Source organism: Solanum dulcamara, chromosome 3 (genome assembly GCF_947179165.1).
Source record: "Solanum dulcamara chromosome 3, daSolDulc1.2, whole genome shotgun sequence".
NCBI lineage: Eukaryota > Viridiplantae > Streptophyta > Magnoliopsida > Solanales > Solanaceae > Solanum > Solanum dulcamara.
Window position 1 is genome coordinate 66,173,024 of NC_077239.1, and position 144,179 is coordinate 66,317,202.

A 144,179-nucleotide genomic window follows, 5' to 3' on the forward strand; every position below is an offset into this window, starting at 1 on the left:
AGAGACATTATTGATTTTGTGGCTAAGTGTTTAAATTGCCAACAAGTGAAGTATGAGCATCAGAAACCGGGTGGTCCTATGCAAAGGATGCCCATTCCTGAGTGGAAATGGGAGCGTATCACTATGGACTTCGTGTCTGGATTACCCATGGCATTGGGTAAGTATGACTCTGTCTGGGTGATTGTGGATCGATTGACCAAATCAGCCCATTTCCTTCCGGTGAAGACTAGCTACAATGCGGATCAGTTAGCTAGGATCTATCTTCGTGAGATTGTTAGGCTGCATGGGGTGCCTATCTCTATTGTATCGGATCGGGGTTCAGTGTTCACCTCTCACTTTTGGAAGGCATTACAGCGTGGTTTGGGTATGCGGCTAGAGATGAGTTCAGCATTTCATCCCCAAACCGATGGTCAGTCCGAGCGGACTATTCAGGTGTTGGAGGATATGCTTAGGGCCTGTGTGATTGATTTTGGTGCCCGATGGGACCAACACTTGCCCTTAGCAGAGTTTGCCTATAATAACAGTTATCACTCCAGCATTCAAATGGCACCATTTGAGGCATTGTATGGTCGTAGGTGTCGATCACCCATTGGATGGTTTGATTCTGTTGCGGTTGATGCATTGGATACTAACTTACTTAGGGATGCTGTGGAGCGGGTACGTTTGATTCAGGGTCGACTATTGACAGCTCAGAGTCGTCAGAAGAGTTATGCTGATAGGAGGGTTTGTCCCTTAGAGTTCATGGTGGGTGATTGCATGTGGCTTAAAATATCGCCCATGAAGGGTGTGATGAGGTTCGGAAAGAAGGGCAAGCTTAGCCCAAGGTTTGTTGGCCCGTTTGAAATCCTGAGGAGAGTAGGTGGAATGGCGTATAAGTTGGCCTTACCCCCTAAATTGTCAGCTGTCCATCCGGTGTTTCATGTTTCCATGCTTCGCAAGTACATACCGGATGAGTCTCATGTGATTTCTTATGATGCGGTAGAGTTGAGTCCGAATTTGACTCATGAGGAGGAGCCGACAGTTATTCTAGATAGGCGGCTTCGTAGACTCAGGACCAAGGAGGTCGCTTCGGTCAAGGTGCAGTGGCAGCATCGGCCTGCTGAGGAGGTGACTTGGGAGTTAGAGTCTGATATGCAGGCTCGGTACCCTCAGCTTTTTGAGACCCCAGGTACTTTATTTTATCTTATGTTCGAGGACGAACATCCTTTTTAGTGGTGGATATTGTAATGACCTTGAGGGTGATTTTCAAAAATTTGTACAAAAACGTGTGAACAGTAACACGCGTGAACAGTAACTTTTTGGGCAGAAAATGCCCCTTTCTTCCCATTTCAATAGTTTTCATCATTTGTTTGAGTTCTTGAACTCCTTGAGGTGATTTGAGAAGAGATTTTCGAGGCAAAGTGTTGGGTAAGTGATTTTTGACCTAAAACCTTCCTTTTTCATTAAGTTTTTGACGATTTTAACTCTTAAATTTTAGTTTCAAACCCCAAAAATCCTTGTTTCTTCCCTAATCCGAATTTAAGGAAAATTGTGATTTTCAACTCGTTTTGAGCTCTATTTTTATGGTTTTTTCAACCATGAGTTCCTTATTACCAATAGAATGGGATTGTTCAATAAATTTCCAGATTTGACCCTTTTCGAAAATAGTTAATTTTTGGACTATTTTACCCCCGGTTCCGAAACCTATCAATATGGGTGTCATTGGACTCCTTGTGACGTGTATGTTTCATTGTTGATAGTGGGTTGTCATTCCGGGCGCTGAATTCGAGAGTTGCTTGTCCGGTGGAGGTATTCGAGTGCGGTTTCGGCAATTGAGGTAGGTTTGGCTATCTTTCTTTGAGATTGAGATGGGGTAATTAGTCATTCATATGTTATAGACTTTGGGATGGGGTTGTAGTATGAGTTGAGAATGTTATATATATTGTGATGTCTGTGTGGAGGCTTATTTATTAATGTGTTGTCGTGACGGGGTTTATTTGTATTACATAGCCCGTGTGGGGGCCTTATTTGTTATCTTATTTGCTTTGAGAGCATGTGAATTATGATTTGCCTAAGAGAGAGGCTTGAGTATATTATTTGACTTGTGATGCCGCCTGAGAGATTGAGTTGGGGTTTTGAGCATACTTGAGTATTGAAATATTGTTGAGAAAGGGGTGAATATTTAAATGAAAGTGTGTTCTTCCCGTTACTATTTATTGAGGGTGAATATCATGTGTAGGTTAAGTTTTGAGAACTTTGAACCTTATACCACATGTGAGTTGATTATTACTTCCATGCATATGTGTTTTGATGCATTCATCCTCATTCATCATATCATGAAACATGGGAAGTTGAGAAATATGGAAATTCCTTTTGAGAAAGAAAATGAAACACCTTTAAACCTTTGTATCTTGAGTCCCTGACCGAGGCAGTTTTCCGGCAGGGTAGTGGATGCATTGTGATCCCAACCTTTGTATCTTGAGTCCCTGACCGAGGCAGTTTTCCGGCAGGGTAGTGGATGCATTGTGATCCCAACCTTTGTATCTTGAGTCCCTGACCGAGGCAGTTTTCCGGCAGGGTAGTGGATGCATTGTGATCCTAACCTTTGTATCTTGAGTCCCTGACCGAGGCAGTTTTCCGGCAGGGTAGTGGATGCATTGTGATCCCTTGACCACGAGGAGGTGGCAAGGATAATGAGATATTGTGATTGAGTTATATGGTCTGCAAGACCCCCATGTGCCTTGCTTGGTAGCACAGCTCAGCAGGTGTATACGACAGTCTGTGCGACAGTCTTGATTCCACCGTACCACCACATCATTGCATCATCATATTGCATTGCATTGCATTGATATTTGTGCTGCTTGAATTATCTGGTTAATTGTGATTATGAGCTGTTATTATGGGTTTACTTTACTCGCGTCAATATATATATAAATTGGCGGCACCAATGCCGGAGTGGGACTTTTCTGTATGCAGGTGGATGCGTTCCTTAGTTTATTTCATATGTTTGATTAATTCCTTATACTCAGTCAACTAAAACCTACTGAGTACATGTGAATTGTACTCACCCCTACTTCTGTGTCCCTTTTTGATGCAGATACTAGTCGGGGTACCCCACGTGGCAGTTAATATTCTAGCGGATTGTGTATTCTCAGATTAGTGGTGAGGTCCCAGAATTCGGATCGTCACTAGTCTATCTTTATTTTTCAGTCTTTTGTATCATTCAGAGACTAATGTTGTATCTTCAGATTCGAACCTTGTATTAGATGCTCTTTATACTTATGACACCAGGTTTTGGGATAATTTCTTCATTGTTTTTTTTTCTTCTTTTTATTTAAATCGTGGCATCACTTTCCCCTTTGGGAGTCTTGTATGAGTTTTATTTTTAGGGTTACACATCAGATTGGGTTTTGAGATGTGTGCCATCATGACCTCAGTTTTTGGGTCGTGACATCGACCCTACCCAAAGAAAGGGACAACTATTGACACCCAATTTTGACCCTCCACAAACGCATATTAATTATTGAGCTTCTTCAATTTTAAACAATCTGAAATAATTATTTTTAATAAAAAATATATATTTTCAAGTATATTTTTAATTTATTTTTTTGTCATTTTTATAATTTTTAATGATATATATATATATATATATATATATATATATATATATATATATACATATATATATATATATTCCACTTTGTTGCATGTTGTTAGTCACTATGTTATTTCATATGCACTTCTAATTGCATTCTCCAAACTGACATAGTAGGATACTCTTCAATTTGTTGATTTAAAATATTATGTTATATTCCTTTGTCAATTTAAAATGAGTAGTTGCTTATATGATTTTATTTTGGTACATGTGATTCTATTCGAGTACATCTTCGGACTCCATCTTCGCATATCATTGCATTTTGAGTCAACTTCATCCTTGTTCGAATAGCGAAAGTTGATACGCAGATTTAAAGGAGGTTTACTATAGGTTCCGGAGGAAGAAAATAGGCTGATATACAACCTATATACAGGAGATATAGAAAAATGGTGACTGTATATGTTGATATACATTAATATATAGTCATGATATACAGAAATGAAATGGGCCAAAGGCCCAAAATATAGGTAGATCAACATCTTAGTCCAGGTGTACAGAAACTAAGTATTGAGCCAGTTTTTAGTTTTGTTTATATTGTTATTCTATTTATTTGGTTTGTAATAATTTAATTTATTTATGTTTGTCTATACTTGCTTAGTTATTAATTTTAGTTTGGTTTGACTTAATCGAACTCCCCTTAAAAGAGAAACCATTTTTGTATTAATTTGCTCTAAAAATAATGACTTTGTTCAAGTGTTTTCCTTTTAGTTAGACATTTCAACAAATAGAATTTTCTTCCAAATTACCTTAAAGTTTTTTTTAAGTTGATGTTCTTTCAAATCAATTGAGTTTAAAGTGTCTTTCTCTAAATTAATTTTTTCCTAAATAGCTCAAATGATTTTTTTTCTTATTTAATCAAAGTCTTAATCATCTTTAATTTATTTAAAATTCATTAGGTCTACCACTTCTCTTTAAACATATTTAAAATTCATTTACTTAGTCATTTAATAGAGTATATTCATTAGGTCTACCACTTCTCTTTAAACATATTTCAAGTTAATTTATTATTCAAATAAATATATTTATCTTCACTACTTACAAGTAATTTTCCCAAAATTAGTTAAATACTTTTCAAATCGTCGGATAACCGTATGTTAGCGGCCATTTTGAGTACTAACACCTTCTCAAAGTTGAAATTTGAACTCTTACCCATTTTCTCTAATCTTTAAGGCTTAAATCTGTTAAGGTCTTTTAAATTAAGTTTTCTTAATTTCTTTAACAATTAAGTGACGACTCTTCTTTTTTAAAATTGATTTTTTCTTTATAAAGTTAAAATTGACTTTAAACCATCTTTTTCCGACATAACACTCATCACATCATAGTCATACTAAACTGGAACTCCAACTAGTTTAAGTCTAATGCCTCAGGCCCAAAAAACTATAATAATGAAGTTCAAGATCGCAAAGTGAACACAATGCCACCCAATCATATCAAAAAACTCAAACGCACATAAACCTAAGTTTCATATCACCGAGAAGCATTCTGGGGATATTAACATGTAATCAAGTCTAAGGATCAACCTAGGCTAAGTCTTCTCAACTAATCACTAAGCTAATAACCCAAAAATGGCAAAAAGTACAATCTAAGGATTGTGTAAACCTAAAATCTTATCCTAAAGCCTCCCTAATGATCACCTCAAGTCTAAAAACAAGAAATCGTAACCTACCTCTAGGGACCCATGCACGGAATCACAAAATTGACTTTATCAAAAGGTGTCAACTATCTCAAGGAACTTGTGCCACGAAAATAGGTATAATTTGAGCAACGATTGAGTAAAAATAGTCCCACCAATTTTTAGCTTAAGGATGATCAAAAATGGAGTTTATGTGAGAAATTCGATGGAACTTATAAGTTTAACATAAGAAAATTGGCCCACTCGACATGCCCATGCAATTCCTTGACAATTTCCCACCAATTCCTACTGATTTCACTAAGAATTTAGCTCAAAAACTACACTTAGAAGTTAGTTCCTTTGAGAAAGGGAGTCTAAAAATGGGATTGATATATAAATATAGTGCCAGTCATTCTACCTCCATGAATGAGGGATCGGGTTCAAAAATGTGGAGGTAAAGTCAATTGGCCCTCCGCAAATGTGACCACTGGTCCACGAATATGAAGGTCAGGTAAACTGACAATCTGCGAACATGGAGATTAGCCTAAAAATTTAGTGGCTAAAGTCAATACACTCCTCGAATGCGGGGCTCATCCAATGAATGCAAAGTCCAAACACCCAAACTTGTGAGAACGCATGCTCACAAATGCGGAGAACAAAAATGTGTTGCATCAACATAATCCCAAGTTGATGAAAAATGCCCTGGTGGGGGATTGAGATTCATTTAGAACCTCATGAACATAAAAGAACTATGTTACCCCACCAAAATCAACATTTTAGACTTATCGAAATTGATGAAACAACCAAGAGAGGTCTTCTATCTGTTGACCCAAGTCAACGCATATAAGTCAAACAGATAAGTAAAATGCTAAATGCCACTAAATCATATCGAACAACATAAAATCCAAACCAAAGGTTATTCTAGACCAAACTAGCATTCCATAGCTAACTGGGCCAATGGAATTCTCATCTGAGCACGTCTTCCAAAAATGTTGACCAAATTCAAACTTTAGCCAAATTTCAAACTAAAATGCCTAATGGCTCAAACTCACGTTGAAAGCCTTCGTACCCTAACCAACCATGCCGCTAGCCTAAAATGGACATTTACAAATGAAAATCTCATATGATATCATTCTCTTTATGCTAATCAAAGTCAACTCCTTAATATTAAAAGCTTCCAAAAGGGAAAAACTAACTCAAATCTCTCCTAACTACCTTGGGAAGTGTGCCACCAATCCCAACATACTACAAATACTGCACAAGAGCTACAAAAAGGGGAAAATAGGAATTTCATAAAAAAACAAGCAAATGACCATGAGGATCATTACAATATCCACTATTAAAAGGACTTTCATCCTCGAATGTCAAAGAAAAGGGTAGTACCTGAGGCTCTACTAGGGGATCATACCGAGTCCACATGTCGTTCTCGGCCACCCAAGTAGCCTTCTTAACCAAACAATGCCTCCATTAAACCTTCACCGATGGGATATCCTACCAGCATCCTAACTTACCTGTCTAAAATAGCCATATGATCCTCCTCAAATGCCAAACACTCATCAAGCTAAACTCAATCCCACTGAAGTATGTGATACTCATCTTGAACATACCACCTTAACATAGAGATATGGAAAATAGGTTGAACACTCGAAAAAGCTGGAAGTAAGGAAAACTTATAAGCCACCTCTCTAATATGCCTAAAAAGCTCAAAGGGGCCAATGAACCTAGGGCTAAGCTTCTCATTTCTCCCAAATCTCATCACGCCCTTCATGGGCAACACTCATAGAAACACACAATCACCAACCATGAATTCCAAGGGTCGAATCCTCCTATCAGCATAGCTCTTCTTCTATTGTATGCAAACTCTACCAAGGACAACAACGAGTCCCACTAATCCCCAAAGTCGATAACACAGGCTCGGAGCATATCCTCCAAAATTTAAATAGTTGTTTCAGACTAGCTATTAGTCTGTGGGTGGAAAGTCATGCTAAGCTCAACTCGAGTACCTAATTCTCTCTAAATAAACCTCCAAAAACACAAAGTGAAGTAAGTACTAGGATATGAAATGATGGAAACTAGCATACCATACAAATGGACCATCTTTCGAATGTAGATATAAGTTAACCCCTTTGAACTGTAAGAAGTCTAAACCAGCAGAAATTGAGCAGACTTGATTAATCGATCCACAATGATCCAAATAGCATCAATTTTTTGAAAAGTATATGGAAAACCTACCACAAAGTCTATACCCATATGCTCCTATTTCTAATTCAGAATAGGTAGCCACTGAGTCAAACCACCTAGCCTCTTGTGATAGTACTTCATTAGCTAACAGTTCAAGCACCTAGCCATAAACTCTGCAATATCTCTCTTTATCTTACACCACCAAAAGTGCTTCCTTAAATCACAATACATATTTCCATCACTAGAATGCATAGAGTACTTCAAACAATGGGACTCATCCTGATCAATCGAATCAGATCTCAAACTCTAGTAACACAACTGCGACCCTCAATCATAAAAATGTACTCGGATTCTAAGGTCACCTTCCTTGCGCCGCTAAGAACCTTATCAAGAATCACCCTCAACTCGTATCATAAAACTATTATGCCCGTATCTGCTTTATCAAAGAAAACCTAGCCTCCACACAAGCAAGAACTCTATCGGGCTTAGAGATATCAAGTCGAACCATTAGGTTAGCTAGGACTGAATGTACAAAGCTAAAGGTTGCTCCTCCAAAGCTAAGAAGGCTAAGCTTCCCATACTCACTGCATTTCGGCTTAGGACATCTGCTACCACATTTGCCTTAACCAAGTGATAGAGGATTGTCACATCATAGTCCTTTAGTAACTCTATCCACTTACAATGTCTATTATTAAGGTTTTTCTGGCTGAAAATCTAGTGAAGTCTTTGGTGGTCGATGAATACCTCACAATACATTCCAAACAAGTAGTGCCTCTAAATCTTCAAAGTGAAGACTACCACCGCCAACTTTAAGTCATAAGTAGGGTAGTTGTTCTTGTGAATCTTTAGCTTTCTAGAAGCATATGCAGTAACTTTATTACACTGCATCTACACACAGCCCAAACCAACATTGGAAGCATCATTGTAGATGGTAAACCCATGGTCCTTAACAAGAATAGTCAGAATCAGAGTTGAAGTTAGTAAGGCCTTGAGCTATATAAAACTCACCTCATACCCGTCAGACCACTATAAAGGGACATTCTTCTGAGTCAGTATAATCAAAGGCACTGCAATAAAAAAGAAGCTCTCCAAAAACCGTCTATAGTGGCCTGCTAACTTGAACAAAACTTCGAACCTCGGTAGGAGAAATAGACCTAGCCCAATCTTAAACTTCATCTATCTTTGTTTTATCTACCATAATCCCATCCTTGGAAATAACGTGGCACAAAAATGCCACCAACTAGAGCCAAAACTTACAATTGGAGAATTTGGCATACAACTGTGGATCTAGAAAAGTCTGAAACACAACTCTCAAGTGTTGCTCATACTTCTCCCTACTCATAGAGCAAACCAGGATCTCGTCAATGAACACTATCACCAAGGTGTCAGGTAGGTCATGAACTCATGATTCATCAACCTCATAAATGTCACAAGGGTATTAGTCAAGACAAAAGGCATAATTAGGAACTCATATTATATTTATTGAGTCCTAAAGATAGTCTTTGGAATGTCCGCCATCCTAATCATCAACTATTGGTATCCTGATCTCAAGTCTATCAAAGAGCACACTCTGAAGCTTGTAAAACAAATCATCAATATGTGACATAGGATGCCTATTCTGGATGGTCACCTTATTCAGTTGCATATAGTCAATACACATACATAATGTACCATCATTCTTCTTTATGAACAGGACAAGAGAACCCCATGAAGAGATACTCGGCCTAATAAACTCCTTACTCAAGTGGTCCTAAAGTTGCTCCTTAAGCTCCCTCAACTCAACTAGAGTCATCTGATAAGGTGGAATGGAAATTGAATGCATGCCCGACTTAATATAAATGCCAAAATCAATATCAAGGTCAGGAAGAAGGCCAAATAGATTATAGGAAACACATTAGAAAAATCTCTAACCATAGGAACTAGCTCAAGAGAAGGAGTATCGACACTAGTATCGCAAACATAAGCAAGATAAGACAGACACCCCTTTCCTAGCAACCATCGTGCCCTAAAAAATAAAATCACACCTATAGAAATATGGCTAGTGGTACCTGTTCATATAATTGGGGGGATACCAAGTATGCATAAAGTAATATTCTTGGAAAACCAATCCATGATCGCACGATAAAGAGATAGCCAATCCATACTGAATATCAAGTCAAAAATCTACCATATCTGATATAATCAAGATTTCCCTGGTATCATACCTTAAAATGGACACCACATAGGATTGATATACATGATCGACTACTAAAGAGTCACCTCTGGGGGTAGCTACACGCATAGGCACAAACAAAGACTCACATAACATATCCAAATGAGTGGCATAATACGAAGATAGATATGAATAAGTAGACCCCCAATTAAATAAATAATATGCAGGTTGATGAGATACGAAGATCATACTAGTGCTAAGAACATATGAAGCCTACGCCTATGGCCTACCTAGAAAAAAATATAAATGGTTGCGTCTACCTCAACCATCTGACCTTCCTCACTGAGGACCACCTTGGGAACCTTGTGCACCACTTTGAGTTGACTATACTAGAGCTTTGAGGTCCTGAATCTGCTGGCTCTGTCACCTTTAGTGACATCTAGTGGGATAACCTCTATAAAAGTGTCCTAACATGCCACATTCATAACATGGCCTACTAAAATTAACCTTTTGAAACTTCCCGACTGAACCCGACTAACAACCACGACCTAGATACCCAAAAGATCGACCTTATGAAGTCTGACCCTAAGACTAGCTACCTTGACCACTAGCACCTGCTATACAACCATTTGTAAGTGTAGAGCCATCTGAACTGGCCTACTAGGCTAAATCTTTTGTAGGTAACTTCGGCCTGGGAAACCCCTACCACAGGACTAAGACCTACTAAAACTACCCTGAAGGCGAGGCTTCTTGTCACTGACCCCATAGACCCACAATGTATCCCCTTAATGGTGTGTGTATAGTCAACTATCTGAAGGAATGAATAGCCTCAAGCTACCATCTGCTTTGTAGCAAACCAAAGGGGAAATGCCAACCCACTAATAAATTATGCACCATCTACTGCTCTGTCAGCATGATCATAGGCGCATGCTTGGACAACTCATAGAACCGCATCTCATACTCTAAAACCGCCATCGATCCCCACAACAAATCAGTGAACTCCTCTTGCAACCTCTTTCTCAAGTTGTAAGGCACATACTTCTCTAAGAAAACTTTAGATTATTGAGCCCATGTCAATTGAGGTGATCCCACTGGTCTACACTCAAGATAAGACCACCACCACTTCTTTGTTGGCCCATCCATCTGGAAGGAAATATTATTGAACCCATGCCAATAACCAACATGAGGTTATGTATCATCTATTGAAAACTAATAAAACAACTCATGGGCATCCTTGCTCTCAACACCCGAGAACCTGGGAGGACCTAACTTGATGAACCATCTCAATATTTTCTACTCTTTAAAAGACACAACCGGCCAAACTTCCATAGTTTGAGAAACTAGCAGAACTGACTGAATCACTTACCGAGGAGTCATATTAATAAAATGTTCCCTTAGTATCTATACACCCTGTGTCCCTACCTGACTTGAAGTTTGAGCCTTGTCTCTGACTTACGGGCTAGCTAAAGTACTAGGAAGAGCCCTCGCTTGGACATACCTTCTATGAAGATGACGATCCTAGCCAAGGTGTCCTGGAGAACCATCGTGGCAACAAATCCTGGTGGAGGCATACCTAGCCCTACACTATCCGGTTGATAGTGATCCTACTCTACCTTTAGAGTGGGGTCAAGTAATGGTTAACTCTCTTAGTCTCGAGTTGGTGATGTAGCTCATACTATTCTATGACCTCTAGGTCTACTTGACCTCTACCCCTAGCTAGGGCTCTATCTGCAGGTTTAGGAGGCTCTCACCCGCCCGTTGATCTCTTCCTATCAATCTGAGAAAAAATAAAACATAGAAGTCGCTAAAGTTAGGGATGCATGATAAAGAATCAGAAAGATGAAATATGTCCTAAGAATACCATATATAATCGTGAAGATAGGATACATATGTTATTATATTAATATACGGACTCTACTAAGCACTTGATGTTGTACTAATATGACCGGTGAACCATTCTAATACCTGTCGCAACCTTAAATAGAGACATGATGGTGCCTACCATAAACCCCTAGTAGACCAGTCTAAGCCCAAAGCAGAAGAAAATAATATAACTAGAAATAGATATGCAGAAGCATATATAGAGATATAGAATATGACCCATAATATAGATATGCAATACGATACAAAATATACAAAATAGGCCAAAAGTGACTAAGAAAGACAAACTATACAGGAGAATCTCAACAAAACTATTTCATTCTCTTATTTCCTGGTATAAAATTATTGAATGTGGATGTCATGTACATGAATGCATATTAAGTCACTGTCAAACCAACTCTAACTAATCACACCATAAAAACAACTGGGTAACACCCATCACAGGACAGTCGTACAAACCTAGAACTCCAGCCAGTCCAAGTTTAAGGCCTCATGCCCATTATATGATAATAATGAAGTTCAAGCTTGAAAAGTAAACATAAAGCCACCAAATCATATCAAAACACTCAATCGCATATAATCATAAGTTTCATATCACCTAGAAGAATCTCAGTCTTATTAAATGATAATAATAAAGTTAAAGCTCAAAAACTAAACACAGAGACACCCAATCATATCAAAAAATACAACCGCATATAAACCTAGGTTTTATATCTTCTAGAAGCATTCTAAGGATCTTAACATGCCAACCAAGTCTAAGGATCAACCCAGTCTAAGGCTTCTCAACTAATCACTAAGCTAATAACCCAAAAATGGACAAAACGTACAATCAAAGGATCATGCAAACTTTAAGTCTTATCCTAAATCATCCCTGACTATCACACTACTTATATATATTAACTAAGACAAGTCTAAAAATAAGAAATTGTAACCTATCTCAAGGTTGAAATTGCGCCCGAACTACCAGATCTTTTCCTTTTCGATCAGCCTTTGAATGGAGCCACACTATCAAAATAGTTAAGAGGACGTCAAAACAAGAGAAACGGTACCCATATTGAATAATAAGAACTCGAACCAAAAATAGAGTCATAGTAGGACCTCGGGACATGCAGGTAGTCACAAGGTCCAACTAGCTCAAGGAACTTATGCCCCCAAAATATGCACAATCCGAGCAACAATTGAGCCAACATAGTCCCACCAATTTTTGTATCAAAATTAATCAAAAATGGAGTTTATGAGAGAAATTTGATGGAACCTACAAGTTTAACGGAAGAAACTTGACCAAACAGTGCGCCGACGCAATTCCTCAATAATTTCCCAGAAATTCCACTAATTTCACCAAGACTTTAGCTCCAAAATCGCACTTAGAAATTAGTTCGTTTTAGAAAAAGGGGTTTGAAAAATGCGAGAAAAATATATAGATATAGTATCAATCATTTGGACTCAATAAATGTAGGAATTGTTCCATAAACACGTAGGTCAAGTCAACTGACCATCTACGAAGGAGACCACTTGTTCGTGAATGTGAAGGTCAGGTGAACTTACCTTCAGTGAATGCGGAGCTCAACCTGCAAATGTGGTGGCAAAAGGAAATACACTCCACTAACATAGGACTCATCCCGCGAACGTGAAGGTTAAATACCTAAACCTCCACAAATGTGGCCCAAGGCCCAAAAACATGGATAACATAAATGTGCGACACAAGCGATGTTGCATTAGCACAATCCCAAATTAACAAAAATGGCTCAGCGAGCGATCCATATTCATTTTAAACCCCTTGAATGAAAACAAATTATGATACCCCACCAAAATCTACATTTAGGACTCAACAAAACTGACAAAACAATTAATGAAGGTCATCTTGATAGAATGTGGACTCAAGTCAACACTTACCAGGTAAATAAACAAGCAAAATAACAAATGCCATTAAATCATCTTGAATACCTTGGGGTTTGAACCAAAGGTCATTCTACACCAAACATAGTATTTTGGAGCTAATCAGGCTGACATAAATCTCATCTGAGTATGTCTTTCAAGAATATTGACCGAAGTCAAACTTTAGCCAAACTTTTGAAACTAAAATTTCTAGTGGCTCAAACTCATGCTAAAACCCTAGGGACCTAAATCAACCATGTCACTATCCCAAAGTGGACAGTTTGGAGTTAATGTAACTAACAAAAATTTGATATGACATCAGATTCTTCAGATGTTGACCAAATTCAATTCTTTTATCTTAACCCTAACCTATCGCGAGTTGAACATACCCTAAGCCTCATGTAACATTCCTCAAAATCCTTATAAGTGCATTAATAATGCCTTGGGAATAGGCTGCACGTTTTACATAATATCTTTACTCTTTTTGACAAATTCGAGTCCAAAATGTTGATCAGGGGGTCAAAATATACGGAAAAATTATCTCGGTGGATTTTTAAGACTCGTGTACTGGAAGATGAATTTTATAAAAAAATTACACAAAACAGTGAGTTGCGCGGAAGCTCCGCATCGCCAACTTTTTCCCATTAAATGTAATTTTTTCTTGAGTCAAAATCTGGTCAAAATCTCATTCGCTAAAAATTGGCCTATTCGGGAGCAGTTCTGCATCGTAGACCTGCGCACAAAATTTTGTTCGAATTCAATTTTTCAGTAAGGGAACTTTAGACTTTTCCCTAATTGTTAGTTAATGAACCTAGATGTTTTTAGGATCTAATTCTACTCTATAAATTATCCTAAACCCTTACTTCCATTCATTCTTCTACAAGTCACCTACTAAAATATTTTTCTCTCTACAAGAGCTCTCAAGGAATCCATTGAATACTTCTAAGAAATTCACTCAAGCTCTCCATCAAAACTCTCAAATTCTTTCAAATTCCTTGGTCTTCTCACTCAAGGTATGTGGGTATTGATTCATGGATTCTTTCATCCATGAAGCCCATTTAATTTCTTAAGTTTTCTATTAAATTCAAGTATGGAATTTTATGGATTTTATGATCTCTATTTCAATTGTATGAACTATGATTCAAATTACGAGTATGAGTCTATTTTGATATAAATTGATTGTTATTGTATTCAGTTGAACAGTTTTTCCATGAATTCTCATATATTGATCTCTAGGGTTCATAATGTGAATTATGGGTATTTTGAATTATACTTCCAAATGATATTATCTTTATGAATTATGTATGGGCTGGTAGAAAGTATATGATCATGCATGTTTTAAGTCAATTTCATGATTTTCAAGTCAATTGATAATGCATTCATGTTTTACCTTAAATTTTCAAGTATGAACTACGATTATGTATGTATGACTTGTAATGTGGAAGGTCATGTGAAAGGACAATACCCGCATTGCATTTCTGTTGTGAAAATAAGCTACTTTATGATTTCAAACCTATGATCATGACTATGATATATGTCCATTACGATACTCATGCTATGAATGTATTCCGTGAGATTTGACTTGCACCGAATATGGACTTGAGGTGGGGGTTTAAAATATGGGGTCCTTATATAAAGTTTCTTGTCCCATAACTACGTGTCACCATAGTATTGCCTTTTTGGCCTAGCTAGTGGATCCACATATAGTGTATGTTATTACCTGCCTAGCGAGTAGAGTCTACCTTGGTAAGTAGATTCCCTTTTTTCTGGTGTAGGGGAAAACATCGAGATTCCATGTTATAGCTCACATGGTTTTATTGTCGGTTATGTTTCCTATCCCACATATGTATTGTCCTTTTTATGTTTTAAATGACACCATAAGCCAAACTAGATTGTATTGTACCAATTAAAGAATTATTCCAATTTAAATTTCTACCATCTCTTAAAGAAGCAATAAAAGATTCAGGTAAACCCTTTAAAGTTAAAGGCTTAAAAGCAACTTGCACTAATCCAATATGAAAATAATTAAAATCTTTATGTTTATAGTAATCAATATCATCTTGAGTAAATAGATGGAGAATATCACTTTCTTTTTCTATGGTAAAACTTAATTCAGTAGCTTTAACAGTTGTTTTACCAGTAAATCTTTCAAATGTGTCTAATTTATAAATAGTTTGCACATCTACTTTAAAAATAGTCCAAGTATTTAATAAATTTTGATTAACAGGTAAATCTATCTACTCCTTTAATATATTTTTAATAATTTTTGGTTTATTAAACCAATCCATTAACACGGAGTTTAAACAAGAAGTGTTAAATAATAACTTTTTATAAATCATTAGAATATTTCCATGGCTCTGATACTAAGTGTTGATCAGGACCTTAGGGGTTATTGAAATTTTTTACTTAGTCTGGTAATTTTACAAAGTCAAATATATTTTATGTAAACCACGAATTAATTATTTAAAACTCAACCGGAAATATCCCTAGGCGACATCATCAGCCATACAAGACTTAACAACGGAATTACAAGGTTTCAACTCAATTAATTCATCACTAATCATGTCGGGAACACCCCTGTTAGGGCTTGCCAACACCATGATTTAATCTTAGTTTACTATAAAATTGTTTTAACTTTAACCTGACTAAAACCGTAACCCATTAAAGTAAAGCTCTTATTTTAGAGTCATTGTCATTTGGTATTCTAACAATCTATGTAAGTTATTATTTAACACTTAAATACTTAGCCCATCATGGATCTAAGTTAAACAAAAATTAATAAAAGAAAGAAAGAAGTAAGTACCTGGAAGACCATCATCATCATCATCATTATTATTATTATTATTATTATTATTATTATTATTATTATTATTATTATTATTATTATTATTTATTTATTTATTTATCTACGTTGATGATATTTTAGTTTTATCCAATAGCCTTGAAGAACACTTGATACACCTAAATAAGTTTACTAATTTATGCTTAGAAAATGGATTAGCACTTTCTAAAATGAAAGCAAGCTTATTAAAAAATGAGATAGAATTTTTAGGAATGATAATTGCTGGACATGGTATAAAATTATAAAGCCATATCATCGAAAAAAATATCTGTTTTTCCAGATAAATTAGTCGATAAAAAGCAAGTACAAAGCTTTTTAGGGATACTTAACTATACTTCGGATTATATTCAAAATTTGGCTGAACTAAGAAAGACATTTCAAGAATTATTAAAAACGGATAAGAGGTTTGAATTTAACGAAGTCTTAATGATAAAAATAAATGATATTAAATCTATTTGTAAAAACCTACCAAAATTACAATTAACAAAAGATAGTGATTATTTAATTTTAGAAACAAATGCTTCAGAACAGTGTTGGAGCGGAGTATTAAAAAAGATAGATTATGATCTTAATAAAAATAAGATAGGAGAAAGTCTATGTAGATATTGTTCCGGAACCTTTTCGGATACACAAACTAGATATCATATTAATGAAAAAGAATTATTAGCCGTAGTAAAAAGTTGTCAAAATTATATTACTTCTTACTACCAAAACGATTTACTCTTAGAACTGATAATACTCAAATAAAGGCTTTTGTTCATAATAATCTTCTGTCAAAATCGGAATTTAAAAGATTTATCAGATGACAAATGCTTTTGTCTGAATATTCTTTTGATATTGAAATTATTCGCTCTAATAAAAAATATTGCAGCAGATTTTCTCACCAGAGATGGAAAGAATTAAAGACCATCTTCAAGATATTGATAAAGGATTTAAAGATATTCAAACTAACTTATTGCTGACAAATTAATCAGCGTATGTGCCCAGATAACGTCCAAAATTGGATAATGCAGCGATTCTTATGATATTGTTAATAGCTTGATAAAAGCTAATAAATATGATAATACCTCGACAAATACGAAAGAAAAAAATAAGAATGAAAATATATCTTTTAGACCCCAATTGTCTCAAAAAGGAGTTACTTTGGGATATAAAGAAAAATTTGATAAGATACTTCAGGCCATTAGAGATCAAGAACAGATAATGAGAGATTTATTTTCTCTTAAAATTACTCCCAACAGGTACATCGATTTTACTGGGATATATCCTCGAATCAATTATTTGCAAGATTCATCCCCCCAAGAAATTAGATACTGGTATGATTTTGGAGCGATAAATTCTATTTATCTTACTTCTCCAAATTTTCCGGAAATTAGTAGATTACCGTCATGGTACAAGACGGAGTTAAAGATTGTTATCTCAATAATCCAACGATTACCATAAAATATATTTTGGTCCTTAAGTTTATTTCTGTCAGACCAGATTTCTACAAAGAAGAAAGATATTCTGCCTACCATTTTATGCAAATTGGAAAGGCCGATGATTTTAATATTGTAAATAATTTTCAAGAAAAGATATTTCAAAGATTCACCAACAAAGATGTCGATTATAGACGTGCTATTGGATTAAGAATTGTGTTGCAAAATATGGAACACAGTTTCAAAAAAGGATTTAGTACTTATGGAGGAACCAAAATACATTCCTCTATTTTGATTGCCCCGGCAAAGAACACTCCGCCGGCAGCTAAAAGATACATGGAAACAAAGATAGATTTAATTAATAAAGGTATTATTAAGTCCAGCCCACAGGATCAGCAACGATTATGCAAAATGTAGAAGCACGCCAAAGGCACGTGCGGATTTTGCTCTCCAAAAAGAAGATAATAGAAGATGCCATGTCAACGTCATCCGAATAAATTTTTGACGTGTGGAAAAAGAGATTAGGATCAAGATGTAGAAGATAAGGATTCATTTTGATAGAAACACATTTCTCATTTTGTGATAAGTGGTCCTACTATCTTGTCTACTTTGTCAAATGGAAGAAGAAGATAAAAATAGAAAAGGCAAGAAGATACGCAAGAATTCAATGATAGAAGAAAAGACAAAAGAGAAGATAGCGACATATATCTAACCTTTTGTCATTTTGTAATAAGATATGATAGTGACTAGTAGCTAATATTTTGTCATTTTGTAAGATAGAAAAGTCTTTAGATGTTTAGGATAGGTATAAGGTCATTATCAAGTTATTTTCTAATTTGAAGTCCGTAGTTGAAGTCCGTCTCCTTCATCTATAAAAAGAGACAGTTTGTAACATGGAGGGGCATCGATCAGAAAAAGAACTTCAAATTCTCTCCTCTCTTTTGTAAAATACCCCCACTACTAAGATATGAATAAAAACTAAGAAGTTTTTGAGTTACTTTCTTGAGCAAATATTATTATTACTGTTATAATCTTTTTCCTTTTATAAAAAGATTGTCTCCCCTTCCATATCACCCTTACGCCTTAGAGTAGAAAACGAACTAAGGTTGTGTTGAGTTACGCTGAAGGAACGTCAGAGAAGTTACATGTTTTCAGGTTGGGATTGCAATATCTGGTAAAAGTCTCGACGGATACCCAGTGTAATTTTGGTCAAAACGGAACAGGTATGAAAGCGTGTTGGACCCTTGACTTTTTATTTAAGTTGAACTATTATACTGTTATAATATTACACTGCTCTTAAAAGTTACTCTAATTCAAAAATTATGTTTACTTTAGACATAACATATTCCTCCTCAGGAGGCTTTATTTTACTTGTTAAACAAGATGATAATGTTATTAGATATGAAAATATACCCACACGGATACTTGACTTATCGAACCAGCGATTTTCTGGACCCCCTTTCCCCATTGGTATCAGAGTCATAATAGATGTTAAAGACGTGGAAGTAGATATTACACAAAACATGTCAACTTTAGAGATAAAGATTAGACAAGAAAACAGTGAAGATAAATTTGATATAATAACTAACTCACTAAGGTGTGATGAAAATTTTAATGATATAGATATAGAATGAAAAGACATCCTACTTTTGCAGATATAAAAATACATAATAATTATTTATGAAAGTTTAGAAAATACTTAAAAGATACCCAAAACAGTAAAGAAAAATGCAAAAGATTATTACGTTTAATGTTAAAAGATAACAAAAGCGAAATAGATTCTATAATTAGGACAAAACAAATTCTAGATGATCATGATGACGTCATAAAAGGACTAACAGATAATATAAAACTTATTAAAATTGAGATTGAAACTCATCCTTCAAGTATAGGATAATGAAACGACAATCCTCCTTTGCAGAGATAAGATTAGATAATCATCTATATTGGACCTTTCAGAAAAACTTAAAAGGTGCTAAGATAAAAGACGGATCTTACAAAAGATATTTAAAAAGATTAGATTTTATCATGCCCGAACAGATAAAGAGAGTCCAAGAAAAAATACTTGCTAATAATGAAGATATAATAAATGAGAAATATAATATAAATTTGCTAAAAAACTATTATTTCAAAAGACATATAGCAAGTCTAGGATAAAATAGAAAATAAATCTAATTATAAATTACTTAATGAACAAGATCCTCTAAAAATAGAGCAATATTTATATAAAATACTAAGAACGATAATTTACATTGGAAATTTAATAGTTAAAGAGATTCAAACTTTAAAAGATATACTAAACCAAAAAGAAATAAATATTAATAAAAAACCTATAAATAAAACCTTAGATATCATAGGATCCCATATTTCAAAAATAAAAATACCTGAAGGATACGGAGGAAATAATCTAAAATGGTAAGTTCCAATTCCGAAAATTCAGAAATAGATAGCCTTATAATAAATATAAAAGGAACTCAGTTAAAAAATGAAGGCGATATGATAAACTTAAAAATGGATATAGTCAAACCAGAAGTAGATTTTAATCCCAATATTACTGAGCTCCCTACTCAGGCTGAAACCAGCCGAACAAGTTTTAATAGACCCACTAGGGCTTATACAGGTATAAATGCTGCATTAAGAACAAAAGATAGTCACACACCCGTAGGATCAATGAAAACTGAAGCGATTAATCCGTTTGGAATATATCTAGATTTAGATTGTATTAATAATACTGAGGAAGCTATAGATAAATGGGAAACCTTTTTAAGGATAAAAGTAACAGTAAATAAAATGGATTATGACACTATTAAACATTTTATAGAACGAAGTCTATTAAATAGTGTGTTAAGATTTTGGCAAAACTTAAATGATGCCACTCGAAATGATATTTTTGGTGTCGATGATAATATTGCTAATTTAATTACAAGAGCTACTGAAGCTATAAGATTAGAATTTCCCGGAGAAGGTAATATTTTAAAAGACCCTGCAATGATTAAAAAATACGAAATTGCTTTGTTAAGATTACAATTATGTGATATGTGTGAAATAGATAAATATATTTGTGTCTTTCAAGATTATTATTACTATGTTTACAACAGCGGTAAAAATACAGAAATGTATTTACCGATGTTTTTTACTAAGATATCAGACCCTTGGGGTAAAAATTTAATAGATACTTATAATCTCGGAACAACTGATACTTTAGGAAAAAGAATAACACATTTAAAATATAGGCTTAGTACATGGTGTGCAGATGCCATATTAGCTAAAGCAACAAAAGGATTAAGAAAGAAAGTAAGTCTATGCTGTGATAATCCTAAAATGCCTATAATGATTGGATGTGAAAGTCCTTATTATTACAAAAAGAGTAAAAGAAAATATAAGAAAAAGAAACTCTTTAAAAAGAAATATTTTAAAAAGAGAAAAGCTAGATATTACAAAAAGAAAGGATATACTCAATATCAAAAACCTTCTAAAGGCATTGCTCAACCGATCATACTACTAGGATATTTTTTAATAAAATGTCCTCCATTTTATTTTCATAATACCGGACAAGATATTCTATTAGGAAATAACTTTTTAGAAATGTTTTATACTGTTTTATATGATAGAGTTTTATTTCAAATAAAATTCAAAACTCCTTGCCAACATATTATTGTGGTAAAACGATTTAAAACTGCTTACTCCAAAAGATTACCTATTCACTTTGAACCCCGCACAGCCCAGCGTGGTGATATAGGATATCAAGATAAATCAATTTTTCCAAAAAGTACTCCTTTACGTCAATACGATACGGATTGGGACAACCCTCAAATAATAAATAAACAATCTAACAACTTGTTAGAATATCAGATAACTTTTAATAAATTAGAAGAAAGTTTAGACATGATTAAACAAAGGCTAGAACAATGCTTTTCTGAAAATCCTTTAGAATTAGGGCCCACATATTCAGGTATTGTCTATGCCAGGGTCAGCCAGTTCGCACCTTCATCCCTCTTCACGCTGCAGCGCTACGGGGTATCGAACCTGGAACCTCTGGCTCCTTTACATCCACCTTAAGGGGATCATCTTTCACCAATTGAATAAATTATAATTATTTTCTTTAAGCTCTACTCTAAGTTATGTGTGTGTTTATTAATGGGTTCTTCCACCCATGTAGTCCAAAAACTCTTTCAATTAAATATATTGATTTCAAGTAATATTTTCTTATGGTAAATTCTTATTTCTACTTAATAGTATGAATCATGGTTAAACTAATGATTATTGCTCTATTTTGATGAAACATAATTTCATATATATGAATTGATGGTTTACAAGTAATTCTTTTATTTATCTATTTAAAGGTTCTTGAAATTCATGGTGGGTTATTTAAAGCATGATTTTTAATTAATGGATTTCAAAGTATTTATGTATATTTATTTACATACATATTTGCAAGTTGAAATGATTTGAACTCACCTAGTTTTACTATGTTTTTAATAAAGTTTGACTTGAAAGCTTTGACTCCAAATAAATATTTATGAAAGCAATATCTATGATCAAAAAGGGAGTCTTATGAAATGAAAGAATGATGAAATAATATGAATCATGGATTCTTTATGCAATAAGGACAATTCTTGCATATTTGAATTATCAAATGTTTTAATGAGCTATTCTACCGAATATGATGTTTGAATTCTCAAGTTATATGCTATGAATATTTTGAAGTATTAAACTATTCTGTGGGATTAACTTAGCACCGAATGAGGCATTGAGGTGGGATTCGGTAAGGGAATCCTAGTAGCAACCCCTTGTCTCATTAACTATGTGCCAACATAGGAGCCCTTGTAGGCTTAGGCTAATGGATCCATGAAAGCCCTTAAAGTTAAAGTTAAAGAAATGAATGAAGTTGACGGAGTTCTACCTGGCATGTAGTCTCCCCGGCCAATATAGGGGGTTATGTTGGATTCCATATAATAGCTCGCATGGTCTTAAATGTCGGTTATAGTTAATTTCCCACAAAATAAATGTTTTAAAGAAAATCTATATGAGTTATTATGCATACATTAAATTATGTTCCATATTACATAAATGTTTTAATGTTTCCTTAATGTTCATGCATCCTTACATACTTAGTACATTCAAAGTACTAACGCATACTCTTTTGCCTACATGATATCACCATGTAGGGATCGGTGCTCCTCCTCGTTCTCCTCCACGTGGCTAGTTGATATTCCATTGAAGACTACTTTTGGTGAGTTCCCATGTTCCGGGAACAATACTCTTTTATCTTTCTAGTTTATGATATGTTAAGATATTTTACTATGGCATTTCTTCTATTATGATTGAGGGTGAGCTAGGGACTTGTCTTAGCCCCGTTAAATCTAATAGTTAGAGGTATTGTTGGACATATGTAAGTTGAAGATCTACTATTATGATTTCCGCTTGTTTATTTATCATCATTACCTATGAAAGACTAAAAGAATGCTAAGAGGCTTGATCGAGGTACTTTTGGGTTCCTCATTCGCCATGTCACGTCTAGGCCCTAGGCTTGGGTCATGACAACTAACCATTCATATTGCCCTTGCGGGGTAGAGAATGCAGTATAATGAATACTATCTTTATTCATTTTTATTTGCCAAAATCCTTTTTCTAAAGTAGACTCTAAGGGATTCACGGCTAGTTATAAAAATAAGGATATTTCGTTTTCATTTATAACCGAACCAATAACTAGAGATATTAATGCTTTAATTGATATGAAACAAAAGCATATGAATTCTTTACAACTGGAAATTTATAGCTTAAATATTCTGGATACATTAAAATCCACCAAAGTATAAGAAAAAATTAAAATAATTTCTAAACAATTCACAATTGATGTTTGTGCTAATCATCCTAGTGCCTTTTGGAATAGAAAAAAGCATAGTGTCACTCTTCCATATGAAGACAATTTCAGTGAAGATGATATTCCTACTAAATCTCGTCCCTATCAAATAAATAGTGAGTTAGTAGAATTTTACAAAAAGGAAATTGATAATCTCTTACAAAAGGGTCTGATTAAACCCTCCAAATCACCATGGTCCTATACTACCTTTTATGTTAATAATGCTACAGAAAAGGAATGAGGTATGCCTAGGTTAGTAATAAATTACAAACCATTAAACAAATATTTAAAATGGATTAGATATCCTATTCCAAACAAAAGAGATTTATTATCTAGATTGTATGATGCCAATATTTTCTCAAAATTTGATTTAAAATCAGGATATTGGCAAATACAGATTTTTAAAAAGCATACTTATAGAACTGCTTTTAATATTCTCTTTGGACAATACGAATGGAACGTAATGCCATTTAGATTAAAAAATGCCCCATCCGAATTCCAAAAAATAATGAATGATACTTTTAATCCCTATTTAGATTTTATCATTGTTTATATTGATGATATTTTGGTCTACTCAAAAACATTTAAAACTCATATTAAACATCTTGATATATTCAAAAGAATTGTAATACAAAATGGGTTAGTTATATCAAAACCCAAAATGAGTCTGTTTCAAACAGAAATTAGATTTCTTGGACATAATATTTGTCAAGGTAAAATCACTCCTATTCAACGATCAATTGATTTTACTTCAAAATTTCCTGATATAATTACGGATAGAACTATGTTCCAAAGATTTTTGGGCAGCTTAAATTATATTTCTCCATTTTATAAAAACTTATCTCGAGATTTACCACCTTTATATGAAAGGTTAAAAAAGAATCATAAACTTCCTTGGACTGATAGTCTAACAAAACTTGTTCGATCAGTTAAACAGCGGGTAAAATCCTTACCTTGTTTAACATTGGCTAACCCAGCTTGGCCAAAAATTATTGAAACAGATGCTTCTAATATCGGGTTTGGAGGAATACTTAAACAAATCAATCCCAACGATAAACAAGAATATCTCACAAGATTCCATTCAGGAAAATGGACTGAGGCACAATGCAAATATGCAACAGTGGCCCATGAAATGTTATGTATAGTTAAATATGTTTTAAAATTTCGGGATAATTTATATAATCAAAGATTTTTGATTAAAACAGACGCCCAATCAGTAAAATACATGTTTGATAAAGATTTTAAGCATGATGCTTCAAAATTAATATTTGCTAGGTGGCAGGCTCAGTTAGCCCCATTCGACTTTGATATTCAGTATAAAAAGGGGATTGATAATTCTTTACCAGATTTTCTATCCAGAGAATAGTTGACAAATTAATCATGCATTACTTCACAGCTTTCTTTGAAGACAAAACCCTTATAACGATTTTAAAGGCTATCCCTTTAGGAGAAGATATTCAAATCAAGATTTTGGACAAAATTATAGAAAACATTATCAAAGAAGAAATGGAAGCATTTCATTTCTCTATTCACTCCTATGAGGACGATGAAGGTCCCTATTATTAGATACAGATGATTTCTTTGAATATCACTAATAAGTTTATGTTTGCAAATATGGCAGACCCATCATGGTCTATAATCAAAGGACGGAATAATAACCGTACCAGAGGCAGGGGAAGATCAGCCCCATCACAAAGGCCTTCACATGGATCTTCATCACCATCTAATAATTTTCCAGTCTTACGAATGGGAAACAAGAGTTTGATAAACTCAAAGATTGGAGAATCATCTTCATCTCAAAAGGAAAATACTCCTTTAATAAATCTGGAAGATATTCCAGAAGACAGTCCATTATATGGACAATTGAAAGCATATTTTGAATCTCAAGAGCAAAAAGATACTTTTGCTTCGATTACAAAGGAAATAGATGATAATAAGAACTATGAAAAAGTACCTACAAAAGAAATTATATTTCTTTTAGAAAATTCCGATATTCAGAGGCAAGATGAACCTTGGAAGATTTTCCAAAGATATTTGGTACGAGGGTTATATTTGCCAAGAGAATCGTACAAAACTCAAACCTATTATTAAACAACCCTAATCAAAACAGAAAGTGCTGACTTCCAACACTTTACCACTGAAGAGAATGTTTATAACTTCTCGAAAGTTATCATCAGACAGATTATATCTATCGAAGATTGGGGAATTTCCACAATGAATGAACGACAGGTTATGGTTAATAACATGAACATCAATCTTACTTATTGGGATTATATCCAAGCTTTTCACAAAGTTTTTTATTACAACAATGATAAACATAAACACACCTGGTTCATAAAGATTTGTTCAAATATTTTTGAAGGAACAATTCCAAACTGGTTCATTAGATGGTGAATATTCCACGGTCCCACAGTAAAGATTTTACCGCATAACTATCTTAACTTCTATAAAGAATGGACAAAGATTTCTCCATTTTTAACAGAATTATACTTAGCTGATCATGTAAGCAATCTCGATAAAATCGATCATATGTATTTCTTTATTGAATTTTCAATACCATGGATCCATAAATGGCTTCCAGAAGTGGAATATACCCCAGGCAAAAAAATACCATGTCTTTATCGTGTGTATTATAATAATTTCTGGGATAAGTTAACAAGAAATGATCCCAAAATCAAACAACCTTATGGACAAGAGCTTATTGATTCTATCAAAGCAAAACTTCAAGAATATACTGAGCATCCATAAAAGAATTTGGTGGCTGACAACTCAGTCAAGCATATTTCTCGAAGAATTTCAGTTCAACAAGGTGATAAGACTGAACTAATCAATGATTATTTAGAAGAAGTAAAAAGAAATTTACTTCAAACTTTAATACAATATGACAAATCAGACACTTCTATGAAAAGTGAAGCAAGTGACGATATCACCGATGCCCAGTCTGACGGACCCCCATCTGTATTATCAGAAAGAGAACTCGAAAAGGTGGAAGAATTCCTCGAATCTCTACAAGATAAGAAAGAATTCATGCGGACAGCTATAAAAGGAAAAGGAAAAGCAGAATAAGACGGCCACTAAAAACTGTCAAAAAATTAAAATTATGGCGGGCCATGAGAGGATCTATCCCCACAAACTTCAAATTGACACAAATTATATTTGTATCTCCGGTAGAAATATTGTATGTACACAGTACATATACTGTTCTAGAAACCCACATAAGGGACCCATTTGTACTATTTAGGGACCCATATGAGGACCCATATGAAGACTTTCTTTCTTTCTGTATCCCTAGCCTTTCTATAAAAGGGCATTACATTTCAATTCTTAGGCAGAGTTTTGCAATCCCCCTTCTCTCTCTACTACTATCTTCTCTCCCTTCTCTTTTGTAATTATAGTCTATTGTAAGATATCAATAAAAATTTGCAGTTTGGAATAGCCTTCGAGGCAAGGTACGTTCATTTATTTTCTACTTTATTTATTATCTTCTTTTATCTGCAAGCCGTGACTATGTCTGGCTAAAGTATTTTCATATCTATGCCAGAGATCTAAAGTTATATGAATTATGTAATATGAAAGACTTAGACTCAATCAATTTATAAGAAGAATTTATCATAGTGTATGACTTGGTTCTGAGATGGTGGTACAGTCGATTCCGGCACTACTATGTTAATTTCAGCCTAGCGAACAGTGGTGGTGTAAGTCCCCGTTAAGAAGAAAAGAAATGGACATATTTTCACACTGTTAGAACCGCTAGTTGCCGGATTAATAATAGTATGTATCGGAATATCTGACACGCCCTTTGCTCAGGTGAAAGCTTCCATATAGTCATAAATTAAATAAAATTTTCTTCTATTTTGGTTTTGATCTTGCTAACTACAAGCTCAAAGATATAGTTTCAAGCAAGATCTGAATGACCGCGCGGACTACCGCCAGTCTTTTAGATCATGGTTGCGATGGCATCATCATCATCATCATCATCATTATTATTATTATTATTATTATTATTATTATTATTATTATTATTATTATTATTATTATTATTATTAACATAGTAGTGCCGGAATCGACTGTACCACCATCTCAGAACCAAGTCATAAACTATGATAAATTCTTCTTATAAATTGATTGAGTCTAAGTCTTTCATATTTTATTATTATTATTATTATTGTTATTATTATTATTATTATTATTATTATTATTATTATTATATCAAGTATTGAGCAGGACCATAAGGGTTATTGGAATTGATTTACATGGCCTGGTAATTTTACAAAGTCAAATAATTTTATAGTAAACCGTGAATTAGCCGTCAAAAAACCCAACCAGGAACATCCTTAGGTGACATTTTCAGCCATACAGTACTTACCAACGGAATCACAAGGTTTCCAACCCAATTAATTCAACTAACCATGTCCGGGAACACCTCTTTTAGGGCTTACCAACTTCATGGTTTAAGCTTAGTTTACTATAAAAACTTTAACTTGAACAAAACCTTAACCTGACCAAAACCTTGATCCATTAAACAAAAACTCTTATTTTAGAGTCATTGTCATTTAGTATTCTAACAATCTTATTAGTTACTATTTAACACTTAAATACTTAGTCCATCATGGGTCTAAGTTATACAAAAATTAAATAAAAAAAGAAAAGAAAGGGTACCTGAAACACCACCAGTCTTCTGGGGTTGTAACCAAACTTCAAACTTCTTTATTTATTATACAATAGTATTACAGAGATATGTTACAATAGAGAAGTGTAGATAGAGGAAGTAGAGAGAAGGTAGAGGAAAAGGGGTTCTAAAAAACCTGAACCTAAATGAATGCAGAAGGCATTCATTTATAATAAAAAAAATATACAGTAAAATATGCAAAAGTCAAAAAGTACATAGTTTCAAACAGTAAAAATCAACAATAAGGACCCTTTTTTCAACGTTTCAATAGTAAATTTACTGTTGATACAGTGAAATCTACTGTATTGGCCATCAAAAAATCTGTCTGTTGATCGGCCTGTCCCTTTCTGTGCAGTCCAATTAAATTTTCTTTTTGTTTTTGTACTACAAAATTTCTTCTTCAGCATTTTTAATAATTTCCGGAATCTCACTGGAGGTTGTGCTATGTATGTTTTGGGCATCATTGAAATTATTTTCTTCAAAATTGTCTCTCATGGAATCATTATCACTACTAAACTGGTTCTGAATATCTCTTTTTACTTGTTCCATATAAGTGGCAACAAGTTCTTCTTGGGTCAATAATCTGCCCTTTTAAATCTGTAGTTTCTTGGAAACTTTAGCAAAATGGCTATCTTCTTTAGGGATTTTAATTTTATCAAATCTGTAATATTTAATAATGGTTTCTCTAATATCGTTTAATAAATCCTGGCTATAAAGTTTGCCATTTTGGTCTTTCTGGGTCAATTTGGACCAAATATTGGTATGGAATAATATGTATAGTCATGGGACGCCGTCTGAATCATAGTTAACTTCAACAGTCCATTTAAGAATCCAAGGGATGAAAATTCCATGAAAAAATTCATTAGAGGAGTTCCTGGATATAATCTATCTTCTTTGTCCAATTCTGAAATCTTGGGAGTGGCTTCAAGCCAAAGGGTAAATTGGTCTAGAAAAAATGAAGGAAGATTTGTGTTAGTGGGTCCGAAAAAAACCACCACTTTACAAACCAAGTAGGGATGGTAGTACTCCTGAAAACCTGGGCACAAATTTTGATGAACCATGAGTGTTTATGGTCATCATTCTCATAATAAAGAGTTAAGTAAAAGCTTCCACATAATCTCAATAATTAAAATTCACACTTGTTTTTATTGTGGGGTGAGTACTCAAACCCCATTCTTTTGGTAAAATTAATCTTTTGATAATAATCTTAGAATAAGTAAAATAAGATTTATTGGGACCTCCAGTATTATTGTGGGTAATTTCTACTATCCTTGTTGATGTCAAAATCATTTCAAAATATAATCTTGTTTTATATGTCTGCATTGGAAATAATGCATTGCTTAAATATCTCTTCATAACGACCCATGAATTGGTTTTCCATTGTAAATCTTTGGAGTCAATATATAAAACTATTTCCTTTTTGGATTTGTATTAAAAATCTCTTTATTAGTTTTGCCAATAATCGAGGCAAAGGAATCTTCTTTAGTGACATCCTCAACAGAGGTGGGTTGAATGGTAACATTATTACCCCCAGTAGTTCCAGCATTACTGACATTGATAAAATTTAGATAGTTTTGATAATCTTCATAGGAGGGTCGAATACTGGCATAGCCAATTGTTGAAGACGACGCTCCTGGAGTAGAAACCGCTCCGATTAATCTATTCGGGCTTAGAATCTGGCCCAACGATTGGAATCTATTCTGGTTTCCTCAGGTTCTTTCTCTATTAGAGGACCCAGACTAATTCGGGTGCATCATGTACATGAAAATAGTTAATTTAAATATTCTCTAGTAAGAAAATCAGGTAAACTATTTTCAATTCCTTTTTTGTATTCGATATTAAAATCAAATGGGGCTAATAAAGCCTGCCACCTAGCAAACATTTGTTTAGTAACATTATGTTTACAATCTTTATTAAACATAAATTAAGCAGCTTGAAAATCAGTTTTAATAATAAACTTTTGATTATATAAATCAGTTTGGAATTTTAAAATGCATTTCACAATAGCTAAAATTTCTTTTGCAATAGTCGCATAATTCTTTTGACTGTTATTTCATTTACAAGAATAAAATTGAATGATAAAATCTTTTTTATCAATAGGAGAATGTTCGGTTAAAATACCACCATAACCAATATCAGAAGCATCCGTTTCAACTGTTTTCATCCAATTCGGATTAGCCAGAGTTAAAAAAGGCAATTCTTTAACTTTTAATTTAATATTTTTAACAACAGTAGTATGTAAATCATTTCATGCTTTAAGATCCTTTTTTAATCTATCATATAGAATAGCAGTATCTGTAGCCAAATCTTTCACAAAAGGAGAAATATAATTTAAACTTCCTAGAAATCTTTATAACTGAGTTTTATCAGTTAAAATATCAGGAAATTTAGAAGCAAATTCAATAATCCTATTTATAGGACTAACCTTACATTCTTCAATATTATGACCTAAAAATCTAATATTTGTTTGAAAAATAAACATTTTTGGTTTAGAAATCACTAATCCATTCTGAATTACAATCTTGTGGAATAATTCAAGATGTCTAAAATGTGATTCAATATTCTTAGAAAATACAAGAATATCATCAATGTAATCAATAATAAAATTAGTATAAGGAATAAAAATATTGTTCATATTTTTTAGGAATTCAAAAGGAGTTTTTTTAATCCAAAGAGCATAACATTTCATTCAAACTGGCCCATAGGCACATTAAAAACAATCTTATATTTGTCAGACTCAAAAATCTGTATTTGCCAATAACCAGATTTTAAATCAAATTTAGAAAAAATAATAGCATTATGCAGTCTATCTAATAAATCGTTTTTATTGGGAATGAGATATCTGATCCACTTTAAAACTTTGTTAAGAGGCTTGTAATTAATAACTAATCTAGAAACACCTCTTTATTGTTCGGCATGGTTGTTGACATAAAAAGCCGTACAAGACCATACATAACTAGACTGTCTAATCAAATTCTTTTTTAATAAACTATCAATTTCAGTTTTATAAAACTCTAAATAATCGAAATTCATTTGACAAGGTCTAGCCTTTATCGAAATATTTAATTCATTAAAAGAATCTTCATAAGGTAAAGTAACAACATATTTTTCCTATCCCAAAATGCACTAGGATGATCTCCACAAATATTTAGAATAAACTGATTTTTTAGTAAAGCTATTTTCTCCTGTAATTTAGGATTTTTCAAAATAACATTTATTTCCATTAAAGAAATTTCTTGTTTTATAAAGTTAATTTGTTGATTTTTTAAAACTAATTTATCAACAATCTGATTAATAGTCTTTGTAAATGGTCTAGTAATGAAATTTAATTGAAAATCCTTATTTTTATAAGTACCAATTAATTTACTATTATCTCAATGTTTTAAAGGAAAAATAGCATTCATAAAAGGCACACCTAAATTAATAGGGTAAGAAATATCTTCAACAATCATAAAACTTTGAGGTAAACAAACATCATTATTACACATAAATACTTCAGGTAATTTATAACGTAATTTTATTTTACTACCATTAGCAGATCTTAAATAATGGGTAGTCTTATGAAAATATCTAGAAAGAATAATCCCTTCCTGTACACAATTAACATCAGCACCACTATCAAATAAAGCTATAAATTCTTTTCTAAAATTATAATCTATTTACAGAGTAATATTAATGTAAAATTTCTGTGAAGTGATGATACTGAGCTTCTGTAAAAATTTATTATTAGTATCAAATTTAATATTTGTCAAAAAATTATCATCAGTATCTGGCAAATTAGGTTCTAACAGAATCTGCTTATTACTTTCGTCAGGTTTATTAGCCTGTAATAGTAAATCAAAAGTTCTTGAGTCTTCCATACTTGAAATCCTTTTATCAATGCTTTTGTTTTGGTTCTTCAATTGAATAATTTCATCTTTTAAAATACTAATTTCTTGTTGTAAATCAGAAGTAGTAATATCTTTTGAAAAAAAAATTCTTTGGTTCAAAATCTGTTTTAAATCAGCCATAGAATAATATGTAGGTTGTCTGATAATATCAACAGGCTTCTCATCTATTTTTCTACTACTAGAACTTTCATCAAAAATAGTATCAAAAATCTTATTTCTTAAATCTTTATCCTTAACTGTCTTAAAGATATCAAAAATTTTATCATCATCTATAACAGTCACAGCTAAATCCTAAAAATTGGATAATAAATTATACAAATTATCATCTTTTTCACAAGGCAATCCCTTTTGACAGGGTACACAATCATCATCAGAAAAAGATTGATCAGAATATGAACATAAATCTTCATTTTGTAAAACACGTACTTGGTTTTCAATAGAAGAAGGAGAAGAATCTGAACTAGTTTTAGCAGTATCAGAAAAAGAATCATCATTATTAGAATTTAAAAGAATTTTGCACAAAGAATCTTTTAATTTATCATCTAAATCCAATGATTTAATCTTTTCCTGAGTTTTACACTCATTGGCATAATGACCATACCTACCACATTTATGGCATTTAACATGCTTCTTATAATCTTATTTACCAACTTTTCATTTATACATTTTCTTATATTTTTCGGAAATTCTTTCAAATCTGTTTTAGATAAATGACGACGCTTAATTTTGCGAGGTTTCCTATAAAACTTTTTAGTAGAAGGATAAACTTTTTTTCTTTTTAGAAGTAACAGGCATATCAATAGCAAATTGATCACAAAATTCACCCAATTGTTGTTTCTCATTTAATCTATTTTTCTTAATATGATAATTCATTTTAATATCATTGCAAACATTCAAACCTTCTTGAATACAAACACTAATAATCTTACCATAAGTAAGTTTTTCATAAGGAATCTTAGCTTCAGTATCACGAAAAGTTTTTCTAACACGTTCAGCAAAAATAGAAGGTAATCCATCAATAAATTTGGATTTTCAATATTCATGACTACAATCATGTAATTCCATAACTCTACTTAGAAAAACATCTTTATACCATCTAAAATCAGACAATTGTCTACAACGTAAATTTTGTAAAGTAGTTCGAATAGTCTCAGTTTCATCAGTCCAACGACCACAAAAATGTTCAACCATTGTAGTAACTAAAGTATAAACAACATTAGACCTTACTTGGCCTTCAGAAGTACTAACATCAGTAGTGTCATAAGCTAATTGACCGGCTATAGTATGCACCGTTGTAGTGTTCATAATCGTAGTTCTGTTATCTTGATTTAAAAAATTATCCCACCATCCTTTTAATTGACCAGTAAAACCAGCAATAATCATATTAGCAATATCTTTGTTAGAGTTTTTATTAACCTTGCAAATTGTTCTATACATTAATATTCTAATTACAGTAGTAAAAATCTATTTGTCATTGAAACCATCAATATTCCATTCATAAATTTCACGGCTGTTATAACTATTGTTAAAAATATGCTCCTGTTGAGTTTGAGTCATTGACCATTTGAGTATCGGAGTTGATGTATTGATGATATTCATTCTTTATGTCTCCAATTTTCATCTTCATTCGACGACGAATGATCCCAAGGGGGAGATATTGTAACAACCCCTAAAATGTTGTATGTCGGTATTTCAATTCTCGACGAAAATAATACAGCCTCTGTATTTTGGGCATATATTTTCATAGGTTGATCCAAATTAGGTGATTGAAATTTATGGGTAATCACAACATCCTTACCTACAACTTTCATGAAGAACATAACTTCAAATTCGGAGTATAAATAGGTCAAATAAATTAATCTTTGAAAGATATAGTGCTGTGATGGAATTGAGTGTTGATAGAAAAAAATTCATATCTCACTGTAGGTTGCTCCAAATTGGTCGATTCTTGAACGATATGAAACTAGACTTCCATATCTACAATTCTTATGAAGAAACCAAATCCTAATAAGGAATTTATCTTATTCAAACGTAGCTTCAAAAAAGAGTATTCGGTTAAAAAGAACTCATCTTACCTACAATGGAAACATCTAGATACATTTGACATCACTCATGACATAAATTGTCCTCCATTTAACATCATCCATGACATCAATATATTCCATTAAATTTTCAGATTATTTTTTATAATTATTTTATTTATTGTTAGGTCCCTCTTTCCCACCTATAAATACCCACCTTATTTCCTCATTTTATTCATCAAGCTTTCTTAAGCATTTCTTCTCTCTATATACTTCTTCTCAAATATAGTTTTAGTTTTAGTAGTATAAAAATACTACTCCGGTTATTTTTATACTCCGGGTAGTACACAAAACGCTCCGGCGAGAAGAAAAGGCTAGGGGTCCAAGAGTGTTCAAATTCGGAGTAAACCTTTGGATTTAAGGTATGTAAGGCTTTCATAGCATTGGATTGAGTTCGTCCATGCGCCCAATATTTAAATTTATTATAATTGAGTTATAGTTGAGTTTTATCCAAATCTTGAATTCTAGATGAATTAATTCTTCTTCTATTGAGTTTGATATATTTATGCATTAATATTATTATTATTGTTATCTCTCATATTATTGGAATTATTGTTCATGGCTACTTTCCCATGAATCCTAATTGATTTGATGTTCATGAATATTTTTACATATGTTTTGAGTAAAGATGTTGGCTTTTTATTAATTTCATTGATAAAAAGAAAGTTATATGAATTAATACTATATATGTATTTTATTGAGTTTTAAAAGAGCATAAGAGTTGAGTTTGAATGAATTTGAGCAAATGATATTTTGAGCAAGATGTTTTGATAAGATGTAAATGATGTTTTTTTGGAAGTATAATGATTGATGAACATGAAATGAGATGTGTTTGATGATTTAAATTAAAGTCCAATGAGACTAGATGATGAGTTTAATATGAGTACATATTTTGGGAGTAGTATTGAGCATCGAGTTGGGTAAGAGTTTAATTGACTCAAACCCCAGAACTACGTAGCCAACGTAGGATGGAGGCTATGCCTCTTAAGTCCCAAAAAGAGGACTTTGATGGGTGGATCCAAGATGGTGATGTCCTTTACCCTGGCAAGGTATTGGATGGATGTGGCAATGACATCGCTTCGTTGTATCATCGCTAGCTCATAAGTGATGGTTGTCGGTTAGAGAAACTCCCAACTGAGTAAGCATTGCTTATTACTATTATTTTTATTATTATATTTTAAACTTGCATTACATATTCATGTTGAGATGATGTTGAGTTCTGAGCTGAGTTTTCTTGAGAGGAGTTTCTTGATATCTGTCCTTACCTTCCTGCCATTTTACATACTCGTACATTCCACGTACTGACGTCATTCGATCTGCATCGTTTTATGATGCAGGTACAGGTGTTAGAGATCCTCAACAGGCGCATCGTTGAAGATCATTTCTTTTCAGCTATTTGGTGAGTCCTTCTTGTATTCGAAGGAACTCCTTATCCTTTTATTATTGTTGAGTGTGATGTTTCTTTTGAGGTAGCCATGGACATGTCATTGGCACCATCTAAGAGTATTAGAGGCTTCATAGACAGAGTCTGATGATGTAATCGGAGTAGTTCTCCTTAGAAACTACTTCTTATAAAAATTATCTATTTTTCCTTTGATTATGACTAGCCCACATTAGTATTCTTAAGTCTTCCGCTGATGAATAAATAAGAAATGAGACCAAGTGGTTCACTCGGAAGCCATAAATGGTTTCTGAGTGCCGGCCACGCCTAGGGTACCCTCTCAGGGCATGACAGAGTCATTCTACTAAAAGGTGTTGCGCCTAATATAAATAATAATCCTCTGCCAAACCATGGGAATGTGAATATAATCACCATTGCTGGAGAAGGTAATTTGGAAGGGACCATTGTGCTAGTCAAAGAAGAGAAAAAAGTCATGACATCAGCCTTTATTGCTCCCATTATCATAGTCCAGGCACGAGCGCCATTTGAAGTGGAAGATCCGGTTCCCAAGCTTAAGATTACGGTTTTGGATGCTCAATCAACTCCTTTTGACACTAAAGTTGTTCCTTGGAGTTACTCAACTGACACAAGGGACAAAGGAAAAGGAAAGATAGTTGTACAAACTGCTGCTGCCAGAATGACAAGATCTAGACGATATTATGCCCTTGAGGATGTTACACAAGTAGGACCAAATAAGGAGAGTAACCAAAAAAAGGTTGTGACAGAAGCTGAAATAGAGGATTTCTGGAGGAAAATGCCAATAAAAGAATATTTTGTTGTTGAAAAGTTGAAGAAGACTCCCGCATAAATTTCCTTAATGTCCATATTAATGAATTCTGCAACTCACAGGAGCGTTTTGGTGAAAGTTCTAAGTAAAGCTTATGTTCCGACCGAGATCACAAGTGAGAATCTTTCAACCATGGTAGGGCAGGTTATGAAAGCTAACAAAGTCTCTTTTCATGAAGAGGAATTACCACTTGAAGGTTTGGGGCGTAACAAAGCGTTGAACATTACTGTCAGGTATAGGGACAAGGTTGTTTCTAGAGTTTTGATTTATAATGGTTCAGCTGTTAACATATGTCCTTCCATTACCCTTCGAGCTTTGGGAATTGATAGTGGGAGAATTCGTGAAAGTCATGTAACGGCTAGAGGTTTTGATGGTACACAAAGGGTAGTCATTAGAAAAATTGATTTGACATTGCAAATTGGACCTGAGGAGTTCATAGTAGAATTTTAAGTATTGGACATATCTGTTAGTTACAATTTATTGCTTGGGAGGCCATGGACCCATATGGATGGTGCGGTCCCTTCTACCCTACACTAAAATTTGAAATTGGATGGAATACTGGAACTAATTTAGTTGTCTGGCCAGAAATATACTTTTGGTTTAGGATACGAGCCTACTCCTAAAGAAGTCTCATTGGCTGATCTCAAAAGTAAAAGTGACATTCCATTACCCCAGCCCATCCCGCGCCTAAATCTGTCATTTTCCAAGGCATGTATTACCAAAGAATCAGAGGAAGTCATGAAGAAAACCTCGTTGAAGGATCAAAAACCTATTTAATGAACAAGTGGAATGTAATATGATTTTGGAAGATTGTACCGAGACTCCAACCATATGGGATTCGGAGCTTAGCGATGCTTTGAAAAATTGGACTTGTAACCAGTCCCTGTTTCTTCGAGAATCTTGGTAGATGATTGTATTAGAATTAATGAAATAACATGATTCAAAATTGAGGCCTGAATCATGTTTAAGAATCTTCAAATATTTTGCCTCCACCTTTTGGAAGCTTAAATGCCACATCTAAACTATATTTTCTGCTTTAAATTTCAAAATTTTGTCCTTAATTATTAATTTTATTTTATTCCCTTTTAGCAAGAAAATTAATAAATCTGCCAATATCGAGAATGTGACATGTAATGAAACAAGCAAACAAATTCCAAGTATCGAACAATTTTTTGCAAAATATGAAGAAGAGGTGCAACCTAAAGAGTTGACTGAACATTTCAAACATTTCGAGAATAAAAGGAAGCCAAATTTGGATGAAACTGAGACGGTAAATTTAGGAGATTCAGAATTAATGAAAGAAATAAGAATTAGCATCCATCTGGCTCCATCTCAAAAAAAGGAACTTATTGATCTTTTGAGACAATATATGGATGTATTTGCATGGTCTTATGATGATATGCTGGGTCTAAGCATAGACATTGTCTCACACAAGTTGCCAACCGATCCATTTTATCCCTCAGTCAAGCAAAAGCCAAGAAAGATCAAGTTTGATCTGAGTTTAAAATTTAAGGAGGAAGTTTCTAAGCAATTCGATGCCAACTTCATCCGAGTCACAAAGTTTTCTACATGGTTGGCTAATATAGTTCTAGTGCCAAAAAAGATGGAAAAATCAAAGTATGTGTAGACTATCGAGATCTCAACAAGGCCAGCCTGAAAGATAATTTCCCTCTTTCGAACATTCACATACTTATTGAAAATTGTGCAAAGCATGAGTTGCAGTCATTTGTTGATTGCTTTACAGGCTACCATCAGATTCTAATGGATGAAGAAGAAGTTGAGAAAATGGCATTCATCACACCTTGGGGAGTATATTGTTATGGAGTAATGGCTTTTGGACTCAAGAATGCAGAAGCAACATACATGAGAGCTATGACCACCATTTTTCATGACATAATCCATAAAGAGATTGAAGTCTATGTGGACGATGTCATTATCAAGTCACAAAAGAGCTCAGATCACATTATAGATTTGAAGAAGTTCTTTGACAGGTTAAGGTGATATAATCTGAAATTAAATCTTGCAAAGTGTGCATTTGGTGTCCCTTCTGAAACATTATTGGGTTTCATTATGAGTAGGAAGGGCATAGAATTGGATCCTTCAAAGATAAAGGCTATTCAAGACTTGCCTTCTCCAAACACTCGAAAGGATGTAATGAGATTTCTTGGTCGACTGAATTACATTAGTCGATTCATTGCACAATCAATAATAATTTGTGAACCAATCTTTAAGTTTTTGAGGAAAGACGCTGGTATCAAATGGACTGAAGATTGTCAGCAAGCTTTTGACAGAATCAAGGAGTACTTTTCTAGTCCGCCCGTCTTGGTTCCTCTAGAACCGGGGAGACCATTGCTACTATATATATAGACATCGGACAATGCATTTGGATGTGTGTTGGGACAACATGATGAAATTAGGAAGAAAGAACAGGCTATATACTACTTGAGCAAGAAATTCACATCTTACGAAGCTTGGTATACTTTATTGGAACGCACTTATTGTGCCTTGACCTGGGTTTCACAAAACTAAGACATTACTTATGCGTGTATACCACTTTTCTCATCTCAAGGATGAATCCACTCAAATATATATTTCGTAAGCCTATGCCTATGGGGAAGTTGGCGAAATAGAAAATTTTGCTAAGTGAATTCGATATTATTTACGTCACTCAAAAGGTCATCAAAACCCTGTGGATGAAGAGTGTGAACCTCTTAAAACTTATTTCTGTGATGAAGAGGTATTATTTATATCCTGGGTGGAGGATGTTGTTTGATGGTGCTACAAATTCTAAAAGAGTCGGTGCTGGGGTAGTGCTAGTGTCAGAATCAGGTCAATATTATCCAGTCTCAGCAAAATTCAAGTTCCTATGCACTAACAATATGGCAGAATATGAGGCTTGTATTCTTGGACTCAAAATGACTGTTGATATGAATATACAAGAATTATTATTTATAGGTGACTCGGACTTATTGATTCACCAAGTACAAGGTGAATGGAGCACCAAGAATATGAGATACTCCCCTATTTTCAATGTGTGAAGGAAATATACAAGAAATTTGTCAAGATAGAATTCAGAGATATTCCTAGAGCTCAAAGTGAGTTTGCAGATGCTTTGGCAACCATGTCTTCTATGATTCAACATCTAGACAAGAATTACATAGATCCGATCAAGATTAATATGCAGGATCAACCGACCTATTGTTTCCATGTAGATAAAGAATTAGAAGGAGAACCTTGGTACTATGACATTGTGAAGTATCTCAAAGAAGAAGATTATCCAGAAGGAATAAGCAATATTCAAAAGAGGACACTGCGGAGGCTTGCAAATCACTTTTTCTTAAGCAGAGAAATCCTTTATAGGAGGACTCCATATTTAGGGTTATTAAGGTGTGTTAACTACCAAGAGGCGATCAAGTTTATTGAAGAAATACATGGGGTACATGTGGGCCACACATGAATGGATTTACTTTGGCAAAGAAGATTTTATGGGTTGGATATTTCTAGATGACCATGGAAATAGACTTCATTCGCTTCGTGAGGAAATGTCATCAATGTTAGATTCATGGTGATTTGATCCGAGTTCCACCAAATAAACTCTATGTGATGAGTTCTCCTTGGCCGTTTGCTGCTTGGGGCATGGATTTCATTGGTCCTATCGAGCCAAACCCATCAAACGAACACATGTTTATTTTGGTAGCTACCGATTACTTCACAAAATGGGTAGAAGCATCTTCACATAAGTCCGTGAAAAAGAAGATGGTGACAGATTTTGTTCGCAATAACATAGTGTGTAGATTTGTCATCCCTCATTCAATTATAACAGATAATGGAGCTAATCTCAATAGCGGTTAGATGCATGATATATATGAGAATTTCAAAATTATTTACCGCAATTCCACTCCTTATTGACCTCAGATGAATGGAGCAGTTGAGGCTGCCAAAAAGAATATTAAAAGAATATTATGAAAGTTGATCGATAATTATAAGCATTGGCATAAGCATTTGCCATTTTCTCTCCTCGACTATCGCACCATAATTAGGACTTCAACTGGGCAACACCTTATCTTTTGGTTTATGGAATAGAAGCAGTATTACCAATGGAAGTTGAGATTCCATCCCTGTGAATAATCCAAGAAGCTGAGTTGAGTGATGCCAAATGGATACAAAGGTGATATGAGTAGTTGATTCTCATTGATGAAAAGAGAATGAATGCACTTTGTCATGGACAACTCTATCAACACAGGATGGACAAAGCTTTCAACAAAAAAGTGAGATTGAGACAGTTCAAACTGGGACAATTGGATTTAAAGTGGATATTCTCATACCAAGATGAATCTAAGGGAAAATTTGCGCCTAATTGGCATGGGCCTTATGTGGTTCACAGAGTATTGACTGGAGGAGCGTTGATTCTAGCATAAATGGATGGAAAGATATGGACGAAAGCCATCAATTCAGATGCGGTTAAGAAATACTATGTCTAGGAGCTTTTATATTATTTTTCATTTAATATTTTAGTATGTATTGAAGAATTACATTCTGACTTGATTTTCTTGGCGGAATACATAGAAAACCTACATCGAGTCTGATCATCTAGTAGAAATTTGGCAAGAAGATCCCATTGTTATGTATTTATGAACTATGCTTGGCCTGATTCCCTTGGTGGGATACGTAGGCGGCCTGTATAGGCTTCGGTCACATTATGAGAAATTTTCATCTCTCCTTTTTCTTATTTTTTTTGTATGTAACAAATTATGTTGGTTTGACTCATGTTGGACACATAGGCAACCAGTAAAGGGCTCGGCCCCTTTGTTTCAAATTCTTAAGAAGTGTATTCACGAATTATGCTTGATGAGATAATAGGCAGTCTATCTATGGTTTGGTCTTTCCATAATCATGATGGAATGTCATTATCTCTCTTCACCAAAATTGGAACAGTTTTGCAAGCAGCATCACAAGAAGACATCAAGAGAATTGAAGAGTATGTGGGAAATAGAATAATCGGGCTGAAGAAAGACTCCAGAAAAAGGATGTTTGCTTTGTTTCATGATATGTCACAATCTAAAATTTTGCAGAAACTCTTTACTATTATATATATAATTTAGCTCATTACTTTTAATATGAACCTTTCAATCAAATATTTTCCTTTTATTTATTAGCCAAGATTTAGAATGGACGGAGATCACAAGTCCAGATAAAGTTAAAGAAAGAAGAAGTATGAAGAGCCAGATCTTCAAAGTCAATGCATATAAACCTTCCCGAAACTCATAATATTTCTTTGAATGCAGGCCTTTCAGAATTATCGGCCAACAAGGAAGTCAACAATATTTACAACCTCGAAGGATCATATACTAAATGGTTTGAATTACTTATAAATTTATGTTTTAAATCAAGATTTCCAAAATTCTCAAATGTCTTGATGCTCAAATATTTTTTTAAAATGCACTGCACAAATGCTTTTCATATTTTTAAATGCTTTCAGATATCTTCAAACACATTGCACTAATGTCTTGGAATATTTTTCAAATGCACTGTATAAATATTTTCCAATATATTCAAATGCACTTCACAAGTAGTTTCAAACATTATCAAATGCATTATACAACTTCTTTCTAATATATTCAAATACACTATACAAATGCTTTAAAATATTATTAAATGAACTGCACTAATGCTTTCTGATCTATTCAAATGCATTGCACAAATACTTTCTAATATATTCAAATGCATTACACAAATGCTCTCAAATATTATCAAATGCACTGTACAACTACTTTCTAATATATTCAAATGCACTGCACAAATGATTTTAGATATTATTAAATGCACTACACTAATGTTTTCTGATATATTCAAATGCACTATACAAATATTTTCTAATATATTCAAATGCATTGCACAAATGTTCTCAAATATTATCAAATGCATTGCACTAATGCTTTCTGATATATTCAAATGCATTGCACAAATGCTTTAAAATATTATCAAATGCACTGCACTAATTCTTTCTGATATATTCAAATGCACTGTACAAATACTGTCAGGTATTTTAAATTGCGCTCCACATGGCTTTCAATTGCTTTTTACTGCACTGCACAAACGCTTTAAATATAATTGCACAAAATGCTTGCAAAAGTGCAATATTTGCAAAGACGGCGTCTTCACTAATCATCAACTTGAGAAACCTCATTTTCATAAATTGCAGACTTAAAAGTCGCATTCTTCATAAATCATTTGGGTTAAGGCCTCATTTCATTAATCATTTGCTGAAAGGCACTATTTTCATGAATCATCGTCCGACTCCATTTCATAAGCTTTATTAAAGATTTTATTAAATTATTACGGCTTATAAGGCCGCATTTCATATATTCACACCCCAGAGGTGTCATTTCCATGAGCTTATTGCACATTGCTTTATATTTAATCTTTATTAATTGTCTTATCAAGTTTAAGTTTTGCGAAAGACTTAGCACAACGTGGAACTATTTCTAAATAGTGAACTGGGATATTTGTTGGAGAGACAAACCCACTAACAAGGGTCATGAATCGATTCTCGAACTCTGCTCAGCCTATGTCCCACAATTCAGTAATTAATCCAGTCTCGCCACAGCTCATTACTAGGATAATTTCTTTTTGTCTAGGATTTACTTTGTTCCTCTCAATATTCTCTCTTCGTTGAGTCCAAATTTCAATTTTAGTTTGATTATCGAGAAACTCAAGACTTGTTGGCAACTCAAAAACAAAGTCTAGCCATAATTTTTATGAATTTACTTGTCCCATATTTCCATTTCAACATTGATGGTCGGGACAAAATTGGCTATTATATCAACTTCTTTGCCCAAAAACTCTTTCATCATCTCCGGTCAAAGAGGGACAGCTTTTGACACCTAATATTTACCCTCTACAATGTATTATTATTATTATTATTATTATTAAGAAATAAAATAATAATAATAATAATAAATAATAATAATACAACAATAACAACAGCCCAGTGAAATCCCATAATGTGGGGTCTGAGGAGGGTAAAGTGTACGCAAACCTGACTCCTACCAAGGTATGATAGCTGTTCCTGAAAGACCTCATCTCAGTAAAAGCATAAGAGCATAAAAGAGGTTAGATAAGGCATATATGAGAAAGCAAATAACAAGAACGACAAGGATAAAATAGAGTAATCAAAGTACAGAATGTAATAGATAATAACAGAAATCAGAGCACAAGAAATTATAGTCCACTAATGCACCTACTAATAAGGAAGAATAACGAGACAATGTACTATCCTTCTACCCTAATGTGGGTCCTCGACATCCTCCTATCTAAGGTCATGTCCTCGGTAAGCTGTAATTATGCCATGTCCTATCTAATCATCTCTCCCCAATACTTCTCTGGCCTACCCCTACCTCTCCTGAAACCATCCATGGCCAACCTCTCACACCTCTGCACTGGGGCATTTGTGTCTCTCCTCTTCACATGCCCAAACAATCTCAGCCATATTTCCTGCATCTTGTCTTCTACCGAGGCCACTCTTACCTTGTATTGAATAGCCTCATTTCTAATTTTATCGCTCCTGGTATGACCACACATCCATATCAACACTCTCATCTCAATAACTTTCATCTTTTGAATATAAGAGACCTTAATCGGCCAACACTCTGCCTCATATAACGTAGCCGGTCTAATCGCTATTTTATAGAACTTACCCTTAAGTTGTGGTAGAACCTTCTTGTCATATAGAACACCGGAAGCAAGAATCCATTTCATCCAACCTTCCCCAATACGGTGTGTGACATCATCATCAATATCCCTGTTGCCTTGCATGATAGACCCAAGGTACTTAAAACTACTTTTCTTTTGGATGGCCTAATCACCAAGACTAACTTTTGCACCAACCTCCTGAGGTTTCTCACTGAATTTGCACTCTAAGTACTCTGTATTGGTTCTACTCAACTTAAACCCTTTAGACTCCAAGGTATGTCTCCAATCCTATAGCTTACCGATTCTCATTGATCAGGACTATGTCGTCCGCGAAAAGCATACACCATGGCACCTCAACTTGAATTTTTTATGTCAATCCATCCATCACCAAGGTAAATAAAAATGGACTAAGAGCTTATCCTTGATGCAACCCCATCCCGAAAAGAAAGTGCTTTGAGTCCCATCCTACTATCGTTACCCTGTTTTTTGCTCCCTCATACATGTCCTTGATCACCCTAATGTACGCCATCGGTATACCATTAGCCTCCAAACACCTCCATAGTATCTCTCATTAGGCTTTATCGTAAGCCTTTTCTAGATCGATGAATACCATATGCAAGTCCTTCTTCCTCTCCCTATACTGTCCACCAGTCTCCTCAAAAGATGGATGGCTTCTATAGTTGATCGTCCTGGCATAAATCTGAACTGGTTCTCTGAAATAGACACGTCTCTCCTGACCCTCATCTCTACCACTCTTTCCCACACTTTCATAGTATGGCTTAGAAGTTTGATACCTTTATAGTTGTTGCAGCTCTATATATCCCCTTTATTTTTGTATAGAGGGATCATTACACTCAACCTCCATTCTTCGGGCATCATTGTCATCTCAAAGATGACATTAAATAACCTATTTAGCCACTCCAAACCTACCGAGCTCGCACTCTTCCAAAATTCCCCAAGAATCTCGTCAGGTCTGGTCTCTCTTCCCCAATGCAACCTAAGAACAACACCCTTAACCTCTTCGACCGTAATACTCCTGCAATACCCAAAATTGTGACACCTCTCTGTATGTTCTAAATCTCCCAATACAATCTCTCTGTCCCCTTTTTCATTCAAGAGTTTATGGAAGTATGACTGTTATCTCTGTTTAAAAATGGTCTCCTCTACAATACTTTTCCATGCTCATCCTTAATGCACTTCACTTGACCTACATCGCGTGCCCTTCTCTCCCATGCCCTAACTAGCCTAAACAATTTCCTATCCCCGCCTTTCTCTTCTAGTTCAGTATAAAGGCATTCAAAAGCTGTCGTTTTCACCTTTGAAACCGCCAACTTCGCCTCCTTCCTCGCTATCTTATAAAGTTCCCTATTCGTCCACTTCTCCACCTCAACCTTGCTTTCTATAAACTTCGCATACGCCATCTTCTTTGCTTCCACCTTCCCTTGTACTTCTCCATTCTACCACCAATCCCCTCTATGCCGACTACGACTACCTGTCGAGACTCCCAACATTTCCCTTGCTATAACTCTAATACAACTAGCCGTCCTATCCTTTATACTATTTGCATCCCCACTACTATCCCAGGCCCCCATATCCTTCAATTTCTCTCCCATCTCCAGGGCACTAGCTGTGGTCAAACTCCTGTATCTAATCCTAGGTTGGTCCTCCCCGACCCTCTTCTTCCTCGTCATCTTGATCCCTAAATCCATCACCAAGAGCTTGTGTCGGGTTCCAAGGTTGTCGATCGGAATGACCTTACAGTCTTTAAACAGACCTTTATCATCCTTCCTAAGGAGAAGAAAAATAATAATAAAAAAACAAATATATATATATATATATATATATATATATATATATTTATTTATTTATCATTTACTCTAAAAATTGTCTCAAAAGGATTTTTTATTTTTAAATAAATATTTTGTTTGGCCTAGTTAATAGATCTATATCTCAAGCTAATTAGTTTAAATTTATTTGAAATTATTTCTACTTTGTCAAAATTAAGAAGTTTGTTAATTAATTGATGTTTATTTATCTTATTGTAACTTTGGCTTTCTTCCAATTTTAAATAATTTTAAATAATTATGTTTTATAAAACTTGAAATATTTTTTTAAGTTATTTTAAAATAAATTTGTCATCTTTATTGTTTTAAGATAATGTATATAGTTTGTATAGTTATTACCCTTTTAGTAATATTCAAAAGTGACCCATAAAAAGATTTTATTTATTTCTAATAATTATCTCATAAATTAATTAATTAATTTTACATTTTCATTCTCCCCCTAAATAACACATAATTAATATTATATTAATAACATTATACTTCTTACATTAATACTACATCATGCAAATAACATATACCATTCCCCAATTTTCACATCCCATTCTATCTATATAGTGCACATAAACTAATTTACACCTCACATCCTATGTGTGCCCCTTCTCATTCCCCTTTTCATTTCCCTTTTCCAGAAAATGAATATATATATATATATATATATATATATATATATATATATATACAACAACAACAATCCAGTGAAATCCCACAATGTGGGATCTGAAAAGGGTAAAGTATACACAGACCTTACTCCTACCAATGTAGGACGACTATTTCCGAAAGACCCTCGGGTCAGTAAAAGTATAAAAGAGGTCAGATAAGGATAATAAGTTCAAAGTGATATGGAAAGAAAATAATGAAAGCAACACAGATAAAATAGAGCAATCAAAGTACAAAAAGTAACAGATAATAGCAGAAATCAGACCTCAAGAAATTTTGGTGCGCTAATGCGCCTACTAATAAGGAAGAATAATGAGACTATGAACTAGCCTTCTACCTTAATGTGGGTCCTCCATACCCTCTTATCTAAGGTCATGTCCTTGGTAAGTTGTAACTGCGTCATGTCCTGTCTAATTACCTCTCCCCAATATTTCTTTGGCCTAACCCTACTTCTTCTAAAACCATCTATGGCCAACCTCTCACACCTCCACACTAGGGCATCTGTGTCTCTTCTCTTCACATTCCCAAACCATCTTGGTCACATTTTCCACATCTCTTCTTCCACCAACGCCACTCTTACCTTGTCCCAAATAGCCTTATTTCTAATCATGTCACTCCTGGTATGCCCACACATCCATCTTGATATTCTCATCTCGGCAACTTTTATCTTTTGGACGTGAGAGACCTTAACTGTCCAACACTCCGCCCTATATAAGATAGCCGGTCTAACCACCACTTTGTAGAACTTGTCCTTAAGTTGTGGTGGCACCTTCTTGTCACATAGCACATCGGAAGAGAGCCTCCCTTTTATCCACGATGCCCCTATATGATGTGTGACATCATCGTCAATCTCCCCAATACCTTGCATGATAGATCCATGGTACTTAAAACTACTTTTATTTTGGATGGCTTAGTCACCAAGCCTAATTTCCGTGCCAACCTCCTGAGGTGTCTCACTAAACTTGCACTCTAAGTACTCTGTCTTGGACCTACTCAGTGTAAACCCTTTAGAATCCAATGTATGTCTCCAATCCACCAGCTTAGCGTCAACTCCGCTATGAGCCTCATCGATCAAGACTATGTCATCCGCAAAAAGCATACACCATGGCACCTCACCTTGAATTTGTCTCGTCAATCCATCCATCATCAAGGGAAATAAAAATGGTCTAAGTGTTGATCCTTGATGTAACCCCATCACAATTGGGAAGTGCTCTGAGTCCCCTCCGACTGTCCTTATCCTGGTTTTGGCACCCTCATACATGTCCTTGATCACCCTAATGTATGCCACATGTACACCTTTAGCCTCCAAACATCTCTATAGTATCTCTCGTGGCACTTTATCGTAGGCCTTTTCTAGGTCGATGAATACCATATGCAAGTCCCTCTTCATCTCTGTATACTGCTCCACCAGTCTCCTTATAAAATGGATGGCTTCTGTAATTGAGCGTTCCGCCATAAATCCGAACTGGTTCTCTGATATAGACACGCCTCTCCTCACCTCCATCTCTACCACTCTTTCCCATACTTTCATAGTATGGCTTAGAAGCTTGGTACCTCTATAGTTGTTGCAACTCTGGATATCCTCCTTATTTTTGTATAGAGGGATCAGTACACTTGACCTCCATTCTTCGGGCATCGTTTTCGTCTTAAAGATGATATTAAATAACCTAGTCATCCATTCAAAACCTACCGAGATCGTGCTCTTCCAAAATTCCATAGGAATCTCGTCAGGTCCTGTCGCTCTTCCCCAGCGCATCCTATGAACAACTCCCTTAGCCTCCTCGACCGTAATACCCCTGCAACACCCAAAATTGTGATGCCTCCCTGTATATTCCAAATCTCCCAACACAATCTCTCTATCCCCTTTTTCGTTCAAGAGTTTATGGAAGCATCACTGTCATCTCTGTTTAATAAGGATCTCCTCTACCAATACTTTTCTATGCTCATCCTTAACGCACTTCACTTGATCCATATCGCGTGCCCTTCTCTCCTGCACCCTGCCTAGCCTGAAAAATTTCCTATCCCCATCTTTCTTTTCTAGTTCAGCATAAAGGCGTTCAAAAGCTGTTGTTTTTGCCATTGAAACTGCCGACTTTGCCTCCTTCCTCGCTATCTTATAAAGTTCCCCATTCGTCCACTTCTCCACCGCATCCTTTCTTTCTATCAACTTTGCATAAACCATCTTTATTGCTTCCACCTTCCCTTGCACTTCTCCATTCCACCACTAGTCCCCTCGATGCCGACTACAACTACCTATCGAGACTCCCAATATTTCCCTTGCTACAATCCTAATACAACTAGCCGTATATGTGTGTGTGTATCATAATAATAACCCGCCCACACCCCTTTGTCCCCTTAAAAATAAAAAATAGAATGATATATATATATATATATATATATATATATATATATATATATATATATATATATATATATATACAACAACAACAAACCCAGTATAATCCCACAATGTAGGGTCTGGGGAGAGTAGAGTGTACGCAGACCTAACCCCTATCTTGAAAGGTAGGGCAACTATTTCCGGAAGACCCTCGGCTTTGAGAGAGGAAGACAAGGAAATATATATATATATATATTTCAATCCGAAAAAAAATATAATAAATTAAATAAATAAATCTAGGCGTGCCCCACCCATCATCCTTTGTCTCTCTAGAATATATATATATCCGTAATAAAAAATATAATAAATAAATAATTTCCGCCATCCATGTATATATATATATTTTCGCCGTTCTGCATTATTTTATATTTCCGCCCATTCTGTGTTATTTTATTCATCCACTCATTCCGCATTATTTTTTATTTCCGCCGTTCTACATTATTTTATATTTCCGCCCATTCCGCATTATTTCATTTATCCGTCAATTCCGCATTATTTTATTAATTTGCCAACTCCGCATTATTTTAATCATCCACCATTCCCTATTATTTCCCTACATATATATGTGTACTCACTCTAAAAAATGGACAACGGACAAAGGAGAGAAAATGCAGACAGAACTCTAAAAAATATTCCCTTACGCTCTGATTTTAAATATTTTTTCTTGAAAAAGAATTTTTTCTTAATTTGAACTCGGTTTTAATTCAAAAATGAGGGTGGATTCGTGGCTGAAGTTTTCCCGTTCACTGCCCTACAACAGGTAATATTTACTCCATGTTCCTCTGTTTTTCGTTGTTATTAAGATAAAGTATTGTCCCAAAAATGTTATCTTGCTAATTTCGTCACTCTCTTCTTGTTTGCATGAACACTTTGGGAGCAAAAATGGAGTCTTAATTTGAAACTCGATAAAATCATCATGCCCTCACTCCGATATCCTAAACTTTTTGAATAAAAAACAAATAAGATGCTCTTACTCAGCATCAATCCCGGCTGCTTATCTTTTCTGCATTTATTACTATTGTTATTATTATTCTTATTATCATTATTTTTATTTGCTATCGTTATTATTATGTTTATTATTATTTTTGTTATTATTATTATTATTAGTAGTAGTAGTAGTAGTATTTTATTTACTGTTATTATTATTATTATTATTATTTTTTCGTTATTATATTATTAGTATTTTTATTTACTGTTATTGTTGTTGTTGTTGTTGTTGTTATTATTGCTATTATTATTATTTTTTATTTATTTATTTACTGTTATTATTATTGTTATAGTTATTATCATCAATATTATTGTCGTTATTATTATCTTGTTACTCTTAATATTATTATAGTTATTATTATTATTAATATTATTATTATTATTATTATTATTATTATTACTATTATTATTATTATTACTATTATTATTATTATTATTATTATTATTATCATTATTATTGTTATTATTACTATTATTACGATTATTATTATTAATAATAATAATAATATTTTTATTACCGTTATTATTATTATTATTTTATTATTTTTTATTTACTGTGATTATTGTTGTTATTATTATTAGTATTGTTATTATTATTATTAATATTATTATTGTTGTTGTTATTATTATTATTAGTACTATTACTACTACTACTATTTTAGTACTATTATTGCTATTACATGTTAAACTTGCATATATATGATTTGAATATGTTCTCACTCTTGAATGCAATAGCTAACATTATATAGTTTGGGTTTGGGCATCTCTAATTAAAGTATGTATTTATAATGGCAACCTTCCATTTTTTTTATATATAAAAGAGACCAATATTTTTTTAGGCTAAGCTACTAGTGAAAAAATATTCCATCTAAACACGCACTTATTTTATGTTTAACAATATTTGTCTATTATTTTCAAGTTCGAAAATCCTTTTCTCACTTAACTATTCAGCTTTATTTTTTTGAATTTTTAAGCAACCTTTTCCAGTTTAATTATTTAACCTAAGTTTGGCCGGTAATTATTTTTTAACGAATTTTAAAGGATGCTTAACCCCTTTCCTTTAGGATAACTAGAACCCTTACTTAGAATCACATAAGTTAAGTAGAACACTAATTGGAGTTCATTTTTTAACATTAAATTAGTTAATTATCTAGGTATCCTAATTTACCTTAAAATAATTAGGTGGCAACTCCTTAAATTAAATAATTTAGGAATTATCAATATGTTGTACACCGTGTGACCTCGAGTTAAAATGGGGTATAACAGTGACATTATTTCTAGTGATGGTATCATGATTGATCCAAAGAAAATGAAGGCGGTAAAAAATTGGCCTAGACCATTGTCTCGTTTGGATCTTCAAAGCTTCTTAGGATTGACTGGATATTATAGAAGGTTTGTACAAGGATTTTCATCTATTGCATCGCTTTTGACTAAGTTGACCCAGAAGAAAGTAAAGTTTCAGTGCTCGGATGAGAGTAAAAGAAGTTTCCAAACATTGAAGGATTGTCTTACGTCAGCACTTATTTTAATATTGTCAGAAGGTCTGGATGGGTTAGTTATATATTTTGATGCCTCACGTGTTGGATTGGGTTGTATTTTGATGCAAATGGCAAGGTTATAGCAAATGCCTCTAGACGACTAAAAGTTCATGAATGAAACTATCCAACTCTTGACCTTGAATTGGCGGCGGTTGTTTTTGCATGAAAAACTTAGCTTCACTATCTTTATGGAGTGCATGTTGATATAATTACCGACCACAAAAGCATGAAATATATGTTTAGCCAAAATGGTGTGAACCTTAGGCAAAGAAGGTGATTGAACTGTTAAAGTATTATGATATGAGTGTGTTGTACCATCCGGATAAAGCAAATATTGTTGTCGATGCTCCAAGTTTGTTCTTCATGAATAGTGTTGCTCATGCTGAAGATGAAGAAAAAGAGTTAATTAAATATGTGCACCGATTGACCAGTTTGGGAGTAAGGTTGAGTGACTCTAATGAGGGTGGTATTCTTGTTCAAAATGGTTCGGATTCATCATTGGTAGAGAATGTAATGTCAAAGAAAGGAATGGATCCAACTTTAGTTGAATTGAAGAAATTGGTGGTTGATAAGAAGATTGAGGTTTTCTCATAAGGAAGAGTACTTCGTTACCAAGGTCGATATGTTCCTAATGTTGATGGCCTAAGAGAAATGATACTGAGTGAAGCCCGTAGCTCTCGATATTCTATACATCCGAGATCCATCAAATTTTATAGATATTTGAGGGAAGTGTATTGGTGGGAAGGTATGAAGAGGGAAAAAGCAAAGCTTGCAGTGGAATGTCCAAATTATCAACAAGTGAAAGTTGAACATCAAATATCTGGAGGTCTATCCCAAGATATTCAAATACCTACTTGGAAGTAAGAGGATGTGAATAGAATGACCAAGTTAGCCCAAGTTAGCCCAAAAGCAACATGATTCTATTTGGGTGGTAGTGGATAGAATGACCAAGTTAGCCTATTTCCTACTAGTTAAGTCTTCTTATAGTGCCAAAGATTATGCCAAGATATGTATTAGGGAATTGGTAAAGTTGCATGGTGTCCCATTTTCCATCATTTTGGATCGTGGTACTGAATTCACTTCTCACTTTTGGAAATCCTTTCAAAGGGATCTTATCACCAAATTTAATCTAAGTACCGCATTTCACCCTCAAACCGATGGACAAGCCAAAAGAACAATCCAAACTTTAGAAGATATGTTAAGGGCTTGTGAGATTGATTTCAAAGGGAGTTAGGATGATCACCTACCGTTAGTTGAATTTGCTTACAATAATAGTTACCATTCAAGTATTGGGATAGTACCATTTAAAGCCTTATATGGAAGAAGGTGTCGATCACCTATTGGATGGTTTGAAGTTGGATAGGGTGCCTTGTTAGGGCCGGAGTTAGTGTTTGAGGCCTTGGAAAAGGTCAAACTTATTTGACAAATGTTAAGGGCTTCCCAAAGTCGTCAAAAGTCCTATTCGAATGTTAGAAAGAGAAAAATTGAATTTTATGTGGAAGATTGGGTTTACTTGAAGATTTCTCCCATGAAAGGAGTAATTTGTTTTGGAAAGAAAAGCTTATTCCTCGGTATATACACCCATATAGGATCCTAAGGTGTATTGGTAAGGTGGCCTATGAGCTTGGTTCGCCATTGGAGTTAGCCTCGGTTCATCCGGTATTCCATGTATCAATGTTGAGGAAGTGTGTTGGTGATCCCAATGACATTCTACCTTTGCGTAATGTAAGTTTTGAAGAAAACTTGACTTATGAGGAGGTTCCAGTTGAAATTTTTGACTGCCAAGTTAAAAGGTTGAGAAACAAGAAAGTTGCATCCGTTAAAGTCTTGTGGAGAAAATAAGAAATTAAGAGTGCTACATGGGAAGCGGAAGTGAACATGATGAAATGATATCTTAATATTTTCCCTTCCATTCTGGCCTAAGGTATTTAACTATTCATGCTCGAATCCTCCAAACTCTCATATTCCAACCTCTCTATGTCTTGTTACATGCATGCATACTCATGAACTTGATTTTAAATGATGTTTAAATTGCATTGTTGCATTCATGTTGGCTTGTTAGTTATACACTCTACTCTACTTAAGCTAGTACCTCATTCGAGGATGAATGTAGGGGAAGATATTATAATATCCTGGGCATTTGAAGGTTGGAATATGATATAATAAGGTTAAGCATAATAAAAATGGCCTTAGTGGATTTTTAGGACCTGTATTTTAGAAGACAGATTTTTTCAACATACTGCGCTTCCAGTAGGGTACGTGACATGTCCGCGAGCTCACCCACTATCCAATTTCTCGTCAAGTCAAAATCTAGCCAAAATCTCATTCGCTCAGAATTGGCCTATTAGGGAACAAGTCCGCGTAGCAGACCTGGTATGCTTTTCCATCTGAATTCAGTTTTTAAGTGGGGAAATTTTAAACTTTTTCCTAACTATTAGTTAATCAACCTGTGACCTAAGTCAACTCTATAAACTAACCTAAACCCCTAATCTCATTTATTCTACCATAATTATTCTATTCAAATAATTCTCTCTCTACAAAAACTCTAAAAAAACTCCATTGAAGATCTTCAAGGAATTCTCTCAACCTATCCCTCAAAATTCCCAAAATTTTCAAATTTAATTTGTCTTCTCATTCAAGGTATGTGGGTAATTCACAAGGGTACCTTTCACCCAGGAGTCCAACAAATTCTCATCTTTTTGATAAATTCAAGCATGTATTTTTATGCGTTTTATGATCTCTATTTTAATTACCTGAATTATGATTTTTAATTATAATTATGATCCTATTTCAATATAAATTGATGGTTATTGCATGGAATTGAAGAGTTTTTCTATGAATTTTCCTACATTGATCTTTAGGGTTCATGACATAGATTATGGGTATTTTCTATCATACATTCAATTGATATTATTTTCATGAATTATGTATTGGTAGATATAAAGTATATGATCATGCATGTTTTCAACCCAATTTCATGATTTCTAAATCAATTGATCATGTATTCATGTTTCTATCTTAATTTCAAGTATAAGTCATGATCACGGAATTTCAAATATTCAAGCAAATTTTATGAAAGATGGTGACTTAAGATCCTAATGATGTATCTATGAAAAGGATTTGTAATGATGGAAGACCTACACCCACATTACATGAATCACATGACAAAGATCTATTCAATTGAAATTGTTTTATGAACTATCATTGTGAAAAGCTTATGATTTATGATATGGTATGTATTCCATAGGATGTTGACTTAGGACCGAGAGGACTTTGATGTGGGGACTTGACCCAAGGGGTCCTTAGTATCAATCTCTAGCCCTTTAACTAAGATGCCACCATAGGTTTACCTTTATGGCCTAGCTAGTGGATCCACATATAGCACATGTTCATGTTATACAGATTCTACCTTGCCAAGTAGCCTCCCCCTTTTTTTATGTGCGGATCATCGAATTCCATGTAATAGCTTACATGGTCTTATTGTCGTTTATGGTTATATCTCACATATGTATGGTACTTATGATGTTTTACAAGACTATTCCAATCCTTTACTTCTATATGAGACTCTCACGACCCAATTTCTTAGGTCATGATGGCATCTACTATAACTCACCAGTAGGTAAGCCAATGCCGTAATTTGGAACAACTAGTAATGGGTATAAGGGTAGAAACTAAACAAGAGTAAGCAATTCTAATAGAAATAACATAGATAAGTGGAATAAAACCAAAATGAATATACATAATGGAGTCCTCCCAGAACCTGGAAGTCACTAGTATAGAGCTAGATAAACAAAAGAGTAAAAGTCCCAAAAGTGGACATATTAAACAAGACCTATCTCAAAAAGTAAAAGAGTAGTCGATATATACAGAAGGAGAGAAGAATAGTACAAAATTCTAATTTCTCACCCCTATCTCCGGATTAGACTGATCCAAGCTCAAATCAATGTTGGCTACTGGTTCTCGGACCCGCATCATAAAAAAAGATACAGGGTGTAGTTTGAGTACCAAAATAATAGGTATCTGCATCAAAGGTCGATTGAGCTTGAAAAGTAAAAATGATATGAAAGAGAGAATATAACCCAACAGAGGTCAAGAGCAGAAGTCTAAAGTAAAGTAAAGAAATGCAATACACATGAGTGTAGAAAGAGCTAACTAAGTAATCTACAACTAAACTACATCTAACTGGACCCCCATAAGCCCAGAAGGTAGACTCATGTGCAAGTTTAAATAAAAACATGACGAGACTCCATAAGCCCGACGATTACAAAAAATATCTACAACTACTAAGCACTAAAACTGAGAACCCATGATCGGATAATATAGAACCAGAACCTCAACCCAACCCAGTAAAATCAATAGTATGGAGGCAGAACCCCTCACCGGATGCTTCCAAGAAGTCTCCAAGAACTAATAAAGTATTAAGTTACTGAGGTCGGACCTCTAACCAGTGCTTTTTATAAAGACCCGAATGTGTGAGGCCGAACCTCCAACCAAATGCTCGCCGAAGTGCAAATATGGTCGAGGAAGAAGATTGAATCCAGAAGCCCGAAAAGTGCCCAATATAACTGCTGCAAGTACTCCCAAAGATTGATAGATGCCAAAGTATATGGATCTCCTTCCATACTTACCCAATCAATTACACCATCAGAACTAACCCCCAAACTAATCTTAAATCATAGAACGGAACCTGATGTCGCTGCCAAAACTCGTGAAGCCGCAGAATTGGCAAAGTAGAGTTAGAAGGTCATCAGAACAATATTATCACCTAGCTAAGGCCCAAACTATCAGATTCAACTCTGCTACACTATTCTACAAATATCTAAGCCTGCCGAACAACGTTGGGGCAAAACTTTGGCCTATAGGGGGTCCGAATCATGCATTTCTAAGGAAAGCTCCAGTCACACCTAGACTAAGTCCAAACATACTTTGAATAAATAGCAAAACAAGTATAAGAACCAACTACATGGCATGGATAATCATAAAGATAAGTAGCATGCTCATAGGTACCCGACAAAACCTCAAAAAGGCCTAAAGCAAGATTTATAAATGTCTAAGCATGATTCGAAACTACCCAATACCAAATTCCATCTAATCAACACACAATTATATTCTCAAACTCAATCTAAAGAAGGGGAATCGTAGCCTACCTGTAGGTCAATCACGTATGTTCCAAAATCATAAAACCATAGCTTTCCCTTTTTAATGGCCTCTGAATGTTTTTATGCTATCAAAATAGGTACACAACGTTAATACAATCATTTTTACATTAAAATTACTAAAATCAGAGATGGACTAATTTTGGAGTCAAAAATAGGAATGTGGGAGCCGCTCTAATTTTTTTTGAAATTAACTCTGGGAAGAGGTCTAAAACAGCGAGAAAGACATCATGCAATAAAATCACATTTTGATCACCATTAAAGGTATGGACAGAAGATAAGATCAAGAAATTACCTCTGAAAAATCTTCCCGAATACTCCTCGATCACTAATCCAAGTAGCCTTAACAATTAGGTACCTATAGAATTTAAAATTACCTAATTTGGAGTTGTATGGCTCCCACAATTGCAATTTGACAAAAGCTCAAATGAGCTGAGTTCGTCCTTGGTCTTTTACTAAAAAACTAGGGATTTCCTCTCTGTGAACGCAGCTACAGTAGCCTGTAATCGTGGAGAAAAATAGGGTAGACCTCCGTGAACCATGCAAACACAGAGAAGGAACAAGCAAGCCTCCGCAAACGTAGAGCCTATCCTGGGAATTCAGAAAAGCAGCCATCAAGCCTCCACGAATGCGGAGGGAAAAGGGCCACTACTTTGAAAACATGGCCACGGGGCCAGCAAATGCGAAGGGCAAAATACCTTTGCATCAGCAGTTGCAGTAATATTCAACTTTGGTATTGTTAAAGTCCTAGATGGGGTACTCGAGATTTATTCAGAATCCAGTGCATGCAAATGAGATATGCATATCAAATTTGATGCTATGGACTCAATGGCATATTCAAAATTCCCATACGAGGTCATTTTGATGAAAAGTGGATCCCACACCCAAGTTTCAGTTTAAGCCAAATTCCATAATGGGCCTCAAAATTAGATCGAAAGTGTAAGGACCCTCCAATTTATTTTTGCTTTAAGGCATCCTTTTTAGAGCATTCTTATAGTGAACCTAAGAAATTTATAACTTGATGGCACTGGCTGTTCAGTCGCCTGGTCGTTTATTTGGATTTTAGGACCATTTTTGTATTTTAGAGCTTTTGTAATGTGAAAAGTTAACTTCAGTCATAACTTTAGGTAAACTACCTTAGAAGGGAATTATGACAATTCCATCAGCTCTGGAATGGCCAAATTAGGCTAGTAACATAGTTGTCATGAGTATTGAGGCAATCGGTGTGAGATTGAGGTCATTTGGTGATTTAGCCTTTCAATTTTGTCCTAAGATTGACTTTGGTCAACATTCTTAGAAAATGCATTTGGATGAAAATTTTGTCAGTGTGGTTAGTTTTGAAATGTCAAATTTGGTCTAGAATGATCCTTTGTGTGCTTTTCTAGGCTTCTAATCTAATCCCGAGGCCCATTGTGAAATAATGACACTTGGGTGTGGGTTCCACTTTTTGTTAAAATTACCTTGTATGAGAATTTTGAATGTGCCATTGATTCTGAAATGTCGAATTTGGTAGGGTAGTGTATCTTATTTGCGTGCATGGGGTTCCGAATGAATCTCGAGTACCCCATCGGAGACTTAGACATGCCAAATCTCATCTTGCACTAGTTGTGTCTAGTGCCGTCGCTAAAGTAAAAAGGGAGTCTCTAAAGAGACCAAACCACCAGGGTGTGGGTCGCTAAAGTGACTGGGCTATCGCTAAAGTGACCAGTTGTCGTGAAAGGTATACCCGCCTCTTGGTGGGGGTCGCTTAAGCAAACTTTGGGGTCTCTTTCGTGATGCCTGTAAGTTATTTTAAAGTACCAATTTCAGTTCAAGATCATATGTTCAAACATCGATTTCTCTCTCAATTTGAGGCGAATTAGGGCAATTCAAAGGCTAGATTATGGGGGTTTTCGATAGGTACGTCGTATGTTGTCAAAATTAGCTGTAGAACCTTCATTTGAGGTAAATCACTTTTTTTTCTACTTCCTTGGTTGTACATTTGAGCTAAAATGGTGAATTACATGCATGTCTACATTTGGACTAATTTGAGCCCCCAATTGTGTTCCTTTTTGAAACAGAAGTTTGGGATAACTTTTAGAACCTTTTATGAAGTTAATTCTGGAATTACCTAAGCGTGTTCCACAATCCCAATTTTGATTCAAAAATTGGTCCATCTCAGGTTTAGTAATTTTAATGTCAAAATGACCATATTAACATTGTGTACCTAGTTTTGATAGCTTGACCGAATTTAGAGGTCGTTAGGAAAGGAAAAGCTCTTATTACATGATTTTGGAGCACGAGTGATCGACCTAAAGGTAGGCTATGGTTTCCCTATGTAGAGATTGAGCTTGAGAATGTAATTGTGTGTTAATTAGTTGGAATTTGAGATTGGGTAGTATTGAATCATGGCTACACATTTATAAATCATGTTTTAGGCATTCTCAGGGTTTTATTGGGTGCTTGTGAGCATGCTACTCGTCTTGTTGAGTATTCATGCCTTGTGGCTTATTTTTATGCTCATTTTACCATCTATTTGGAGCATGTTCGTCCTTAGTCTAGGTTTGACTAGAGCTTGCCTTAGAAATGCATCATTCATACCCGATTGGCATTAGTTTTGCCCCGAAGTTGTTTAGCTGGCTTAGATCCTTGTAGACTAGTATAGTAGACTTAAGTATGATAGTTTAGTCCTTATCTAGGTGATACGCTTGCTCCAATAACTTTCTAAATCTACTTCCCCCAAGCTGTGGCTTCACGAGTTTCGGCCGCGATACCCAGTTCTATTATGTGATTCAAGATTGGCTTGGTGTTCAGTTCTGATAGTTTCATTGATTGAGAAAGTGTGGACAGCGATCCATGAAGTTTGGCAACTATTGATGTTTTGGGAGCACTTTAGGTAGCGATATTAGGAAACTTTGTTGGGTATTCGGATTCAAGCTCTAGCCTCGAGCGTATTGGCACTTTTGACGAGCATCTGGATAGAAGGTTCAACGTGGATCATTCGAGCCCTTATAAGGAGCATCCAGGTATAGGTATGGCTTCAGTTACTTGATACTTGATGAGTTCTTGGGTACTTTTAGGGAGAATCTGGTGAGAGGTTTGGCCTCTGTACTATCAGATTTTACTGGTTTGGGTTGAGATTCTTGTTTTATATTCTCTGGTTTTTGGTTCTCAATTTCAGTTATTAGTAGTTGTAGTTATTATGTGTACTCATTGGGATTATGGGGATCCGGTCGGGTTTTTTTTATTTCAACTTGCGCAGAGTGTACCTTCTGGGCTTTTGGGGGTTTAATTAGATGTAGTTAATCTATAGTTGACTTAGTTAGTTCTTTCTACACTTGTGTGCATCTCATTTCTTTACTTTTCTTTAGACTTCCATTGTGGACCTATGTTCTGTTCTATTCTCTCTTTTTATACTGCATTTGCTTTTCAAGCTTAGTTGGCCTATGATGCTTATTGGGTACTTATTGTTTTGGTACTCATACTATACTCTGCATCTATTTTCATGATGCAGGTCTGAGCACCAGCGGCCAACGTCGATTCGAGCTTGGAGCAGTCTAATCTAGAGACGGGGGTGAGCACTTGGCATTTTGTACTATTCTAATATCCATCTATATATATAGACTATTCTTTTGAATTTTGAGACATATCTTGTTTTAGTGGTCGACTTTTAGGACTTGTACTCTTTTGTTTAGTTAGCTCTGTCGTAATGACTTCCAGGTTCTGGGAGAGATCAGTTGTATATATGTTATTTTGGTTTATCTTCCACTTATCTATCTTGTTATATATTAGAATTGCTTATTTATGTTAAGTTTCTACCCTTAAACCCATTACTAGTTGTTCCAAGTTATTGGCTAGCTTACGTCCTAGTGGGTTATAATAGGTGCCATCATGATCTGAGAAATTGGGTCATAATAGGAAGCCTCGAAAAATGCACGAAGGGTCATTCTAGACCAAACTCAACATTTTGGAACTAAGCACACTGACAAATTTTTTATTCGAGTGCATTTTTCAAAAATGTTGACCAAAGTCAATCTTAAGCCAAATTTCAAAGGCTAAAGTGTCAAATGGCCTCAAACGCGCACTGATTTTCTCGATACTCATATTGACCATGATACTAGCCTAATTTGGCCATTTCGGAGCTGATGGAAATGTCAAAATTCCTTTTTGATGTTGTTTACATAATGTTATGACCGAAGTCAAAATTTCAAGTTATGAAAGCTCCAAAATAGGGAAACAGGCCTAAAATCCAAATGAACGACTAGACGATCGAACAGTCAGTGTCAGCAAGTCATAAATGACTTGGGGTCAATACAAGAACACTTTAAATGATAAAAAGGATGCATTAAGGAAAAAATAATCTGGAGGATCATTACAGATACTCTTATGGTTTATTGTGCATTGATCCTTCTTATGTCTATTTATGACTTTACTACCTCTTCTATCATGCTATTTAAAATGGTCATTTGCACAATATGGATTTACTATGCATTGCATTACCTACATACTTAGTACATTCAAACGCACTAACACATACTTCATTGCTTGTATTATATCACAATGTAGGACTAGATGCTCCATCATATTCTTCTGGCTAGTCGGTGATCCATTTGAAGATTGTGCAGTGATTCCTCATGATTCGAGGGGAAACCGAGTCATTCTTTCCTTTATTGTTGTTTCTAGATTATAATGATGTTATGAGACTATTCCATGTCGTGTCATTTCTTTCTTTGAAGGTGAGATAGGAACATGCCCTAGTCCCTGCCTATGTAGTCACGTAAATGCATGTTGGACATATGTGTATGGAGTCTATGATGTCTTGATTTATTCTAGTTATGCTATGTCTTCTTGGACTTTCATGAGTTTCCTCTTATTTCTTACCTTATGTATGCTTATGCTAAGAGGCTTGGTTGGAATTTCTTCGGAAAACCTAATCATCGTGTCACATCTAGGCCCTAGTTTGGATTATGACATAATTCGAGGAATCGGATCGTGACATTTACGAGTTTATACCCAACAAGAATTTACTCAGTGTTAAAATATTATCCAAATTTAAATTTCAAAATTCCAAGCCACTAAAGTTTATATAATATTTTATTTAAATTGTTCAATTTTGAATCTTTAATTTTATACTTCCATAAATTAAATTTTTAGTATATATTTTTGTTTTACTTTCTTGATGACAAAAATTGATAAACAAACACATTTGTTATTACTGTATAACCATATGTTGTAGATACTACTTAGATTTAAACTAACTAAATTATTTTACTAATGAGAAAATTTTGACTCAATAAAATTAGTCACCATAGGATTGGAGCTTTAACCAAAATATATTTCAAGATAATTATATTCAACTTGATCTATAATCCATCCTTATTTAATTTAGTGCCAATAGTTACTGATGACAACTAAGCATCCTCTAATTCAAATTATTCAAAAAAATTCAGAATACAACAACAACAACAATCTAGTAAAATCCCACAATGTGGGGTCTGGGGAGGGTAAAGTGTACGCAGACCTTACTCCTACCAAGGTAGGACAGTTGTTTCTGAGAGACCCTCGGCTCAAAAAAATTCAGAATCTAAATTGAAATTAAATTTTCAAAATTCCAAGCCAAGAAAATTAATTAAATTTTTATATAATATTTTATCTAAAATGTTGTCACGATCCGATCTCTCAGGTCATAATGGCGCTTACTACGACCCACCAATAGCCAAGCCAACCTATTTCCTAGAACTGTAAATAATGGGATATCAGGGTAGGATACTAGCAATACAATATAAAATAGTAGAGGAATAATAGAAGCATACATGAACGGGAGGACACAACTAAACATATACAAACCAAAAAGATCCCTCCTAGAACTTGGAAGTCACATGTACAGAGCTACAAGTAAAAAGAGTACAAGTCCAAAAAGGGGACCATGGAAATGGAGCTGTCTCAAAAAGCAAAAGACACTCAAAATGTATATACAGAGGGAGACGGGTAAATCTAGGATGCAATGTGCTCACCCTCGCTTCCAAAACAACTGGCACCCAGTAGTAATCATAGGCCGAATGAGAAATATAAGAAAAAGTAAACTGAAGTGCGAGTAAACGATCACAACCAAAGATAGGAAAGAAGTAAAATGTAGGTACAAGTATACTGAACAAACAAAAAGAAAGAATTTGCCTAAATCCGTTGGGCTTCCATAAACCTGACGGGTACGCCCGTACACAAGTTTAAGGTAACAACCTGAAAGGACCCTCATAATCCCGACAGGAGCAAAGAAATGATGAAGTAAAATAAACGGAGCCAAAAGTTCTCAAATAATATCACCATTTCCCGGACATGAACTGAGCCATTCCCAAACTCTAATACCTCAACCCAAAGCTGAGAGTAGATGAATACATTGAAATAAAGAATCATCAGGGAATTAGAAATTGAACCACGTGTAAGCCGGACCACAGACTTTAACCGGGTAACTGTAACTAAGGGATTGAACCGAATTAGACTCAACGACCAACCATGCATTACGGGGAGTATCCCCAAACCGGGTGTCATCAAGACACTACTCCAACCCCAACCACATACAACCATAATTGTCGAGAAGACTCAAACAAATAAGGAACCAGGCAATACCGGACCAAAAGGGGAATAGGTCAATATGGAGGTAAGGTCACAAGATGATTTACTACCTAGATAAAGCTCAGACTATCAGACTCAACTCTGCTATATCAGTCTACAGGGAGCTAACCGGCCAAAATGACGTTGGAGAAGTTCTAAGGTCAACCGGCACCAAAATCATGCAAGTCTAAGGCAACCACTAGTCTAAGCCTAGATTAAGGCCCAACATTCTTCAAAACATATAACCATAGGCAAAGCATACAAAACAAGGCGAGGATAAATGATAATAGCAGGAATTGTGCTTAAACAGTCCAACAGTTTCCCAAAATAGTGCCTTGGACATAAATTCTAGGAATTTATCATGCTCGACATCCCAACCCCTCCAACTCATAAAATTCAATATACAATTTCCTAAACATGCTTAGTCTCATGAGGGGAAAACTGTAGCCTACCTGTAGGCTGACCCCGTGCACTACAACTCACGAAACTAGAGCTTTTCCCTTCCGAGCGGCCTTCGAATCTTGCCACACTATGAATAATAGAATAACAATTTTAATATGATAGTTATGACACTAAAATTATTGATTTCAAAGATGGACCAATTTTGGAGTCAAAAATTAAAAATTATGGCACCCGCTGTGTAACTCATGGAATTGTCTCCGAGAATAGGCTCCAACTACTACCCCCATCTCATATTCCAAAAAGGAACACAATTCACACACCAAACAGGCCCAAACCTGACATATATTCATGATCAAATACAAGCTCAACAACAGTAGAAAAATAGGAAAAAAGAGAAATTACCTCAATGGAAGCCTCAACTCCTAATTCTGAACACATAATGGGTTCCCCTAAAACTCTAAGCAAGTTAGCCTTTTGAATCGCCTAAGAATTGAATGAGAAAACAAGATTTGAAGTTTGATACCAAATTTGGAAATGGGGTCTTAAAAACTACCATCAGATGTCGCTTTAGAGACTACTCGACGAACGCTTAAGCAACACCTACATAAAAGGCGAGCATTGCTTTAGTGACGCCTAGTTGCTTAAACGACCAATCCCTTTTGTGACAGGATTGTCTCTTAAGTGACACACGCCCAAGAGGGTTGATTGCTTTAGCAAGCCTCTAGCCACTTAAGCGGCACTCGCTGTAAAGACTACACTAGACACAACTGGTACAAGAAAGACCTTATTATGCCAAAACCTCTGATGGGGTGTTCAGGATTTGTTCAGAACCCCGTGCGTGCAACGAGATTTGCTACCCTACCAAATTCGATGTTCCAGACTTAATAGCGCATTTAAAATTCCCATACAAGGTCAATTTAATGAAAAGTGGGTCCCAACACCCAAGCATTATTTTGAGCCTATTTCCATAATGGACCTCGGGATTAAATTGGAAGCCTCAGGAAGTGAATGAAGGGTTGTTTTAGACCAAACTCGACATTTCAAAGCTAACTGCACTATCAAAATTTTCATCTAAGCACATTTTCTAAGGATGTTGACCAAATTCAACTATTGGAAAATTGTCAAAGGCGAAAGCGCCAAAAGGTCCTTAACTCATACTGATTACCTCGATACTCATGTTGACTATGCTACTTGCTTAATTTTTCCATTCCAGAGTTGATGGAGCAGTAAAAATTTCGGTCTGAGGTCATTTTCTTGAAGTTATGACCAATGTCAACTGTTCAAGTTATAAAAGCTCCAAAATAGGGAAATGGGACTAAAATCCAAATGAACGACCAGGCGACTGAACAATCAGTGCCAGCAAGTCATAAATGACTTAGGGTCTCTATAGGAATGATATAAACGACAGAATGAATGCTTAAATTCAAAAAATGACCTAGAGGGTCATTACATCATCTACTACTAAAAGAACTTTCGTCCTCAAAAGTAAGATTCAAGAAGTACCTAAAGGATCAAATAAGCCAGGGAATTGTGCTAGCAGCTCATGCACAGTCTTCCAAGTATCCTCCTCAACTGGATGATGCCTCCAATGGACCTTAACCACAGGAATGGCTATGAAATTCAACTGCATAACATCTCTGGGCAAAATAGCAACTACCTCCTCAATATAGCTCAAACGATCATCCAAGTCAACTGCATCATATTGAAGTACATGGGACTTGCCTGGAACATACGGTGCAGCATTGAAACATGAAAAACTGGGTGAATAGCTGAAAATGTTGGGGCCAAAGGTAATTCATATGCAACCTCGCCAACTGTCCTTAATATCTCAAAAGGGCTAATATACTTGGGGATAATCTTGCCCCACCTCCCAAATCTCATCACACCCTTTATAGGAGATACACGAAGGAATACTCTATCACCAACGGCAAACCTCAATAGTCAAAGCCTATGATCCGTATAGCTCTAGTGTCTACTCTGAGCTATCCAGATCCTATCCTGAATAAGCCTCATATGATCTAAGGCCTTCTGCATAAAGTTTGTACCGCACGGCCTAGGCTCCATAGACTCAAACCAACCAACTAGAGAGCAACAATGCCTACTATATAAGGCATCTAACAGGTCTATCTGAATACTGGAGTGGTAGTTGTTATTGTACACAAACTCTGCCAAGAGAAACAACTGATCTCACTGACCTCCAAAATCCATAACACAAGCCCGTAATATGTCCTTGAGAACTTGTATAGTGTGCTCTGATTGACAATCAGTATGCAGGTGGAAAGTAGGTCTAAGGTCGACACGGGTACCCAACCCCTCCTGAAAAGTCCTCCAAACCTAGATGTGAACTGTGAGCCACATTTTGAGATAATAGAATAGTCACACTATGAAGGTGAACAACCTCCCGGATGTCGATACGGGCTAACCTCTCAGCTATGCTGACTTGGTCAATTGATCCATGATGACCCAAGTGCTATCAAAAGCACATCAAGTGCGAGGAAACCTCATAATGAAATCCATGGTGATCCTCTCCTATTTCCACTCAAGAATAAGTGATCTCTGAACCTCTCTACCAAGCCTCAAATGCTTAACCTTAACCTACTGACAACTCAAATAACACAACACGTAATCCACTATATTTCTCCTCATACTACTCCACCAATAGTGCTGCCTCAAGTCACAATACATCTTAGCGGTTCTCGGATGGATAGAATATCTAGAGTCATGGGCCTCACTAAGGATAATATGAATCAAACCCCCAACTATCAAAACATAGAGGCGACCACCAAACCTCAAAACCCTATCCTATTCTAAGGTGGCAAGATTAGTGTCACCTCCCAAAACCCGATCTCATAGTACAATTAACTCCTCATGCTCAAAATGATGGTTGCGAATCCAGTCAAATGGAGATGAATGAGATCCCACATAAGCTAACACATACTAGGAATCAGAGATATCAAGTCGAATCATCAGGTTAGCTAAGACTAGATCTCCAGAGCTAATGTAACTTTTTATGGTTTTGCACATGGAAAAGTAGGAGTCAACCTATCTAAACTTCTCTACACTCGCTCCACAGTAAAAAGGAAAGCTAGACTACCCATACTTCACCGCCTCCTAACTCAAGGAGTTCGCAATTACATTTACCTTGCCTGGATGGTAGAGAATAGAGAAATCATAGTCCTTTAGGAGCTCAATCTAGTGGCACTGCATTGAATTAAGATCCCTATGGCTCATAATGTACTGAAGGATCCTGTCATTTATCTAAATCTCATATTGAACTCCACATAAGTAATGCCTCTAAATATTAAGTGCAAAAACTACCTTTGCCAACTCCAAGTCATGGGTGGGGTAGTTGCGCTCGTGCAGCTTAAGCTTCCGCAACCCAAACCAATGCCGAATGCCGAATACATCATAATAAATGATGAATCCCTTGTCCTCATCAATATAGGAGTGGTGGTAAGCAACTTCTGAACCTCAAAAATATCCTCTCACACTCTTCCGACCACATAAACGGGACATCCTGGTGAGTCAAGTGAGTCAAAGGTGCCACTATAGTAGAAAATCCCTCAACAAAGTACCTGTACTACTATGCCAATCCAATGAAGTTATGAATCTTAGTCACAGAGGTGGGTCTGGCTCAATCACAAATAGACCCAATCTTCGCCGGATCGACCATAATGCCATCCTTGGACACCACGTGCCTTAAGAATGCTATGGACTCAAGCAAAAACTCGCACTTTGAGAACTTGACATAAAGTCGCTTATCTCTCAAAGTGTGGAACACTACTCTCAAATGCTGCTCATGCTCCTCCCAGATTTGTGAGTATACCAGAATGTCATCGATGAAGACTATGACAAATGAGTCCAAGTATGGCCTAAACACCCTTATCAAGTCCATGAAAGTGGCAGGGGCATTAGTCAATCCAAAAGACATCGCTAGGCACTCATAGTGGCTGTAAAGAGTCCTAAATGCGGTTTTAGTGACGTCTGTTGCCCTGATCCTCAAATGGTAATAGACAGATCTCAAATCGATCTTAGAAAATAGCAAAGCTCCTTAAAGCTAGTCGAATAGGTCATCAATCCTTGGCATTAGGTAAGGTTTTTTACTGTCACCTTGTTCAACTACCTGTAATCGATGCATATCTATATAGTACCTTCCTTCTTCTTAATGAATTGGACTGGGAACCCTAAGGTGACACACTAGACCGAATGAATCCCTTAGCTAAGAGATATTGAAGCTGAACACTGAGCTTCTTAAGCTTTGCAGGGGCCATACGGCATGATGAGATGGAAATCAGATGAGTACCCAACTCTACATCAATGGTGAAGTCAATATTGCAGTTAAGAGAGAGGCCAGGTAGATCGGTAGGAAATACATCTTAAAACTCTCAGAATATAGGTACTGAAACAACTGTAGGGCCCTCTCTACTCACATCTCTGACATAAGCAAAGTATGCCAAATACCCACTAGCCACTAACCTATGAGCCCAAACAAAGGAAATCACCCAAACCAGCGTGTGATTGCAAGAGCCCTACCACACCACCGACAGAATACCAAGTATGGCTAAGGTAATGGTCTTGGCATATCAATCCAAGACAGCACGATGAGGGGATAACCAATCCATTCCTAGAATTATATCAAAATCCACCATATCAAGCAAAATGAGATCAACCCTAGTGTCATGCCCCTGAATAGTCACCACACAGGATCTACGAACCAGATCCACCACTAAAGAATCACCTAGCGGGGTTAAAACACACAATGACTTAACTAATGGCTCTATATTCATACTCAGCTGAGGGTAACAATATATAGATATATAAGAATATATGGATCATAGATCAAATAAAGCGGATACAGGCTGATGGCATAATAAAATTGTACCTATGATCACATTGTTCGAGGCCTCAGCCTCTACTTTAGCAAAGCTGCACAAAAGTGGACCTAGGCTCCTCTACCCTGTGCATCGACTTTACCTCCTGACATGCCTCCCCAGGGACCTCCCTACGCACCCTGATGACCACTCCTACAGTCCTGGCCCTGGCCTCCGCCTCTAACTCGAGGTGCTGGTACTAGTGTAGATCTATCTACTTGTGGAGCTAGTAAGTCTAACCTGCAGTGAGGGAACTCGTGAGACTAATGATCTATCTCCCCGCACTCATATAACCCCTATGAATGTCGACTGAAAGATTGAGGTACACTATCTCGACCGAAAGAACCCATCTATGAACAACCTTGGCCCCAACTCGAATCAATACTAGAGCCAACCTCATGGTGTTTATCACTCTCTGAAGTCTAAATTGAGGCCTAGAAGGGGAAGCTGGACTGACCCACTAAAATCTCTGGTGATATCTATCATAGGACTCCATGGGTCTAAAGTGATGCCAATCATGGCTATCATCCTGTGTAGCTCTCTTATTGATGCCCTCTTAGGCCTCGCGATGAAGCAGCTTGAGCATGTGGACATGGCCTACCACCTCCAAAAATGAGCGGCCCACTAATACTAAAGACTAAGTATCGATCCACAATTAGAGCCTCAATCCTCTGACGAAGCATCGAATCCTCTCCTCCTCTATGGGTAAGATCATGGTAGCATGTCTAGAGAGCACATGGAATCAAGCCTCGTACTTTGAAACATTCATGAAGCCCTGCTCCAAGCATGAAAACTAATCTCAAAGCTGATCTCTGAAGTTTCTGGGAATAAACTAGGCCAAGAAGGCCTCTGAAAAATTCGTCCACATCATCGGTGGAGACCCATCTAGCCTGGTCTTTATGTACGTATGCCACTAGTTCAACGCGGGACTATCTAGCTAATAATCAGTGAAGTCGGCTCCTCTCAACTTCACTAGAATAAAGGCCTAGAGCCACTCTTGAAGAGTGAGTAGAAAATCGTGGGCATCCATACCTATAATCCTAAAAAACCTCGATGGTGATAGTCTAAGGAACACCCCAAGCATCTTCTTCTCCTGAAGTAGGATAACACCCTCCAAATCATTCGGCTGAGCGGCGGATGCCATTGGATACGGAACAACTGGTGCCTCTAATGCAGGTTGGTCTTAAGGCACTGGATCTGGGGCTAGCTGCATACCCCCAATAGTAGAAATTTTGTGGGCGAACATCGCTTGTAAGTATGGAGCTGCGACTGGCATGGGTAATGGCTGGGCTGGTCCCTAGGCCCACTAATTGCTAACTACTAGTGACTCCACCTCTGGCTTCGGAGTCTGCTCTCAATCCCGAGGTGGTGTTGCACTCCTTTCATAACCCTGAGGTAGGCTTATACCTCCAACACGTATGCAAGCCATCCTATAAAAGAGTGAAACAAGTGATATTTCCAGAAACCAATAAGATACACACTGCACGACGGTGATGCAAAAGTGACACATTCCTAAAAAGATCATGTAGCCTCCCGAAGATAAGTCACGTACGTCTTCATGTTGATTTGCAGGACTCTACTAGATGTTAGTTCTATAAAAGTGAGACCGGTGAACCTGGGGCTCTGATAAGAACTTGTCACAACCCGATCTCTCAGGTCATGATGGCGCATAATATGACCCACCAAAAGGCAAGCCAACCTATATCTCAAAAACTACGAGTAAAGGGATATCAGGGTAGGAAACTAGCAATACAATCTAAAATAATAGAGGAATAATATAAGCATACATGAACGGGCAAAAACAACTAAACATATACAAACAAAAAAGATCCCTTCCAAAACATAGAAGTCACATGTACAAAGCTACTAGTAAAAAGAGTACAAGTCTAAAAGGTGGAACACGAAAATAGAGCTATCTCAAAAAGCAAAAGGCAGTCAAAATGTATATACAGAGGGAGACGGGTAAATCTAGGATGCAATGTACTCACCCTAGCCTTCGATCACGACTGTAGCTGGCTCGAATCAATGTCGGTAGCTAGTACTCGAACCTGTATCACAAAAACATATGTAGAGTGTAGTATGAATATCAAAAATAATAGGGACCCAGTAGGCATAATAGGCCGACTGAGAAAGATAAGCAAAAGAAAACTGAAGTGTGAGTAAATGATCACAACCAAAGATATGCAAGAAATAAAATGTAGGTATGTACATGAGCATATTGAAAAAACAAAGAGAAAGAATCTAACTAGTTCCATGGGCTCCCATAAACTCGAAGGGTACGCCTATGCACAAGTATTATTTAACAACCTGAACGGACCCCCATAAGCTCGATAGGATCAAAATGCTGAAGTAAAATGAATGGAGCAAAAATGATTCCAATAATATCACCATTTCCTGGACATGAACTGAACCATTCCAAAACTCTAATATCTCAATCCAAAGCTGAGAGTAGATGAAAACATTGAACTGAAGATTCATCAAGGAATCAGGAATTGAACCACGTGTAAGCTGGACCATAGACTTTAATTGAGTAACTGTAGCTGACAAGTCAACACGACTAAGCTAGACCACGGACTTTAACCTATTAATTGTAGCCAAGGGTCAAACATGGGTAAGCTAGACCACAGACTTTAACCGAGAAACTATAGCAAAGGATTGAACCAAATTAGACTGAGCGACCAACCTTGTATCACGGGGAGTATCCCCAAATCAAGTTTTATCAAGACACCACTCCATCCCAAACCACATACAACTAGAATTGTCGAGAAGACTCCCAAAAATCAAGAACCAAGCAATAATAGATCGAAAGAGGAATAGGGAAATATGGAGGTAATGTCACAAGATGAGTTATTACCTAGATAAAGCTCATACTATCAGACTCAACTCTGCTATATCAGTCTACAAGGAGCTAACCGTCCGAAACAACATCGGAAAGGTTATAAGGCCCAATGACACAAAATCGCACAAGTCTAAGGAAATCACTACTCTAAGCATAGACTAAGGCTCAACATTCTTCTAAACATATAACAACAGGCAAAGCATACAACACAAGTGTGGATAAACAATAATAGCAGGAATCATGCTTAAACAGTCTAACAATTTCTCAAAATAGCGCCTAGGACATAATTCTAGGAATTTATCATGATCGACACCCCAACTCCTCCAACTCATACGATTCAATATATAATTGCCAAAACATGCTCAGTCTTAAGAGGGGAAAATTGTAGCCTACATGTAGGCCGACCGCACACACTCTAACTTACAAAACTAGAGTTTTGTCCTTCCGAGCGGCCTCTGAATACTTTCACACAATCAATAATAGAATTACAATGTTAATACGATTTTTATGACACTAAAATTATCAAATTCGGATATGGGCCAATTTTGGAGTTAAAAATTGGGAATTGTGGGACCCGATTTGTAACTCACAGAATTGACTTCGAGAATAGGATCCAATTACTATCCCTAGCTCAAGTTCCTAAAAGGAACACAATTCACACACCACATAGTCCCCAAACCTAACATGCATTCAAAAAGCTCAAGAACACATGCAGGAAATAGGAGAAATTCCCTTAATGGAAGCTTCAACTCCTAATTCTGAACACACCACTAGGTTTTTTAAAAAAATATACGCAAGTTAGCCTTTTGAATAGCCCATGAATTGAAGGACAAAACAAGGTTTGAATTTTGATATAAAATTTGGAAATGGAGACTTAAGAATGACCCTTAGATGTCGCTTTAGTGACCATCCAATGATCGCTTAAGTGACACCCACCTAAAAGGAAAGCATCTCTATAGTGACACTGGTCTCTTTAGAGACAGACTGTCGCTTAAGAGACATACGCCCAAGAGGGATGGCTACTTTAGCAAGCTCCTAACCACATAAACGACACTTGCTTTAGAGACTAGGGCTCGCTTAAGCGATGGCACCAGACACATCTTGTGCAAGAAAGAAATTAGCATGCCAAAATGTCTGACGGGATGCTCGGGATTCCTTCAGAAACCCTTGAGCACAAACAAGATATACTACCACTCCTATACAAGGTCATTTTAACAAAAAGTGGGGTGTACACCTAAGTACCATTTTGAGCCTATTTCAACAAAGTTCCTCGAGATTAGATCAAAAGCCTCGGGAAATGAACGAAGGGTCGTTCTAGAATAAAATTGATATTTTAGAGCTAACCGCACTGTTGGAATTTTTATCTGAGTGCATTTTCGTAGAATATTGACCAAAGTCAACTATAGGCCAAATTTCAAAGGCAAAAGTGCCAAATGGTCCTAAACTCGTTCTGAATCCCTCAATATTCATATTGATCTTGCTACCAGCCTAATTTGGCCATTTTGGAGTTGATGGAACAGTCAGAATTCCATTCTGAGGTCATTTTCCTTAAGGTATGATCGAAGTCAACCTTTTAAGTTGTAAAAGCTCCAAAATAGAGAAATGAGCCTAAAACTTAAACAGTAGACCAGGTGATTGAACAATCAGTGCCATCAAGTCATAAATGACTTGGGATCACTACAAGAACATTCTAAATGACAAAATGAATGCTTAAATTAAAAAACTAACCTAGAGGGTCATTACAGCATCTACTACTAAAATAACTTTCATTTGTGAAAGTAAGATTAAAGATGTACCTAAAGGCTTAAATAAGTTGGGGAACTGTGCCCGCATCTCATGCTCGGTCTCCCAGGTAGCCTCCTCGACTGGAAGATGTCTCCAACAGACCTTAATCATATAAATGTCTCTAGAATGCAACTAGCTGACATCTATGGCGAAACTAGCAATTGGCTTCTCAATATAGCTTAATGATCATCCAAGTCATCTACACATACTGAATTAAATGGGACTCGTCTGGAACATACCGGGGCAACATCGAAACATGAAAAAATAGGTAAATAGATGAAAAGGTTGGGGGCAAAGTTAACTCATATACAACCTCACCAACTATCCATAATAACTTGAAGGGGCCAATATACTTGGGGCTAAGCTTGCTCTGCCTCCCAAATCTCATCACACCATTCATGGGCGATATATGGAGGAATACTATGTCCCTAATAGCAAACCTCAAAGGTCGACACCTATAATCTGCATAGCTCCAGTATCTACTCTAAGCTATCCAAAGCCTATCCTGAATCACCCTCATATAATCTAAGGCCTCCTGCATCAAGTCTGAACTGCATCCTAGGCTTCGCAGACTTCAACCAACCAACTGGAGAGCAACAATTCCTTCTATATAAAGCCTCAAATAGGGCCATTTAAATACTGGAGTGGTAGCTATTGTTGTACGTAAACTCCACCAAAGGAAACAACCAATCCTACTAACCTCCAAAATCTATAACACAAGCCCATAAATACATCCTCGATAACCTATATAGTATGCTATAACTGAACATTAGTCTACGTGTGGAAAGTTGTCCTAAGGTTGACACGAGTACCCAACTCCTCCTGAAAAGTCCTCCAAAAGCTAGATGTGAATTGTTAGCCCCGGTTTGAGATAATAGAAACAAGCACACCATGAAGGCGAACCACCTCCCAGATGTAGATACGCACTAACATCTCATCATTGTAGGAAGTATGAATGGGAAAGAAGTTTGTTGACTTGGTCAATCGATCCATGATGACCCAGATCTATCAAGACCGCAGGAAGTGCGAGGCAACCTCATAATGAAATCCATTGTGATCCACTCCTATTTCCAATTGGGAATGGGTAATATCTAAACCTAGCCACTAGGCCTCAAATGCTTAGCCTTAACCTACTGACAACTCAAACAACGTGACACATAATCCTCAATATCTCTTCCTATGTTGCTCCACTAGTAGTGTTGCCTATAGTTATGATATATCTTAGCGGTGCTCAAATGGATAGAATATTTGAAGTCATGGGCCTCATTAAGGATCATCTCAATCAAACCCCAAAATCTAAAAACACAGAGGCAACCACCAAACCTTAAAACCACATTTGAATTTAAGGTAGCTAGAGGGGCGTCACCTTCCGAAACCTGATATCATAATGTAACTAACTCCTCATCCTCAAAATAACGGCTTTGAATCCGGTCCAATAGAGATGAATAAGCTCCCACATAAGATAATACACACTGGGAATCAAAGATGTCAAGTTGATTCATTCGATTAGCTAAGGAATGGATATCCAAAGCTAATGGTCGCTCCATAGTAGAAAGGAAGGAAAAACTACCCATACTCAATGCCTTCTGACTCAAGGCATCCGCAACTATATTCAACTTGCCTAAATGGTAGAGAATAGAGAAATCATAGTCCTTCAGGAGTTTAATCTAGTAACGCTGCCTCGAATTAAGATCCTTCTGGCTCATAATGTACTGAAGGATCCTATGATCAGAGTAAATCTCACATCGAACTCCAAATATATGTAGTGCTTTCGAATCTTAAGTACAAAAACTACCACCATCAACTCCATGACATAAGTGGGGTAGTTGTTCTCATGCATCTTAAGTTGCCTCGATGCATAAGCAATAACCTGGCCCTGCTGCATCAGTACACAACCTAAACTAATGTCGAATGTGTTATAATAAATAGTAAATCCCTCACTCTTAAATGGAAGAGTCAATATAGGAGCGGTGGTAAGAAGATCTTAAGCCTCATAAAGCTCCTCTCACACTCCTCCAACCACACAAACGGGATATCCTAGCGATTCAATCAAGTTAGAGATGCCGCTATAGTAAAATACCACTCAATAAAGTACATGTACTACCCTACCAATTCGACAAATCTATGAATCTCAGTCACTGAGGTGGGTCTAGATCAATCACAAATAGCCTTAATCTTTATTGAATCCACCATAATACCATCCTTCGACACCACGTGCCCTAAGAATACTATGACTAAACCCAAAACTCACACTTTGAGAACTTGGCATAAAGTTATTGATCTCTTAAAGTGTGGAGAACTACTCTCAAATGCTTCTCATGCTTCTCATGCTTCTCCCGACTTCTCGAATATACCAAAATGTCATCAATGAAGACTATGACAAAGGAGTCTAAGTACGGCTTGAACACCAGGATTATCAAGTCTATGAATACAGCAGGGGCGTTAGTCAACCCAAAATACCTCACTAGGAACTCATAGTGGCTATAAACATTCCTAAATGCGGTATTAGGGATGTCCGCTGCACTAATTCTCAACTAGTGCTAGCTGAATAGGTCATCAATCCTAGGCATGGGGTAACAGTTCTTAACTATCACCTTGTTCAACTAACTGTAATCAATTCACATCTGTATAGTATCATTTTTCTTCTTAGCAAAAAGGAATAGGGCAACCCAAGGTGATACAATAGGCTGAATAAATCCCTTAGCCAAGAGATCTTGAAGCTAAAAATTGAGATCCTTGAGCTCTATTGGAGCCATATGACATGGTGGGATGTAAATAGGATGAGTACTCGGATTTACATCAATGGCAAAGTTAATATCACAGTTAGAAGGGAGAACAGGCAGATGGACAGAAAACACATTTGCAAACTCTCAGACTGTAGGTATTGAATCAACTGTATGGCCCTCCCTACTCACATATTTAACAGAAGCCAAGTATGCCAAACACCCACTAGTCACTATCCTCCGAGCCCTAACAAAGGAAATCACCCCAATTAGCATGCGACTGCAAGAGCCCTGCCACACCACTGGCGAAATACTAGGTATGGCTAAGGTAACGGTCTTAGCATAGCAATCCAAGAACGGTGAGGGGATAACCAGTCCATGCCTAGAATCAAATAAAAATTTTCCATATCAAAAAAAAAGATCAAACCTAGTATCACACCCCATAATAGTCACCACACAGGATCTAAAGACCACATCCACTACTAAATAATCACCTACTAGGTCGAAATATGCAATGGCTCAACTAATGGCTCTGGACTAATACTCAGCCAAGGGGAACAATATATAGATATATAAGAATATGTCGAGCCTAGATCAAATAAAGTGGATGCGGGATGATGGCATAATAAAGTTGTACTTATGATCACATCGTCCGAGGAATCACCATCTACTCTAGCTGAAGCTGCATAAAAGTGGGCCCGAACTCCTCTACCATGCTCATCGACTCTTCTTCCTGACCTACCTCCCAGGAACCTCGCCACGTACCCTGATGATCACCCCTACGGTCCTAGACCTAGCCTCCACCTCTAACTGGAGATATTGGTGTTGGCGCAAGTCTATCTGCCTATGGAGTTGGTAAGGCTAGCCTGTAGAGAGAGTACTCGCAAGACTAATGATCTAGCTCTTCGCACTTATAGCACCCCTGTCAATGTCGATTGAAAGTTGGAGGTCGACCACTCGATCAGAAGAACCCGTATATAAACTACCTCGGCCTTGACTCTAACCAGCACAAAAGCAAACCTAACGGTGCTGATCATCCTCTGAAGTCTGAAGAGAGGCCTAGAAGAGGTAACTGGATTGACCCGGCTGAAATCTTTGGCGAGATCTATCATAGGAAGTAAAGTTGGCTCCTCTTGAATCCACTAGACCCAAGGTCTGTAGATGCTCTCGCTAAGTGAGTAGAAACTTGTAGGCATCCACACCAACTACACTAGAAAACCTTAGTGGTGATAGTCTAAGGAATACCCTAAGAATCTTCTACTCCCAAAGCGGCATGACACCTTCTAAATCATGAGGCTGAGCGGAGGATTCCAATGGCTGCTGAGGAACTAGTTCCTCTATTATAGGTTGGTTCTGCAGAACTAGAGCGATAGGAGGTGGGCTTGCTGCATGCCCCAATAGTAGCAAAAACATGGGTGAACATCACCTGTAAATCCAGAGCTACGATAGTCACGTGTGATGGCTGGGCTAGTTCTGAGTCCATCGATTGCTGATGTGCTAGAGCTACTAGTTGCTACACCTCTAGCTCCGAAGTCAGCTATCGGTCCTAGGATGGTGCTGCAGTCCTGGTATAACCCCAAGGTCAGTTTTTACCTCCAGCGCGTGTGTAAGCCATCTTTTAAAAGAGTGGAACAAGTGAGATTTCTAGAAACCAACAAGACACATACTGCATAATGGCGATGAAAAAGAGACACGTTCCTAAAGACATCTTGTAGCCTCCCAAAGATAATTCATTGATATCTCTGCACCAATCTACAAGACTCTACTAGACATTAGCTCTGTACAACTGACACCAGTGAACCTGGGCTATGATACCAACTTATCACGACCTGATCTCTCAATTCATGATAGTACCTACTATGATCCACCAGTAGGCAAGCCAACTTATATCTTAAAACTGCGAGTAATGGAATGTTAGATTAGAAGACTAGCAATACAATCTAAAATAGTAGAGGAATAATAGGAGCATACATGAACGGGCGGAAACAACTTAAAAGATACAACCAAAAAGCTCCCTCCTAAAAACTAGAAGACATATGTACAGATCTACTAATAAAAAGAGTATTAGTCCCAAAATTGAACCACGGAAAGGGAGCTTTCTCAAAGAGTAAAAGATAGTCAAAATATATATCTAAAGGGAGACAGGTAAATCCAGAATGCAATGTGCTCACCCTCACCTCAAATCACTACTGCAGCTGGCTCAAATCAACGTCGGTAGCTAGTACTCAGACTTGCATCACAAAAATAGATGCAGAATATAGTATGAGTACCAAAACAATAGGTACCAAATAGGTATCATAGGCCGACTGAGCAAGATAAGCAAAAGAAAACTAAAGTGCTAGTAAATGATCACAACTAAAGACACGTAAGACGTAAAATGTAGGTATGTACATGAGCGTACTGAACAAACAAATAGAAAAAAATCTAATTAAATCTTTTGGGATCTTATAAACCCGATGGGAATGCCCATGCACAAGTATAAGGTAACAACCTGAATGGACCTTTATTAGCCAGAGAGGAACAAAGAAATGATAAAGTAAAATGAATGGAGCCAAAAGGATTCCAATAATATCACCATTTCCCAGAAATGTACCAAATAATTCCCAAACTCTGATACATCAATCGAAAGCTGTGAGTAGATGAAGACATTGAACTAAAGATTCATCAGGGAATAAGGAATTGAACCACCTGTAAGCTGAACCACAGACTTTAACTGGGTAACTGTAGTGGATGAGTAAACGTGAGTAGGCTATAACACGTACTTTAACCATGCAACTGTAGCCAAGGTTCGAACATGGGTAAGATATACCACAGACTTCAACTAAATCGTTATAGCTAAGGAACCGAACACAAGTAAGTTGGACCACAGACTTTAACTGGGTAACAGTAGCTAAGGAATTAAACTGAATTAGACTTAGAGACCAATCATGCATCACGAGGAGCACCCCCAAACAAAGTGTAATCAAGACACCACTCCATCCCAAACCACATACAACAAAAATCGTCGAAAAGACTCCTAAAAATCAAGAACCAGGCGATACTTGATCGAAAGGGGAATAGGGCAATATGGAGGTAAGGTCACAAGCTGAGTTACTACCAACCTAAATCTCAGACTACCATACTTGTCTACTACATCAGTCTACAGAGAGATGACCATCCGACGTGATGTCGGAGAAGTTCTAACGCCCAACAGCGCCAAAATTATGCAAGTCTAAGGAAATCACTAGTCTAAGCCTAGACTAAGGCCCAACATGCTTCCAAACATATAATGATAGGAAAAGCATATGACACAAGGTGCGGATGAACGATAATAGCAGGAATCACACTTAAATAGCCTAATAATTTCCCAAAATAGTGCCTAGGACATGAATTCTAGGAATGTAGCTTCCTCGACACCCCAACCCCTCCAATTCATACAATTTAATATAAAATTACCCAAACATTCTCAGTCTCACAAGGGGAAACCCGTAGCCTACCTGTAGGCAGATCGCGCGCGCTCCAACTAATAAAATTGAAGATTTTCCCTTTTAAGCAGCCTCCGAATAATGCCACGCTTTCAAAAATAGAACCACAATGTTACTACGATTGTTATGACACTAAAATTATCAAATTCAGAGACTGGCCAATTTCAGAGTCTAAAATTAAGAATTGTGGAACCTGCTCCATAACTTATGGAATTGACTACAAGAATATGTTCCAACTACTACCCCAGATCATGTTCCAAAAAGGAACACAATTCACACAACAAATAGGCCCCAAACCTAATATGTATTCATGATCAACTACAAGCTCAAGAACACTACAAATGCAGGAAAAATGAGAAATTATCGCAAAGGAAGCCTCAACTCTTAATTCTAAATACAGCACTGGGTTCCCCTAAAAATTCTTCACATGTTAGACTTTTGAATCTCCCAAATCGCCTAAGAATTAAAGGAGAAAACAAGGTTTGAAGTTTGATATAAAATCTAGAAATGGGATGGAAGAGACCACCTGGTGATAGCTTAAGAGACACCCACCTAAAAGGCGGGCATCACTTTAGCGACATCTAGTTGCTTCAGAGACACCCACCCAAGAGGGTTGATTGTTTTAGCGAGCTCCTGCACGCTTAAGGAACACTCGCTTTATAGACAAGGGGTCACTTAAGTCGCTAAAGTGATGGCACTAGAGACAACTGGTGCAAGAAAGAGCTTGATATGCCAAAACCTTCAATGAAGTGCTTGGGATTTATTTGAAAACCCGTGCATGGAAACGAGATATGCTACCCAACAAAATTTGATTTTTCGAACTCAATGGTGCATTTAAAATTTCCAGACGAGGTCATTTTAATGAAAAGTAGGTCTCACACTAGTTCCATTTTGAGCCTATTTCTACAACGGGCCTCTGGATTAGCCACAGAAAGTGAACAAAGGGTCGTTCTAGACCAAAGTCAACTATAGGCCAAATTTAAAAGGCAAAAAATCCTAATGGTCCTAAACTCATACTGATTGTCTCGGTACTCATACCGACCACGCCACTTTCCTAACTTGGCCATTCCACAGTTGATAGAACCATTAGAATTTTATTTTGAGGTCATTTTCCTAAAGTTATGAAAGCACCAAAACAGAAAAATGGGCCTAAAACCCAAATGAACGACCAGACGATCGAACAGTCAGTGCCAACAAGTCATAAATGAATTGGGGTCGCTACAGGGATGCTCTAAATGATGGAATGAATGCTTACAAAATTGACCTGGAGGGTGATTACAAATGCTCATTTCAATCTTTAATTTTGTACATTCATAAATTAAATTTTTAATGTATGACTGTTTAACTTTCTTGATGACTGAAATGAGTAAGCAAACACATTTGTTATTGCTCTATGACAATATTTTGTGGATACGACTTAGAGTTAAATTAACTGTATCATTTTCCTAATCAGAAAAGTTTGACTCAATAAAATTGTTCAGCATAAGATGAGAGCTTTAAACTACATATATTTTAAGATGATCCTATTCAACTTTGTAAATAATCCATTCTTATTTAATTTCATGCCAAAAATAGTTACTGATGCCAAGAAGCATCCTCTAATTCAAACTATTCAAAACAGAATCTATATCAAAATTGATATTTTAAAATTCCAAGCTACTAAAATTAATTAAATTTTATATATCCTTTTATTTAAAAATATAATTTTTCAATTTATAAATTTATACATCCATATATTAACTTTTTATTATACAATATTTTACTTTCTTGATGATTGAAATGACTAAGAAAATACAATTATTATTACTCAATGATATCTATGAATGATCATGATCAGACCGCCAATCGACGAGATGAGCCTATGAAAGATTTCAAAAGTTTTGACTCAGTAAAATTGGTCAGCATAAGATCGAAGCTTATACTACATATATTGCAAGATGATTATATTTAACTTAGTATATAATCCATCCTTATTTAATTGTATGCTAGAATAGTTACCAGTGACAACTAATTAAGCATCCTCTAATTCAAACTATTCAAAAAAAAAATCAGAATCTAAATCAAAATTAAAATTTTAAAATTCCAAGACACTATTCTCAATTAAATTTTTCTATAATATCTTATTTAAAATCCTCATTTTTCAATCTTTAATTTTATACATTCAGAAACTAATATTTTAATAAACAATTTATATTTACTTTCTTGATGACTAAAATGAGTAAGCAAACACATTTGTTATTACTCTATGGCCATATTTTGTTGATACTACTTAGATTTGAACTAACTAAATTATTTTCCTAATAAGAAAAGTTTGACTCAATAAAATTTGTCAGCACATCTTTAAACTACATCTATTCAAGATGATTATATTTAACTTGGTATATAATCCCTCCTTATTTAATTTCATGTAAAAATATTTATAGGTGACAACTAAGCCTCCTCTAATTCAAACTATTTTAAAAAAATCAGCATCTAAATCTCCCCTATAAATTGGAGCCAATCTTAGGTAGCAACAAAAACAACATGAACAATAAAGTCATTTGATTTTTCGTATCCAAACAAACACATGCCTCCTCCTTTTCCTTCTCTTTAGCCACGACAAGACATAAAGTGAAGTTTTCTTTGATTAAATGCTGAGAACAAAGCCTCATACAGGCAAAAGCAAAATGAGTTCTTGAGAAAACGCTCTTGAACTCAACGCTCTTTGCGATATTGAATGACATAGTAAGTACTATAAACGGCAGTAGCGATTCAACATCACAAAGTGTTTTGAGTTCATTAGCCTTTTTCAAGAATTTTGTATGTCTTTTCTTGTATGAGTCTTTCCTCTTAGTGTTACTTTCATTCAAAGAAAAAATCACGTTTTCTCTAGTCATGGCAAAAGAGAAGGAAAAGGAGGATACATATGTTTGTTTGGATATGGGAGATCAAATAACTTTGTTATTATTGTTGTTGTGTATTTTTTTGCCTAGGACTGACTCCAACTTAGGGGGGGTTTAGGTTCAGATTTTTCTTGAATAGTTTGAATTAGGGTATTCTTAGGACTCATTTGTTTGCACTTAATGAATGTCATAATCTTAATCATTCAGATCTCAGTCATTAAGTTTGTTTGTTTTCAAAGTCTAAATCTTAACCATTGATCTCTTAATCATTAATTGTGTTATTATTATTATTTTTAACCACTTAATAGTTTGAATTGGCCTGAATGACTAAGATCTATAACAAAGTCTTAATATCATTAAGATGTATATTTAAGAATTTTTTCAAAGATGACAGTTCACTGCTACTCGATCTACTTTCACCGACCACCCTCAACCACCAAACTTAATTGTCAACAAATTATACATTATTTGCAATCATCACCACCAATCATTATTACATTCACTAATCACTATCGACAATTACTACTAGCAGTCAATTTTATATATCGATAATGGTTATCATCATTCATTACCATCATTTATTATTAGTATCATTCCGCTAATTATTATGAGTGGCCTCTACCACCAATAAAAACTAATTACTACTTCTATCCACTATATAATAATATACTATCCACAACAATCTGTAACAGCTCGGAAGATGGAAAGAAAAGAGTTCAAAAAATTCCAAGTACAAGGTTTCTATGAGACCATGTACAGACCTTACAAGGCTATACGATCCATGTAAAGGCAGCCCTAGGAATAAAGTCTTAGAAAGTTGGAAATATTTTTGGACCAGGTTCCTAAGGATGAATGTACAGCCCATGCAAGGTTTCATGAACCGTAAACCCGATCGTAGAACCCTTCCAAAAAAGTTGGTTTTGCTTGACCTTTCACGGGCACTTGTACGAACCATTAGGATATACGGCCCGTAGACCTTTTCGTATAAGCCGGCTCTCAGGATCCTAGATCACATTCATTCTCACGAACATACGGTCTGTGGTCCTTTGTTGTAATGACTCATTAGGTTATTTTGAGTACTAAACCTTCTATTTCATAAAAGACTCATTCTGTAAACTTTTATGGGTATTTTGGACTGTTCAATAACTACTGTTATTTAGTCGAGACATAACTTTAGATAACTAATTTAATTAGTGAGCTAAATTAATAATTTATTTAAGACCCAGTACCACTTGGCCCTTATACAAAAATAATTTAAGTGGAATGGGTTTAAATAATTATAAAATAAGATCACAAGAAGCCGACGGGCACAATCACAACATCATCCCTAGCTTTGAAGTTGCAACTCTCGGTTAAAGTTTCTGGTTAGTATTTGAGTTGGTATACATTCATATAGTAATATATAGAGATATTGTTATGGTTGAATTGATAAACATATCATCACGGTTCCAGTTTTTGTGCCATTGGTTTTAGATAATTTAATGGTGCTAATGATAATATAATGATTGGGTGGTGATGGGGGTAATGATTACATAGTATTGGTAAATTTTTGTCTTTCAAAAAGCTTATTGTTGGGTAATTAAAAACAAAGAGTTGGCAAATTACTGTAATTGGCCTGAGGACTTAGGGTCAATATTGATGAGTAATGTTGGCATAATAATGACCAATGATAGGCCTATAATAAGCTAATGATGCGAGAATTGTAAATTGGTAAAATTCAGAACTGTCCTTTTCATGGGCTAGTTAGTCATTTTCATGGTTAACATGAATTTGATGTTTGGTTTTTTTTTGTTTTCTTGATTATCACATTATAATTCAAGTTTTGATATATTGAGATAGATAATTAAATATTATATGTATTATATTATATAAATATCATTAGAGTTATGATATTGGAGAAATTGAGGCTTAACCCTAGGCTTGAGTTTTAGAAAATTGATTATAGAGTTGGGTGAGTTGTTGGGTCTAGGTTAAATATACATATAATATCACTGTCTACGGAACGGATTCATTAGCTTACAAATATTGTATACTGGATAGATTGGAAACATGAGGCATTGACGAAAGGAAAAGCATTGGTGAATTAGCTTGCTTTACTTCGATTCTTCTGTTGAGGTAGGTTATGGTTTACTCTATATCATAAATAGACTCTTAATAGTGATTCATAGTCATTGAGTAATGTGTAAAGTTTACTATATATTTAATTGTTGTGGTTTAGATGGTTAATATGTTGTTGTGATTGGTCTGAAATCTCAAAACCATGAAATTCATAATTTTGAACTTGCCCTATCAAAGATGATGCCTTGAATAAAGAACGATTGAGTAAATATTGCTAATGAATTGGAATCTGATAATAAAGAATGATAAACTAATTATATTTGGATTGAATGTCACATTCTGATACGGTATATTTAGATCGTGTATCACGTTCTGATATGGTATATTTGAATCGGGTATCATATTTCGACATAGTATATTTGGATCGAGTGTCCCATTCCGATATGATATTATTGGATTAGGTATCACATTCCTTCATAGTATATTTGGACTGGGTATCATATTTCAATATGGTATATTTGGATTGGGTGTCATGTTTTAATACGTTATTATTAGATCGGATGTCATATTTCGATACCATAATATTAAAGGAAAACAAATTAAAATGAGTTAATACTACCCAATCTCAAATAACTTATTTCCTAAAAAGGCATGATGTGGAGGCCTGAATCCTCATGTGTGATCTTGATATTGTTGACTGGTTATGTAATTGTTCACTATGTTGTCACTTGATCTTGATCTTGTTGGTTGTCACCTGTTAAGTGTTATGGTCGATTTTAGGCTACTACTTTATGCATATTAATTTATATTTCGAGTCGGCCGATGATACCTACTCAGTACATGTGTCCTGTATTGACTCCTACTTGTATTTTTTCTTGTTTTATTTTATGGAGTGCAACAAGTGTTCCATCGACTTTGACTCAACCTCGGCTCTAACCAGTGTCCAACGCATCAGGTTCTAGGGTGAGTTATTCCTTCTAGCTCGTGTTGGATTCTCTCAAGCATGGCATGAGGTCCTTAGTTTTTGAACACATTATGTTATTTATTTATTTTGGTTTTTGATATTTCCAGACTTAGTATTTTAGAATTATATGTTCTTAAAGTGATGACTTTCAGATTTTGGGGAATGTTATGTAGTAGACTCTAGTGGATTGATATTTCTTACTTTAATAAAGTTTGAGCTTCCATAATATTATCGTGTTTTATTAGTTGAATCGCTAATGTAGGTTGAAGTTTGTATCGTAGGTTCTCCCACTTAGGAGGTTAAGTGTGGGTGTCACTCATGGCCCATTTTGGGTCGTGACATTTGTATGGGCAGTATAGTGGTCCGTGAAAAGGGTCGCATCAGTTATTTTACTCAGGGGTATTATAGTTTTTTTCCACTCTTCTAATCCCAATTCCAGATCATGTTTAGGCTTATTTATAAAGGTTTAAATGATTTCCTAAGGACTCTAACCCTTGATTCTCTCACAATCTCATCAAAAAGTATTTCTTCAACCTCAAGTTTGCTCTCAAGCTTTTCTTCCAAGTCAAGAACAAAATCACATGTTCATGTCTCCGTCTCCAATTTCAAGCTAGATTTCTCCAAAGTATATGGGAATTTCATCCATAGATATTCTTCCATTCATGTAGTCTCAAAGAATCTCCACATTTACTTTATGATTTCTTCTTAAACCATATATTTTGATGATCTTGCATTGGGTTCAATAAATTATGGTTTATTTCCTTCTATTGATCTTGTTATGTATGAATTGATCTCAATTACGTGTTTTGATGAATTTCTCATGAACCCATGTATTATACCTATTATATTATTATGAATTATGTTTGAGAATTATTCATGCATCATGAATTTATGAACTATGACTTTAAGAATACTTTTAGATAAAGTATTAATGATGTTTTTTTGAAAACAAGATTGCTTTAAATGGTGAAGTATTCTTATCATGTAGGATTTCCATGATTTACTACGAACAAGCTTATCATGATCTAGATGATTTATATAAGTGTCTTTTATGAATATGTTATGACATCATGATATGCTTAAAGAAGCTATGTTATGATAATTTTTATATTACTTGACTTTTACCATTTTCAAAACTCATGATATGTTATGTATCATATTTCATTGAGAGTTTACTTTGCACCGAGAAAACTTTGGGATGGAGGCTCTCCCGTTAGTAGAGATTGGGTCTCTAGTAGCAATCCCCTTGACCCATAACTACGTGCCCCCTTCGAAAATTGCCTTAATTGGCTTAAGCTAGTGGATCCACAAATAGCTCATGTTAATAGTCCTTACCTGGCAAGTAGGACAACCTCTTTTCGGTGTGGGAAAGACATGGCACTCCATGTTATATCTCACATGGTTTATATCAGTTAATGGTGTCTCTCACAATTAATTATGATTCTTACTTATATTTATGTCAAGTTTATGATTTTCTTATGAATATTGCATTGACTATGTTTTATTTTTCTAACGATATTTCAAAGGATGATATCTTATTTTAGCTTGGTCATTGTGTTATCATGTTTTAGGTTATTCATTATACATTCTCCATACTTATTATATTCCATAGTACTGACTGCATACCTTTTTTTCCTATTATTATTTTATAATATAGGTCACAATCTCCAACTCACGCTTGTGATTAGTACAGACTCTATTCAGCTTTACGGTTTGGTGAGTCCTCATGTTCGGAGGACATTCATGTGATACTTTTATTTAGACTATTTATTCTAGATTGTTGGTGAGCTAGGACTTTTCCTATGCCCCATCTATGTCATTAGAGGTTGTGTCAGACTAGTATGGCATATTTCCTCTTTTCAAGTGTTATTCTCAGATTCTTTATCTTGAGTTTCTATGATAAGATTATTTTTAAGACTTATCTTTCACATTTCATTCTTATGTTGATATTCATGTTATCTAAAGTCATGCATATGCTAAGAGGCTTGTTTAGGTACTTTTGAGATCCTATTCTCCGTGTCACATCTTAGGTCTAGCTTGGGTCATAACAAACGTGTTATCAGAGCATCAGGTTCAGTGTCTTAGGGAGCCTAATAAAGTCACGTCAAGTAGAGTCTTGTTCATAGGTGTGAAGTATTCTATATTTATGAAGGAAAGACTATGAGGCATTTACAAAACTTTACTTATTTGATTATTCTTAAGTTGTACGATAGAGTAGGACTCTATAAGATTTCCTTCTATCTCATGTTCTATGGGTTTCAGAATCGTGCCTCCAAGAAGAACTCCATTGAGAAGGAATGGGGATTAAGATGAGGAGTTTCAAGCACCTCAAGCTTCGGTTGATCGTTTGATCGAATAAGTCTCGCACACCGAGTTTAGGGATACTTTCTAAGTGCTTGCACAAACCATGGAGGCACAAGCCAATCACGAGGTGGTAGCTCCCATAAACCAAAATATGGATACAATGGCAACAAGGGTTCAAGACTTGACAAAATATTAATCCTCCTAAATTCCATGGTTCTAAGGTGGACGAAGATCCACAAGAGTTTGTTTAAGGAATTCAAAAGATCATTGATATAATAGATGTGACCCTGACGGAGAAGGTGGATTTTTTCAACCAATGGAAGGGAGAGAGGACTAATGTAGTTCCTTTGAATTGGGAAAAGTTTAAGGATACTTTCCTTGACCATTTCTTTCCCTTATATTGAGGAAGGCTAAGGTGCAAGAGTACATAAATTTGAATCAAGGTAACATGAGTGTGAGATTATGCCTAGAAGTTTACTCAGTTGACCAAATATGCTCCGGCTATGGTTGCCGACTATAGAGCTCATATGAGCAAGTTTTTTTTTGGTATTTCGGATATGGTAGTCAAATAATGTAGAACTGCTATGTTAATCAAAGAGATAGACATCTCGAGGTTGATGACTCATCCTGAACAAATTTAAGAAAAGAATATTAAGGAGAGGGCTAGAGATATTGAGAGGGAAAGGATGGATAGTGATGACTTTTCACATATAAGGTCTGGTAATGGTGGTCGTTCTTAGTTTTGACAAAAGTAATCTGGACCGACTTCACATAGTGCTCAGTTTCAAAATTTCAACAAGGATAGGGTACCTAACCCTAAGCCTTAAGAAGGTGTATCTAGTGGTCAGTCTTTCCCCACTTGCCAAAAGTATGGAAAGAGTCATATGGGGAGATGATTAGGAGGTACATATGGTTGGTTTAGATGTGGTAAGATTAGACATAATATGAGGGATTTCCTTTCAGTTTCTAGCAAGGATAGAGAATAGAGAGGTTCGTAAGCAGGCTCCTTCTATGGGTCGTAGACCCTGCTATGAATTGTGATAGTCAATGATTAAATCAAACTGAGAGACTTTGGGATTTGGATCAATGGACCCTTATACGGTCGTAGAACCTTATACGAGTCACAGATATATGGTACAACTTCCAGTAACTATTAGAATTGCAAGGCTATGTCAATTAGTCCCTTCTACAGGTTGTAGACTCTTTCTACGGTTCGTAGGAATGGCTCCTCATGCATGCCTTAGTCCCTGATGCTCTAAACCTCCTCTATGAGCACTATCTACGATCTATAGGAACTCCTACGGTTCGTAGAAGCTACTCATAGGAAAATTCATAAAGGGACTTAAATTTCTCTAAGTGTGGGAGTGACCTACCAACCTTACCTATGACCCATAGGTCTATCTACAGTTTGTTGGTTATTGATCATGGTCATAGGTTTGAACATTCTGGTTTAGTTTTCTTCTGGGCTATTCTAAGTGGTATGGAGCTAGTATCCTTTGGCGTGTTACAGGATTGGTTTTAGTTGCATGTTGATGCAAACTATTAAAGCGATAACCTATGCTTCTAGGCAACTTAAGGTTCATGAAAACAATTACCCGACTCATGATTTAGACTTCACAGTGATGGTGTTTGAACTGATAATTTAGAGACACTACCTTTATGGTGTTCATATGGATTGTTCACTGATCATAAGAGTTTGTGATGTATGTTTAATCAAAGGGATTTGTATCTTTTCCAAAGGAAGTGGCTTGGATTGTTGAAAGATTATGACATGATTATTTTTTACTATCCGGGTAAGGCAAATGTGGTTGTCAATGATGTTAGTAGATTCTTGTCCATGAGTAGTGCGTCCCATATTGAGGATAAGAAAAAGAAGTTGGTTCATGATGTGCATAAAACTAGCTCGTTTGGGTGTTCATTTGATTGATTCTAAGGATGGTGGTGGTGTTGTACATAATGAATCAGAATCATCTCATGTGTCAAATATGAAGGCAAAATAAGATAGTAATCTGACCTTGGCTGAATTGATGAAAGTGGTTTTCGAAAAAGCCATTGAGGCTTTCTCACATGGGGAGATGATATGCTTCGTTATCAAGGTCGTTTATGTGTTCCCGAGGTTGATGGTTTAAGAAAAATGATATTTTCTGAGGCTCATAATTCTGATATTCTTCACTTGGGATCTACCAAGATATATCGTGATTTGAGGAAATTTTATTAGTGGAATGGAAGAAAGAATGATATTGCGGAATTTGTGGCTAAGTGTCCAAATTTCCAACAGGTGAAGGTTGAGTAAAGGTTGAGCATCAAAAATATGGAGGTTTGGCTCAAGATATTGAGATTCCGACTTGGGATTGGGAAGACTTGAATATGGATTTCGTTATGGGTTTACCTAGTACATATTGCCAACATGATTCAATTTGGGTTGTTGTAGATCAATTGACTATGTCGGCTCATTTTCTTCCTGTTAACATTTCTTATTCAGCCGACGATTATTCTAGACTTTACATTTGAGAATTGCTTAAGTTGTATAGTTTTCCACTGTCTATCATTTCGAACCAAGGTATTCTTTTTACTTCTCAATTTTACATATCATTTCAAAAAGGTCTTGGTACTTAAGTTATGCTTAGTATAGATTTTCACCCTTAGACTGATGGTCAAGCCAAGTGGACTATTGATACTTTGGAGGACATCTTGAGAGCTTGTTTTGTTATCTTCAAAGGTAATTGGCATAAATGTTTTCCCTTAATAAGGTTTTCCTATAATAATAATAATAGTTATCATTCAAGTATTCAAATGGCTCGGTTCGAAGCTCTTTATGGTAGGAGGTGTAGATATCCTATTAGGTGGTTAAGGTTGACAAGGTCGCTTTGATAGGGCCTGAATCTATTCATGAGTCCATGGAGAAATTTAGACTCATTAGATAAAGGTTGAGGATGGCCCAAATCCGACAGAAATCCCATTCGGGTGTGAGAACAAGATAGCTTGAGTTTGAAGTTAATGATTGGATTTACTTAAAAATCTAACCTATGAATGGTGTGATATGTTTTGATAACAAAGGGAATCTTAACCCCTATTGTGAAGTCCCATATCATAGTTTGAGGTATCTCGGTAAGGTGGCTTACGAGTTGGATTGGCCTTTGAAATTTACATCGGTGCATCCGATGTTTCATGTTTCATTGTTGAAAAAGTGTATTGGTAATCCTACTTCGATTGTACCATTGGAGAGTGTTGTGTGAAGGAAAATCTCTGCTATGAAGAAGTTCTGATAGATATTCTTGATCGTCAAGTTCGAAACTTGAGAAATAAAGAAGTTACTTCCATTAAAGTTCTTTGGAGGAATCAACTAGTTGAGGGTGCTACTCGGAAAGTCGAAGCTGATATGATGTCCCGTTATCCTTATCTTTTTCCATATGTTTCAGTTTATCTTGAGGTATTGGTTCCTCATGTTTACTCTTTCAGATCCATGCGTCTCAGTTATTCTCATGTTTCCATATGCATGCATATTCATGAAATTGGTTTATAAAGTCATGTTTTATCTTAGGGTTGATTACTCCTTGGTTTTATGCATTTTGCTGTGTCTTGAATTCATGTTGGGTTGTAAGATCATTTTCCCTACTCTATTTATCGTATCTTGAGTCTTATTCAAGGACAAATATTCCCAAAGGGGAGATATTGTAACACCTTAGAAGTCAGAGAGTCAAGACTAAAAGAAAAGAGTTCAGAAAATTCATGGTGCAAAGTTTCTAGGAGCCATGTACGGACTGTACAAGGCTATATGTCTGTATAAAAGTAGCCATAGGAAAGAAGTCTTGGAAAATTGGAAATATTTTTGGACCACATTTCTACGGATGGATGTATGGCCCTACAAGGTTTTATAGACCGTAGACTCGGTCGTAAAACACCTTCTGCAAAGTTGGTTTTGGTTGACCTATCACGTGCACTTGTATGGCTCATAGACGTTTTCGTATAAGACAACCCTTAAGACACCAAATCACATTCATTATCATGGAAACATGTATGGTTCGTGATCCTTTGTATGGACTATATAGGGGTCCATGAAGAGGGTCACATCAGTTATTTTACTCAGGGATGTACTAATCTTTTCCCACTCTTCTAATCCCAATACCATATCAGTTTTAGGCTTACTTAGAAGGGTTTAAATGGCTTCCTAAGGACACCAACCCTTCATTCTCTCACAATCTCACCCAGAAGGTATTCTTCAACCTCAACTTTCTCTCAATAGTTTCTTCCAAGTCAAGAACAAAATCACAAGTTCAAGTCTCTTTATCCAATTTAGAGCTATAGTTCTCGAAAGTATATGGGAATTTCATCCATGGAGTCCTAAAGAATCTTCATCTTACTTTATGATTTCTTCCTAAATCATAGATTTTGATCATCTTGCATTAGATTCAATAAATTATGGTTTATTTTACTTCTATTGAACTTATTATGCATGAATTGATCTCAATTACGTGTTCTGATGAATTTCTCATGAACCCGTGCATTATATATATTTTATGATTATGAACTATGTTTGAGCATTATGCATGTATCATGAGCTTATAAATTATGATTTTAAGGATGCTTTTAGATAAAGTATCAAAGATGATTTTATGAAAATAAGGTTGCTTCAAAAGGTAAAGTATTCTTATCATGAAGGATTTCCATGATTTACTATGAAGAAGCTAATCATGATCTATATGTTTTAGATATGTGTCTTTTATGAATATGTTATGAAATCATGATATGTTTAAATTACCTATTCTTCTGATGTTTCAAGTATGTTATGATAATTGTGGTATTACTAGACTCTTACCATTTCAAAACTCAAGATATGTTATGTATGATATTCCATTGAAAGTTTACTTAGCACCGATAGGACTTTGGGATGGAGGCTCTCCCGTTAGTACAGGTCGGGTATGTAGTATAAATCCCTTTGTCCCATAACTATGTTCCCCCATGGGACTTTGCCTTAATTAGCTTAAGCTACTGGATCCACAAATAGCTCATGCTAATGGTCCTTACCTAGCAAATAGGATAACCTCTTTTCGGTGTTGGGAAGACCTTGGACTCCATGTTATAGATCACATGATTTATATCACTTAACGATATCTCTCACAATGACTTATGATTATCACATATGTTTATGTCAAGCTTATGATTTTCTTATAAATATTGCGTTGACAATGTTTTATGTTTCTAACGATGTTTTAAAGGATGATATCATGATTTAGTTTGGTCATGCATTATCTTATTTTATGTCATACATTGAACATTCTCCATACTTAGTACTAACGGCATACTTCTTTTGCCTATATTATTTTATATTATAAGTCACGATGCTTCAACTCACGCTCGTGGTTAGTACAGACTCCATTCAGCTTTACAGTTTCATGAGTCTTCATGTTCCGAGGACATTCATGTGATACTTTTATTCAGACATTGATTGTTAGTGATGTAGGGATTGACCTATGCCCATATATGTCATTAGAGGCTATGTTAGATTAGTACGGTTTATTTTAGCCTTTCAAGTATTATTATCGGATTCTTTTATCTTGAGTTGCTATGATAAGATTGTCTTTTAAGACTTATCTTCCGCATTTCATTCTTATGTTGATATTCATGTTATATTAAGTAATGCTTATGCTAAGAGTCTTATTTAAGGACTTTTGGGATCATATTCTCCATATCACGTCAAGGGTCTAGCTTGGGTCGTGACACAATCATCATCCCTCATCACCATCCCAAATCAGCACAGATAATCACTATTGTTAGTCATCACCACCACGAATTGTCATATAAAAATTTTAAAATATTTTATTAATATAATATTAGATAAATGTAGTATTTTTTTAAAATTTTATATTTATTATTTTTTTGAATAAATATATTTATTTATACATTAAGATGTTGAGAAAATAAACAGTCTAAATTATTAAGTATTCAGATTTAATGCAATGTCTTAATATTCAAATATGTATTCAAATTCACACCTCTAAATCTTAATTCACATCTTAATATTTAGATTTGCATTCAGATTCATGCGTCTTAATCTTCTTAAAAATAAATGAGGTCTTAGTTTTCACTAGTAATTATTTTGCATGAAATTAAATAAGGGTGGATTATATGTCAATTTAAATATTATCATCTTGAAATGTATGTAGATTAAGGCTCTGGTCTTATGTTGACCAATCTTGTTGCGTCAATTTTTTCTTATTAGGAGAATGAATTAGTTGGTTTAAATCTAAGTAGTATCTGCAAAACATAGTCGTAGAGTAATAACAATGTGTTTACTTACCCATTTCAATCATCAAGAAATTTAACAAAAAAGTTTACTTATTAAAAAATAACTTAATGAATGTGCAAAATTAAAGATTGAAAAAAACATTTTAAATAAATTAACACATAAAATTTAACTAATTATAGTTCCTTATGATTTTGAATTTCCACTTTTGATGATATTCGAATACCAGGTATGTTGTTGTTGCGCAAAAACATAAATTGTCGGTTATTTTTTTAAAATACAAATATTTACTTAATAGTACAAATTAAAGAAAGAATTTTTCTGGTGTGACATTTAAACATATATCATTTCTCGTCGCTATATTAATTTGATAGAGTTAAATTTAATTTTTCTTCCCAACAATTAGAAGCCTTAGGGAAGATATTATCACGATCTAAAAATCGAGTGTGATGGCACCTATCCTATCCCACCAAGACAGGTCAACCTAAATTACCCTCAACCAGCAAGGTACATGCAAAAGTAAAGGAGGAAATAAAACCTAAATATAACTTAAGTATTGAAGAAATCATACTATAAAAAACCTTCCCCAAAACCTGATATCATATGTACAAGCCACTAGATACTAATACAAATTCGATGAAAGAACAAGTCTAAATGTTTCTAATTCTAGAATAAAAATAATACATAATATAAAAGGATGTGACATCTGCTGGAACAGCTAGCGGTTACCTCACGTACTAAGTGCAAGCCTTGGATATTGATGTGGGAGGATGATTAGAACAAACCGTGCCTGTAACTTCCACAAGTGTAGAAAAGAAAGGGAGTGAGTACAACCCAACATTGTTACTTAGAAGCATCCCCAGTTGTCCCTAAGTAAATTAGTAACAAACACAAGTACCTGACATACCATCCAAACCTCCACATAGTACAACCTACATAGCAAATCAAACTAGCCAATCGTAATAGCTTCACAAGAATGAAACAAAACAATAGAGATAATGCATCATAATTCACATATTAGAGTTAATATAGCATCATCACAACCTTTCACATTCAAATAACCATGAACATAGCAACTCACTCATAAAGATATAAGACCCCTAAAATTGAAAATCCAAACAAAAGAGAAATCTCAGCAAAATTGTAGATTTTGAATCTTCACAAGGTCCTTCAAGGACCATATTAGGCTGCATGGATCGTGGAATGTCTCCGTCTGAGGGATCTTGGCAAGGAAGGTTTCTCAAGCAAGGATTGCAGATAGTTGTACGGTCCGAATAAAGTTTCATGGACTGTAGAACCGTTACATATACCTCCTCCACATAAATAGCTCAAATGGAGTTGTACGAGAGGACCCTTACGTCTGGTGAAAATGTTTACGACCCAAAGTAAGGTTTGTTTAGGGTAAAAGTTGCAAGGACCTTGGGGTGATGGTTCATGACCAGTTGTATGGCCCATAATGGCCTTCACGACCTACAGACCCCTCCATATAAGCCAGCCTCCCCACGACCCTGTTCTCCTTCACTTCTACAGACGTCTATATGGTCTGTGGTAGTTTATACGGGCCGTATAATGGTCCTTGAAGTCGTCCCTATCAGTTTTTAAGTCAAGGGTGTTTGGGTATTTTCTTATCTATTTAACTCCTATATTTGGTTATTTTTATCTTTACTAAGGGACTATATTGATTCTCAAACCTCATAACCCCTCATTCTCTCAAAAACAATCCAAACCAAAATCTTCTCTCTCTTCAAGGTTTATTATAGTTCAAGCTATTCAAGATCAACTTAAAGGTTTTTCAACTCTATTGCATTAGATCTTTGATAACTAAGGTATGTGGAAATTTACCAATGGATTCCTTTCATTCATTGGGTTGTAAAAGAACTCAACTCTCCTAATTCAATTTCACCCAAATTCAACGGGTTTCATGTCAATTCTCCATGGATCTTTCTCAATTGATTTCACTAATGTTATTCTTCTTTATTATGCATGAATTTACTACGATACATGATTTTAAATTGATTTCACATGGACCCATGCATTATGCTATGATTTTCAACTATGAACTATGAATTTATGATCATGAAATTTATGAATAATTTTTTGAAAAGCTATGAATTATGTTTTAAGTATATTTTCAAGAAAGGCTGAATTATCACGACCCAAAAATCGAGGTCATAATGGCACACATCCCAAACCCTATCCCGATGTATAAGCCAAAAGAGTAAAACCATACAAGACTCCCAAGATAAGTCAGGCCACAAATTAAAACAAAGGCAACAAAGGAATTATCCCCAAAACCTGGTATCATAAGCATAAGAGCATCTAATACAAGTTTGAATCTGAATATACAATATAAGTCTCCGAACAAAATAAAGATTGGAAATGAAAGAAGGAACTAGAGGCGATCCAGATCTCAAGATCTCACCACTAATCTAATGATGGTATCTCCGCTAGAAATCAACTGCCGCGCAGGATACCCTGGCTAGTATCTGCATCAAAAGAGACACAAAAGTAAGGGTGAGTACAATCCACATGTATTCAGTATGTTTAACCGACCAAGTATAAAGGATTTAATCAAAATTATGAAATAAACTAAGCAATGCTTCCACCTGCATGCAAAAATGTCTCACTCCGGCTACGCTGCCGCCAATTTATATAGAACAACGTTATTAAAGTAAACATATATGTACATTTCAATATCACGATTAATCAACTAGGTCAAATATCAGATATATCAATGAAATACAATGCAATATTGTAATGCAATGATATGATGGTACGGTGGAATCAAGGTTGTCGTACAATATGTCAAATACACCTGTCGAGCTGTGCTACCAAGCATGAACCATGGTTCTCACAGACCATATACCTCGTCACAATCTCAATGTATCAACTAACTCACCACCCAGATCGTGGCCAAGGACTCATAATACTAATATCTTATCCACTTGCCACCTATCTCGCGGTCAAGGATATAAAAAGGTGTCACATTTTTTCTCCAACAGAATTTTTCCACGATTCTCAACTTCCCAATGATAATTAATAATATGAATGAGGATGAATGCATTCATAACACATAAGGCATGGAGGAAGTATTCAACTCAATATGTAATACAAGGTTCAAAGCTCTCAAAACTAAACCTACTGATATTCACCCTCAATAGACAGTAATGGGAAGGTAATACCTCATATTAAATGTTCACCCTTTTTGAAAATGTTTCAGTACTCAGGTATGCTCAAAAAAACCCAACTCAACCCCTCAGGTAGGCTTACTAGTCAAATAGTATCCTCGCACCTCTCTCACAAGCAAATCATGAATAACATATTCTCAAAGAAGATAAGATAGAAAATAAGCCCCCCACACGGGCTACGTAACACCAATTAGCACCACACAGGGCATCACAATATAAATAAGCCCCCACACAGAAATATCGCAGTAAATTAACAGTTTTATATTCCACTACAACCCGGTCCCAATGTCTAAAACATAGAATTTACTAATTACCCCAACTCAGCCACAAGAAGGATAGTCAAACCTACGTCAATTGCCAAAACTGCACTCGAACACTTCTACCGAATGAACAACTCTTGAATTCAATGACGAGAATGACAACCCACTATCACGAATGAAACATACGTGTCATAAGGAGTCCAATGACACCCATATTGATAGATTTCAGAACTGGGGTAAAATTATCCAAAAATTGATAAATCTAGATAAGGGTCGAATTTGGAAATTTCTTACAAATTCATATTCTACTATTAAAAAGGAACTCATGGTTGAAAAACCCTTAATGATAGAGTATAATTTGAATTAGAAATCAATATTTTCCTTAAATTTGGATTAAGGAAAAAACCAAGAAATTTAGGGTTTGAAACTAAAGATTAGGAGTTAAAATCACCAAATAATTAATCAAAATGATAGGTTTTAGGTCAAAATTCACTTACCCAACACTTTTCTTCAAAAATCTCTTCTCAAATCGCCTCCCAAGCTCTAAGAACTCAAAATGGAGGAGATGGGGGTTTTCCCCGAATTAAAATTGTTCAGGCACGAATTTTGCATCGCGATCGCGAGCCACTAACTCTCGTAATTGTGAAGCACTGAAAAAATTACCCATCGCAAGCGCGGGCCCTCCCTCACAATCATGAGGCAAAAGAACCAACACTTTGTGATCATGTGACCTCAAGTTGTGATCACGAAGAGCAATTCAGGTTGCACCCAAAACCAGAATCTGCAGATTTGCCAAGTCCAAAAAAGACACAATGGAATCATCAGATTTCTGAAAAGAGTCATTATGAAAAAATTACCCTCCCAAACCCCTTTTTGGCATAAAACTCAACTTTTAGCCTAAAATCTCAAAACGACGATTGAGGACCCGAGGCTCTAATTAAATGTTAAGCTACAACAAAGTTGACGTTTCAGGTGCAATGCAACTGATAGAATTTTTATCCGATGCTCGGATCTCAATATGCTGACTAAAGTCAAATCAACTCATTTAAAACTACTTAAGACCTCAAATTAAGGTATCAACCCCAAATCTAATTCTGACAACTGTCCTAAACCATTTTCCATATTTCAGAACTGATGGAATCAATGGAATTACATTCCGGGACTCAAAACTCTAAATGGTATCAAAACTCACTTTTATAACCATTTAAGCCTTAAATCTCAAAAACTTGCACAATTCACAATCTAATAAGACTCAAACAATTTCAAGTACACAAATTTATCAAATAACACTCAGGGACACTAACAAGAGGGGGTAAAATGATAATTTTGCAAATATTTCCTAAAATCATTACATCATCCATCATTAAAAATAATGCTCATCCTCAAATAATAGATAAAGAAAGGTACTTGGAGTCTCAAAAAGCTGAGAGTATCAGGTCCGTATGTCAGACTCTAACTCCCATGTCACCTCCTCAACAAGCCTATGTCGCCACTGCAACTTAATTAAAGTGATATCCTAGGTCTTGAGCCTAGGAAGCTGTCTTTCTAGAATAGCTCTCGACTCCTCCTCATAAGTCAAATCTGGACCCAACTCTACCCCATCATAAGAAATTATATGGAAATCATCTGGTATATACTTGCGAAGTATGGAGACATGAAAACACCGGATGGACAGATGACAATATAGGAGGCAAGTCTAACTCATAACCTACCCCACCCACTCTTCTCAGAATCTCAAACGGGCCAAAAAAAACCTCGGGCTAAGCTTGCCCTTCTTCCCAAATCTCATCACACCCTTCATGGGTGATAGTTTGAGCCACACACGATAACCCATTATGAACTCTAAGGTACAAACCCTCTAGTCCGTATAGCTCTTCTAACGACTCTAAATTAAGCGTACCAGCTCTATAGCATCCCTAAGTAAATCAGTATCTAATGCATCCACCATAATTGAATCAAACCACCCAATAGGTGATCGATACCTACCACTATACAATGCCTCAAATGGTGTCATCTGAATGCTAGAGTGATAATTGTTATTATAGGCAAACTCCACCAAGGGCAAGTGTTGGTCCCATCGAGCACTAAAACCAATCACATAAGCCCTAAGCATATCCTCCTACACCTGAAAAGTCCGCTCAGGCTAGCCATTAGTCTGGAGTAAAATGGTGAAATCATGTCTAGTCGCGTACCCAAACCATGCTGCAATGCCTCCTAAAAGTAAGAGGTGAATACTGAACCCCTATCTGACATAATAGAGATAGGCTCCCCATGTAACCTAACAATATCACAAAGGTAGATCCTAGCTAACTGCTCTACATTAAAGCTAGTCTTCATAGGAAGAAAATGGGTTGATTTGGTCAGTCGGTCCACAATCTCCCAAATAGAGTCATACTTACCCAATGCCATGGGTAACCCAGACACAAAATCCATGTTGATACTCTCCCACCTCCACTAAGAAATGGGCATCCTTTGCGTAGGACCACCCGGTTTCTGATGCTCATACTTAACTTGGTGGCAATTTAGATACTTAGCCACAAAAGTAACAATGTCTCTCTTCATGCCTCATCACCAAGAGTATTCTTTCAAGTCATGAAACATCTTTGCCGCTCCCAGGTGAGTAGAATATTTGGAACAATGAGTCTCCTCCAATATCATATGTACCCAATCACTAACTTTGGGCAAACAAATGCGACCATTAATCCTCAAAACTCCCTCCAGATCAAAAGAGATTGATTTAGCTTCACCTCTCAGCACTTTTATCGAATGGCCCTCAACTTGTCATCCTTAAACTAGTGTGTACGAATTTGGTCCATTAAAGTAGACCTAGCCTCCACAAAGGCCAAAATGCTATGATATGTAGAAATATCATGTTGAACCAACTACCTAGCCAATGACTGAACCTCCAAAGACAAAGGCCTCTCATCCGCCTTAAGGTAGGCCAAACTACCATACTAGATGTTTTGTGACTCAGGGCATCCGCAACTACATTAGCTTTGCCTAGATGGTAAAGAATGGTGATGTTATAATCTTTTAATAGATCCAACCACCTACGCTGCCTTATTTTCAGATTCAGCTGAGAAAAGATATACTTAAGGCTATGGTGGTCAATAAAGACCTCACAATGCATACCATAAAGATAGTGCCTCCATAACTTTAGAATAAACACCACCGCTGTCAACTCTAAGTCATAGGTAGGATAGTTCTTCTCATGTATCATCAACTGTCGAGAAGCATAAGCTATAACTCTACACTTTTGCATCAATACTCCACCCAAGCCAACTCCCAAATCATCACAAAATACAATAAAGGCCACACCCTTTTTAGTTAAGGCTAGAATAGGTGTTGAAGTCAATAACTCCTTGAGCTTTTGAAAGCTCGCCTCACAATCATCAGTCCATTAAAATGCCACGGTATTTTGAGTTAGCCTAGTCAATGGGGCTGCAATAGAAGAGAATCCCTAAACAAACTGATGATAATAGCTTGCCAACTCAATAAATCTCCGAATCTTGGTAACCGAAGTAGGCCTAAACCTTGTAGGGAAACAATGTCAAGAGCTTGATACATTTGCATTGACTTCTACTGTGGTTTTAATTGTTGATTTGCAAGTTATTGAACCATCAAATTTAGGAAGCAGCGGACATATGATTCTTGGGCCAAGGTAACTTGTGAAAATTATGGATAAACATAAGGAAAAAGAAAAATAAGCCAAGATACATGTGGTTATACTTAGATGTAAAGCTTCCAAATCTAAATCAACCTCACATCCACGATTTCGCAGCATAATATGCTGCATGTGGATCAGAATGAGTGTTGCTTGTGACTTATTCTTGAACTTCTATTCTTAGTTATGTATATATACCCTCTTAAAGGTGCACTCTCCTTCTCTTGTAAGCATCAGATAAATCAGTTGTATATTTATTCATGGTCATTGCTTAAAAGTTGAACGAAACAATTGCATGTGTCTTATGTGTAGTTTGGTAGTGAAATATAGCTTCTCTTTTGAATTAAGTAAGACAAAAGTCTCTAATCAAAGTTATCTTTGCTACATGTTAAATGTAGACTGTGTGTGTGATAGCCCTGCTTGTGCCGCTTTATAAACCTGCATTTCTTTTTTGCTTAATATAGGTAGATCTACATTGTTTTTACTTGTCATGTGACATATCCATACTGATGTGTGTTATTGAACTTTTAGGAAGTGAAAGTTGATGTTAGAAACAACTAATTCACGCCCCATATTGATTGCGCATATCAAAATGATGAAGCGTGGTTTTTCCCTGTTTTAAATGTTCGATGTGATATGTTAATGTTAGTTCCATCTCCATATGCAAGAACATAAATTTTTGAATGCTAATTGTCGTGACAAAAGATTGAGCAAGCTTCTCCATTTCTTGAATGTTTGTACGTAGTATCAAGTTGAACTTGATCTTGCTAGAAGTTAATGTCCCCTTTGTTAGGTTGTTTCTACATTATCTTAGTCATGATTTGTTCAATTTGTAATACTTTAATCAGCTTTAGAGTTTTTGGAGCTCTATTTATTTGAGTTGTTTCTATTGAGTTTCGGTCCTTTTTCCTTCCTATATGGATAAATAAAAGCCCAATTTGGACTAGCCTACTTTTGCCCATAAGCTCAATTCTTATGGTGCATATATAAGACTCTTATAGTTCATATTTTTTTCATAATTCACAAGAGAGATTAGCAGCCACACAAAGAGAGAAAAGTGAGAGAGTGCAGATTTTCGCAAAAGCCCTAGTAGCCATTTTTTCAAATCGTGATTCCCGCTTCATTCCTTATCTGATTGAGCTGATTTTTGGAAAACTTGTTTCTTTCAACTTAATATTTGATTTGGAATGATAGAAGTGGAGTTGGCGTCCTGTAGATCCAAATTTTAGCTCATGAACAGTAGCTCCAGATTTACTTCTCTGGTTTTTGGTGTTGTCTTGTAGTTGTTGTTGCTCACTATTTGGTACTTCTTTGGTGACCATTTTTTAGAACACTATTGTAACTCTTGTTGATTATAGTGGAGCTTTTGATCCTGTGGTTTTTACTCTTCGCACCGAAAAGGTTTTTCATGTAAATTTCGTGTCTCGTATGCTGATTTAGTTTTGCTGCCCCAAATATTGTTTATGCTTGAATTGGTTTGCCTCCTCTTGGTTCAAATAGAAGGGAAAGGTTAGATCTAAGTTTTCTTACGTTATTGCCATATCGTGCACCTTTGTTTGTGCTTGCCTTTCCCAACAGTTTTTGCACTCTTAAGAGAGTTTTTGACAAGGTGGAATTCGAGCAACACACCTGGTTGCTGTTGCATCTTGTCCCTTAACAAAACTTTCATAAATTGAAACGCAGTCACTTTCAATCTTTGGGTCTTAATGTCTCAATCATGTCGAGTAAAGCAGATTCAGCTGACGGTAGATTTATCAGCAAAAGCAAAAATGTTTGTGCATCAGGTGAGAAACCCTTGTCAACCATTTCTTTCAAAAGTGTTAATACCATATGTAACTTATTCATTCTAAGAAATCATTGCAAAATAACATCTTAAGTAAGACTATCTAGTGGCAACCATTTTGTTCCATCAAGTCTTTTTCTTTATCTAGATAACCTCTCGACAAAGACCACAATCTATCACATGCAATTTCAATCTTCCCTTTTCTGCACAATCCAGCAATGAAAATACCATACATATGTAACAGTTAATGTCAACGCTCTTCTTTTGCAGCTTTTAAAGGAACTCTAAAGCTTATTCAACATGTTCATTCTTGCACAAACCATCTAGCATAAGGCAATAGGTATGAAAATAAGGACTGAATCCTAAAACATGCATCTCATCATATATTTTATGTGCTTGAAATAATCCCTGCAAAACAGTGGTGTATGTTTTAATTTTAGGTTTTAATTGCTTTAGAGCGCGCATTTCACTCACTAGATGCATGGCTTCATTGATTAGAATGTTGTAGCTATTAGTGGTGGGTTGAACATACATTTGTTCATATCGTTTGTTGAATAATGATTCAAAACAAAGTAGGAACAAGTAACTAGTACATGGGTAGTTTGGTAGAACTAGTTTTTTGAATTCTGTTAAGTAGATTCCTATATTTACTCAAATTTAATTAGTGTCACTCAAATAGAGTCTTAGTGGGTTATAGGACCTATATTTTAGGGATAGTTGTTTTCTCTGTTAGCCTATATATTTAGGCATCTTGTTCTTTGTTATTACAGTAGAAAAGTTTAAAACAAAAAAAATCACACAGTTTGCAGTTTTATTCTTCTTTCTCTGTAGCTTACCTTGTTTCTCTATTTTTTGAGTTTTTCCTCTGTTCTCTGTCCAACAATCTTTGGTATCAGAGCAATGGAAAGTAGCAGTAGTTCATTGAGTGTGGCACAACCACTCATTCCCATCTTCAAGAGAGAAAGCTACGAATTCTGGAGTATACGTATAATGACTATACTCAAATCTCAAGATATTTGGGATTTCGTAGAACTTGGATATGCATATCCTGATGAAGAAAATAGACTAGGAGACAATAAAAAAAAGGATGCTAAAGCGCTAGTGTTTATCCAGCAGGCTGTCCATGACAGCGTCTTTTCACGAATAGCAATAGCAACCACATCAAATCAAGCATGGTCCACTTTGCAGAAAGAATTTCAAGGTGATTCAAAAGTCATTGTGGTGAGACTGCAATCACTTCGGCGTAACTTTGAAACTTTGATGATGAAAAGTGGAGAATCCATTGCTGAATTTCTGTCAAGAGAAATGACAATAGTCAGTCAAATGTGTTCCAACGGAGAGAAAATTACTGATCAGACCATTGTGGAAAAGGTATTGAGAAGCCTGAATCCAAAATTTGATCACGTAGTTGCTGCTATAGAGGAATCTAACTATTTATCATTATTTTCCTTTGATGAACTGATGGGATCTCTTCAAGCTTATGAGACGAGAATCAATCGATCTGTAGAGAAGCTTGAAGAGAAAGCATTCCAAGTAAAAAATGCAGCCACTAAATCTAGAGATAATAATGGCCCTACAAGTAGAGGTCGAGGAAGAGAAGGATTCCACGGCGGTCAAGGTCGTGGTTATAGAAGAGGCAGAGGAAGGAATAATGGGCATAAGATTCCAATGAGCAAGGCAACACAAAGAATGGCATTCAATGTCATCATTGCCATCGGTATGGGCATATCAAGGCTGATTGTTAGTATAAAGACCAGAAAATAAATTTTGCAGCAGAAGAAAATTATCTTTTTATGGCTTGTAGTAATACAGATCATAAGTCAAGTGCCTTATGGTTTGTATACAGTGGTTGTTCAAATCATATGACATACGCCAAATCTATTTTCCGATAGCTTGATGAGAAGCAAAGGAAGAAGGTGCAACTTGGCAACACAAAAGAGATGCAAGTTAAAGGAAAAGGCAAGGTGATTGTCGACACTAGCCACAACAAAGTAAAAGTGTTGGATAATGTTAAGTTTGTACCTGATTCAGGATACAATTTGTTAAGTGTTGGACAACTGATGACTTGTGGTTATTCTCTTTGTTTTAATGATGATGCGTGTGTCATTACAAATAAGAAGTCAGGCAAAAAGGTTCGCATTACGATGACACCAAATAATATGTTTCCGCTGGACGTTTCCAATATGGAAAATTTTGCTCTCGCTGTAAGTGCACAGGATGACTCGAAGTTATGGCATTTAAGGTACAGTCATCTCAATATAAAGGGCCTGAAATTGCTAGGTGATAAAGGTATGGTTCTTGGTCTACAAAAATTTAGTTCTCTTGATTTATGTGAAGGGTGCATTTATGGGAAACAAATCAGGAAACCTTTCCCCGTTGGAAAAGCATGGAGAGCTTCTAATTGTTTAGAATTAATACATGTTGACTTATGTGGTCCTATGAAGACTAAGTTCTTAGGTGGGAGTCGTTATTTTTTATTATTTACTAACGATTATCGTCGCATGAGTTGGGTGTACTTGCTGGAGAACAAATCAGAAACATTTGAAAAGTTTCAGAAATTTAAAGTCTTGGTGGAAAACCAAAGAAGCTGCAGTATCAAAGTTCTTCGCACAGATAGAGGAGGAGAGTTTGTGTCCAATGAATTCAATTCATTTTGTGAAAAACATGGTATCTATAGGGAGTTACCAACTCCTAATACTCCGGAGCAGAATGGGGCCGCTGAACGGAGAACCGGACCATTGTGGAGATGGCGAGAGGCATGTTGCAAGCAAAGGAACTCTCAAATTAGTTCTGGGTAGAAGTTGTGGCAGCATCTGCTTACCTACTGAATCTTTCACCAACAAAAGTTATTATGAATAAAACCCCTTATGAAGCTTGGCATTTGGGAGTGTTGCTTATGCTTTGGTAAATTCACAAGCTCGTCAAAAGCTTGATGAAAAATCTAAAAAATGCATTTTTGTTGGCTATTGTACTCAATCTAAAGCATATATATTGTATAACCCTTTTAATGGCAAGATATTAGTCAGAAGGGATGTAATATTTGATGAAAATGCAAGTTGGGAATGGAGTAAAAAGTTGGTCCGACAAGAGATTCCTATGCCTCATGGAATCACTAAAGATGAAGGAAAAGAGTCAACCCCTACAAGTCCACCTTCAGGTTCTTCCATGGAGTTACCAATTTCAGCAACTCATGAAGAGTCTTCAGATGAGATAATTCCATTAAGAAAATCAATAAGACCGAAAAAGCCAAATCTCAAGTATGCTAATAACCTTTATGCGACTTGTCAATTTCTCTCTTTATTTCAGATCCCTTAAATTATGAAGAAACCGCAGAAAAAGAAGAGTGGAGGAAAGCAATGATGGCTGAAATGCATTCCATCAAAAAGAATGGAACAGGGGAAATGATAGAGTTACCAAAAGGGAAAAATGCAATTGGTTTGAAGTGGGTGTTTAAGACAAAATTTACTGCAGATGGTAGCCTACAAAAGCACAAAGCTCTTCTTGTGGCAAAAGGCTATGCACACCAGTATGGTGTTGATTTTGAAGAAACATTTTCTCTAGTAGCTCGATTTGAGACGGTAAGGATGGTTTTGGCAGTGGCTGCACAGCTGCAATGGCCAGTTTACCAATTTGATGTCAAGTCCGCATTTCTCAATGGAGACTTACAAGAAGAATTTTATGTAATGAAACCTGAAGGTTTCATAAAGGAAGGCAATGAAACAAAGGTGTTCAAGCTAAAAAAGCCAATGTACAGCTTGAAGCAAGCCCCTCGAGCATGGTATAGCAAGATCGATGGTTACTTCCAGAAAAATGGGTACATGAGAAGTAAAAATGAACCCACATTGTATGTGAAGAAGGAAGGTAATAATTTCATCATTGTATGCCTTTATGTTGATGAGATTATTTACACTAGCTCTTCTAATTTTCTTGTGGATAATTTCAAGTCTCAAATGATGAATGAGTTTAAGATGTCGGATATGGGGTTATTACATTATTTTCTTGGCCTTGAAGTCCACCAAACCGATGATGGAATATTTCTTTCACAAAGGAAATATGGCAGCGACCTTCTCAATAAATTTGGAATGCTTAATTGCAAGCCTGCAGATACACCAATGAATATAAATGAAAAATTACAGCAGGTGAATGACGAAGAAGAGAAGATAGATGCAAGGAGGTTTAGAAGATTAGTTGGAGGTCTAATATATTTGACGCACACTAGGCCCGATATTGCATTCTCTGTTGATGTTGTTTCCAAGTTTACGCAGCAACTTTCAAAGGTACATTATGAAGTAGCGAAGAGAATCTTGCGGTACATTGTTGGAACTTTGGACTTTGGTATTTGGTACTCAAGTACCAATAATTTCAGATTATGCGGGTACCCAGATAGCGATTATGGAAGTTCATTGGATGATAGACGAAGTGTTTCAGCAAATGTTTTCACTCTAGGCTCAGGCGCAGTGACTTGGAGTTCAAAGAAGCAAGCTACAACAACATTGTCAACCTCAGAAGCTGAGTATATTGCAGCAACTTCAGCAGCTTGTCAGGCAGTCTGGCTAAGAAGAGTGTTAGGAGATCTTCAACAAGGGCAGAAGGGAGCAACGAAGATATTTTGTTACAATAAAGCAACTATCTCCATGACAAAGAACCCAACATTCCATAGCAGGACAAAGCATATTGATATTAGTTATCATTTTATCCGTGACTTGGTAGCAAAGGAGGAAATATTGTTGGAATATTGCAAGACACAAGAGCAACTGGCTGATGTATTGACTAAGGTTTTATCAAAGGAGAAATTCTGCTATTTCAAAGAATTGTTTGGTGTATGTAGTTTTGAATCAAGAGGGAATGTTGAATAATGATTCAAAACAGAGTAGGAACAAGTAACTAGGACATGGGTAGTTTGGTAGAACTAGTCTTTTGGATTCTGTTAAGTATGTTCCTATATTTACTCAAGTTTAATTAGTGTCACTGAAATAGAGCATTAGTAGGTTATAGGACCTATATTTTAGGGATAGTTGTTTTCTCTATTAGCGTATATATTTGGGCATCTTGTATTTTGTTATTGCAGAAGAAAAGTTTAAAACAAAAGAAAAGATCACTTCGCAGTTTTATTCTTCAACTTACCTAGTTTCTCTGTTTTTTGAGTTTTTCCTCTGTTCTCTGTCCAACATCTTTGGCATATTCAACCACACCTTCCTTGCAAAGAGCATCAACTAATATACTATAGGTATAGACATCTGGACACACACCATGATGCTTCATCTGAGACACCAATGGACGAATGTTAAGAAAGTTCATTGAAGGAAAACCAATGTTGGAATCATCACCTTAAACTGGTGCAGCAACTTTTGTACATAAGTTTCCATAGACAGGTCTCACTCAGAACTGTACTGTGAGCGAGATGATTGAAAATGGGGAAAGAATACGGCCTCGAGGAAAGGGGCAAATATGACTTACCAAGACATCCGCCTACCAATATCAATATGCAATGATATTAACTAACTTCCAGCAATAAGAAGTAAAAACTCGCAGACGCCCAAATTATCCCATCTAACAAGGTGTAGGGATCGGAGAGGGTGTTTGATTTTCAAAACAGAACATATGTCTTTGAGGCTTCAAAGTGGAATTAGAACAGTAACTTTAAATAAGCCAATAAGAAGTTAATAGCTCGTCAATTCAATGAATTAAACAACATTTTATAGCCGAGACTTTGGTAGAAGTAACAATCCCAATTTATCACTTACCTATTATCATCTGCTAAACAATGTTGATAATTAAGTCAAAAAGTGTACAGCAAGCAAATTCCCCATGAACTAAATGGTAAATAAGCTTCAGAAATGAAAAAGTGCATTCAATTTGAAACAGAGAGAAATTAACTAATAGAAAACAAATTTCCTATCTCTCCCCAAGGTTTCTTATTACCAGCTTCCCATTTCTGAGTTCCACAAGCTGAGATGAGAAGTAGAATGACTCCAAATTCTTCATATGCATTAAACGTTACATGAAAAACTCCAAAACAATGCATTTGGCAATAGGGGGACGAAATTATATTTAAATCTAAAACATCCAATTGTGGTAAGTCAGAGAACGATTTCATTTTATCTTTTATATAGATACGCTCTGCACTGTGTCGAAAATGTTTAATTCAGTTAAACCATTGCCATATGCCATGAGCGCTAAATATTTCTAAGTACCCCTTACTTTAATGTGAAAAAGGGCAGAAACCCGAACTTGACATATTAAAATCATATTCATTGTCAATATGAAAAATGTGATTATAATGTGAGTTTTGCAGTAAATCCAGAAAAACTAGTAGTTTTCTTTGAACAGAATAGACAAAGCTATATATATTTCTTTTCAGTTCTGTGGTCTCAAGTGGTAGGCTACAGTTTCAACCTATTCTGGTGCCCTCAATTCTGTCGTTTATTTTCAACAACCCAAAAAATTAAAAGGTTATAGGGAGGGGAGATTGTCTTACTGAGACACCCATGGAATAGTATGTTAAGAAAGTCCGTTGAAAGAAACCGATGTTGGTATCATCGCCTAATAGTGGAACGAAAACTGGTGCAACAACTTTTGTACATAAGTTCCCATTGACAGGTCTCACTCAGAACTTACTGTGAATGAGATGATTGAAAATGGGGAGCGGAAACGGCCTCGAGGAAAGGGGCACATATGACTTACCAGGAAAGGGGCACATATGACTTACCAAGACATCTTCCTACTAATCTCAAAGACAAAAGCCACGCGACATTTAAATTGTACCGGCACAATCAAGAAAGATTTGTGAGTCCTTCAAAAAATAGGAAGCTTGTGCTTATCATGTCAACCAAAGTCTATTCAAAATTTTAACAAAAGTTAATATCACTTACCAAGTCATCAGCAAAAATAGAAATACAAAACACCAAACATATTGTCTTTCTGTATCCTTAAGTTATAGATTAATAAACGTCAGAAATAGAAAAACATAACACCAAACAATATGTGCATTCAACTTGCACAGAGAAATAGAATGAACTACATCACCACTCTAACGTAAAATAAAATTTCTCCCCCTCCTTAAGGGTCCTTGTTGCCCTCTCCTCACTTCTGAACTCAACAGGCTGCCAACTCGAATCTAATTTGTAGACTTTTACTTCTTTTAATTGACTATGCAAATGCTTGCTTCCATAAGAACTACCATGACTCGGACTCTTTTTATACATTAAACGGTCCATGAAAGATGCAATCGTTTTACTAGTTGACTCAAGGATGAGTCTCCTAGGATGACAACTCCATTGAAAATTAGCATCCACAAAAGTCTCAGGAAGTTGATCTCCCTTATACTCTAGTGACACCAAGTTTGGAACATCAAGAATATCCAACATAGGAGACTCTTTCGAAACACTAAAATAAGACAAGTGTTCAAGAGTTGGTGCTTGAATTTCAACACGCTGGTTTCTACATTTCCAAATGGAAATTGACTTGATCTTTTGAAGATTTACCACCTCAATCTTTTCCAACCCATCACAATAATCACATATGAAACTGACGATCAAGGGACAACTATTAAGTAGAGTCTGAAGCATTTTTTCGCTTAAACTAACATAAGATAGAGAAAGCATTCTCAAAGAATCGCAGTTCGCGACTCCACTAGATAATGAAACACACTTCAAATGACAACCCCACAGAACCAATTCTCTTAGAGATTTCGTTGCCAAGATTTCGAAAATAGGCAAGCGGTATGATGAATATCTAGGAACATTAAAGGCGAGATCTTTCACACCATTCTGAAGTGCAATGTCAAACCACTTATCAATCAACGGAAAACCTTGAGAGGAAGAATCAAAGTGTGATAATTCAAACTTCTCTATAGGGATTAATCCATCCCTATATCTCTTCATGATATTATCCACTATTTCCAAAAATTTTCCGTTATAATCAACTGTGACATCCAAATTGGGATGAGCCAACCATGCTTGCAGCCATGTTTTGGAGACAATACTCAGCTGTGCAGCTTCTTTAAAACTAAGAAAACATAGTATTTTGCGAATCACACATTCAGGCAATATGTCAGCTGTCTCTCTCCTCGTAAAATTTTTCTTTTTATTGTGCATACATACCTTAGGAACCTGTTGTTCTACTTTGATTTTGCTCCAAAAATCGATAATCAGCTCTTCGTCTCCCTTCTGCACTTCCCACTCAATGCTTTCGGTAGATTCAAACATTTCTTTGGAGCGAATTTGATCTTCAGTTGCTTTCTAGCGCTATCTCCGTTTCTTCAATTTTATACATATTGGTTTACTAATTTAAATGTGTACAAAATCTACATATAATTTTAATTTTCCTTAATTACTTCACCAGGTAATTTTGAGAAATTTTAAATAAGGAAATTAGCAGTATAAGCCAACTTGGAAACTACATGTACTCTATCAGAATTTAATTAGGATTATAACTCTGTTTACCAAATATGCCACGCCCTCTATTCTCCATCACTTTTAATTTCATTTCAGTTTCATCTATATATATATATTATATATTGACTTACATTGAAAGAATATAGCGTGCGGAAAATTCATTCTTTTTAATCAATATTAGCTTTGACTTGGATTCCTTTAGCCTTTTCTAATATTCACTATTTTTTAGAAAAAAGTACTAGCATTATAATTGATTATTTATGCTGAGTAACTAATTTAATGATTATATACAATATATACTGTCTTTACGACTGTTGTGTTGGATTAAAACTACAGAATTGTTCCAATAAGATTATTCATTATGTTCTACTTTTTATGATTTTTATGCACAAAATATTAGTATTAACTAGTCCAGTATACGTGTTTTACACATGTGTATCGCATCAATTAATAAAAAAATATATATATAATGAATAAATTATTATGTATGTAATTCATATTATTGAATACACAACTTTAAAAATTATGTAAATATTAATAAGTAATATATTTTAGTTACAAAATAAATATCAAAGAAAAAGTAGGTTCCTGAAAACATAAACTGAGAACTTTGCTGTTTTAACTTTCCTATAACTTCTTATCCTTTTCAAATAATAAAACATCATGAATTTTATTATTTAGATGAAAATAAAATCTCTATTTTATTATGTATAGCAAATTCTACAACCTCATTTTTAAACATTAGAAATTTCTAAATAGTTTAAATAAGAAAAAAAATTAGTAATAAAACTTTGTTGATTTCAAGAAAAAAAATGTTTAGTTGATTTCAAATTTCTAAATTAATTTAGTTTTAGAAATGAGAAGAAAATCTAGATAGAAGTGTATGTTACGTAAATAGAATTACATAAATTCTTTTTAATATAAGGTAAACTTGTAATTGATTTAGAAGTGTTAAACATTATTATTTGATAAACTAGAATATGCTAAATAAGAGCATGCTACTTTGAAATATATAGTAATTAGGATTCTGCACTTTTTGTACTTTTTTGCTCTTTTTTGGACATACTTTGACTTTTTGTTTGCCTATTTTTGGGTACCTTTTTTATCTATTATTTTGGAAATTTTCTGACAATTTTATTTGATTTAAGTCTATTTTAATTAAAAAAAGATTCTTTCATAATAAGAAAATTTTCTCCATTTAATTTTTGTTATGTTTATTATAGTCAATATCTAATATCGTTAAAATAATAATATACTAATTGAAAAAAATGATGAAAAGAATTATTTTTTAGACTTAAGTTTATTATAATCAATATCTAGTATTATTAAAATAATGAAAATTACAAAAAAAATGATGAAAAATCGATTTTGTTTAAGGCGAAGATTTTTAATTAAGTTGAAAAGTGAAAACAATTAAGGATCTACACAGAATAAGTAACATGCAAGTAATTATAATTATGTAAAGAGTTACTTTTCCTTCTCACGTATTCACGTACACAAAAAAGAAAGAAGAAAACTTAATAAAAATTAATTTTTTTCTTCATACATTTTAGATAGTTTTTTCTAATATTTCTTCTCATATATTTTAGAAGTCAATATTAATTTTTCTAATATCTCTTAACATATTTTTTAGGACTCCTTAATTATTAATTTTCCTAATACATCTTATTATATATTTTAGGACTCTTTAATTTTAAATATTATAATATAATAATTGGAGAAAATACGTGAAAAGACGATTTTGTCTAAAGCAAAGTCTTTTGATAAAGGGCGAAAAATCAAACAACATTATTAAGGACCTTCATGCCTTTAAGATAGACTAATACAAGTTTAGTATACATGCGTTGCATGTGCGCTTTACTTCAATAACATAAAGTGATAAGAATATCAATCTATTTATAAAAAACTATTTAACGTTATAATAAATAAATAAAAATTAAATACTAAAAATGAACGTTATTGTATTGATACAATGATTGAATTTAATATCTTTTTAACGCATAAATATGATGGATTTAGTTGAATTAATTATATTTTATTTTCAACGAATGATAAATTATTCCTATTAGTTTCTAAAGTTTAAATTGATCAATTGTTGTCATGGACTTTTAATGTTACAATTGATTTTTTAAAATCATGATGTACAGACAATTTACGCGCATCTTAATTAATTTTTTAAGGCAAATATTATTGAGAACTACGTAAAAACATAATTTATGTTAAAATCTATAATCTCCTTATTTTGCTAATCTTAAAACATCGTATAATTTTGTAAAACAACATTTTCAAGTACTTATGAAATATGTGTTGATAGCATGCTACGTAGGAAATATTGTGATACATTTACCTTCAAACTTCTACAAAATTAATAGATTCAACGAAAAAGAGCCTAAAATGCTTTTAAATTATTGAAAATGGTATAAAAATGTCTCTCATCCATTTATTGGACCTAAAATGTCTTTGACATTCACCTTTAGGTCCAAAAATGACCTTTTCTTTAACGGAAAAGAGCATGAGGGGCATTTTTGTATCATTTCCAATAGTTCGAGGGCATATTAGGCCCTTTTTCGTAATAAAAATTATGTTAAATAAATTTATATTTATAATTAATTTTAAATAATTAAATTGCAACCAATAGATGATCGCCATGTGTTTAAAAAAAAATTATTCAAATTATTTAATTAAAATATTGTTAAATAAATTTTGATTTATGATTAATTTTAAATAATTAAATTGTAACCAATAGATGGTCGCCATGTGTTTAAAAAATATTCAAATTATTTAATTAAAACTATGTTAAAGAAATTTTGATTAAAACTATATTTTAAAAAATATTCAAATTGTTCGAGGGAAATAACATCCTAACAAAACTAAAATCTTTTCGCAAGATGTACAATTGTCATATCATCTATATGGATCATTTTTCTTCCATTGTGCTTTGTTTTTAGTTAATTCTACATTAATTTCAAGAAATTAAGGTCTTTTCAGATCACTCATAAATTTACCTTGTTCCATTGTAGTACACTCACTTATCATAGTTTCACACCTACAATTTGATGTATATGTAAGTCAATACAAGTAATGACCAAACTACCTCAAGTCGTCTTATCTCATTTTATCCTCAATGCATGTTACCTGCACCTCTGATAAATATGGTCATTCTTAATCTTATTTAATTCTGTATGAACTCACGTCCATCTTAATATATCTAGAGTCATATAACAATATTAGTATTATAATTATTTGCAAAATTTTGAATGGACACTACATGCATTCCATCAGAATTTAATTAGGATTATAACTCTGCTTACCAAAAATTCCATTCTCTGTTCTTTATTTTCATCACTTTCAATTTCTTTACAATCACATCTGTTTGCTCTGTATGCCCCACTTCAGTGAAAATTCATTCTTTTTAATCATTATTAGCTTCATCTTGCTTTCCTTTAGCCTTTTCTAATATTCGTTATTTCTTAGAAAAAAGTACTAGCATTATAGCTGATTATTTATGCTGCATAACTAATTTAATGGTTTATCTACAATACATACTGTCTTTACGACTGCTTGTGTTGGAATTAAAACTACAGAGTTGTTCCGATAAGATCATTCACTATGTTGTAATAACCATTCAGGTCATTTTTCTATTACTTCTTCCGTTTCGTCGTTTAGGGCATTTCTATAGCGAACCCAGATCATTTATGACCTGCTGGCGCCATTAGCACGGCCGTCTGGTCGTTCGTTTGGGTTTTAGACCCATTTTCCTGTTTCAGAACTTTTATGACTTGAAAATTAACTTCAATCATAACTTTAGGAAAACGACCTCGGAACGGAATTCTGACGATTCCATTAGCTTCGAAATGGCCAAATTAGGCTATAAGCATGGTCGGCATGAGTTTCGAGGCAATTTATATGAGTTTGGGATCATTTGGCTTTTTTGACTTTGAAAGTTAAACTATGATTGATTGTGGTCAATATTCTTGGAAAACGCACTTAAAGCAAAATTCTGACAGCGCGATTAGCTCTGGACTATCAAGTTTAGTATAGAACGACCTTTTTTTGGTTCTCGAGACTTCCGTGTTCATTTTGACCTCCTCGGTGGATTTCAATATTTGGAGGTGGGACCCACATTTAATTGTAACGATCTCTGATGGGAATTTTGACTATATCATCGAGTCCAGAATATCATTTCCAATAAGATTTCATATACGGTTTGTGTTTTTCCGACTCCAGATGAGTCTGGAGCGTCAGAACCACGAATTTGGTAATTGCTGAAATTTGGTGGTGCGCTGGTGCATCGTACCTGGTGCACCCTCGCCTCTATTAAAACAACCAATTTCAGCATTTACATGGAAATTAGTTTCACTTCATACCTCGATCTCTCCTTCATTTCAAGCTCAAATTTGACTATCTAAAGTCCACATTCAAGAGATTTTTGTGGAAAATCTAGTGGTGAGATCGACAACCCGAGGAGAAACTTCGTGTGAGGTAAGAAATTGAATTTAGCTACTGCTCTAGTGATTTTTGGAGTTGTAGCACAATAATTTGGAGGTCGCGTGTTCAGCCTACAGGTAGGCTAGGTCCCCTTTTTTTATTGAGCCAAAATATGTAAAATTATGTTGAGATTGATGGAATTTGGGTTGGGTAGCTTATCTGTATATCTTAGGTATTAGAAATCATGCTTAAGGCTTTTCATCGGGTTTCTCGGATATTTGGAAGCATGTGTATCATGTTGTTATTTGTTAGTACTGTAAGGAGAGTTGAATGATTGCGTGGTTGATATTGTGGAGTATGTTGGCCTTAGTATAGATTTTAAACCTATTTTAGTTGCCCCAGCATCGCTCCGGCAAACTTAGATCCTTATAGAATGGAGTAGCGGGTTAGTGTGTGGTAGTTGGACTTAGCTAGGCGACATCCTTTCTCTTAATAACACTCTCATCCATAACTCGGTATGATCATGACTTTGGGATGAGGCGGAAATACTAGATTTCGTAATTTTTTGGATTCGGCTCCGATTCAAGTTTTGGCGACATATTAGTGGCACATTAGGAAGGAAATTCTCGGTACTGTTGTTATCTAGTTGGAAAGGAGCATAATTGGCACCATGGGATAAATTATCTACAAGCATTCGGGTACCTAGTCCAGACCTCCGTTCTGAATTATTGGGGAGCATTTGCGTACCCAGCCCCGACCTTTGCCAGCTTGCTAGTATGACGAACATTCGGGTACCCAGTCCTGTCCTCGATCATATCGGTGTGTTACGACAAGCATCCAGGTACCCTACTCCCGACCTCGACTGCACTGATGTATTATGGCAAGCATCCGGGTACCTAATCCCTGCCTTAGCTACGTTGGATATTAGGGCGACCATCTGGGTCTCAGTCCTGTCCTCGACCCCTAAGAAACCTCCTTGTTCATTAACTCTTGGAGATTTTGGGTTTGGAAATGATACAATGATTCGGTTCTTGACATCGCGGATTCTTAGTTCCCAGCCTTGGTAGTTGTACCTATTATGTGCAGTCGGTGGATTTATAGGGGTTCGTCTGGGTTTTTATTTAACTTGTGCACGAGTGTCCCTATTGGGCTTATGGGGCTTAGGTAGGTATAGTTAGTTGTAGCTCTCGTAGATAGTACTCTTTTCGCTTTAGATGATTATGTTGATTTCTATTTAGGCTTATTCCTCTTTTTCATATTATTTTTACCTTTTCTGCTCAGTCGGCCTATGATGCCTATTGACTACTTGTTGTCTTGGTACTTATACTGCACTCTGCATCTACTTTCGTGATGTAGGAACGAGTACCAACTATAGCCATAGATAGATCGAGCTTTTTGCAGTCAGCTTCGGAGACCATGGTGAGCACTTGGCATTTTAGATCACTTATATCTCCTTCAGTATAGATGGCCCGTCTTTTGCCTTTTTGAGACTAGCCAGTTGTTGTAAATATTTTTGTCTACTTTCGGGACTTGTTCTCATCTTTTACTTTGTAGTAGCTCTGTACTTATGACTTCCAGGTTCTAGCAGGGATCTTTAGTTGTTTATATCATGTTTTGGGCTACTTCCGCCTATTTATTCTGCTTAATTTTATAATTCGCCACTTTTGTTTAGTTTCTGTCCTCAAACCCATTACTTGGAGTTTTGGATTTACAGGTTGGCTTACCTACTAGTAGGTTGTAGTAGATGTCATCATAACCTAAGAAATCGGGTCATGACAAGTTGGTATCAGAGCCCGAGGTTCGTTTGTCTCACTTGTACAGAGCTAACATCTAGTAGAGTCTTGCATATGTGTGCGGAGACGTCCGTAACTTATCTTCGAGAGGCTACAGGATGTAATTACGAACGATCTCTATGTTGTTTTATTTCGTGCATTCTTGTGTCTTATTAGGTTCCTGAATTCTCATTTGTTTCACTCTTTCGCAAGGATGGTTCGTATGCATAGTACTACCGGAGATGATGACCCACCAGCGTCGGGCGGGGGAGAAGTACCAGCTCTAGACCCAGAGATAGAGCCAGAGCTGGTAAAGGAGCATCAAGACGCTCCCATTACTCCTCAGCTGGAGAGGCCACCACCAGTAACACAACCCCACTAGTTATGACCCCAGCACTACAGGAAATGATTGTGCAGCTCCTAACAGCTATTAGGGTTGTACCACAAGCCTCGGCCTCAGTAGCGGGCAAACCAGCACTGCGAGATTCGCCTGCCCAGCCAGCACCTGAGGTTCAACCGCCTCCACCAGTTATTGCACCCCTGCCAATAGTTTCGGAGGGTATGATGTCATTACAAAAGCAGAAGATGTTAGGGGTATTTCAGAGGCTGTCACCCCCGATATTTTCTTGGAGCCATTGGCAATGATGCATGCAGTTCTTGACTACCTGTTAGGAGCAGTTCCATTCGTTAGGTCTTGTGAAGTCCATAGGCGCCAACTTCATCGCTCACCAATTCAAAAGGGTAGCCAGGCAATGGCGGCACTCTTATTCACAGTCCAGGCCAGCTGGGTCACCACTATTGACATGGGCCTAGTTCTCAAAGGCTTTCCTGGCTCGATACATCCCTAAGAGTGTTAGGGACCAATTCCGAGATCAGTTTACTTGGTTAGAGCAGGGCCACATGATGATTGCCGAGTACGAGGCCAAATTTCATTAGTTATCCCAACATAACACTATGATTCTACCCACTGAGGAGGAGCGGGTATAATATTTTGTACGCTAATTAAGACCTTACTTGAGGTTGGGGACCGAGCACTTGGTTTCTGCAGGCCGCTCTTTTCTGTATGTGGTGGATCATGCTCGCACGATTGAGATTATTCATAGCCAGGCCTAAGGGGGAAGCAATAGGAGGCCTCAGACATTAGGGCAGCTACAGTGGGTCCCAATCTAGGGTCTATGACAATTATGATAGGCCCCGCTAATGGTTCCAGCAAGATCAGTCCAGCCGGCCGGTTCAGGCCACCCTGTCAGCAATTGAGGGTATTTAGCCCCGTTCGGGGATTCCACCGTAGGGTAAAGCACGAGGGTAGATGCTTTGATTGTGGCTCACTAGACCATTGGGCTAGAGAGTGTCCCAGCTGAGCTAGACTGTTGGAAGTAGCTCCACATCTACCAGGAGGTATAGATTGGGGTTAGGGCCGCGGCGATGGTCAGTAGGGTATTCGGGGAGGTACCTAGGAAAGCAGGTCAGGTAGCAGGGCAGATGGTCATAGGGAAGGTCGATATGGCCATTTCTATGCTGCTTCGGCGAGGGCAGAGGCTAATGCATCAGATGATGTTATCACATGTACTATTCTTATTTGTCAGCAAATTGCTTCAACTTTATTTGATCCAAGTTTTACGTATTCCTATGTTTCTATATATGTTGCTCCCCGCCTGGTATTACTTATGAGTCACTTGAGGTGTTGTTACATGTTTTGACCCCGGTAGGGGATTCCTTAATAGTGGATTAGGTTTGTAGATCCTGTGTGGTGACTATTTAGGGGTATAAGACTTGAGCAGATCTTATTTTATTGGATATGCTGGACTTCGATGTTATTCTGGGTATGGATTGGCTATCCCCTTATCATGTGGTTTTGGACTGCTATGCCAAGATCATTATATTAGCCATGCCTGGCATCCCTCCAGTCTTGTGGCAGGGCGCTTATAGTCGCTCACCGACTAGGATCATATCCTTCAAGCGGGCCCAATGGCTAGTTGCGTCTGGGTGCTTGGCGTACTTAGTATATGTCTGTGATGTGTCCAGCGAGGCCCCTACTGTTGATTTAGTCCCTGTGGTAAAAGAGTTTACTGGTGTCTTCCCTACTGACCTACCTGGCCTACCCCTAGAGAGAGATATTGACTTTGCCATAGATTTGGAGTCGGGCACTAAGCCTATTTCTATACCACCTTACTGTATGGCCCCCACAGAGCTCAAGGAGCTCAGTGTGCAGCTTGAGGATCTTCTAGGTAAGAGATTTATTCGCCCAAGTGTGTCATCGTGGGATGAACCCATCCTGTTTGTTAAGAAGATAGATGGAACTATGCGATGTGTGTTGATTATAGGCACCTGAACAAGGTGATGGTGAAAAACTGTTACCCCATACCTCATATCGATGATCTATTCGACCAGCTTCATTGTACGGTGTGCTTTCTAAGATTGACTTGAGGTACGGCTACCACCAGTTGTGGATTAGAACAGCCAAAATTCCTAAGACTGCTTTTCGGACTCGCTATGGCCACTACAAGTTCCTTATGATGTCTTTTGGGCTTACTAATGCCCCTGCAGCTTTTATGGACCTTATGACTCGAGTATTCAATCCTTATCTTGACTTCTATGTGATTGTATTCATCGATGATATACTGGTATACTCGCGGAGTAGGGAGGACCACACGCAGCACTTGAGGGTTGTGCTTCAGACTTTGAGAGGTCAACAGCTTTATGCTAAATTCTCAAAGTGCAAGTTTTTGTTGGAGTTTGTAGCATTTCTAGGACACGTGGTGTCCAAAGAGGGTATCAGGGTGGATCCAACGAAGATTGAGGCTCTTCGTGGTTGGGCTAGGCCCATAATTTTTATAGAGATTAGGAGCTTCGTTGGATTGGCTAGGTATTATAGGCATTTCATCGAGGGTTTGTCCACCATTACAACCCCATTAACCCTTTTGACCCGCCAGGATGTTCCCTTTGTGTGGTCCGAAGAGTGTGAGTCAAACTTTCATAAGCTTAAGGAGTTGCTCACCACCGCTCATGTTCTGACTTTTCCAGTTGAGGGAGAGATCTTTTTGATTTATTATGATGCTTCTGGTGTGGGTCTTGGGTGTGTACTTATGCAGCAGGGAGGAGTTATAGCATATGCTTCCAGACAGTTGAGAGTGCACGAGTACAACTACCCCACTCATGACCTAGAGCTGGCGGCTTAGTTTTGCGCTCAATATATGGAGGCACTACTTATACGGAGTCAATTGCAAGATATATACAGATTACCACAGCTTACAGTACATTATGAGTCAGAGAGATCTTAATTCTAGACAGCAGCGCTGGATTGAGCTACTGGACGATTATGACATCTCTATTCTCTACCACTCGGGCAAGGCGAATATACTAGAGGATGCCTTGTGCCGGAAGACGGGGAATATGGGTAGTTTAGCCTACTTGTCTGCTGCGGAATGACCACTAGCCTTATAAATCCATTCTTTGGCTAATAGGATGATCAAGTTGGACATCTTAGATTCCGAATTGATTTTGGATTTTGTGGGAGCTCGGTCATCTCTATTGGACCAGATTCGTGGCCGGCAGTTCGTGGATGGGGCATTGGTAGAGATTCAAGTTATTATTGCGATGTGAGGGTGGCCAGACTTATATAGATTCTGTCACGACCCAAGCCTAGAGCCTAGACATGACATGGCGAATGAGGAACCCGAAAGTACCTCAAACAAGCCTCTTAACATTCTTTTAGCCTTTCAAAGGTAATGACAATAAATAAACAAGCGGAAATCATAATAGTAAATCTTCAACTTACATATGTCCAACAATACCCCTAACTTTTAGATTTAATGGGGCTAAGATAAGTCCCTAGCTCACCCTCAATCATAATAGAAAGAAATATCATAGTAAGTGTCTAAAGATCTCAACATATCATAAGCTAGAAAGATAAAGGAGTATTGTTCCCGAAAAAGTAGTCTTCAAATGAAATCTCAACTAGCCAAATGGAGGAGAACGAGGAGGAGCACGGGTGCCTACATGTTGATATCATGTAGGTAAAAGAGTATGCATTAGTACTTTGAATGTACTAAGTATGTAAGCATGCATGAACATTGAGAAAACATTAAAATATTTATGTAATATGAAACATAATGCAATGCATGCATAATCAATCATATAGACACTCTTTAAAATATTTATTTTATGGGAAAATAATCATAACCGACATTTAAGACCATGCGAGCTATTACATGGAATCAAACATAACCTCCTACATTGTCCGAGGAGACTATTTGCTCGGTAGAACTCCGTCAACTTCATTTATATCTTTAATTTTAACTTTAAGGTCTATTTGTGGATCCATTAGCCTAAGCCTACAAGGGCTCGTATGTTGGCACATAGTTAATGAGACAAGGGGTTGTTACTAGGATTCCTTGTTGAATCTCACATCAATGACTCATTCGGTGCTAATTCAATCCCATGGAATAGTGTAATACTTCAAAATAATCATAGCATATTCAAAACATCATATTCGGTAGAATTGCTCATTAAAATATTTGGTGATTCAAATATGCAATAATTATCCTTATAGCATAAAGAATCCATCATTCATAACATTTCATCATTCTTTTATTTTATAAGACTCCATTTTTATCGTAGACATTACTTTCATAAATATTCATTTGGAGTCAAAGATTTTAAGTCAAACTTCATTGAAAACATAGTAAAACTTGGTGCGTTTAAATCACTTCAATTTGCAAATATGTATGCAAAATAATATGCATAAATACTTTGAAATCAATTAATTAAAAATCATATTTTAAAATACCCACCGTGAATTTCAAGAACCTTTAAAGAGATAAATAGAGTAATTACTTGCAAACCATTAATTCATACATATGAAATCATCTTGCATCAAAATAGACCAATAATCATTAGTTTAACCATGATTCATGCTATTAAGTAAAAATAAGAATTATCCATAAGAGAATATAACTTAGAGATTTAGTTGAAAGAGTTTTGGACTACATGGGTTGAAGAACCCATGGATAAACACCCACATAACTTAAAGTAAAACTTAAAGAAAATAAACATAATTTATCATATAATCAAAATACTTTAGGCATGAGAGTGGAAGGAATACTTTCAATGAAGCCTTACATACCTGAAATCCGAAGCATTACTTAGAATCGAAGGACTTAATGAACACTTTTGAATCCTAACCTTTTCTCTTTGCCGGAGCATTTTGTGTACTACCCGGAGTATATGAATTACCAGAATAGTATTTCTACACTACTAAGAACTAAAACTATATTTTGAGAATGAGCAAAGGAGTGTATAGAGAGAAGAGTTGCTTGAGAAAGCTTGATTAACAAAATGATGAAATAAGGTGGGTATTTTTATAGGTGTGAAGGAGGACCTAACAATAATTAAAATAATTATAAAGAAAAATCTAAAAATTTAATGGAAGATTGTGATGTCATGGGTGATTTCAAATTGAGGACTATTGAATTCATGGTTGATGTCAAATGGATCTAGATATTTTCATGATTGGTGAGATGAACCTTCTTTTAATGGAATATTCTTTTTCGGAGATGCGTTTGAACAAGATAACTTCCTCATTAGGATTTGGTGTCTCATATGAATTGTTGCTTTAGAAGTCTATTTTCATGTCGTTAAAGAATCAACCAATTTGGATCAAACTGCAGTGAAATATGATTTTTCATCTACAAACACTCTATTTCATTACAACACCATTTCTTTCAACAATTAATTTATTTGACCTTCTTAACCTCCAAAACATTAAGTATGGTCTTCACAAAAGTTGTAGGTAATGATGTTGGGGTTATTCAAAAATTTGAACCACCTAATTTGGACCACCTTATGAAAAGGTATGGCCAAAATACAAAAGTTGTATTATTTTCATCGAGAATTGCAATATCATATACAACATTTTTGGGGGGTGTTAAATTATCTCCCCCTTGGGAACATTCATTATCGAATGAAATAGTGCAATTCAAAACATCGTTTGAAACATATTTTATAATTTTGTTAGCATATGACAAGAAAATTTGAAAGGCAAGGATTTCAAGTAATTGAGCAAGGACAACTTAATACCTTAGGTTTGGGTAGAGGGAAAAACATGAGGGTAATGCTTAATCATATTCGCTTCCGCTTTCCATGTAGCACTTTTGATTTGTTGATTCCTCCAAAGGACTTTAACAGATGCAATTTCTTTGTTCCTCAATCTCTTAACTTGCCGGTCCAAAATTTCAACCGGAACTTCTTCATAGGTCAAGTTTTCTTCAACATTCACTACTCTCAAAGGAACAATGGAACTAGGATCACCCATACATTTTCTCAACATAGACACATGGAACACTGGATGAACCATGGTCATTTCCAATGGAAACTCCAACTCATATGCAACCTTACCAACACGTCTCACAATTCTATAAAGCCCGACATACCTAGGGCTCAATTTCCCTTTCTAACCAAACCGAACCACACCCTTCATGGGTGAAACCTTCAGATACACTCAATCATCCACATTAAACTCAAGATCCCTTCTTCTAGTGTCGGAATAAGACTTTTCATGACTTTGAGCCGTCTTCAACCTTTCTCTAATGATCTTCACCTTATCTAAAGAATCAAGTACTAAATCAGGGCCCAAAAAGGTCATATCACCTACTTTGAACCAACCAATAAGGGATCTACATCATCTCCCACACATAGCCTCAAACGGCGTCATCTCAATACTTGAGCGGCCAAGGCCTCCAAAATTTGCAGGATTTCAGAAAATACTATATTGACAAGGCCCAAGAAGTTTCAGCTCAAACGGACAATTAGAGATGTTAGGCGAGCGACCTTGAAAAAATCAGCTGTCTTAAGCCTAAAGAGAGAGCAATTTGCAATTTGGAACTTCCAACTTGGGCAAAAAGATTTCAAATTTTGCAAGGATAAAGAAAAGGATTTATGTGCAAACCTCATGAAGTTTCAACTCAATTGGATAATCGGAGACGTTAGTCGAGCGACGTTGAAAAATCTAACGGACCCCAAAGCACTCTTGGAGGTCCTTTCCTTTTTGTTAGCTGTTGCAGGTTCTTTATTGCCTTTGGTTGTTTGTTGTATTATTGCAGGTTGTTGGAAGGATTCATCAACATGCACTAACAACAAATGCATAGAGGACATCACAAATACAACCATCAAATCAAATAGAATCTCTAAGACCCCTACATAAGGCCCATCCTGGTTTTTTTGTCTGGTTGGCTGTTTGTTTTTATTTGATGATTTTTGTGTAGGTACAACAACTGATGGGGAACCTTGGCAAATAAAAAGAATCAACATAGAGATAACAGCCTTCCAAGCTAGGACCTCACCAACACACCAGCCCTACAACCATACCTATGCCTACATTGCAACACCTGCAGCAGATCCATTGTACCCCAAAACTATTGAAGCTCCTTGCTCCTTTAATTGTTATGTGTAGGCACATAAGATACCATCAAAGGAGCTGCTCAATTCTTCTTTGGAGCCAATAAGAAGCTGCCTACAGGTTTGCAACAGCCCCCACAACTCTCACACTTGTTTGGCTCTTTGGTTGCTTGTTTGTGCAGGTAAACAAAGCCACAGACAAAGAATGATATCAGCCACAATTGCAAGGGCTTCACCTACTCCCATGAACTCTTCCTGCATACCAGATGTACTCCTTCAACACCTGCAACAGCCCCCTCACATCCAAGACACTTGGTTCTTGGTATATTCGTGGGTATGCAGGTATATGAATACCCCTGATCAGCTTCGACAGCAATGGAACCATGCAAAATGCAAGGCATACACTGATAGACATCCAACTAGCTGCTCAAGCCAGGGATGCATCACATACAAGTTGCATTATACAACTACTTTAGTCTTCATCTTCTTCGACAACAACCCAAAGGTTGTTGGCTGCTATAGCTCCATTTACTTCCTATCCTTTCATCCTCCTTAGCTGCTACTATTGATGTTGCTGAATATTTCCTTGGACTTACTTGGTATGACAAGACTAAAAAGAGCAAAGATGAAAAGAATTTCCCATCCCATGCGAGATAAAAATTTCGTATACTTGTTCTTCTTCAATTTAGCTATGTCAGATACGTAGCATAGTTGAATAGGACTAGCGTAGGTTACTTAATTTTTTCTCATGGAAGGGGAGAGTCTCCCTCATTTATGCTTTCTTAGTTGATTTTTACCGGGAGGAGTCCTCTCATAGGTTTAATGCTTTCTAGTTATAGTTAGCCCTTTTTTGTATCGGGGATGAGTTAGCCGACCTTAGTAGGTTAGTCGACTTATGAACTAACATAGGATCGGAGGTAAGGTTTATGTCCCCCTCCTTGTACTTTTATTTTGGTTATTTATGTTAAGTCTTGGGGGTGTTGCTCAACCCCTGACTGTGCACGAGAGGTGGGAGCCTCGTGTAGGGTATGTTCCCATAAAAAAAAATACTTGAGCAGTAACTATTATTATAGGCAAACTTGATGAGCGGTAGATGATCATCCCAATTTCCTTTAAACTCCAACACACAAGTAGGGTTGGGCATAAAATATCGAAAACCAAATTACCAAACCAAACTAGCTATTTCGGTATTCGGTAATTTGATAATTCAATTCGGTATTCGGTACCAAAATATAAAATTTGATATTTCAGTTTCGATATTCGATATTTACAATTATACCATTTGGTATTCGATAAATACTGAATACCAAAATTAAATGAGTAAATGACCAATACTACAGCCCATTGTATTCTGTAGGGCCTAAAAGAGTAAAGAAAAGGCCCACTGTAAAAATATTAGTTAAATGTCCAGCCCAAATTCCTAAGTCCCTAACCTAAGTCTTAAGACCTTCACTCTTTCACCCTTCACCAGTCACCACGACACTTACTCAGTTACTCTCACGGCTCCTCTCCTCTCCTCTCCTCTCTAATAATTTTCCCAGCTCTTTATCATTCCTCACTGCCAAAAGCACATGCCTAGGAATGATTCTGGTCTTCTTGTTATCTCTTGCCGCTTTTCCAACCAACTCTAACACCTCGGTAGCAAGGTATTCAAGAACAACAGTGAGATAAATTGGAGAACCAGATCCTACATGTTGGGCATAACGACCCTTCTGCAAGAAATGAGTAATATGACCAATAGGAAACTGAAGACCAGCTTTGATTGATTTGGTTACAGACTTCTTCCTTGGGCCACCCTTTCTTTCTCTGGCACCTTTGATTGTTTTAGTAGCATCTATTGCTCTGAATTTTTGTGTGAATAAAAAGCTTAAAGAGAAGAAGAAGCTTTGAGTATTTTGATTGAGATTTGAATTTGATAAATTCAAGATTTGGGTTTTGTTTACGTTTGGTTTCTAAAATCAAGCATATATATGTTGTTATTCTTTTTCAATCTTCAAAATAATTTATTGGTTAAGTTGAATGGGACAAAGATTTGTTTGACTGCTATAACCTACTGTGGGTAATGAGGGTCTCTTTCAGATTTTCTTCGAGAAGGCAGTCTTTTTACTATTGTATTGTTGGATATGAATTTATCATTTGATTCATATCACAAAATTCAAGATTCTGTGTCTCTCTATTAAGTTTCAAACTTATCCTCTTCTAGTGTCATTACCAAAATGATAAAGCATCTGTAATATTTGAAGTCCCCAGGAAGCCTGCAAATTGGAAATGTTGTTGTTGTTAACTTGTTATTACATTGACCCCTTGCATAGTATATTTGCATTCTAATACAGTGGACTTTGACTTTAATATGTTATTACTGAATATCGTATCGAATCAAAGTTTAATTTATCGATTACCAAATTACCGAACTGAAGTTTGAAAGTTTGGTATTTGGTATATACTTTGAATTACCGAGTACCGAATTACCAAACCTGAACTTTGAAAATACCGAACCGAATATCGAACGTCCAGCTCTATACACAAGCCCTTAACATATCCTCTAGTGTTTGAATCGTCCTTTCGCTTGCCCATCCTTTTGAGAATGGAATGTTGTGCTCAATTTTACCTTAGTACCGAGGCCTTTTTGAAATGATCTCCAAAAGTGAGAAGTGAATTGGGTACCACGATCCGAAATAATGGATAACGACACACCAAACAACCTCACCAACTCCCGAATATACAACTTGGCATAGGCTTCGGCACTATAGGAAGTCTTAACTAGTAGAAAGTGAGTCGACTTAGTCATTTTATCAATAATTACCCAAATTGAATCATGACGCTTTTGGGTAAGAGGCAAACCGACTACAAAATCCATATTAACTTCTTTCCACTTCCAAGTTGGGATTTCAATGTCTTGGGCTAGGCCACCTGGCCTTTGATATTCGGCCTTCACTTGTTGGCAATTCAAACATTCGGACACGAACCTTACTATGTTCTTCTTCATGCTACCCCACCAATAGAACTTTTTTAAGTCTCGGTACATTTTCATCGAACCAGATGAATAGAGTATGTAGAATTATGAGCCTCCATCAAGATCAAACTCCTTAGGCCATCAACATCCGGAACACATAGCCGACCTTGGTAGTATAGCACCCCATCTGCCCCTTAGGAAAAGACCTCTATCTTCTTTTCCTTCACCAACTTCTTTAACTCGATAAACTTGGGTCAAGATCTTTCTTTGATTTAACATCCACCATCAAAGAGGATTCGGACCTATTTTGAACAACCATGCCACCATCATCAGTACCACACAATTTCACCCATAATCTAGCCAACCGATGAACATCTTTCACCAACTCCCTCTTCCCTTCATCCACATGGGCCACACTCCCCATAGATACTCTACTAAGTGCATCGGCAACCACATTAGCTTTACTCGTATGATAGTGCACACTCATGTCATAGTCCTTAAGGAGTTCTATCCATCTCTTTTGCCTTAGATTAAGGTCTTTTGGGGTGAAAACATATTGAAAACTTTTATGATTGGTATACACATCCACATGCACCCCATAGAGGCAACGCCTCCAATCTTCAGAGCAAAAACAACGGCCACCAATTCAAGGTCATGGGTAGGGTAGTTACACTCATGCACCTTTAATTATCTAGAATCATAGGCTATGACCTTTCCGTTTTGCATTAAGATACAACCTAAGCCAATCTTTGAAGCATCACAATAAACTACAAACCTTTCTAATCCTTTTGGTAGAGTCAAAATAGGAGTGGAGGTAAGTTGATCTTTCAAGGTCTAGAAACTCTTCTCATACTCATCCATTTATATGAATTTGTCTTTATTTTGGGTAAATTTCGTTATAGGAGATAAGATGGAAGAAAACCCTTCGACGAACCTTTTATAGTACCAAGATAGACCCAAGAAGCTCCTAATGTCTGAAGGAGACAATGGTCTAGGCCAATTCTTGACTAACTCTATTTTCTTAGGATCAAACTTGATCCTATCATCGGACACTATGTGACCAAGAAATCACACCTTCTTCAATCAAAATTTACACTTACTAAATTTTGTAAATAACTGTCTATCCCTCAACGTTTGAAGTACAACTCTCAAGTGATTTTTATGTTCTTTCTCACCCTGAGAGTAAATCAAAATATCATCAATGAAGACAACCACAAAAGTATCAAGGTAAGGTTTGAACACTCTATTCATCAAGTCCATTAACATCGTCGGCATATTCGTCAACCCAAAACTCATCACCACAAACTCGAAGTGACCATACCTTGTTTGGATAGCTATTTTGGGAATGTCACACTCCCTCACCTGTAATTGGTGATAGACGGACCGAAGGTTGATCTTGGAGAAGTGACTTGCCCCTTACAATTGATCAAACAAGTCATTTATTCTAGGGAGTGGGTACTATTTCTTAATGGTCATCTTATTTAATTGTCGATAGTCTATGCACATTCGAAGCGACCCATCCTTCTTTCTCACAAATAATGCGGGAGCACCCCATGACGAAATACTTGGTCTTATAAACCCCTTTTTTAACAAGTCGTTTAATTGTTCCTTCAACTCTTTCAATTCTACTAGGGTTATTCGGTAAGAAGAAATAGAGATAGGTTAGGTATAGGGGAGGAGATCGATACCAAAATCAACTTTCCTTTTGGGAGTGACATCGGAATGGTCATCGGGAAAGACATCGGGGAACTCATTGACTATGGGTACCAATTCATGAGGAGGACTTTCGGAGTCGACATCCCTAACCCTCACAATGTGGTAAATACAATACTTAGAAATCATTTTATGGGCCTTAAGATAAGAAATGAACTTACCATTCACCACTGAATCACGACCCTCTCATTCAATAATGGACTCATTTGGAAATTAGAACATGACTCGATGAGTCCTAAAATTTATGGAAGCATAAGATGCATGTAACCAATCCATCCCAAGAATGATATCGAAATCTACCATGTCAATCTCAATGAGATCACAAGAAATAACTTTATGCAAAATAGATATGGGACAACCCCTACAGACCTTTCTAGCAATAGTCGACTCACCAACGGGGGTAGACACCAAATAGGGCTCTAATAACATTTCGGGTCACACATCAAACCTATTAGCAAGGAATGGAGTAACAAACAATAAATTTTCACCCGAATATATTAGCACATACACATCAAAAGCAAAGACCTTTAACATATCGGTAATGACATTAGGTGCGTCCTTAACCTCTTGACTCCCATGCAAGGCGTAAAAGCGGTTGCTGCTTGGACACCTCCTTGGGCTTGTTGACCAAGAGTAATTTGTCCTTGAGGCCTACCACCACCATCTCTACAATCCCTACCATGGTGGCCCAGCTTGCCACACTTAAAGCATGCATTAGAGCTGGCTAAGCACTCTCTTTTGTGAGTCCTTCTACACTTCTTGCAAGCGGGAAAAGTTTGAGCAGCAACATTCTCTCTTGAAAGCATTAGTTTAGCACCCTTATCCTTGTTGAACCTTGGAGGAGGAGTATTGGTGGAACCTTGTCCCATAAATTATTTCCCATCTTGGCCTTTGCCATTGTTACCACAACCGAACCTTTGAGGGTTAAACCCTCCACCATCCACTCTAGCCTTTTTGAACCCCCTTGATCTCTCTCTCGGCTTCTCTTCTTCAATTTGTTCTGCATAAATCATTAATCGAGATATGTCCATCTCTTTGACCAACATGGCCGTTTTTCACTCATTGGACACCAAGCTTGAGATACTACAAATAAACTTACTTATCCTAGCTCTTGGGTCGGAGACCATAAAGGGAGCATACTTTGACAACTTAGTAAATTTGAAATCATACTCTCTCATGCTCATACTCCCTTGATGGAGGTTGATGAACTCTTGGATTTTGGCCTCCCTTAGCTCCAATGGAAAGAAGTGGTCTAGGAAGGCACCTTTGAACTCTTTCCATTCTATTGGTCCCATTTCTTCATCCCTCTCAACAACCCATTGTTCGTTCCACACTCGAGCCACACTTTTGAGTTGATAGGCCACTAGCTCGGCTTTCTCATTCGATGGCACACCCATGATAGCCAAAATCTGGTATACCTCATCAATGAACTTCATTGGGTCCTCATCTAGTTTAGAACCTTCAAACTCAAGTGAATTCATCCTTTGGAAATCCCAAATCCTAGAGGACAAATTTTGCATTTAGGGAGGAGGAACAACTTGATGCCCTTGGTTGGCTACAACTTGAGTCAAAAACATAATGATATTGCGAAACACGGCATGGGTTACCCATTCCTCATAATGTGGGGCATTGGTCCTCATCATCAACCCTTGCTCTTAGAGGTGCTCTTCCACGAGTCATTATCTAGAGAACAAGAAATGGATCATTAGTTAAAGGAAAGCTTAAGACACACTAAAGTATGACATGAATTTGAAAGAAGTGAACTTTTCTAAACGTCCCATATTCTCCTATTCATAGTTATGGCGTGCTTCACAACCATGAACAAGATCCTATTTTACGCGCTATGTAGGACTCTAAGGATCATTAAAAACTTCAGGCTTTGATACCAAATTTGTCACGACTCAAGCCTAGGGCCTAGACATGAAATAGTGAATAAGGAACCCGAAAGTACCTCAAACAAGCCTCTTAACATTCTTTTAGCCTTTCATAGATAATGACAATAAATAAACAAGCGAAAATCATGATAGTAAATTTTCAACTTACATATATCCAACAATACCTCTCACTTTTAGATTTAATGGGGCTAAGACAAGTCCCTAGCTCACCTCAATCATAATAGAAAAAAATATCATAGTAAGTGTCTAAAGATCTCAACATATCATAAGCTAGAAAGACAAAGGAGTATTGTTCTCAGAACAAGAAAAGTCACCAAAAGTAGTCTTCAAACGAAATCTCAACTAGCCACATAGAGGAGAATGAGGAGGAGCACTGATGCCTACATGTTGATATCATGTAGGCAAAAGAGTATGTGTTAGTACTTTGATTGTACTAAGTATGTAAGCATGCATGAACATTGAGAAAATATTAAAACATTTATGTAATATGAAACATAATACAATGCATGCATAATCAATCATATAGACACTCTTTAAAACATTCATTTTGTGGGAAAATGACAATAACCGACATTTAAGATCATGCGAGCTATTACATGAAATTCAACATAACCTCCTACATTGGCCGGGTAAACTATTTGTTGGGTAGAACTCTGTAAATTTTATTCATTTCTTTAATTTTAACTCTAAGGTCTATTTGTGGATCCATTAGCCTAAGCCTACAAGGGCTCCTATGTTGGCACATAGTTAATGAAACAAGGGGTTGCTACTAGGATTTCCTTACGGAATCCCACCTCAATGACCCATTCGGTGCTAAGTCAATCCCACAGAATAGTTTAATACTTTAAAATAGTCATAGCATATTCAAAACATCATATTCGGTAGAATAGCTCATTAAAATATTCGGTGATACAAATATGCAAGACTTATCCTTATAGCATAAAGAATCCATCATTCATAGCATTTCATCATTCTTTTATTTTATAAGACTCCCTTTTTATCATAGACATTGCTTTCATAAATATTTATTTGGAGTCAAAGCTTTTAAGTCAAACTTTATTGAAACTATAGTAAAAATAGGTGGGTGTAAATTACTTCAACTTGCAAACATGTATGTAAATAAATATGCATAAATACTTTAAAATCCATTAATTAAAAATCATACTTTAAACAACTCACCATGAATTTCAAGAAACTTTAAAGAGATAAATAGAGAAATTACTTGCAAACCATCAATTCAAATATATGAAATCATATTGCATCAAAATAGACCAATAATCATTAGTTTAACCATGATTCATTCTATTAAGTGATAATAAGAATTACCCATAAGAAAATATTACTTGAAATCAAGAGATTTAGTTGAAAGAGTTTTGGACTACATTGGTGGAAGAACTCATGGATAAACACCCACATAACTTAAAGTAAAGCTTAAAGAAAATAAACATAATTTATCATATAATAAAAATTATTTAGTCTTGAGAGTGGAAGAAATACTCTCGTTGAAGTCTTACATACCTGAAATCCGAAGCATTACTTAGAATCGAAGGACTTAATGAACACTCTTGAATCCTAACCTTTTCTCCTCGCCGGATCATTTTGTGTGCTACCCGGGGTATATGAATCACCATATTAGTATTTATACACTACTAAAAATTAAAACTATATTTTGAGAATAAAGAAAAGGAGTGTATAGAGAGAAAAATTACTTAAGGAAACTTGATTAACAAAACGATGAAATAAGGTGGGTATTTTTATGAGTGTGAATGAGGACCTAACAATAATTAAAATAATTATAAAGAAAAAATTTCTACTCAAGAGTTCGCTATATAAAGAATTGAGAAACTACTATTTATTTCTTTACCTGAAACATGACGTATGACTCATCTCCCGTTCGTCTGCTAAGGTACGCTTCTACCCTCATGTCTCCTTTATTTCCGAAATAAAATAATTAGTACAAAAAGGGAAAATCCCTACTAATTTATTTGAATAAATATGGGATAAGTCATATAGGGTATTAAATAAATTATTAATTTAACCCACTAATTAAATTAATTATCTAAAACTACCCAAGGTTAGAGTGCTTGTAATGACCCATTAGGTCATTTTGAGAACTACAATTGTTTTTTCATTAAAGACCCTTCCAATAAATTTTAGATAGGAATTTTGAACAATTTATTTAAAAATTTAATGGAAGATTGTGATGTCAAATGGATCTAGATCTTTTCATGGTTGGTGAGATAAACTCTTTTAATAGAATATCTTTTTTCGAAGCTACATTTTAATAAGATAACTTCCTCATTAGGATTTGGTGTCTCATATGAATTATTTCTCTAGAAGTCTACTTTCATGTCATTTAAGAATCAACCAATTTGGATCATCTTGCACTGAGATATGATTTTGTTTCTACAAATACTCCATTTCGTCATAACATCATGTCTTGCAATAATTAATTTATTTGACTTATTTAACCTCCAAAACATTAAATATGGTCCACAAAAGTTGTAGGTAATGATGTTGGAGTTATTTAGAAATTTGAACCACCTAATTTGGACCATCCTATTAAAAGTTATGGCCAAAATACAGAAGTTATATTATTTTCATTGAGAATTGGAATATCATATACAATATTTTTAAGGGGTGTTACAGATTCGGATGGAATAATTTGATGGTCGCCTTTGTTTTGCCAAAGTCGAAGACTACATATAGTTGATCCTTTATGAGGCCCATGATTCCAGGCACTCTATTCACTTGGGGACCGCAAAGATGTATTGGGATTTGAGACAGCATTACTGGTGGTGTGGCATGAGGAGAGATATAGAAGAGTTTGTATCCCATTGTTTGAGTTACCAGAAGGTTAAGGCCGAGAATCAGTATCCTAGTGGAGTATTTCAAAGATTACCCATTCCCTAGTGGATATGGAAAAGGATTACCATAGACTTCGTGATGGAATTGCCTCGGACACCCAGAGGTAATGATGGTACTTGGGTCATCGTTGATCGATTGACCAAGTCAGCATATTTCTTGCTAAGTACGGTCCACTTTTATTGCAAATCGTCTAGCTCGGATCTATATTCAAGAGGTGGTCCATTTGTACAGAGTACCGATGTCCATTCTATCAGATAGGGGATCTCAGTTTACTTCCAGTTTCTAGAGGGCCTTTCAGAGAGAGTTGGGCACCCGGGTTGATCTTAGCATGGCATTTCATCCATAGACCGACGGTCGGTCAAAGCATAGTATTCAGGTTCTGGAGGATATACTTCGAACTTGTGTATTAGAGCTCGAGGGTCATTGGGAGCAGTACTTGTTGACACCCAATTTTGGCTCTCTGTACTCAAAATTAACGTCTTCAGGCTACTTGATCGTTAAAGAACACAAAATATAATATTTGTTTTTACATATTTTTTTTTAGTTTTTTTATTTATAATTATCCTTATTTTTAGCATTTTCATGAATTTGTTTTCTCATTTTTTTTTATAATTTATGAATAAGCATTCTTAGTTTCGTAAATAATAGGATTCTTATCCATGTTGACATCGATCCTCCACAATGCAAATTAATCATCGAGCTTCTCCAATTTTAAACAATTTGAAATAATTAATCTTTTAAAAATCTAAAAAAAATATATTTTAAATACTTTAAAATAACTTTGTCATTTTATAATTTTTGAATGATATATATAGTTATATATAATAATTTATTACTTTTTATCATTATTCAAAAATAATCTCAAAAAGATTTTATTTTAATTAATTATTTCGTAAATTAGTGTTGACATCCAATTTTGACCGACCTATAACCCATTTTTCGATTGCTATTTAATTAAATGTGTATTCTTTAAATTTTTATTTATTGTATGTTTGAGCTTACATTTGGTATAATATTTAAAATTTTATTATTGTTATTATTATATAAATAATATTATTATTTACTTCATTGGTTATTAATTTAGAATATTGATTCCAATCATCCATCTCCTTTTGACTAATCCTACATAAAGAAAAAGGAAGACAATCTTGTTTTTTTTTCTTCTTTCAAAAGAAGACTAACACATACTACTCTCTCTATTATCTTCTCTTTTCCTCCCTCACAAACACACCACTCTCTCCATTCTCTTCTCTTTTTCTTCCTAAAAAATACACTACTTTCTCCATTATCTTCTCTTTTTCTCCCTCAAAAAGTCTCAAAAGAAGCTTGTCCTTTCATCTAGAACAAAGCAACTCCTCCCTTGTGGTAAGTAAATCAAATTTGATTTTTTGAAACTGCATAGCTGTTAGTAATTTTGACGTATCTCATTGTATAGATATTTGTTTTTAGTAAATAAATATGTTTTGGAAAGATAAAACACGTACCTACAACTTTTATGTTTATGTTGGAGCCTAGATCTGCCGTTATTGGGTCAAAAAATAGGACGCAACATAGGTCAAGTTTTGTCCAGATTTTTTATTTAAAATTCCAGCATGTACAACCGCTAGTATTTTGATCATATCTTTTTGTACAATATGTATTTTGTGATGATTCTTTTCTTTTTGCAAGCTTAAGACATATATCTACAACTTTCATGAGGACATAAAGTCCAGTTTTGCCGTTTGGAGTTTCAAATTTTAGGTACAACATGAGGTACATTTTTGGTCGGATTTACTGTTTTGATAGCCTTAAGTGTTGTTGTTTGTTGTTGTTGTTGTTGTTGTTGTTGTATAGCCTTAAGTGATAATATGAAATATTACTTCAAATTTATATATAATTCAAATTGTAATTGGTCAATGAAAAAATCTTTCCGTCGATTTTCGAGGCCTCCCCATTAAAAAAAAGACGGAGATTTTAGTTTAAGTTTATATTTTACGTTATATTTTGCAAGCTAAAACAAAGTCCAATAGTGTTAAATCAATAACCTCCGGAGTAGCTCCATCTTCGGAAAATAACAACTAGCTATCGCGATGGTAAATCTGGTAAGAAACTAACAAGTAACAACTCTATCTCTCCTTTGTTTTTGTTTTTTTCATTGTTGTTTTTACTTTTTTTTGTTTATAGATCTACTTTATTTTATGATAGATATAATTATTGTGATTTGTTTCTATTATTTTTTTTACTTATTGTTGTTGTCTCCATCATATTTTTTATTAGTGACATCTATTGTCATATATATTTGCTTTTGATTATTTTAATTGATTATTTTAAAAGATATGATAGTTTTAATCTACTTTATTTGATGATAGATATAATTATTGTGATTTGTTTCTATTATTTTTTTACTTTATTGTTGTTGTCTCCATCATATCTTTTATTAGTGACATCTATTGTCATATATATTTGCTTTTGATTATTTTAATTGATTGTTTTAAAAGATATTATAGTTTTAATCTACTTTGTTTGATGATAGATATAATTATTGTGATTTGTTTCTATTATTTTTTTACTTTATTGTTGTTGTCTCCATTATATCTCTCTATTAGTGATATCTATTGTTTGTTGAGTGAAAATTATTATTTTGTTTTTGTTTGACTACTTTTGTTAATAGTTTAACTTCATTTATTTTGGCTATATTTATTCATTACTTTTGTTTGTTGGTGGATTATAATTGATGATTAGTGTATACTTTATTTATTTATAGTTATCTTGTATTTATTTTTAACTTTGTTTGACTACTTTTGCTAATAGTTTAACTTCATTTGTTTTGACTATATTTATTCATCAAAGGATTATAATTGATGATTAGTAATAATTTATTTTCTTTAATACATGATTTCTTATTTAATGGATGTTGATATTATTGTTTTTATTTTTTTTGACTATGTAGGATATACTAAAGCTAGGTTGATTCACTTGTCATTAATTTTAGTATTACTATTTTATTTTTTATATTATCATGTGTTTAAGTTAATTGATAAAATTTTCTCACTTATTTTTTTTGTCATATTGTACCTTTATTTTTGTGGGTGTTGGTGCTTGATGATGTAAATATTCACTAGTTATTTTTTTCTTTTGTTATTTTGTTTATATTACTATTTTTGTTGAATTATTGTTGTTGGTTTGAATTTTACATCTTTTATCTAGTGTATTTCTTATTATATTATTAATTACGCTATTATTATTTCACTTCTTAAATATCTTATATGTTGTCTCTATTATGTCGATTGTTTCATCAATTATTGGTTGTCATGGCTTTCACGCCATTTTATTGAAATAATTTTATTATTTTTAATTATTATTGTAATTCATCATATTAAATAGAGATTACACCTAATAGGTCGATGAAGAAATTACCGTCGATTTCCAAGGTCTTCCATGTTTATAAGACGGATTTTATTTTTAGTTATTATTATTATTATTATTATTATTATTATTATTATCATCATCATCATCATCATCATCATCATATTTATTCCTTACTAACACTTCTATTAAGTCTTTTACAGATACTCAGAATTGCTTCCTGAGAAAGCTATTCGAATTAAGTTCGAATAATATATTTAATTTATTATTGTGTATATTATTGACGTTAGGCAAACATTAGGCCGTTCCTTATATTATTATTTTAATTTATTCTTTATGTATATTTCATTACATATTTGTGCAATATTTTCATCTCCTCAATTTAAAAACTGAGTTTAGCTGGGACCTGTAATTGTGGATTTCAAAGGATGCTGATACCTTCCCTTTGAAATAACTTGAACCCCTTACTTAGGATCCATTGAATTTGTAGACATTTTTAAATAATTGATTGGTTTCTAATTATCCTAAAATTATGATGACTCCTTAAATTAAACTATTTTCTTTTAAAATCTCTTTTGAACAATTGAATTGATTTTTTTTACAAATCACCATGACGTTCTAATAGGAATGTAACACTTATTACAGTTACGCCTCTGAGCTTACTATAAAATAGAATTCTATTTTTTGTAGTATATATACACACATATTTTAAAATTATTTTGATAATAATTTATTCATTATTAATATTTTACCAAGTGTCTGTACATGTATTCGGAGATATTTTCTGCAAATGATATTCAAAATTATTTTTCTTTTCATATGATAAAAGAGTTCTTTGTTCATATGAATAAAGGGCTATTCTTTTAATATTGCATAAAAACTACCTTTTTATATACATATACCTTCCTCATATTTTTCTACACATAATTGGTGATAATATACTTTACTTACTTAGTACATATTTTTTTTATACATATATTCTTATACAATTTTAGTGTATATATTTATATATATATATTTGTTATACTTGCAAATAATAATTTTATCTCCTCCTTTTTTGATGAATTAAGTCTAGCTGGGTACCACATTTTGTGGATTTCAAAGGATGCCTAACACCTTCCCTTTGGAATAATGTAAACCCTTACCTAGAATCTAAACTGGTTTTTTGCAGATTGAAACGTGAGTCATACAGGTCATGCATCAAATAGGTTTTCCTTATTTTCCTTAATAAATTAGGTGGCGACTCTATATAATAATTAATCCTTTTAGAGTCTGTATGTTGTGCTTTATCTAACCTCAATTAAAAATAGGGCATAACAGTACTTACCTTTGACAGAGTTTGCTCACAATAACAGCTACCACTCTAATATTTAGATGGCCCATTTGAGGCCTTATAGGGTAGGTGTTGTTGCACTCCAGTTGGTTAGTTTGATTCTTCAAAGCCTAGTCCGCACAGTACCGATGTCACGCCCCGGGAGGGTACCCTAGACGTAACCGGCACTCAGAAACCATTTCTGGCTCCCAAGCGAACCACATAGCCTGATCACACATCCGTTCATTCATTCAATCAGCGAAAAACAAAAGAATAAAGAGAATCTTCGGTGGGTAACTCAGACATTAGTCTAACTTAAGGAATAAAGATCATGGGCCAACAAATCAACTCTAATATTTGTCATTATAAATAGTTTTACAAGAATAATTTAAGGAAAGAAAGTACTCAATTGACGCATCACTATCTAGTTTATGAAGCCTCTATCACTACTATCTAATTGGTGCCAGTAACATGTTCATGGCTACCTCAACTCAAAATGAAAAGGGCTAACTCGACGCAAGAATACACAAACGGTGTCCTCTGAATGTAGGGGAGGACTCACCAATACGCTGAGTGCAAATAGATCCCCAATGATGCTCCTATTGTCGATCTCTTAAACCTGTCTCTGCATCATGAAATGATGCAGGCCAAATGGCATCAGTACGTGGAATGTATTGGTATGTAAAATGGCAGAATGAAATGTCATGCCCCGGGAGGGTACCCTAGATGTAACCGGCACCCGAAGGCTATTTCTGACCTCCGAGCGAACCACCTGGTCCAGTCACTCATTCATTCATTCACATTCTCTTAGCGGAACTCAATTAATGAAATACTTTTCATACTATAAGGGCCGAAGGCTAAACATTTACAACCCAACAAGAATAGTAAATTAAGACTCCTCAAGATAACAGTTCAATCCTCCCCACACTCCAGTCTACGAAGACTCTATTCAAGTCTAAAAGGTGCCAATGACAAGCCCATGGCTACCAACAATCTAAATAAAAGAAGAGACAACAAGACTGTACAAGAAGGCCCAATATCCTCCAGGAACTAGGAGGACTCACCGATTGGCTGGAAGTGTATGTGGATCTTTAACGGAGCGCCGGTTGATGATCTCTAGTACCTGTCTCTGCATCATGAAACGATGCAGGCCAAATAGCGTCAGTACATGGAATGTACGAGTATGTAAAATGGCCGTATGAAACCACATTAAGAAAACATCAATATCAACTCAGGACCTCAACTCATATATGTATACATCACAACTCACTCAACGTCCTAAGTCCAACAAGAATAGTTTAGACAGGACTAACTCATAAGCCACTTAACTCAACTGACTCAGAGCACTAACAAGGCTTAAATGGGAGTTTCTCTTAACCGACAACCATCACCTATGAGCCGGTGATAGTATAATAATCCGACGTTGTTGCCACGTCCGTCCATACCTTGCCAGGGTATGAACGCCTCTCTAATCATGAGTACCATCGATTAGTCAAGTCCTATCATTTCAGGACAATACAAATGGGAAACATCTGACTTTAATGGTTCGATCCCACGGGAAGCATCCGACTTTAACAGTTCCAATCTCTCGGGAAGCATCCGACTTTAATGGTTCCATCCCTACCTACATTGGCGGCGTAGTTTCTGGGGTTCGAGTATGGACTATACTCTCGCCCGCTTCGGTGCTTGATACTCCTCCCATGACTCTATGCTCATAAGACTCCTCGAATCATCTCAAACAAGCCCTCACGGCTAGTTTCATATGGTACAATACCACCTCATCAACTCGGTTCTCATTTGCAATTCAATTGAGGCATAATGACAAGTCTCATTTAGGACCTTGTCCACTTGCCAATTCCTTCCTCATATCAGCTAAATCAAGCCTCCTCTATATGAACATTTATGACATCCCCTCAAGATTTAACACAACTCTATGACTTCAACTCAACCATTCAAATAGAATAGCGCATTTAAGGAAATTGACTTAAACAACATATTCACATGGCTAAAGAGCTCAACAAAACAATAACAACAATTCATCTCCAATCAATTCATACTAATCATGAAGGAATTTAAGGACTTCTTGGCTCAACAACATCAACACATATAGCATTATATAAATAGGAGACAAAGTTCATATAGACATACACCATACCAAGAACTCTATTTTTCATGAATATCTAACCTCAAGCAAGAATAGGGCACATGGGTGAACTTAGCCCATGTTTTGGATAGCCTTACATACCTTGTTTGAATACTTTGAAGAAACCTTGATGTTGGGTCTTCAATGGGGGACTCAAATCTTGAAGCTCTTGGACTCTTTTTGTTGGAAATAGAGAAGATGAAGAAGAGAGAGAGAGAAGCTCCTAGGGCTTTTTAGAGAGAGAGTGGGGGCTGCCAAATGGGTTCCCAAAAGACCAAGGGTTACATATATATAATTTGGATAAGTTCCCAAATTTCCCCTCCTCAAAAGTTCTGAAAATAGGCTAAAACGCCCTTGGCGCGATAGTGGCGCATCGCGCCCTTACAGCGCCAAGGCCAATCACGCCTAAAACCTGCACAACTTTTAGTGGCGCGTCGCGCCAGGGACCAAACTACTGAGGCATGTTTCTGACGCGATAGTGGCGCATCGCGCCCTTACAGCGCCAAGCCCATTGTTCTGAATTCTGGGAATTTGGCCTGAAAAACCTTGCACAACTTTTAGTGGCTAGTGGCGCGTCGCGCCAGGGACCAAACTACTGAGGCATGTTTTTGGCGCGATAGTGGCGCGTCGCGCCCTTACAGCTCCAAGGCCATTTCCCCAGCAGTTGCAACTCAGGCCAAAAATGAAATTTCTATCGTGCTAGTTCATCTTAGGATCGTCATATCTTTTGACTCCGAACTCCAAAATTTACGTTCTTGGTGGTGTTGGAAAGAAGACTCGACGACCTTTAATTTGATAAGTCGTGGGCCAACCAAATTGACGCCTTTCAAAAGATAGGGTCGTTAAAAGTCGACCCTTACATGAACTCGTCCTAAACTTAGCCACAACGGATCTCTTGGACTTAGCTCGGTCCTAGGGGTCCTCAATGACCCCACATCACCTCCAATGCTCCTAATTTCTCAGGGAATCATCTTAACTCAAGCACATACTTTGAAATAAATACGATGGGCCCCACACGTATACAAAAAAAGCCTGAATCTTAGGGAAAATTTTGAGGGGTGTCACATGAAACATACCTCAAGGAAGAGTAACGCTGGTTACAATATCTCAACTCATAAAAGATAAGAGGGACTCAAATAAGGCGTCATAAGTCTAAAGTAAGGATATAGTTTAGACAGAGACCAATCATATACCATACAATCCAATCCAATTATGTATAATACAGTTCAATCAAATCATTTATAATTCGATCCTTTTCAATCATGTACAATCCGATTATATACACTCAACTCAATAATCAACTCAATAATCAAATCCAATCTAGTCACATACCATTCTATTCAATCCCATCACAATTCATCTAATCCAATCCAACCATATACAATCAACTCAACATTCAACTCAACAATCAGCTCAAGGGACTTAACTCAGTAAATATGCAAATTAAATTATACAATGTTTTACAATTCAACTCAAAGGACTCGACTCAATAGATATGTAATAACTCACTCAAGCGTCTTAAGTCTAACAAGAAATAGTGTAGACAGGACTAACTCATAAGCATATAGCAACTCACTCAACTCAACTGACTCAGAGTACTATCAAGACCTAAATCGGAGTTTCTCTTAACCGACAACCATCACTTATGAGCCAGTGAAGGTATAACAAATCGACGTTGTTGCCGCGCCCGTTCATACCTTTCCAGGGTATGAACGAATCAAACACTCATGGATCCAATCCAACCAAGTCCTATAATGTCAGGACAAAACTCTCGGGGAAGCATCCGACTTAACGGTTCAATCCCCCCTACGTTTGGCAACACAGGTATTGGGTTCGAGTACGGACTATACTCTTGCCCAATTCAGTGCTCGATACTCCTCCCATGACTCTATGCTCATAAAACTCCTCCAATCATCTCAAACAAGCCCTCACGGCTAGTTTCATGTGGAACATTGCCACCTCATCAACTCTGTTCTCATTTCAACTCAATTAACTCATAATGACAAGTCTAATTGGATCTTCTTTCAAATCGACTCATCTCAAATCATCAAACTCTTCTCTTTAAAAATTTATACAATCTCAACTCAATGATTGCAGAAAATATTATATACATAAAAATATAATTTCAACTCCTCAACTCAAACTCAAAATAGATACTTTAATGTAAAAATACTCAACTCATTTAAAGGCTCCTCATACTCAACTCATTTAAAGGCTCCTTTCTAAATCAAAGATGAAACTAATAATTCTTTAGACTCAAAATAGTGTATAAATAGTTTATGCAAAAGGTTCACAAATAATTTATTTAAAGCTCCTCCTCAAAGGGTCATTTATTTTCAAAATATTCCTAAGACTCCAATCAACTCAAATTTTGCACATCATATACCACAAAATCACATTAGAATCCAATCCACTGTATCACACAACATCCTCATCAACATAACCTCTTCATTTACATCATCACCAAACATTATCATCACATCATTATCAAATACCATCATCACATCAATCGTCAAACATCTACTCCAAAATTCTTATTTTAGTTATATGTTCATTTTATAGAAGCAAAAGGACATTCTTAATTATCTAATTCATTCTTTTTATTCCAATCAATACATATATACACAAAACCATCCACCTCAACTCAAGACAAATTATGACCAAAGAAATCTCATCTTGGGTTCATGTGAATGAAACATGAATCCATACTCTCAACAAAACTCAACTCAAGAATATCGTCAATACCTATAAATCTATATACAAAGATACATTTGTAGTTAATAATATGAAAAATAACTATTTAGTAACTCAAGTCATTAAAAACATCAATCAACTAATAGTACTTAAAAACATTCTATAGTTTAGGAAAACTTTCAAGAAAACCTTCTTAGAAGGTTCAACTCTTTCACAACTTCTATCCAACACATCTATGGGCATATGGAAGAACTAAATCCATATTTTAGGTTAGCCTTACATACCTTGTTTGAAGACTTTGAAGGAACTTGATGTTAGGTCTTCAATGGAAGACTTGAATCCTTGAAACTCTTGAAGGCACCCTTTGTTGGAGATGGATTTGGAGAAGAAGAAGAAGAAGAGAGGGAAAGTATTTAGGGCTTTTTAGAGAGAGAGAGGAGCTGAAAATAATGGTCCAAAATGCTCAAGGATGGTGTATAAATAATTTGGAAAAAGTCCAAGTTGCCCCTCTTCCAAAAATATGGAAATTTGGGCAAACGTCTTGCTGGCGCTATAGTGGCGCATCGCGCCACTGCAGTGCCAAGCCAAAATAGGCTTAAAACCCTGCATACCTAATAGTGGCGCATCGTGCCAAGCCCCAAACTACTG

At 35.7% G+C, this 144,179-nt stretch overlaps 1 protein-coding gene across 1 annotated transcript; it reads right to left on the minus strand.

Annotated features, from left to right (window-relative positions):
* Positions 1 to 109,475: 109,475 nt before the first annotated feature.
* Positions 109,476 to 110,905, minus strand: LOC129881694 (putative F-box/LRR-repeat protein At5g02700). Its single transcript, XM_055955811.1, has one exon. It carries the CDS (start codon positions 110,822 to 110,824, stop codon positions 109,640 to 109,642), a length of 1,185 nt encoding a protein of 394 aa, XP_055811786.1. The 5' UTR covers positions 110,825 to 110,905; the 3' UTR covers positions 109,476 to 109,639.
* Between the last annotated feature and the right edge of the window lie 33,274 nt (positions 110,906 to 144,179).

Excerpts from the sequence above, each read along its gene's own strand:
- LOC129881694 (XM_055955811.1), bottom strand. The coding sequence starts at position 110,824 with ATGTTTGAATCTACCGAAAGCATTGAGTGGGAAGTGCAGAAGGGAGAC.